General features: G+C 36.7%; 6 protein-coding genes and 1 long non-coding RNA gene across 19 annotated transcripts; 4 read left to right on the top strand and 3 right to left on the bottom strand.

Moving 5' to 3' along the window:
• Window positions 1–8,468: 8,468 nt before the first annotated feature.
• Window positions 8,469–8,924, top strand: LOC133299464 (uncharacterized). Its single transcript, XM_061498928.1, has one exon. It carries the CDS (start codon window positions 8,469–8,471, stop codon window positions 8,922–8,924), a length of 456 nt encoding a protein of 151 aa, XP_061354912.1.
• Window positions 8,925–13,929: 5,005 nt separating this feature from the next.
• Window positions 13,930–19,529, top strand: LOC133299466 (mediator of RNA polymerase II transcription subunit 4). Of its 2 annotated transcripts, none has more exons than XM_061498930.1 (3): window positions 13,930–14,091; window positions 14,402–15,695; window positions 19,074–19,529. In XM_061498930.1, exon 2 carries the CDS (start codon window positions 14,448–14,450, stop codon window positions 15,651–15,653), a length of 1,206 nt encoding a protein of 401 aa, XP_061354914.1. In that variant the 5' UTR covers window positions 13,930–14,091; window positions 14,402–14,447; the 3' UTR covers window positions 15,654–15,695; window positions 19,074–19,529. The 2 variants fall into 2 exon arrangements, with proteins under 2 accessions (XP_061354914.1, XP_061354915.1); XM_061498931.1 differs by having other exon boundaries at window positions 14,407–15,695.
• Window positions 19,530–38,230: 18,701 nt separating this feature from the next.
• LOC133299468 (uncharacterized) lies at window positions 38,231–41,591 on the top strand. Of its 2 annotated transcripts, none has more exons than XR_009749931.1 (4): window positions 38,231–38,415; window positions 38,520–38,603; window positions 39,118–39,205; window positions 41,035–41,591. It is a non-coding gene; the product is annotated as an uncharacterized LOC133299468 (long non-coding RNA). The 2 variants fall into 2 exon arrangements; XR_009749930.1 differs by having other exon boundaries at window positions 39,118–39,196.
• Window positions 41,592–49,754: 8,163 nt separating this feature from the next.
• LOC133299465 (uncharacterized) lies at window positions 49,755–52,246 on the bottom strand. The gene is made up of 11 exons (XM_061498929.1): window positions 52,097–52,246; window positions 51,746–52,007; window positions 51,564–51,660; window positions 51,346–51,470; window positions 51,183–51,267; window positions 50,971–51,103; window positions 50,700–50,857; window positions 50,491–50,614; window positions 50,156–50,338; window positions 50,008–50,073; window positions 49,755–49,919 (listed from the first exon to the last, which is right to left on the bottom strand). Exons 1-11 carry the CDS (start codon window positions 52,244–52,246, stop codon window positions 49,755–49,757), a joined length of 1,548 nt encoding a protein of 515 aa, XP_061354913.1.
• A 1,762-nt stretch (window positions 52,247–54,008) lies between these two features.
• Window positions 54,009–71,245, top strand: LOC133299462 (TSL-kinase interacting protein 1). 2 transcript variants are annotated; one of them, XM_061498924.1, is made up of 14 exons: window positions 54,009–54,215; window positions 54,535–54,723; window positions 54,942–55,027; window positions 55,116–55,163; window positions 55,315–55,424; window positions 62,594–62,678; window positions 62,778–63,057; window positions 63,214–63,342; window positions 63,442–63,593; window positions 63,696–63,934; window positions 69,078–69,411; window positions 69,756–70,154; window positions 70,230–70,367; window positions 70,649–71,245. In XM_061498924.1, the coding sequence occupies exons 2-14, from the start codon at window positions 54,594–54,596 to the stop codon at window positions 70,874–70,876; spliced, it is 2,358 nt and encodes a 785-aa protein (XP_061354908.1). In that variant the 5' UTR covers window positions 54,009–54,215; window positions 54,535–54,593; the 3' UTR covers window positions 70,877–71,245. The 2 variants fall into 2 exon arrangements, with proteins under 2 accessions (XP_061354908.1, XP_061354910.1); XM_061498926.1 differs by lacking the exons at window positions 54,009–54,215; window positions 54,535–54,723; window positions 54,942–55,027; window positions 55,116–55,163 and having other exon boundaries at window positions 55,381–55,424; window positions 62,594–62,653; window positions 62,741–63,057.
• A 20,230-nt stretch (window positions 71,246–91,475) lies between these two features.
• On the bottom strand, window positions 91,476–99,336 carry LOC133299460 (DNA-(apurinic or apyrimidinic site) endonuclease 2). Of its 8 annotated transcripts, none has more exons than XM_061498917.1 (10): window positions 99,130–99,336; window positions 98,947–99,058; window positions 98,454–98,672; window positions 98,120–98,205; window positions 97,450–97,565; window positions 97,117–97,197; window positions 96,026–96,226; window positions 95,497–95,657; window positions 94,709–95,406; window positions 91,476–92,325 (listed from the first exon to the last, which is right to left on the bottom strand). In XM_061498917.1, the coding sequence occupies exons 1-10, from the start codon at window positions 99,235–99,237 to the stop codon at window positions 92,245–92,247; spliced, it is 1,863 nt and encodes a 620-aa protein (XP_061354901.1). In that variant the 5' UTR covers window positions 99,238–99,336; the 3' UTR covers window positions 91,476–92,244. The 8 variants fall into 8 exon arrangements, with proteins under 8 accessions (XP_061354901.1, XP_061354902.1, XP_061354903.1 ...); XM_061498918.1 differs by having other exon boundaries at window positions 91,477–92,325; window positions 94,709–95,412; window positions 95,497–95,648; XM_061498919.1 differs by having other exon boundaries at window positions 91,477–92,325; window positions 94,709–95,412; window positions 96,026–96,140; window positions 97,112–97,197.
• A 22,140-nt stretch (window positions 99,337–121,476) lies between these two features.
• LOC133299459 (calcium-dependent protein kinase 28-like) lies at window positions 121,477–128,031 on the bottom strand. Of its 3 annotated transcripts, XR_009749929.1 has the most exons (14): window positions 127,564–128,031; window positions 127,291–127,421; window positions 127,069–127,110; window positions 126,748–126,859; window positions 126,572–126,650; window positions 126,269–126,438; window positions 125,950–126,076; window positions 125,229–125,344; window positions 125,037–125,144; window positions 124,848–124,910; window positions 122,929–123,102; window positions 122,502–122,668; window positions 122,264–122,420; window positions 121,477–122,063 (listed from the first exon to the last, which is right to left on the bottom strand). XR_009749929.1 is itself a non-coding variant. In XM_061498915.1 (12 exons), exons 1-12 carry the CDS (start codon window positions 127,867–127,869, stop codon window positions 122,510–122,512), a joined length of 1,587 nt encoding a protein of 528 aa, XP_061354899.1. In that variant the 5' UTR covers window positions 127,870–128,031; the 3' UTR covers window positions 122,075–122,509. The 3 variants fall into 3 exon arrangements, 1 of the variants encoding a protein (XP_061354899.1); XR_009749928.1 differs by having other exon boundaries at window positions 122,264–122,668; XM_061498915.1 differs by lacking the exon at window positions 121,477–122,063 and having other exon boundaries at window positions 122,075–122,668.
• Window positions 128,032–144,179: the final 16,148 nt, after the last annotated feature.

Genomic DNA, 144,179 nt, shown 5'->3' on the forward strand with positions numbered 1-144,179 from the left:
TTAAAAATTATATTATATTTTACTGATTGAGAAAATTATATTAGGTTTTACTTTTTTTTATTAATTTCATTTCATTTCTTTGTTATTTTTTTTTGGGAATATTATACTTACAACCTATTTTTGTTTACAACCTTTTACAACCATATCTTAACCGTTGATTTCCGTCAATCAATGGTTATTATTTTCGCAAATCAAACTCATTAATTAATATTTAATTTGGAAGTTAACCGTTGATATATGGTTATTATTTTCGCAAATCAAACTCAAACTCATTGAGAAAATTATATTAGGTTTTATTGATATGTAGAGAGTTGTCGCTTAGTAATTTTTGAGATAATTTTCAACCTGTTGTTAAGTTTACTTTTTTTATTAATATCATTGCATTTCTTTGTTATTTGTTTTTTTTTACTCTTGTAATTTTGAGTATTCGTTAAAAATTCATAAAATCTTATAAATCCATATTCTCCTTTCAAATCTTATGAATTCTTTTAAAATCCTTTAAAATCAAATCCTATGAAATCTTGATTATAAAAAAAGTCTTTTATAAAAGCGATTGTAGTTTGTCCTTTAACATGACACCATCAAATTTCCTACACACACAACATTTTCTGGGACCCGCACTTTTTAAAACAAAAAAAAATTAAAAAAGTTAAGGCACGCAAAACGAATCTCTACAACATTACAGAATCACTTTTCCTACAACATAACTCTTATAAAACTCTTTATAAAATTCTATAAAGTCTCTCCAATTCTAAAATGTCTTTTAAAATCTGTAAGATTTTTTATCTCAAAAAAGTCTTTTAAAATCCTAATCCAATACACTCCCTTAGTTTGTTGCTTCTAGAAGCTACGAGACCTATTAGGAGGGTCCATGATAGAATATAAAATATGTTAATAAATAATTTTATTATTACGAAGTTGATTTTGAATTTTATTTTAAGAATCAAAATGATTTCACTTTGTTTCATTTTATGTATCAAGGTAGGTGGTTCTGCCACTTATCCAAAGTTATTAGAGCACCGACTAAGGCAGTCCACCACAATGGGAAACTTGCAAAACAAAACAAAAACTAGAGCCTTAGTTTTTTTATTTTACTTTATTTCACTTTGTTTCATTTTATTTTATTTTTGTTTCTCTTATTTTTATTTTGCTTATTTTATTCTATTTTAGTTTTTTTATGTTATTTTGTTATTTTTATTTTTATTGTTATTGTTATTTTATTGTTAGTTTAATATTTTAATTGTTATTTATTTAGTTTTGTTATTTTATTTTGTTTTCTTAGTTTAGTTTGTTTACTTTAAATTTTAAATTTTCTGTTAGTTAGTGGTTTCCGTTAGTTGGTTCCACTGAGCCTTAGTTTTCTGGTTTATGCATCTGCGAGGCACTATTAACCCCAGTGACCTACAGTACGAACTAGAGTTAGGACGACTAGAAAGAACTAATAGGAAGCGTTTGACCGCGAGGAAGACACAAGGCGCATCGAGCTCCAATTCTGCGGAAGAACCAGTCATGGCCGAGGATAACCAAAACCCACTAGAAGAACTGATGAACCACTTCCTAAATCCTAATTTCTCGCATTTGACTGCGAGTATTAGAAGACCTCCAATTACAGCGAACAACTTCGAAATAAAAGCCTCCTTCCTAAATTTAATTCAAAGTAATCTAGTTGAAGGAGACCCGATCGAAGACCCAAATCGCCATATTTCTAAATTCTTACAGTTGTGTAACCTCATTAAAGCTAATGGGGTACCTGCTGAATCAATCTGACTGATGCTTTTTCCTTTCTCCTTAAAAGGAAGAGCACTTTATCAGTTGGAATTTCAACCTGCTGATAGCATCTCCACGTGGGAAGAATTAGTTGAAAATTTTCAAAAGAAGTTTTTCCCACTCTCCCGATTCTCCGAGCTGAAAGAACAGATTGACAATTTCAAGCAGCTCGAAGGCGAATCCCTGTGCGTGGGATGGGGGAGATTTAAAGAACTAATCAGGAGATGTCCGCAATACGTTCTATCGAATGGCGAGAAGGTCCGGATCTTTTACAAATGAGTTACGTCAACATGTGGAGTACTCCTTAATGCCGCAGCTGGAGGTAGTATCGGAGAAATTACTCCAACTAGAGCTGTTGAGTTAATTGAAAAGATGGCATCTGAAGATAACGAGGTCACACTAGTTCAACCTAAGCGAGGAGTTATGCAGTTAGAAGGGTACGATGCCATGTTAGCCAAACAAGACAAGATGGATCAAAGGCCGGATTCACTTGTTAAACTCTTTACCCAAAATCAAATCTCTGCGGTTAACTCTCAATTCCATGTGGTATGCGACACTTGTGGCGGACCTCATAGTGCCGATAAATGTAAGGCTATGATTACCATAAACCCAGCTCAGGTGAATTCTCTTTGGTACGACCAACGTAGGGAGAGCAATCCTTACAGCAACACTTATAATCCTGGCATGAGAAACCATTCTGCACTTTCATATAATCAATGAGGACCACAACAAGCTAATATGGGAATTCAACCAGATCAATCTAGTCAAAAGGCAGCTTAGGAAATAGCATTCGAAAAGATGTCTCAAGCTCAAACAAGTTTTGTGGAAGAAACCCGAGCATTTCTCAAAAATCAAGAAGCATCTATTAAAAATTTGGAAATTCAGATTGGTCAGCTTGCCAAACAGATGGCTGAGAGGCTCCAGGAACCTTTCCTAGCAATACAATTATTAATCCCAAGGAACAATGCAATGCCATCACTACAAGGAGTGGAATAGTAATTCAACCTGTGGAAAAACCAATATCTGCACTGAGTAGTAAAAAATATGCAAAAGAAGAAGAAAAGCTTGTTGAAGAAAAAGTCGACAATCTTGTCGATAAAGATGTCACAAATTTTGGAGGACCGTTAAATGATACCCCGCGTAAGAAAGTAATAAATAAGCTTTCTTTAGAGGAAATAATGAAATCACTTGGAGACAATCCTTATGTTAAGGCTCCTTATCCTCAGAGGTTACAGCAGCACGAGCAGCAGGAAAATTTCTCTAAATTCTTAGAGATTTTTAAGAAGCTGCACATCAATATCCCATTTGCGGAAGCTTTAGAGAAAATGCCATCATATGCTAAGTTTCTAAAAGAGATCCTAACCAAGAAGCGGAAGCTCACAGTAGAAGGATCCACTATCTTGACAGAGGAGTGTAGTACAATCACGCAGAAGAATTTACCTTCGAAATTAAAGGATCCGGGGAGTTTTAGTATCCCTTGCACGATTGGCTCGATGATAATAGAGAGAGTTTTATGCGATTTAGGTGCCAGCATCAACGTAATGCCATTATCTATGATGAAGAAGCTGGGAATCACAGAAGTGAAGCCGATCAATATGATTCTGCAACTAGCTGACCGCTCCACTAAGAGAGCATATGGAGTAATAGAGGACATACTTGTTAAGGTGGACAAGTTCATCTTCCCGATGGACTTTGTTATCTTGGATATAGAGGAGGACGCTACTATTCCCATGATCTTTGGGAGACCTTTCTTAGCGACCTCCGGAGCGCTAATTGATGTGCCTAAAGGTGAATTGATCTTAAGGGTGGAAGGAGAAAGGGCTATTCTCAAAATGTTTGAAAAAAAAACTCCACCACCTACAACTCAGCCAGAGATAATTTTCTTTATTGAGGAAAAGAAGGCTAAAGAGGAAGAAAAGAAAGATCATAAGCCAGATGAGAGTTGCAAGCCGGAGGTGAAGATGGCAAAGCCTAAGAGCAAGGGAAAACACATCAAGACTAAGTTTAGAGTTCTTGAGGCCAAACCTTCTCGCCCATATGCACGGGAGTACTATTACGGCAAAGCAATATTTATGATAAAAGGAATGACATCATCTTTAAATTCCGGCTACAAGCCTCCATGACTAACAAAGATGTAATGTCAAGCTAATGACGTTAAACAAGCGCTCTTAGGAGGCAACCAAAAAATTTATCGCTTTTAAGTTAATTATTTTAGTTTATTTTATGATGCCAACAGATTTTTTTTCAGTTTTATTTTTCTTTTGTTTATCTGTTTTTATTAGTGATGACTCTAGTGATGTACAAATTTTATTTTTCTCACTCTATTGTGAGCATGATTGCTACTACTGACTTTATTTGATAATATTTTTGAGTTGATGTGTGCAGTTGTTTCTTTTTGATTTATTAATTGCTGAGGAAAGCAAATTCCTAAATCTGGGAATGGGGACGCACCACACCATATATATAGTAGCAGTAGTAGCAGTTGGTACAACCATGATCCCTGTGATGAGTAGAACCGCAAATTTTTTTTCCAGAAAAACAGGGAAAATTCTTTTCCTCAATCCTCTTTATTTTATTTTATTGTGTTTCTTTTCTCTGTCTGGATTATTAAATCATGCTAAGTTAGAATTAGTCAGTAAAAATTAATTTATGATGTGATGACTTAGAATATGTTTTATTTTAGGAATGAGCATTGGTTGAGTTAGTCCAAGAGTCAGTAAGAATAATGAAATTACAGTATGAATGATTGAGAAAAAGCATAAATTACTAAATTGCACACATATAACCGTGAGGTTTGAGCCTAAACAGAAATTTCTTTTCAGTGTGCATTTTACAGTTGAAAATATTACTAGAACTTGCTTTGTTTCTCCTTAAAATGGTATTTTACATGCATGTTTGAAATGATTGAGGCATTTTATTGTTTTAGCTAGTTAGCCAAAAAGCCGACTATTATGATATCCTTTGTTTAGCCCCTTTGAGCCTAAGACTTTTCTTGTTTTAATACCTGTTGTTTTAATTAGCCACTCTATATACACATCTACCTTAAATAAGATTGCATTATAGAAATTTCATGGTAGGGTGTAAACATGAGTACTTTATCATGTAATTCAAAGTGGTGAAAAAGGAGGTTAGGTGAATGAAGCAAAAGCAAAGGTTGGAAAATGGTGAAAAATAAAAATATTTATTGTTTCTATGCAAATAAAAGTGTTGAAAAATGAAAATGAAAAAAAAAATACAGAAAAAATAAAAGTGCTGAAAAAGAAAAAGGAGGAAAGAAAGGAGAAAAAGGATTATTGTTTGAGTGTTTACACTTTACCATGATCTTTCTGTATTTTAATGTTTTAGCTAATTTTTTCTTATTTATCCTACCTTTAGCCCAGCCCCATTACAACCTGAATAAAGACCTCTTGATCTTTTGTGCATGTAAATTAACTGTGGAAAGTGAGAATATTATCAAGCCTATGAAAATATTGATACAGTAAAATATTTGAGTGAAACACTTACCCTTAGACAAATGAGTGATGAGTGATTTGATATATCCAGTGAGAGATGTGTTAAAATTCAGTTTTTATGCTAGATTGATAGAACTGATGCATTGATTTTATAATCTGTGCACTTCAAAGACTGCTTAGTTAAATGTTGGTTCTTAAAATTTTTATTATTTTCTGTCTAAGTCTGATCATTCTTGAATTGATATACTGTCTAGTTTTATATTAAGCATGCTTACATTATTCCATGTTTTTAATTCAATTCATTGCTGAGGACAGCAATGAGTAAATCTGGGAATGATTTTATAAGTGTCAAATATACTATGCTTTTAATATTAAATATAGTTCAAATAGTAAGTAAAATAATTTAAAATATAGTGTTAATTAATAAAATTTTAAAAGATAGTAAATTGCCAACAAATAGATAAGAACCTATCTTTGTTGTTGTTTCAAGTTGTTTCGTACTAGAATAACAAAAGGCTAACCTGATAACGATGAGAAGCCGGTTGCAATTCGAAGAATATGAAGCGAAAATAAGGAAATTAATAAATATTAATTATTTAGTTAGGCTCGCTATACTGCTCGCACCAGCGAGCAAGTAAGCGAGCAGCATTATGAAGTTCGCTCCATTGCTCGCTTCAGCGAGCAAGTGAGCGAGGAAGAGAAAAGGCTCGTTGAGCATCTCGCTTCAGCGAGCTCCTCAGCGAGTTGGTCCAAAATTCGAAGCCCAAAATTTTCCTCTTTAAATACAACGCGAGCAAAGCCGTGAAATTATTCTGGTACGCGTAGAAAGAAGGGAGTCAGAGACGAAACGAAAGTCGTGGTGGAAGAGGAACACTGGCAGAGGGGAAGGAACCAGAATCATTCTGCATCATTGATCGTCTTCATTAATCAAGTTTCATCATGAACTTTATTTATTTTCCATTTTCTTTTAATTCTGTTTTTATAATTATGCATAACTAAATTCCTGTTAGTAGTTAGGGCGAGACGGAACCAATGGGTTATTAACGCTGTTTGCTTTTATTATGATTTATATTCTTGATTTAAGTTATGCAATGAATCTGCAATTTATTCCTAGTCTTATTTATGATCTGGCCAGTCTTGAATGAGCATTAAAGTCGTGCATGACAATAAGGATGTTGGTGTATCGATTTTTATTGGTTGATTGCTGGAATTTGTATGATCTAGGGATAGACTTATGAATTCTATAACCGTAGGTTCATGCATTAATGCTTATTTTATGAAAAAGTACTCAGTGATTAGGCTTTGGATTAGAATAAAGGATTGGATTACCAAGGGATTTATTTGGATTTAATCAATCATAGAAAGAGCTGTTAATAATTTGATCTTGAATGTAATCGTAAGTATAGGCAAACTCGTTAAGAAACCATTGGGGAAGTTGAGTCCTAGCTACGCCTTTTTATTAAAAACTTAAAACCAATTTCTAGTTTTATTAATTCTGAGTTTATTTTCTAAAATATTAAAAACTAAAAATAAGTTTACAAATTCTGTTTTTAATTTAATTAAAATATTCTCAAGAAACTTCTTTCACGATCGATCCAACTTTAGTTAAATAGATAAATTATTGCTTGGTCATCAGTCCTCGTGGGATCGACAACTTTTCTTATCACTTTATTACTTGTACGACCGGTGCACTTGCCGAGTTCGCAACAATAACTATTAATCATTTCAACTTACATTCATGTAATTTTATTATGCTATTTTATCTTTATACGCATACATGCAATTTTACTATAGGATTAGAGTTCAAAATAGAGAAAGAAGAAGAGTTCAGATGAGATAGAAAGAAGGGAGATAAAATTTATCCAACAATTTTCTCTATTTTTCTCATTATTGTAATTCCTTTTATATTTTTAAATTTTACATGAAATAAAATACAATTATAACACTCATGACAAGGGTACATAGCCCACCATATACCACTAATTACTTCCATGATCATCTCTAACATCAACCCACAATATAATATTGGAGATAATTGGGCCATTTGGTTACTCTTAGCGGCAAAAAAATTAATTTATTACTTTTTTAATAAAAAATTACGAAAAGTAATCGTTTTGCAAAATATTACGAATCTATAGCACCCAAACACACCCACATGGGGCGTGTTTTGATGGAGAGAGACACGCCCATGTGGGGCGTGAGCTATGAAGGGGACACGCCCAATGTAGGGCGTGAGTGGCAGGAAAAAGACATGCCTCTTATGGAGCGTGAGCTGTGATGGTAGACACGCCCAACATAGGGCGTGTTCCACTGGAAGGTCACGCCCAATCTGGGCGTGAGTGACTAAACTGCAGTCTATTTAAACACCCACCCCCCTACACACTCTTCACAACTCTCTCATTGTTATGCTTAAACTCTCTGATAGTTTGCACTTGTTTACTCATATTTTTTTTTATCTTTTTAAATTTTGATTTTAAAAATGAGTGCGAATTCTGATACTATTCGTGTTGTTCTATATTTTAACGGTAGGATAGAAGAAGGTCGTCATGGTGTTATTTTTGTAGGGCAGAAAAGGACATCATGTATTAAACGGAACTCAACTGTTGCTGAGCTGCATCAGAAAATACGTCAAAAATTATGTCTTCAAGACAACCAATTGATCACTCTAGTCACGGCAAGATTATGGCAATGTGAACAATACATTAGCTTGCAAGTGGTCGATGACGAAGACATCGATATGGTAATGGAAGAGTTCTTGAACCAGTCCAGAAAGGATTTCTTAGAGTTGTATGTGGATACTACCACCGCGGAGGAAGTTGTTATACCAATGAGGTCAGTTAGGTCTACTTCTCCTCTTAATGCATCCTCATCTGCTGCTCCTGCTGTTAACATGTCTGAGGAAGATGAACATGACCCTACTTGGGTGATGGATGAGGAGTATGACGAAGATGATGAGGAAAATATTGCAACGGAGGATCGTCTTCTTGCAGAGGATTTGAGTGCATCGGACAATGACGAAGAATGTGGCAGGTCTGGTACTGAACTTCAACCATGGCATGATTTGGGGGAGTCTCGTATCGTTGTACATCATGAAACATGCCCATTACTGGTCTGGTAAAATTTACATACAGTAGATTGGTCTAATATTGCGTGGAAAGAGGTCAATCGGCTTGTAGACAACTTGAATCTGGTCATACTTATTGCAAAAATGTGATTGAATCATTGACACATAATGAATCCGTGGCAACAATGCATATTGTGCGTACATATAATGTTGATGAAACTGTTTTTGAGGTGGATGCAGGGTTTGAAAGGACATATGTTGTCAACCTTACTGCTCGTACATGCCAATTTGGACAATTTAAAGCATTTAAATATCCTTGTAGTCACGTCATTGCTGCAGCGTTATCCATTCGTCGGAATTATCGACAATATATTGATGATGTTTTCAAGACGTCAAACTTGGTAAAGGCGTACTCATTTCCATGGGAACCAATCGGCAATGAGCAAGCAATTCCACCCAATGCAGGCCCTGTGGTAATACCGGATAAAAATATGTTGCGAGCAAAAGGTCGTCCAAAGTCTACAAGAATACGGAACGAGATGGATGAGGTTGAAACTATTACATCACGCAAGTTATGTGGTCTTTGTAAGCAACACGGGCACAATCGTAGGTCGTGTCCTAACCGTGGAAATAATGCATGATATGACTTGTGGGTGTTTGTCACTTATGAACAACTATTTTGCCAATTAAAATGTATCGCTCTGTTTCTTTAAAATTAGCTTTTATGGTGATTGTGTGGTTTGCTTGTATTAACATATAACATCGCATACATAAAAATTATTTGTTTACTCCTTCCAATGCTAATAGAAATATTCAAAAAATAGTCCACAATAGTCAGCGATAGCATAGTACACAATAACAACAGTCCCAAAAAAACAGTCAATACATCCGTCCATCTAACTAAACGAAAACATGAAATAAAACTATGACCAACGAGGCCATGGCCTATCACGTGCCTGACGTGGGGGTAATCGACGCCTAGACTGAGCCTCTATAGCCTGTGCAAATGCGTCAAGAGAGGGCTCCTCATTGTCAACCGCCTCTGGAACATTAGCTAGTGGAGTAGTGCAAGACATGCCAGGTCCTGAGGCAACATATCCACTGCTCGCAGATGGTATAAAATCATGCTGTGCAGTAACAGGCTGCATATGCGGCGAAGTCGATGACAAAGGGTCATCGGGCACATGATGTGAAGGTGGAGGAGCAACGGGTACATGTGTAGGCCAATCGCATACTCCGTCTGTGGTCAAGTCCAAGGTCTGGCACTACTCCGTTACGTCTTCCATATTCCACTCCTGGTACTCTGTACTACAGGAAGGATCCTGAGAGACCGATACCCCACCAGATGCGCATGCCATGGGGCTAGCCTGATAAACCTGCTCACTCTGTGTAAACCCCTGGCCATACGATGTACCTGCCTGGCTATCACAATACTGTGGCGGAGGAGGACCATGGTACATAGGATGTGGCCCGCCTGCTTGGCTTAGCACTGGCGGTCTAAACCAACCCTGCATATCAGTGCGCGGTCTAGGAGCAATAATAGGATCGGGTATCGCTCGAACCGATTCCCGCTGTCGTCCTAGTCCACGTCCCTCCTGCCTGCCACTAGTCACCTCAATGGTCAACATCGGCTCCTCAACAGTCTGCATAGGTGGAGCCTCTAGCCCTGGCTCCTCTACTCATGCCGACTCTCTGAATATAGCAATAATGCGACCAATCTTGTCATGGACCCACTCTAAGCCAAAGGCGGGGAACTGATCCACAGTAGTCGCAAAATATAGCATCTCCAACCCATCAATCTATAAAGAAATGAAACAACATGTGTTAATTAAAAATGTATAAACACATAATCATATTCAAAATTGAAGTGTCAAGACTTACTGCTCGCCCAACCCTGGCAGCTTTCCTGGCGACGAACCGTTTCCCTCGCTGTCTGTACCAGTGTAGGTACTCATGGTTCGGGGACATCAACCCGACCAGTACAGGGGGAACACGTATGGACGTATCCCTGATCGTCCATCGATGTATGAAGGGCCTCATCTTACGCTCCCAATTATCATCCTTCTTCCCACGCAGAGTTAGATCATGAACACCCTTAAGCTTTCTTGGTCTCCGCGGTATGGGCTGATCAAAACTAAATTGTCGCATACATCTATCCGGTTGAGCGTACTCAACTGTGTGGAAGCAAATGATAGGAGTAATGGCCAACCATAAGTACCGTTCATGATTAGATACAAACAATGTTGTATGGTAACTCTCCGTATGGTTGCCACACAACCTACATATAAAAAAATTAGTAACAACTACACATAAACCACCAACTATAATATGTAAATAAATTAAAAACAATTACTAAATAGATATCACAAACCCCGTCTCTATAAAGCGTGTCAAGGTTTGCCCGATACCAAGACTGCTCATGTGGCTTAAAGGGAGGTAGGGAATTAAACCTGTAATAGAATGTGTAACAAATTATCATACTCATACGACAAATGAACATGTAATAAATGAGTTAATAAAATATACCTGTGACCAAAATGCCACTTCGGGTGGGTAGGCTGCGGGATAGGTGGTGCAATGGGGGGAATCTAATCCAAGCCCATATCTGCAGTAATAAGTGACAACCACCCATATTAACAGTCCGCGGGTTTGTTGACACACATAAATGTCTAAAGAGATGGGCGAGAACCGCAGACCCCCAACTGTATCCGCCAATGTCCGTAAAGTCCCCTGCAAGTAGTGGAACGTAACGACAAGCAATTTTGCTGCCACCTGATCTGTCACACACTAACCATGAGCCTAATAGCCGCAAAATGTGTGCCTTGGTGTAACGCCTCACCTCCTCGGGATTGTGTGCTACTGTAAACCAATCAGCATATATCCTGTCTAAGTAAGAAATACGTAGATCGCCTCTGTGAATGTCTGTGCCCGCAACAGGGGCAGTCCCAAAAACCTGCTGACACATAGCAATCCAATCCAACGCTGTAGATCCGGTAACTGCCTGCCTGTCAGTAGGCAAACCAAGTATACCAGCCACGTCCTGTAATGTAACGGTCATCTCTCCCTGCGTCATGTGAAACGTATGTGTCTCCGGTCTCCAACGCTCAACCAAAGCAGAGATCAAGGGGGTATCGATCTGAAGGAAAAACAACAATTATACAAAGTCCACATACGGTAATTTAATTAAGTAATTTAAAAATTACATACCTGAATATGACTCATACGTGCCACGTCTATGAACCCAGCCTGTGTCAAATAGTTAGCGACAACGTCTGGTATATCATCATGATGGGGTCCCCCCTGAAGTTTCCCTCGCCTCATCTTTAACCCCCTAACCTTATCCTCGTTCCACACAACTTGTGAAACGTGACTGCGTTGTGTCCTCTTACGGAGTACCTCCCACCTATATGGGCCAGGAAGTACATGCGTACAAGGATCAGATGGCTCAAGATCACCATCGGATCCAGAGCGCGAGGACTCTGATGAAGACGAATGGGCCATAATAGAATACTACTACAAATGAAAAAGATGTACCCAAATTACTATTGATATTATATTAATTTACACTAAATAAAATTTAATTGCACTGAATTAAATAGCATTTAACTAACTTCAATTTTTATATTAATTTCAATTAAATTAACATCATTGACAATTAATTCATTTAACATTACATTATTCTAAAAATATATTTCAATACATTAAATAATTCAAATTCAATTTAAATTAATATTGCATACGGTATTCTTTTTTTACAAACCCTAATTATAATGTGGTTAATTGAAAGGTCAATATGTTTGCAAGTGTCATTCATAAAAAAATATTTATTGTCACAAACTAATTTCTAAGTGTGTAAATAAGTCATAAAACCAACATATACCAATTTAGAAGTAACTAATTAATTTTTAAGTCCATATCTAATACCTAAGTCACATCACAATTCTTTTACATAGGTCACTAATATTTTTCTAACCCCCCTAACAATTAAATAAAGTCACAAATATTTTTCTAACCCCCTAACAATTATCTAAGTCACTAATAACTATCATATATTAATTGTTGTTAATAAAAAAAATAAACAATAAATAGGGACTTACATGAGAGAGACAGAGCTTCGCTGCGCAAAACCCTCCAAAAGAAATGTAGAGAGAAGGAGGAGGAGGTTTAGAGAGAGGATGTGAGGGTGGAAATGAGGTAAAAAAGTGAAAAACCCATATATATAGACCACGGAGAACACGCCCATCAGGGGCGTGTCTCTCTCCTGCCACACACACCCTATGTTGGGCGTGTCTACCATCATAGCTCACACCCCATAAGAGGCGTGTCTCTTTATTGCCACTCACGCCCTACATTGGGCGTGTCCCCTTCAGTAGCTCACGCCCCACATGAGCGTCTCTCTCTCCATTAGAACACGCCACATGTGGACGTGTTTGGGTGCTATAGATTCGTAATACTTTGCAAAACGACTACTTATTTGTAATTTTTTATTAAAAAAGTAATAAATTAATTTTTTTGCCTACTCTTAGCGCATTCTTCTTACTACCAGCTTGATGGGTCTCATGAATGGGCTTAGGTTGCGTTTGTATTGACTTTTCAATAAAATCCTTTTTATGACTTCCTTATTTTAAAAGTATTTTCTACAAAAGTTATAACAATTTAGATTTTTTAAAAAATATTTGATTTTTGAAAAAAATATTGGCTTTTGACTTCTGCTTTTTTTAAAAGCTAAAATTTTTAGCTTCTGAAAAAAGTAAATTTTTAACTTTTTTATGACTTCTGCTTTTTTAAAAAACAGGCATCCAAACAGATTTTTTTTGAGAAGTGCTTTTTTTCTTAAAAAAAAGTAACTTTTAAAGAAAAAAAAGCTCATCCAAACAGGATCTTAGTATGCTTCTGAACCACTACATTCAACCTTTTCCTAATTAGAGAGTTCATAATATATGACAACCTCAAGAGTGTGGATTTAGTTATTTTTGCGAATAAACCTACTATATATCATATTTGTGTTATCAATTAACCAATTATCAATAATTAAAATTTCAATTATAGATCTTTTAACTTTAATTTGTTTATAATTTCTTAAAGTATTTAACAAATAGTATTAATTTAATATTTCTCAATTATGTATGAACTTATCATGTAAATGCTATTAATTTTGATTTTAATTATTCTTAGATTTTTAATAAAGCGTAAAAATACTATTACAATTTTTTTCTCATCCTAAATTGTTATTTTAAAAGAATAGTGTTAAAATGAAGAATAAAAAATAAACAAATTATTGAAAACCAGTTTCTTAAAAATTGTCTTCTCAATAGTTTTTTTGTAAAATAAATATTAAGAATTTGATTTTTAAAAATTTAACTCAATTGTTAAAAAAAAAAAATTTATTAATCTCATGTTAAAGGAGATAAGTTATTTCATGTCATAGAGATAAATTCATGGACTCCATCATCTGAAAAAAGAAAAAAAAAAAAAATGATGACACAATTATCAAAAAGTGTGCAGAAAAAAAAACTTATCTAATGTAAAAAAAAGGGATAATTTATTACGATCGTAAAGTTTTTTTTTTTTTTTTTGGATAACGACCGTAACGCTAGTTTAAAAGAAGAAGAGTGCAAAGACCGGAAACGAAGCGTTTAGATTTAAGAAGAACAGAAGATGCAGCTTCGGCCATCTTGCTTCCTCGCGTTAGGGTTTCCAGAAATTCAATTTCCCTTCATTTCTTTAGCGTCCGTAGGCGTAGCACCTCGCAATTCCTCCGTTGTTTGGTATTCGTAATTGCTCAAATCGAAAAAATCGGGCCTCAAGGTATGATATTTCCTTACCTGAGATGCAATTTGTTGTTAATTGTGTTACATCCGCGATGCCTTATCATCAATTTCAACGAAAGTTCAAATAAAACAATATTTTTTTTTTTCAGTATCATTCAAATGTTTGTGAATGTTATTTTTGTGTGCAAACTAGTGCGATTATGAATTAATTTTTTGTGTGCCTGTAACCTACATTGTGAGTTGCGACTTGTACCTTTGTTCAACAATTATGATCCCTGTTCCCCCCATTTTGACAGCTCTATCAGTCTTTATGATATACTGAAGAATTTTTCTCTTACATTTTGTAGTACAGTTGATAATACCTTTGGAAAGCATAAGAAGAATCTATACAAAATGCTTCAACACCAAATTGTGCAATCCCCAGCTAGGCTGGGCCTTACCAACCCTAACTCACCGTCGATTACGAACCCTACTCCTCCAAAGCTCCCTCCTTCACAGACCCATCACCACCAAGACCGCAATTCGGCAACCCCTTCAGCAGCTCTACTGTCTCTTCTCCCACCCCTCCCCAGAGCACAAGCACTTCTTCTTCAAATGGCTTGCTTAACTTCTAAGCTCTTTGAATTATCACCCAACAGGTCCCTTTGGGTCACTGCTTTCCGTGGAACCCTCCCTACCTTCCTTCCTTCACAAGGCCAAGCACATTTGTCTACCCCGCTCGAGTCCTCTCCTTCCACCACCAAAGAAATCCTCTCGCTTTTCACCGTTCTTCAAACCCAAATCTTCGAAGCCGTTGCCGAACTCCAAGAGATTCTTGATCTACAAGATGCTAAGCAGAAGATTGATCGCGAAATCCGCTCAAGAGATTCGGCACTTCTCGCGTTTGCCAACAAACTCAAGGACGCTGAGCGAGGTCTTGACATTCTTGTTGATGATTACTCTGATTATCGCCGCACCAAGAGATCGAAATCAGGAGATGGAAATGAAGATGATTCTTTGATTTCCTCGACTGTCTCATCTCAGCTGAAGCTGTCTGATATATTATCATATGCCCATCGGATAAGTTATACAACCTTTGCACCACCGGAATTTGGGGCTGGGCAAGCTCCTCTCCGCGGTGCACTGCCACCTGCACCACAAGAAGAACAAATGAGAGCTTCACAGTTATATAATTTTGCAGATCTTGATATTGGATTGCCTAAAGCAGTTGAAGCCAAGGAGAAAACGATTGAGGCTATTATTGAGCCTCTGCCTCTACAGCAGGTGGATACCAATCCACTTGCAAATTTGTCTGCAATTCAAGGGCTGCTACCTCCAAATTTTACGGTTCCGCCTGGTTGGAAGCCTGGAATGCCTGTGCAATTACCTATTGATATACCAATTAAGCCTCCACCTGGCTGGAAACCTGGGGATCCCGTGCCATTGCCTCCCATGGACTCCCTTCCAGTACCAAGATTTGAGGAGCAACAATTACAGCCTCACATTCCTCAGCCCAAGCAACCAGAAGTTATTCAAGTGCAGCCAGTTAATTTGGATCTTGGAGGCAGTGATAGTAGTGATTATAGTAGTGACGATGCCAGCTCTGACGATGAAGATTGAGAAGTCCATGAAACTGATCATCTCAAGTTGACAACTTTACTGGTGAGGGGTTTTGTTCATGAAATTTGTTCTTCATGTAAAATAGTTGGGAATGCACAATTAATGTGAATTCCCAGATCCGATTTCCCCCCTCTATTAATTTGCACATTTTGCACTTGATAGTTATGTTATTGGCCTGTTATAGGTCCTGTCAAATGTTTCCTTGGCATTGAGTTTTAAGATGACTTCTCCAGCATTGATAAGTTGAGTTGATTGTTGGATAATAACATAACTTTCAATCATCTTGTAGGTCTTTTTGGTATTTCGAGTAATCCACCCTTATATATTAAATTATAATAGACTGTCTTGAGACTGGCTTAATCTCTTAGTTTATTATCCCTTAAAAATAACATAAGTCATTCTTCACTTCTCTTTTTTAAATTTTAAATTTGAATTCTTTTAAATTAATTCTGCATATCTTCTTTATAATCTTAAACAAATTTTTTTTTTTTTTTTGAATTTATATTTTTGGATACTCTACCTGAATTACTTATGCATTCCTTAATTTAATTATTTTTCTCTTATATATATATATATATATTTTACTTTTTAGATATTACCTGAATTTAAAAATACATGTCCAAGGATACTTGTTGTTTCTGTTCTAGGCTCTAAAAAGCAGAAAGCATAACTCTGCTTCATAATTGTGAAAATTTGATTAAGCACTGCATTTGTACATCGGGGGTTGTGTTTTTGAAGCTACACAGGTATTTAATATAGACATTAATGTATGCTACTAGTGTATTACACGATGAAAAAGTTATTCTTTTTAATTCAGTCTAATTTACTTCTAGTTCTGATGATTACCATTTTTTACATAGAAATGAAAATGAAATACTCTATAAGACAGGTTTGTACCCAATTGTGATGAGGCACCTTGTGAAAATCATCTTTGTCTATGTCATAAAATTTAAAATTATAAAAAACTGTATTTTTTTAGTGGTATCAGAGCAGTGTTCTAGGTGATAAATTACTAGCAATTGCTTATAAATGCCTGTTTGTTAATGATTGTTGCTTGTGACTTCTGTTCGTGATTGCTTGCTGGTGTGTGCTTGTTGGTGGACGTTGTACTAGCAGTAATTGTGGTGAGTTCTATGTGTCTCTATGTGAGAGACTGTTGAGTGTCCAACCTGATGTTGCACTATTGATTGCTAAGATGTGAGCCTGATCAACTCATTTCTGTGTAAGACATTAGCAGTATCAGATTGGACGCTAAATTTGACTGACCGATTGGATGAACTTGTAATGTTGTGCACTCTTCTCTTTAGGTCTAATTGTTTATTTGTCGTGTTTTAAGTGATTATTTGTCAGAGTATTTAACTAATACTTTGGTTCCTGTTGTTTCCGATATCGGGATAGTTTGGTGTCTTGCGTGAACAAGAGACTATTTGGGGTTGAGATTATTTTCTTAGTTTTACTCTGTCTTGACTGCTTCGATATATTTTCTGCATTAAGAAATTAAACTCTATGAAATTTTAATTCCGATCCGGTTCAATTTAAGTGTAAATGGAATAATAGTAACTAGATTACCCTTGTAAGGCATTTTGTGTACTGCAGTAAAATTTTGTTGCTGAGGATATTTTATTTCTACTGCATGTACACATGTTCACTAAGCTTGAAGCAATGTTGTTAAAATCGAGATTTTAAGTAAAATTGGAAGGGAACTAAAAAATCGTAAAACGTAAAATCGTAATGTAAAAAAATCGTAAAAACGTAAAAGCGTTTGGAATATTGGTAAAATCGTTTTGATGAAAAAAATTGTAAAAACGTAAAATCGTAGTGATAAATTGAGATTTTAACAACTATGGCTTGAAGGGCTGTAAGTGATATATATATATATATATATATATATATATATATATTGTATTCTCGGATTAGCCAGCCCCCTTAAATCATTCCTTTTGTCGGTTGCTCAACTCTTCATTTGACCGTTACATCCATCCAAATATGAAATATTTTACTTAACTGCATGTTGAATGAAGGCACTTTCTTCGATTAAATTCTTGTATAACTCAGCTGCTGCATCACTGAACTGAAACTAAATTGGCTTTACTATGTAAACTGAGCTCTTCATGACTTTCTTGTGATAAGCTTCCTTGGTAACTAATCTGGTCAGCATTATTATCATGATTGTAAATTCTTGTTTACTGCAACGGACCCGTAGTATGTTTTTTTTTGGCTTTTATTTGCAATCTTGTAATGCTTGACTTGTGTTAAGGATATTGATATATCAAGTTTGTAACATAACTCTTAAAACTCTTAATTGCCGCAACTTTCTATTTATCAATGTTATTGGGTGAATTTTTGTTTGTGTTGTCTTGATTCTGAAATTGGATGGTTAGCTTCAGGTTCTTAAGACTCTGTGTCTCAGCATTTCTGTTTGTAGCTTGTTTTGTTAAACTAGGATTACTTGATTTGACTAAATTGTACTGCCAGGTTAAATGGCTAGTAATTTTCTCGAAATATTTGTACATCTGCTACATAAAGACTTTAACGAGTCTGTCGTAACCTTATGTTTTCTGGGTCCAATATTAGCTCTTTGAATTGAACCTCATATCAAAAGTTGCCTTTGTGTGAGTCATTCATATTCTGTTCTGATTATGAAGTTTGAATGGATCTCTTACATAGTGATTACAAAACACCTGACACTATTTGTGTAATCTGTTTTATGTGAAATTTGGATTGAATGTTACATATTTGGTACATAAACCGAAAAGGAGCATGATATTAAGTATTGATGCATAAATATTGAGTTGACCCTATATAAAGTGCTGAGTTTTGGTTTGCACAATCAGGATACTAGTCCTTTAGGACCGTGACTGCTTTAGCAGTTGTTTAAGGAACTAATAAAGGTCTGAATAAAATAAAATTTCATTCTTAGAATTTGCTTCCTCTTACCAACACATTCTTCACCCAATCACTATTCCCTCATCTCCACAACACAAAATCACATGGAGTAGTAGCCATTTATCCCGCATAGATACTCTCATTCTCATTGATACTCTCATCACTCATTTCACACAGCACCACTTTTGACTCGTACACCCACTTAAATGTAGCTCTCGTCTTTCACTCTTTCAACTTAATTCACCAATGCACAGCCATCACAACAATCTCACATTCCTCACTTGCTGAATTTTCACCTAATCGTCCATTTTTCACATCCTCTAGCCATCCACATTGACTTGTTAACAGGTACTCTCATTCACTTTCTCACCCATTTTGTTTTGACACAGCATACTAATCACTCACTAACACACTTATTTAACATATTGAGAGTCTCTATCTTTCTCTCTTTACGATAATGCTTATACATGGCACACAATCTCGCACCTGGATTTTTTACTCCCATATGCATTGACGCTCAAATAATTCACACAGGAGGGTCACAGAAAGAGAAAAAGACCAAGAAGGATAAACAGCTAGGGAAGAAGTTGAAGCATTCCTGGACATCTAGCTACAGCAGTCCATTTGAGAAAATTATCTATTGCCTGTCGGTATACCTTCCAAATTATCACTTCTCTATTGATTTATTTTCGTGTTGGTTCAAATGGGACAGTAGAAGACAAATGTAATTAGTTGATTCATATATTTTCTTCATGTCCATTGTTCTCATGATTTCTAGATTTCGTAGATGGTGCTAATGAGTTTAATGTTTGTATTTGAAGCCTCTGAATGAAAGGAAAAATAGGTTGATGGTTCCTCTAAAGCTATGGCTGTTAGTTAAAGGCATAATCGTGCTGTAATTACAGTCCTCAAATGTTGGCATGATGCTGTAGTGCCCCTGTCTATATTCTTTGCAGTTAATTTTTAAGCGAGTCTCTTCGTTGGATTTGGTTGGTGAGTTTACATCTAGTGTTTGCTGGCTTAGACTTAAGGATGAGGAGGGTCTTCGAATGATCTCAAATATTGGGTCCTATGATGCATCTAGTTCTCTGTTTGTGTGTCCATTTTGGTCTTGAAATCTTTTAATTATTGCTCATACATTTGTGTATGCTTTTATGTTTTTAAAGCTGGATACACATCATTTCATTAATCAGATGCGTTTAACCAAAATAATAAGCCAGGGCAATCGGGGTAATTGGAATATTTGAAATAAAAAGAAAGTGAATATTGAATTTTTTTGAAAGATCAATAAATCATTCTTAAAGGAAAAAAAAAATTAAGTTAATCAGTATCGTTTTTTTCAGGACTAATATGCTTTGTTGCTTTCTGTTTTTAATGACTCCTCTTTTTATTTTGTGTAGTTTTTCTTTTTCTTTTTTAGTTCTATTGCAGTCTTTGCATGTGGTTTTGGAGATGAATTTTAGTTTCTTGATGTTAATACTGGAAAAATGACAAAAGATTTCGGAATTATTTGAAAGAATTTAGTTGCAGCAGACATTTTATTATATACTCGAAAGAAATCAATTATCCTAATTATGTACAATATCCACTATTATGTACACCATGTCATATTATGATATGCTCCGAAAAAAGAAAACAAGAATATAATATTAAGGGAAATATTAGTCTCCTTTTACATTAGATAATTTATCTCATTTTCTCTCACTTCGATTTCCGCACCTCACTTTTTTTTTTTTCTTTTTTTTTGTAATGGTGGGACCCACCTAGTTTTTCTCTACAACATAAGATACCTATCTTATGGAAAAGGAGATTAATAAAACTCTAATATTAAATAGGAAATTAAAGCTGTTAGCAGTATTCATCCCTCCGTTAAATTGGAGCATATCAAACATATGCCCCAGTTTATTACAAATGATGCCTGATTGTTGCTAGTGTATTTTTCATCAATTAAAGTAGCACTCGTTATACATGCAGAATATATCATTTTGTAACTAAGAGAAACATTGCTGCACATCATACATTAATCTGAGATGCATAACATAATCACCGGATGCACAAACATTCATAACATTATTCTGCTATATTATTAACTCAAACCTTTGGGGCACATGCAGACAGGTTATCATTTTCTTGCCCAAACCTTTGGGGCAAGCTATGTGTGATATGCTGTTTTTAATATACACACACTAGGGGGACGTTATATTTCATTACCATTTTACTATGCTCACACTAAAGGGGCCTTTTGCACAAGGCCTGTTCAGCTCATAACCATGTAGGGTGTCCCTTACTATATATGATGCTTTTTAAACCCAAACCTTTATGGACCAGGATACACACAGGAACCATATACCAAGGTCACCCAACCTATTGGGGGTTCATTCCCTCATTTTAGTCTGTTTTCAGAACAACTTATTGTATTTGATCAAGAATCTGTATGGATCGTAACTTCCTAGCAAGCTCAGCTTGCAATGATAGACTATGATACATTCATCATATATTTAATTCAAGCATAATGTAATATGTCATATAACATAGTCCATAATACATCAAAATCTTCACACACATAGCGAGCTCTTCTTGAGTAAAACATACACTATAACATGTCATGAATCTGTGCATTCTCATGGCAAGCTAAGCTTGCATGTACGAGAGACACTCACTTGGGATTGCCCATTCACATAGCTAATTAATATCCTCCACTAAGGGAAAAGTGTGAATAGATCTCATATGATGGTCATTTAACTTCAATAAAAGCTAAAAAGCATGTCTGGAGAGTGAATTACTCGTAAAGAACAAGGAATAGCTGTTGGAACCTATTCTGTGAGCATGTATCTGGATATACAGTTATATTTATATATCTGGATACATCGCGATGGATTGGAACATGTTGCTGTTTCATTCCAATATTCGAAAAGAGGGCATACAGTCCCTTCTTTTGTACAATTCCCCTTTCTTAGCATTACTTAGGCATTCTCATTAATAAGACATACAGCTTTGGATTCTTGAAGTTTAAGCAAATATTACCTATCTACATTCAACTCATCTTTCCATACACGTAAGTTCTATACATCTAAATTCAGGCAAAACGATCGTATTAGTAACAATTGACAAAAGTTTCTCCAACTTAGAGTTGTTTTAAAATGTATTTTCTGACTACAGCAGTCAAACGCGTTGGTCAACTTGACGAGTCCGGTGCTGTCACAGTGCATGGCATGACTAGCAGCCATGTCATCACCTCATACAGTCCCGTCAAGTTGGATGACACGTTCAGTGTCAAAACCGTACTTGACACGTGGATCCCGTCAAGAGTTGTGCCGGATCCAAGTATTATAGGTCACGCTAAATTTTGTGACGCGTTGTATAGTATGAAAATTTGTTTCTCGTTGAAAGTTTCAATTAGTATAGTATGAAAAGCTGTTGCCAGAAGTCCAAATGCTAAACAGTGGACAAAAATAATGGTTAGTTACTGTTTGAAGCAATCTTATTTTATTATTGTTTAATATTATCTTTTACTATTTTCATTACTGTTTAATAGTTCAGTTATGCTTAATCTTTAATTAAATCAATAAGTATAATTACTGTTTAATAATTTCACTAACAATTAATCTAAATAACTAAGTAGTTTTTTTTAAGGTTTCATAACATATAATTACTAAATTAATTAAAATAAAAATGATAAAACAATTAAAATTAGTGGATACCCTAAACCAAAAAACCCTAACTAAAAAATGAATGGATCTAAGGCTTCAATAATTCTAAAGGCTAATTGAAGTTACAAAATAATTAAAACAGTAATTAAAAAACTTATATTACTAAATATTAGAACAGTAATTAAATATATAAAATAATTAAATATATAAAATAATTAAAATAGTAATTAAAACAGACATTTATAAAATATTAGAATTTCAATAATTAAAACACTAATTACAAATTCATTATTTTACTAAATAAATTTTATTATTTCGGTTTAAATAACATAAACACTAAGATAATTAAAATAATCAAAACAATCAAAATACCAAGCCTTAGATCCATTCATTTTTATTTCGGATTTTTTGGGTTTAGGGTATCCACTAATTTTAATTTTTTTATCATTTTTGTTTTAATTAATTTAGTAATTATAATTTATGAAACCTTAAGAAAAAAACCTACTTAGTTAAATAGATTAATTGTTAGTGAAATTATTAAACAGTAATTATACTTATTGATTTAATTAAAGATTAAGCATAACTGAACTATTAAACAGTAATGAAAATAGTAAAAAATAATAAAATAAGATTGCTTGAAACAGTAACTAACCATTATTTTTGTCCACTGTTTAGCATTTGCACTTCTGGCAACAGCTTTTTCGGCCGTTTGGATAGGTTTTTAAAAAAGAACTTTTTATGAGTTACTTTTTTAAAAAAAAAAAAATTTAAAAGTTGAAGTTATTTTGCATTTGAATGCAATATTTAAAAAGCACTTTTAATTAAAAAGTCATTTGGATGTTAAAATAAAAAAGCATTTTGTAAACATAAAATGACTGTTGTACCCTTAAAATTTTATTTCCTTTTCTCCCCAAAAAAATCAACCCCCTTCAAGATACACAGTCGCCTTCCTCCATATAGAAGTGCTCAATTTTTTGTTGGTGAGGCTGGTTTGCAGATGACACACCGTTGGTGTTATAGATCATCCCAAAGTTGAGCACTTCTCCATCCTTAGATCATGGATTTCACCGTCGCCCTCCTCACCAAAGGTGAGCACTTCCCAAAGTTTGCAGATGACACACAAGCTGCTTTTGCAAGATACACAGTCGCCCTCCTCCATCCAGTCGGTCATGGATTTCACAGCCACCCACGCTCTACCTTCATGGGAAGCTATGTCTCTTGGTTTGTTCTTGGTCAAGTCACTTGAATCTACCATGTTGATGCAAAGAAAATCACCGTTTTTGGATCGTCAGGTGCTCTGACGAGAGATTTGGGTTGCTTTTGGCTTGTGTTTTTTTCAGAAGTCAAATTTTTTAACTTCTTGCAAAAGCAAAATTTTAGCTTTTTTATTAACTTCTCCTTTTCTTCAAAGTTAGTATCCAAACAACATAAAAATTTTAAAAGCACTTTCTTTTAAAAAAAAAAAGCAGCTTTTGAAATGAGAGAAGCCCATCCAAACAAGCACAATTGAACCTTCCAATGAGAAACAAATTTTTATACTATATAACGCGTCACAAAATTTAGCGTGACCCATAATACTTGGACTCGTCACAACTCTTGACGGGATCCACATGTCAAGTACGGTTTTGACACTGAACGCGTCATCCAACCTGACGGGACTGTATGAGGTGATGACATGGCTGCTGGTCGCGCCATGCACTATGACGACACCGGTCTCGTCAAGTTGATCAACGCGTTTGACTGTTGTAGTGAGGAAATACATTTCAAAACAGCTTTGAGTTAGAGAAATTTTTGCCAATTTTTACTAGCGTCGTTTTGCCTCTAAATTCACCTCGAAACTCCAGCAACAATGGATATCTTACATATCCACCTCATACAGTAGCAAATAATCAAATTCACTAGTTAATAGCAACCAAAGTTATTTCTACTTCGCGAAATAGCATATTTCTATTTTTTTGAGGCGCGTAGCTGAACATTCCTAGTGCACTGGATGTTTTTAAATTTTGAGTAATCCTGCATAGGCTTTAACGTGTTCGCTTTCAACTGATAAGCTTAACACAGCTAGGCTGTCAAAACGGGATCCAACCCGTGGGCCAACGTTACAACCCCAATTTTCAGCCACCGTATGATGGGATTATTTTTTACCCTAGCCCCAATGATCTTTATTTTTATTGGGTTAGAGTGAGGTTAACCGCGGGCTAGCCCACTCTTTTTTATCCAAACCCTAAATTTCCAATTTCTCTTTCTTGTCATGGTTTTCTTCTTCATGCTCTTTCGATTTCTTCTTTTTCATGTCTTTTTATTCGCAGTTGATAGCTCTTCTACTTTCTTCTTTCTTCTACTCGTTCTTCTTCTTTTTCTAATTTCGTGCTTTTTCTTTTTTGTTATTTGGTAAGTGGATTAGGAGAGCAAGAATTGATCCATCAAGTCCTGGTGCTTGAGCTAGGTTTTGGAAATTATTGGTGGTATCATTGTGTGAGGTTTCAAATGTTTCGCAGAAAAATGTTTTGCAAATGAAATTGATACGGGGTTGGTGCGGGTTCTCAGTGTCTAGACGTGAGAGTGGGGCGTCTTCTAATGTTCCAAATTTTAGTTTACCAAATTTGTGAGAGAGATATTTGGAGTAAAATATTGAACTGTTATTGAGTTGTTGTCCGTGTTTACTCTTGATTGAATGCAAATGCATGCAAGACTTTCTAGTCTGTTTTTATGGTAAACTGGTAGGATTATTTTTCAATTTTCATTAGTACATGTCCCATGCTAATATCTTTGTATTTGTTGAAAAAAAGGTTCTATCACACAATCTTACTAACACTATGAAGACTGGAATTCCTATCCTACAACATATATAATTGAAAGATAAGTAATAGATAGGATTCTCAAAACAAATAAATTGATGAAGTGTTTTTGTTTTCATTAAAATATATAGAGAGAGAACTCTAATAATTCCTACCTACAAAACCTGGGACAAAATAAATTTTATAAAAGCAGTGAGTAATAGATAATGAAGAAGCCTATCTATTTTAAATATTCACAAAATAAATTTTATAAAAGTATTATCTACAACAGACTCGACGTTAGATATAGACTAATGGAAGGGAAAGGTCGAGTCAAAGAATCGGGAACATAATGAGTTATCACTTCTTCTCCATATCACTTTAGAATTGTTGACATGGTTGGTGGAATTTGTGTATAGGGTCAATGTACTACAAGGGATATTATCACTTCTTCTACTAGTACAATCCGAATGGTACAGTTTGGGGTAAAAGCTATGAATAAACAAGTTTATGTGGCTGCTGAAAGCTATGAGGTATAATTTCAACTTAAAGAAATTAATCTAGTATTTCAGTTGTTATTTTAGAATGCTTGCATTTTTTTGTACAAGTGTTATATATATAAATTGGAATGAATATTCTATAATTACATGTCTTGACTCGTGTCTGTGTTACTTTGCAGTTTGCTCATCTTTATTTTGAGGCCAAAAAGATTTAAGAGTAAATATCATTTTCGGTTCTCAGCAAATTTTATGATGCTCGCTTTAGTCCCTAGCAAATAAAATAGCTATTCATAATCCTTAATTATAAGAAATTCAAAGTGTACTCATTTTAGTCCTTTTGTGGGAGTAATGTGGATCTTTTTTAAATTTGTTAGGGACCACGATTTCAACTAAATGAGTCCATTTTGAATTTCTCAGATATCACAAATAGTCTTTTTATTTGTTAGGGACTAAAGCAGACGTAGTAAAATTTGCTGAGGACCAAAAAAAGGTATTTACTCAAGATTTAAATTTTCTCTCTCTCAAATTCCTTTATCTCTAATCAAGTTATTACATTGAAGAGAGATCAAAATGGCAGTGGTTATGGCTACTTGTAGTCTTGGACTTCACTAGAGTGCTGCTTGAGAGCTTTGGAAAAAAACCATTTGTTGTGCTTGCGTATGTTAAATTTTCAGAGATGCTTGTAATTATAATAGCCCAACTTAATTAATTAGTAAATCTAGTGTAATTAATTAATTAAACATGTTTTGGTGAGTGAAATTAAGTATAATGCTTAATTAAATGAATTTGAGTCACTTTGGAGTTAAAAAGTGTACTCAGTGAAAATTAAGGGGTATAAATGGGTACTGACAAAAGTACCCAAAATATAAAAATAAAAATAGTAATATTCCTAGAATAATATTCCAGACTTTTGGGTAAAGTTTGGTAATTATTGGAGTTGAATAGATAGACGAACCAATACCCACATAAGTCACTTAACCAAGTAAGTGACTTAAAAACACAAAAGAATGCCCATTTTTCCCACCCAGCCCGTCGACGCAGAACAGAAAGGAGAAGAGAAGAGAGGGAAGAAGAAAAGGGAAAGAGAGAGAGAGAAAGCAAATCTCAACCAAATCCATCCGTTCAAAAGCCTAAACCACTCCAAATCTCCTCCTCTTTCATAATCCTTGCTTTGTTTTGAGTGGGGAGCATTGTGGAGAGGGATATTGCCTCTCAAAAATTCGGCCATTGGAGAGATTTTGGGGTTTTGGGAAGTTCAACCTCCATGGGAGCTTGAGGAACACTCCTTGCTTGGTTGTGTGACCATTGGTGGTAAGATTCTAACCCTTGAACCTCATGATTCCTTGAAATTTGGGTTTATGAATAGTAAATTGGGATTTTGATGAAATGTAGTTGAATTAGCTATGTTCTAGGAAGAATGGAGCTTAGAGCATGTTATGGAAAATGCTAGGAATGTCATTTAATCGGTGAAAATGAGCTTAGATAGCTAAATGAGTATACTTGTAAAATGGCAAGAATATGATGCTTGATATTGGATTCCTTGCATTGTTGATAAATGGTATGGCTTGGTTGATTGATGATTGTGTCCTAATGATGTCTAGGATTGAGACATTTGGACCGACCGTGAGTGATCAACCGCTTGAACAAGCTATGGAGCTTGAGTAGCTCATTGGAATTGGTAAGCTCACACTTGTGTGGTGTTTTGAATTGAGTATTTGATGGTTGATTGTGAAATACTCTTGGATGCAATGTGTTGATTGCATTACACCATGTGTAGGTGTTGGTTTTGGAGTAGAGTATTGTTGACATTGGTGAAGAACAAAGGTCGACTGAAGCATTGAGGTAAGCCTTCGGACCTTGGGTGTAATTCCCTTGACTGTTCTACCAAGCCCTGAAAGGGTAGAGGTTGTGATTGTGTATATAAATGCAATAAAATAGTGTAATGCTTTGTTATACGTATGTGTATGCATTTGGTGTGGCATAGGATGGTGTTTCCCTATGTTGGTATGTTGCATGACGATGCGTAAATCATACTTGGTAGTTAGCTGGCCAGTAGGACTATTTGCATCTGAGTTTCCTTAGGACAGCTTGAGAGCTCGAGGGATTTCTCCTGGAGATGTAGTGCACTTTGCATAGATATGTATTTACTGCATTATTATTGTTATTGCTATTACACTGATATGGAACTGTGGGGTGGAGAGATGCTCCAAGGACCCCTGGTTTACTGGATATATTCGTATATCTCACCCCGTGTTGTGGGGACCCCCTTTCAGGTAAGGATGCTGCAGGAGCCTCTGGTGGCAAGTGGCCATATCTGGATTATGCCTGAAATGTGGCATTCCCTTTGAGTTTATGCATGCCTTTTGTAGTTGACATGTATAGGATTTTATTTTGAAAGCCCATGTTCATTTGTATATCTTGATTCATTGGATGAACTTAGCCTATGCTCATGCCTTTGGTTACACCTTTTGTTGATGGGAGCCAAGGGAATGATCATAGTGTTTTGTAAGCTAAGTTCTATGATTTGTAAAGGATATGTAATGTAAATGATGCCTACTTGAAATTCAATATATGCATGCTTGTTATGTATCGAGTTGTTGAATTGGTTGGGCTGAAAATCAATTAGGTACCCTTTTGTTTAAACTGGTAAACGATGAGGAAACAAAGGTCATGCTGCCCAAATTCTAGCTAAATCTCATGAGGAGTGGTTGGATGAGTGCTAGGATTTAGTTTTGGGGCATGGACAATTGGGGTTTGTAATGGGGATGCATTTTCCCCTAGGCTTGGACTTGAGAAATGTGGGAATTGGAATTCCCTGGCAGCGCGCTTAAGCGCCCAGGAGCGCGCCCAAGCGCCCTGCTGCCCCTGCGAGTGCCAATGCATTCTGCCTCCTCGCGCTGGAGCGCCCAAGTGGGGGCTTAAGCGCCCAGGATTGCGCGCTGGAGCGCCCTGGCGTGCGCTTAAGCGCCCTTTGCTGCAGAAAGTTGGGTGGCTTACTGCCCCCTCGTGCTTAAGCGCCCAGGGTTGCGCGCTTGAGCGCCCTGGTCCGCGCTTAAGCGCCCTTCGCCACTGAAGGAGGAGATGCTTCTGTCTCTGCGCGCTAAAACGTCCCAGTGGGAGCTTAAGCGCCCAGGGTAGCGCGCTTGAGCGCCCTGATGCGCGCTTAGGCGCCCATCCACACTGGAATGCCTGATGCTTACTGCCTCCGTGCGCTTAAGCGCCCAGATGGAGGCTTTAGCGCCCGATAGCGTGCGCTTGAGCGCCCGGTAGCGTGCTGAAGCGCGCGGGGCCTGTGACCAACACTCTCTTGTGTTGCTTCAAATTGTCCTAACTTGGGCTACAGTGCTCCGATTTGAGCGCGGTTTGAAGCCACGCATAGCTAATGAAGAAATCTACAATATAGTAGAAGTTGTGAAATAAATAGGAAGTAAATTAATGGTTTAAAAATGGAATAAGAACATGATGTTAAGCTTAATTGATATGATTCCGCAAGGTAATACGGTTATGATCACGGAATTGGGTATTATAAATTCGGTATGTTTTAAAATGAAAAATTTATCCGGATTTTAATTGAACCCATGTGATTGTAACTGCGCTTAATATCATAATGCGATGTTAACAAACCGGTTCTAGAACGGGGTGTTACATTTTATGGTATCAGAGCAGTTTCGTAGGGAATAACTGTTAGCTATTGATGAGTATGCTTAGTGTTTGATGCTTTATAGTTGTTTTAGTACTCTGTATGATTATTGCATTTGTGATCACTAAGTGTGGGCCTGATCAACTCACTTCTTTGTGTAACATGTGTAGTGACATGACGAGGAACCGAAACAACCCCGGACCATCAAACACCAATGCTCAGCCAGAACCTGTTTTGGCTGCTCTTGTGAGGCCTAGAAGTGGCCGTGGGGCAACGGGCGTACAGCCTGATCCCGTGGCTAAAGCTCTTGCAGCCGTTCAGAGGGAGTTGGCTGCTAGCAGGCAAGCCAATGAAAATCTGATGAAAACAAATGAAGACTCGCGGACTGCTATGGCCGCAATGATGACCGAGTTGAGGACGTTGAGGGGTCCTAGGCCCGTGAACCGGCAACCCACTCCTCCTCCTCACACTGCTACGCCTTCTCCACCTCCTTCACAGGAAGAGGGTGGAGTGGGTAACAATGAGGGTGAAGGTAGTCACCACTCTGGGAGTCGGAGTCATCACACTGAGGTTCGTCAACCTCAAGTTGAAAATGTCGGTGATCATGAAGTGGAGGAAAGGAGATTGATGGCTTTCCGAAAACATAAACCTCCTTCTTTTAAGGGAGGTTATGAGCCAATGGCGGCTGCAAAATGGCTCCAAGCTATGGAGAAGATATTTAGGGTGATGAGATGCCCTGACGCAATGAAGTTGGCTTACTCTGTTTATATGCTGGAAGAGGAAGCAGAGGATTGGTGGACAAATACCGTGCAGCCATTAGAAGCTGAAGGTCGGGAGATCACATGGCGGTTATTCGAGACATTGTTCTTGGATAACTACTTCCCTAGAGAGGCTAGGGAACAAAAGCAGAATGAGTATAACGATCTCAAACAAGGGTCGATGTCTATTGACCAATACTTCTCAAAATTCAATGAGTTGGTGAAATACGCCAACTATGGGCGAGCCTTACCCACCTCGGCTGAAATGACCTCCAAGTTCCAATGGGGTCTTAATGAGAAGATGTCTCGGAAGATGTCAAATTGTGATATCCGAGAGTTCAGTCGGTTTGTAAACCAGTGTAGGAAAGTGGAGGAAGTGTATAAGGTGCCCCAAACCAAGAAGTCTTCTGAGGCCCAGGCACCTAGTTCCCATAAAGCAACGGGCTCCGGTTATTGGAAGAACAGGAAGGTGCAAGGCAAGAAGCTGAATGCGAATAAGCCCTTTGACTTGTTCAAAAAACCCGGTACCCAGAAGAATTTTGTTGATAGAGGACCTCCTCCCAAGTGCAAGGGATGTGGCAAAGAGCATAGAGGTCCATGTGCTACCGGTGAATTGATTTGTTTTAAATGTGGAAGATCCGGTCACTACTCCAGGCAGTGTCCTCAGAACGAAGCAAGGACTATGGCAGTTCAAGCTACTGCTGTTCCGGTCTCTGTTGTTTAACCTATGTTAGAGTCTCAGACGGTTGGTAGAGTATATACCATGGACCGTCAACAATCGGAGAAGGCTCCGAATTTAGTGAAAGGTACAATTTACATTGATAATATGGATGTTGAAGTGTTGTTTGATTCAGGAGCTACACACTCTTGTATGTCTGACTTTATGGCTGTTGGGCTAAATTTGCAAATGTATGACATTCGCCCTCCAATGAAAGTGGTTACTGCTACTGGAGAGGAGTGTTATACATCCGTGTTGTGTAAAGATGTTGAATTCAAATATGAAGGCCGAGATTACGTGCTGGATTTTATTTGTTTACCTATGATCAGCCTTCAAGTTATCTTGGGTATGGACTGGTTGTCAAAGAACTGTGCTATGATAGACTGCTGTGGTAAAAGGATCGTGCTTGATGCTGATGATTCTGCTACTAGTTCTTCCCCATATCTATCTGTTTTGCAGGTTAGAAAGGCTTTGAGGGCCGGGGCATTGGGATATGTCTTTGTGGGGGGTTTAGTAGGCGGAAGTCATGAGGAGATTGGCACTATTTCCGTGGTGAGGGAGTTTGTGGATGTGTTTCCAGATGAAATTCCACAACTTCCGCCTCATAGAGAGATTGAGTTCACGATTGATCTGTTGCCTGGTGTGGGGCCTATCTCTCTGGCTCCGTATAGGATGTCACCACCGGAATTAGCTGAGTTAAAGAAGCATATTGAAGAGCTTTCGGCTAAGCAGTTTATCCGGCCTAGTGTGTCCCCGTGGGGAGCACCAGTCATATTTGTTAAGAAGAAGGACGGTAGCATGAGATTGTGCACTGATTACCGTCAGTTGAATAAGGTTACCATTAAGAACAAGTATCCTCTCCCTCGCATAGATGATTTGCTTGATCAGTTGAGGGGTGCTTGTGTTTTCTCAAAGATTGATTTGAGGTCGGGTTATCATCAAATCCGAATTAGGCAGGAAGATATTCCGAAGACTGCCTTCCGATCTAGATATGGACATTATGAGTATCAAGTAATTCCATTTGGACTCACTAATGCTCCTGCGGTGTTTATGGATTACATGAATCGCATATTTAAGCCGTTTCTGGATCAATTCGTGATTGTGTTTATTGATGATATCCTGATATATTCCAAGAGTAAGGAAGAGCATGAAGGTCACTTGAGAACTGTGTTGCAAATTCTCAGAGAGAAACAGTTATATGCAAAGCCTTCTAAATGTGAATTTTGGCTTTCTCAAGTGCAATTTCTGGGTCACGTTATCTCTGCTGATGGAGTAGCGATTGATCCTAGCAAGATAGAGGCAGTTGTTGATTGGAAAGACCCAAGACAGTAACAGAAATAAGAAGTTTTCTGGGTTTGACTGGTTATTACCGGAGATTCATTAAAGAATTTTCAGCCATGGTGTTGCCATTGACCCGTTTGACCCGAAGGATACTCCATTTGTTTGGACACAAGAATGTGAAGAATGCTTTCAGAGCCTTAAGGAGAAACTAACGACCGCTCCGGTGTTAGTACTTCCCGACCCGGAAGGTGAATTTGAGCTATACAGCGATGCGTCCAAGAAGGGATTGGGATGTGTGCTGATGCAAGATAGGCGGGTGGTAGCTTATGCATCGAGGCAATTGAAACCGCATGAAGAAAATTATCCAACCCATGACCTTGAGCTTGCTGCAATTTTTTTTGGGTTAAAGCAGTGGAGGCATTTCTTGTATGGAATGCAATTTGCAATATTCAGCGATCACAAGAGTTTGAAATACTTGTTCGATCAGAAGGAGCTGAATATGAGACAACGACGGTGGACCGAGTTCTTAAAGGACTATGATTTTGAATTGAAATATCATTCTGGCAAGGCTAATGTTGTAGCTGATGCACTGAGCCGAAAATTCGTGAGTATATCAAGCATGATGATCAGAGATTATGATGTGATTGAGAGGTTCAGAGATATTCAATTATCTAAAATCTTTCCATGTAAAATTTGTGGCTTTGAAATCACAAGCATTGAGAATGAACTGATGACCAGAATCAAAGAAGCTCAACTGCAAAATGAAAGCGCTAAACGACTAAAAGGTCAGAGTGGTGTATCCTGCAATGATGAGGGTGTACTACTATATCAGGGTCGTGTTGTAGTACCTAGGCAGTTGGCGGAAGAAGTAATGACAGAGGCTCATAAGGGTCATTTTACAGTTCATCCGGGAGCTACAAAGATGTATCAGGACCTAAAGATGAATTTCTGGTGGCCTGGTATGAAGAAAGATATTGCCGAATTTGTCTCTAAGTGTCTCATTTGTCAGAAGGTAAAGATTGAGCATCAAAAGCCTTCTGGTATGTTGCAACCTCTAGATGTTCCTGAATGGAAATGAGAGAGTATCTCCATGGATTTCGTAGTGGGATTGCCGCAAACACAGGCTAGTTATGATTCTATATGGGTGATTGTGGATAGATTGACAAAATCCGCACACTTTTTGCCAGTTCGGGTAGATTTCTCTGCGGAGAGATTGGCTAGGCTCTATGTGAAGGAGATTGTGAGGCTTCATGGGGTGCCTGAGAGCATTGTTAGTGATCGGGACCTGAAGTTCACTTCTCGCTTCTGGGGAGCATTGCAGGAGGCTCTTGGCACTCAGTTGAGACTGAGCACTGCTTATCACCCACAGACTGATGGTCAGACTGAGAGGACCATTCAGACGTTGGAGGATATGCTGAGGGCTTGCACCCTGGAGCAGGGTACTGCATGGGATCGATATCTTCCGCTGGTTGAGTTTTCATATAATAATAGTTTCCATGCTAGTCTGGGTATGGCTCCCTACGAGGCCTTGTATGGTCGCAGGTGTAGGACACCTACTTGTTGGTCAGAGGTTGGAGACACAGAGCGGTTTGGATTGGATTTTGTTCAGGAGACTACTGAGCAGATTAAAATGATTAAGGATCGTCTGAAAAAGGCTCAGGATCGTCAGAAAAGTTATTATGATCTCAAGCACCGGCCTCTAGAGTTTGAGGAGGGAGATCATGTGTTCCTGAAGCTGTCACCGGTTACGGGTGTGGGACGAGCCCTTGGAGTGAGGAAGCTGAGTCCGAGATTTATTGGACCCTACCAGATTCTTCGTAGGGTGGGACCGGTTGCCTACCAGCTTGCCTTACCTCCGCAATTGGCAAATTTGCATGATGTGTTTCATGTTTCTCAGCTGAGGAAATATGTAGCTGATCCTTCTCATGTGGTTCAACCTGATAATGTTGAAATCCGGGAGAATTTGAAGACTCCTGTTGGACCATGAAGATACTCGAAAGAGATGAGAAGAAGCTGAGAAATAAATCTATTCCTATGGTGAAAGTCCAGTGGGAAGGAAGGACGCCTGAAGAGTCCACTTGGGAGCGGGAAGATGAGCTTCTCCGGCAATATCCTGAGTTTAAGGACAGGTACGTTCTTGATTTTGAGGACAAAATCGCTAAAATGTGGGGTGATTATAATAGCCCAACTTAATTAATTAGTAAATCTAGTGTAATTAATTAATTAAACATGTTTTGGTGAGTGAAATTAAGTATAATGCTTAATTAAATGAATTTGAGTCACTTTGGAGTTAAAAAGTGTACTCAGTGAAAATTAAGGGGTATAAATGGGTACTGACAAAAGTACCCAAAATATAAAAATAAAAATAGTAATATTCCTAGAATAATATTCCAGACTTTTGGGTAAAGTTTGGTAATTATTGGAGTTGAATAGATAGACGAACCAATACCCACATAAGTCACTTAACCAAGTAAGTGACTTAAAAACACAAAAGAATGCCCATTTTTCCCACCCAGCCCGTCGACGCAGAACAGAAAGGAGAAGAGAAGAGAGGGAAGAAGAAAAGGGAAAGAGAGAGAGAGAAAGCAAATCTCAACCAAATCCATCCGTTCAAAAGCCTAAACCACTCCAAATCTCCTCCTCTTTCATAATCCTTGCTTTGTTTTGAGTGGGGAGCATTGTGGAGAGGGATATTGCCTCTCAAAAATTCGGCCATTGGAGAGATTTTGGGGTTTTGGGAAGTTCAACCTCCATGGGAGCTTGAGGAACACTCCTTGCTTGGTTGTGTGACCATTGGTGGTAAGATTCTAACCCTTGAACCTCATGATTCCTTGAAATTTGGGTTTATGAATAGTAAATTGGGATTTTGATGAAATGTAGTTGAATTAGCTATGTTCTAGGAAGAATGGAGCTTAGAGCATGTTATGGAAAATGCTAGGAATGTCATTTAATCGGTGAAAATGAGCTTAGATAGCTAAATGAGTATACTTGTAAAATGGCAAGAATATGATGCTTGATATTGGATTCCTTGCATTGTTGATAAATGGAATGGCTTGGTTGATTGATGATTGTGTCCTAATGATGTCTAGGATTGAGACATTTGGACCGACCGTGAGTGATCAACCGCTTGAACAAGCTATGGAGCTTGAGTAGCTCATTGGAATTGGTAAGCTCACACTTGTGTGGGGTTTTGAATTGAGTATTTGATGGTTGATTGTGAAATACTCTTGGATGCAATGTGTTGATTGCATTACACCATGTGTAGGTGTTGGTTTTGGAGTAGAGTATTGTTGACATTGGTGAAGAACAAAGGTCGACTGAAGCATTGAGGTAAGCCTTCGGACCTTGGGTGTAATTCCCTTGACTGTTCTACCAAGCCCTGAAAGGGTAGAGGTTGTGATTGTGTATATAAATGCAATAAAATAGTGTAATGCTTTGTTATACGTATGGGTATGCATTTGGTGTGGCATAGGATGGTGTTTCCCTATGTTGGTATGTTGCATGACGATGCGTAAATCATACTTGGTAGTTAGCTGGCCGGTAGGACTATTTGCATCTGAGTTTCCTTAGGACAGCTTGAGAGCTCGAGGGATTTCTCTTGGAGATGTAGTGCACTTTGCATAGATATGTATTTACTGCATTATTATTGTTATTGCTATTACACTGATATGGAACTGTGGGGTGGAGAGATGCTCCAAGGACCCCTGGTTTACTGGATATATTCGTATATCTCACCCCGTGTTGTGGGGACCCCCTTTCAGGTAAGGATGCTGCAGGAGCCTCTGGTGGCAAGTGGCCATATCTGGATTATGCCTGAAATGTGGCATTCCCTTTGAGTTTATGCATGCCTTTTGTAGTTGACATGTATAGGATTTTATTTTGAAAGCCCATGTTCATTTGTATATCTTGATTCATTGGATGAACTTAGCCTATGCTCATGCCTTTGGTTACACCTTTTGTTGATGGGAGCCAAGGGAATGATCATAGTGTTTTGTAAGCTAAGTTCTATGATTTGTAAAGGATATGTAATGTAAATGATGCCTACTTGAAATTCAATATATGCATGCTTGTTATGTATCGAGTTGTTGAATTGGTTGGGCTGAAAATCAATTAGGTACCCTTTTGTTTAAACTGGTAAACGATGAGGAAACAAAGGTCATGCTGCCCAAATTCTAGCTAAATCTCATGAGGAGAGGTTGGATGAGTGCTAGGATTTAGTTTTGGGGCATGGACAATTGGGGTTTGTAATGGGGATGCATTTTCCCCTAGGCTTGGACTTGAGAAATGTGGGAATTGGAATTCCCTGGCAGCGCGCTTAAGCGCCCAGGAGCGCGCCCAAGCGCCCTGCTGCCCCTGCGAGTGCCAATGCATTCTGCCTCCTCGCGCTGGAGCGCCCAAGTGGGGCTTAAGCGCCCAGGATTGCGCGCTGGAGCGCCCTGGCGTGCGCTTAAGCGCCCTTTGCTGCAGAAAGTTGGGTGGCTTACTGCCCCCTCGTGCTTAAGCGCCCAGGGTTGCGCGCTTGAGCGCCCTGGTCCGCGCTTAAGCGCCCTTCGCCACTGAAGGAGGAGATGCTTCTGTCTCTACGCGCTAAGGTAATACGGTTATGATCACGGAATTGGGTATTATAAATTCGGTATGTTTTAAAATGAAAAATTTATCCAGATTTTAATTGAACCCATGTGATTGTAACTGCGCTTAATATCATAATGCGATGTTAACAAACCGGTTCTAGAACGGGGTGTTACAGTAATATCCAAGGGTTAGGTTTTATTATTCCATTTGATGTCTGACCTATGTCCAAGTAAGGTTTCAGCAGAACTTGATACCACCAATAATTCCCAAAACCAAACTCAAGCATCAGAACTTGATGGATCAATTATTGCTCTTCTAATCCACTTACCAGATAACAAAAAAGAAAAAGAAATAAACACGAAATTAGAAGAAGAAGAAGAACAAAACCATACTTCTGTGAAGAAGAAGAACGAGTAGAAAAAAAAATTAGAAGAGCTATCGACTACAAAGAAGAACCGGGAGAAGAAGAAATCGGAAGAGTGTGAAGAAGAAAATCATGACAAGAAAGAAAAATTGGGGATTTAGGGTTTGGATAAAAAAGAGTGGGCTGATTCGCGGTTAACCCCACCCTCACTACTAGAAAATGAATTTTTTTCGACCGAAAAATTCCGTCGAAAATGGTTAAAATTCCGTCGAAAATAAGTTTTTGACGGAATTTTCGACGGAAATGAAGCCGTCGAATATGCCTTCGTAGGTAACAATATTTTCGACGGAATTATAGATTCCGTCGAAATTTTTCAACGGAAATAATTTCCGTCGAATTTTTTTGACGGAATAATTTCTGTGCAAAGTTTCGACGGAAAAATAATTCCGTCTAAATTTTTCGACCGAAAATAAATGAAATTCTGTCGAAAATCTTGTCTCAATTTTCGACGGAAAATAAATTCCGTCAAAAAATTTCGACGGAAAATGAATAAATTTCCGTTGAAAAATCTTGTATTGATTTTCGACGGAAAACAAATTCCGTCTCAAACTTTCGACGGAAAATGAATGAATTTTCGTCGAAAAAACTTGTAATGATTTTCGACGGAAAATAAATTCTGTCGAAAATTTTAATATTTTTTTTATCTTGTGAAATCTCATCGGGACTATATTGTTTTGGATAAACTACGGGTATCTTTCACAGGAGACAATTTTTTTGAGACAGATCTGGGATTAAAGTTTTAAATCCTTTCTAAAGATAGTATTGGGCCAAAAGTAATTTAATATAATATAAACACTACATAAAAATTGTCTTTAGGTAAGTAGATTTTGCAACGTTAAGAATCGCAGTAAAACTTTAAAGCATCATGAACTCTATTCCGTAACAAAAAAATAGAGAAATAAGGCCAGATCCATCTATTCATTAAGCCTAATCCATATATTTTTTTAGGGGTTGTTTGGCTGGGGAATTTTCTTTTAGATATCCAGGAAAGTGAGGGGTTTTATTTTCCCACTTTCACTTGCATAGACATCCTCAAAAATACCCCAATCAAACACTACCTAAAGAATTATGTTTAGTATCACATTTCAAAAAATTTATCTGGGAAAGTGAGGAAAAGTGATTTACTTGGGAATCCGTTTTGTGTCTAAACAGTGAATGCAAATTTCATACAAGAACCACCCATTGCTAAGAAAAATAGAAAAAGTATAAGAAAAACTGACAAGAATAGGAAACTTATCCAATATTTTCGGTATTATTTTTTACCTATCAAATAATTTTTTTATAAAATTATCGAAAAACTCACTTTCCCACCAACCATATTACAAGGAAGCATGATTTTTAGATAATAAACACTTTCTCCACCACCAAACGCCTAAGTTCTCAAATGCCCTTGTTTATCTCTCTATCAGATGTCAAGCACAATAGACATACATTATCAGAGAAGAAACTTCTACGGTGAAGACGAAGCCCTAGAGCTCAATTCGCCTCAATTGTCAAGCTCGTGAAGGTCGCTGTCTCCAACGGTGAAGAGGGTGAATATCAAATTCTAGATCCGTGTATATTTTTATCTTTTTCTATCAATTTTTTGTGTTTTTTTATTTAAATTGTTTTGGTGATTTTGTTGGCTAAAATTTAGGGCTTTTACTTGATTTGTTTGTAGCAAAGCCAAGCTGAGCTCTAATGGAAGGAGCTAGATGCAGGCACTATGAAGTTCCTAAAGCACAAGATAACAAGAAGATTATGTGTAAATGAGTGTAGTTTGCAATTCACAATTTTTTGTTGGGTTTATTGTTTCTGTGGTTCATATTACAACATTTTGTATGGTGGTTTATGTTGATGAGCTCTTCTTGTTAACTGTGTAGTGGTTGTTTCATTTGGATTGAGGTATATTATGTGTGTGCATTATGTGGTGACCATTATCTGCTTTACATTGTGTCACTACATTGATTGTTAATTGAGCTTGAACTGGTTTTTCCCTTCTGTGATTAATATTATTGATTTCCTGTTACTAGCCTGTGGTTTGCATTGTCCGGTCTGTCATCTTCATTTTAACTGCGGAATTGGTGACCTGAGTTGTGATTTTCCTTTACTATTCCCTCTAGTTAACCGAACCACAAATGAGCTTGTTGTAGCCATCTCTCTTGATAATTTGGGGTCATCATATTACCTACTGGACATTCCTTTGTTGCCACTTTTGGGTTCTTTTCCTTGTTCATCAATAATCTTCATTTCCCTCATATTTTTCTTACCTGTTTCAGCTGCAATATGGCCCCAATGACTGGTGAACATGTGAAACACACACTTCAGCAACACCTATTTAGGAGCACAATATTATTGGTATCACAGGTTTTTTTTTACATACTCAAATATATATGTTCTTATCACATGTGCTTGGTTGTTTAACTGCTTCTCATGTTTACATTTTCTTAAATGCTATGTTATTTGATGTTGTCAACTATTTACTTGTTGAGTTGCTGAGACGACACGACTCACCTTTAAGTTTGGTGTGGTATGCTCTGTTCACTTGTGCATAATGCTGAATTTAGTGAAAGTGTGAAAAATTTAAAAATTTAAAATGACATTGAGTAGTATTATGTATAGGTAGATGGGAGTGGAAAGTTAAATAGACGCACTTCTCTAATTTATCAGTGCATAACATCCTCTAGCATATATTCAGTTTCTAATTGTCTTTGATTTCTTGTCAGCTTAGTATTCAATTTCATTCTGATTTATGAATTAACCATGTATCAACTAAGTTCCATTTCATGAGAAAAGTTCTAACATAGCTTAGCTTAGCCAATGCCTTAGTCACCGGACTGATACCTTAGAGAGGATTTGAGCCTAAAAACTTAATTTTCTTTGCTGAGTGGTCACTCTACATTGGAGTCCTTACTTAATTTAAGTTCTAGGTGACTGGTCTGAGCATTTCCATATGAAGGGCAATTGTTTCTAATTGTTTAGTCTAGAGTGAAAAAGCTCACCTTTTCATTGTATGTAATCTCTTAAACCCCTTATTTGAGCCTGAACCTTTTTCTTTTCTGTTTATGTAACCTGGAAGTAAAAGCCCATTTCCCCTATCTACTTTTATTGGCAAGCCATAGTATTTGGCTAATTCTCACTAGGCTGAAATACAAGAAAGTAGATAAAGCTAAGAAAAGAAAAAATAGAAGGTGATTAGGAGGAGATTAAAAAAAAGAAGATAAAGTAGCCGAAGTAAAAAAAGGGAGATAAATGTAAAAAAGGGGGAAAAGAAAACATGAAGTAAAATAAAAAAACCCTGTCCATTTTGAAAAGAAAAAAAATAGAAAAGTAAGTGAATGTGAAAAGTTGAGATTGTAAATAAAAAAGAGAAGGAGGGTAAAGAACAAGTTGGAATAACAATAAGGGAAGAAAGTTGAAAAAGTAAAAAAGAGATCAAAGCGAGCTTTCCCTTGTCTTATTTAGGCAATAGTCTACAAGGCTAGATGAGGATTAATCAAACACTTAAGGCCAACCTAAATTTGCCAAGTGTCCTGAAAAATAATTGTCCAAACCAATTACAAGCCTAAAAGACCCTTTGATGGAAATGGCTCACTAGATATCAAGTGTCTAGGGAAAATTAGGAAAGATACAACAATGTAGTGTGATGATGAGTGAATTACCTTAAAAAGAGAAAGAGTGGAATGAGTGAAAAGAACCCAGTGAGGAATTCAGTGAATAGGAGTGGTTTGATATGAGTTATGTGGGTGACTGCTTGATATGAATTGTAACACTAGTTGCTGTTTGCTTAATTGATAACTTAACATGAATCGAGTCATTGGTCTGATGTGGATATTAATGATTGATTGATGTTAGTAGTTGAAATGTAAGGTGATAAATGGAAAATTGAACTGTAAGATTATTGCACCTCTTAATTGATAAATTGACATGTAAAAGAAAGGAAAAGAACATAGGTTAAACACTTGATACTTGAATGTATGCTCGAGGACAAGCAGATTCTTAAGTTTGGGGTATTTTGTTAGCTTTGAATTTTGGTTACCTCAACAACATATTGCCCATGCTATTTGGCTGTTAATGATTTAATTTGCAAGTGAATGGGCCCAAAAATTGTGAGAAAGTGGCCCAAGTATGTATCTAACTTTGTGAATGGAAACTTTGTCATTTTTACTCACATTTTACCATGTTCTAACGAGAAGTGAAGCCACGTGGACATGTTATTGAAGTCGGGATGCAGTGGACCGTTGGATGAGCCTACAAATGGATGGACAACAATGACCTAAGCTCTTGGAATTAGTTTTCTTAGGGGGTGTTTGTTTCAAGTTTTTGAAGAGGATTACCGGGAATCCTTCTTTGGTAAATGTAATTACCACGTTTGGTAGAAGGAATAAATTACGATTCCCGGATATCCAAGGATTACCGGTAATTTGATTTATAAAGAAAAGTCACTATTCAGATTACCAAAAATAATATGGTAATTCGGAATACCAATCAGAATACCAAGCAAAAGGGAAAGCACAACAATAAATTTTGAGACAAAAATACTCCAATACACATAAAAATCTAGACCCAATCTATCAATTACAAAAGTAAAAATAGTTTGGGGTTATTTTTGTAAAATAACCTCATATTCCAAGTCATATTTCGTTCTAAACCAAATATGGAATTAGTAATTTTTACTCAATATTCCCGGTAATATTTTGGCGAACCAAACACCTCTTTCGTGAGATTCCAAGTAAACTCAATTTTTACTGAATTCCCATTAATCATGATTCCGGTCACCAAAAAATTTCTCTTGTACCAAACACACCCTTAGTGTTTTTTAGGTATATTAGGAATCAGTTCTATGACTCTTGAGTTTTTCAATTTTTACAAGTTCCATTTTTCAGTTTGAGTTGTAAGTTCTTTAAAAGCAAGCACTTGAAAGGAAGATTTTCTTGGAGGAGCTCAAGAAGATCAGAGTTTTAAGTGCACTTTCCGATTTCAACACTTTTTCGTTAAGCATTTTCCTTTATGATCAATTACTTCGAAGCTATGGTCTGTAATCTGATACCCGTTTACTTTTGAAGATCGGTTTAATGCATCGTTATAGTAGTTTCAGCTTTTCTTTTGAATTTTCTGTTAATATGAGTTTCTAATTTTCTCTTCTGAAATTTTGAATGGATTGAAGAGTACCCATTAATTCTAATCATCTGTTATGCATGTTTTTTTTTTTAACAGAACGTTGTACACCGGTATTGTTAATATTAATTATGATATTAAGTGCAGTTAGAATCACATCAATTCATTTAGGTGGTGTTTGGTTGGGAGCTTTTCAGCGGATATTTATGTTTCTCAAGTATGGCTTTTAGAATCACCATGTTTGTTTCAACGTATTTTCACCAAAAACTCATCTATCTAATTTGTATGGATTTATGAGAAACATAGATATCCGCACTGTTTAGAAACCCAATTTGAAGGTGAGATTTTTCGGAAAATCGGTTATCTGGCTTTTAATGCACTGTTGATTTCATAAAGTTACCTAATTTTTTCCAGTAAAGTTTTTCCCCACCAAACAACTTTTTTTTACATTTTTTTACCTATCTCATTTTATCTATCTTTCCAATCATTTCTCTATATATTACATTTTTCTACTATTCCAAAAATTTTTCCTCAACCAAATGCCCCCTTATAAAAATACGAGTAAACTTTTTTCGTCTATTACGCGAGCGTTTAAAACAATAAAAAGTGTAATAATTAAAAGCTGTGACCGTAACTGTAAACTCTCTGCGAAATAATTATTTAAACTACTTTTATAACATATATTACTTCTCTCAAGTCACTAAGGGGTTCCCATAAATCCACTTAGCCTACACCTCAATCTATCCATGCTTTATACTAAATGCCTTCCCTTTTTTATTTACACAAAGGATTTTATACCTCACCAATGTTCCTCACTTCCTAATATGTTATATATTTATTCATTAGCTTCGCGTGGGTTCAAACCGCGCTCAATTGGAGCACCGTAGCCCAAGATATGAATTTTCTAAGAAAAGGGATGCTGATTTCACAGGACCCCCGCGCTGACAGAGCCACTATTGCGCTAGAGGTAGAGAGAACGACGCTCATAGCGTCAGATTGGCGCCCATAGCGCCATGGTCCCTGCCTCCTACTAATGGGTGGCGCTAATAGCGCCAACTTGGCGCCCATAGCGCCGCAGTTCTGAAGGGAGGTACAAAAATAGGGAAGATTCGACCTATCTTGGTATTTTATCCATAATTTGAGTTATACTAATCCTATTGACACAACCTTTATCTTGTTGGAAAGGTAAAAGAAAGGTGTATAACTGCCATGAAGCTAAAGGGTCAAATTCTATCATATATGGGTGACAATTTGGGCAACACTCTCTATTTATATTTTAGAAATTTCGCCAGAGTCTCTTTTGTTTTTCTAATAATCCCCAAGTTTGCAAAAGTGTTCTATGCCCTCAATATGTACCTAATAATCATTGGGTGGCACACACAAGGACCAGCAATGCCTTGGGGCTCTTACAACCCATCACATTTTATATCAATTTACTCAATTCATAGCACATTACTTACTTTATTAACACTTAACATATTTCACTCATCAAGATCCATTTGCATGCATTTTCTACACATACTCATAATCATAATCCTAAAATAGGCCTATTGCCCTTTCATCACATTACATATACTTCATATTACACGAATCCAAATGTAATAATTACAATTGTCCAAATTACATCATAAGTAATAAAGTCTCCAAATGCAACATAATAAATAAACCTCAAAATGACATAATCCGTATGTAACTAGACTTAGGCAAAAACGACATGAACAAATATGACAATAAATCTCATCCTAAATACATATACAATGTTCATGCCCTAAGTCTAGCCTAGGCCCAACGGCCACCAAAATGCAAAATACATAATCCTACGTCTCAGTCATCCTACAGGCTTCTTGCCCACAGCTCCAGCACCACTGCTACCTCATGAAATAATGCCCCCAAAGTGGGGTGAGATATACGAATATATCTCAGTAACCCAGAGATTCTGGAGAATACTCCGTCCAATGGCTCACTTCGATGCATATAAATAACATAACATCTGTAAAACGGGATAAAGCAAGAGATTTAGTGAAATAGGGGAGCATAGGGATACAAAATACGACGAAGCTAGAATGGTCAATGCCAAAACCACGCAACGTCCAGCCTATTGGCTCGGCATATAAGCCTACGGGTTTCAACCAAGGCGTGTTCCCAGAACATCAAACCAAGACACCCTCCATCCATATCCACCCGAGACTTCCTAGTGTGCTCCTATCCGAATCACACACCACGACCCCAGGTCAACTGGAACTCCCTCTCGGAGACCTATCCAGTGGAAGTCCGTAACGCCCGAAGGCAAACTGTCTACTGGCCAGAGACACGGTACATCCTATGTACCAACACACATACTATATGCATGAACATGTTATCCTATATTACTTACATACACTTCCTACCATTACCCTCAACGGGCATGGTGGAACACACAAGCGGATCAAGTCCCAGCACCAAGAGGTTACCTGTATAATCCTCTCCACGTAGCTCCAATGCAATATATTTTCCGAGCTCGTTACACAACATAAATGCCTACACAGAGGACATTCTCAATTAATTACCATTCATACAAACACATGCAAGTTACTAATTCTACAAGCATGGTTCCAAGATACTCACCATAATCCCACTTGGTCCGGGACCAAGGGCAACCCACCGAGCTCACGGTTTGGGGTTCAGATCCATGTACGGTAACCTACAATGGCCATTTACAGATCATCAACACACGACAAATCTATCAAAATCCAAAAACGTCAAATTCTCCTCCCCCCATAAGTGAGGTTCGGCCATTAGTGTGTTATTTTACAAAATATTTTTCTTTATTTTCTTTCTAATTTTCTTAAGCACTCTTAGGTTACCAAAATACCATTTTAGGTGCCAATTTGCATCCTACATCATTCAAACATCATTTTGCCAATTGATTTGCTCTAGGTTCAATTCCACAATTTCACACTATCCAATATTTTTCCATTGATTTTCCAACCTTCCAACCATCATACAACCCTTCTAGTTACCATTTATCACACAACAGATCATCCAAATAATTTTTACAATCTCACATTGCTCTCTTTTCCTCTCTAGGCCGAAATCATCATAGGTGCATCCCAAGGGATTTCCAATCCAATTCAATTATTTCATACCTCATACAATTCCATTATAACATCATACAACCATCCAACCATCCAATTACACAATCCTAACAACAATCTCCAACACAAAGTCATGGCATCATCCAAATTTCCACTAAGTTAAACTCATTTTTCACCAATAAATTTTATTGCATTTATAGCTCCAACACATCGTTCTAAGACATATTCATCTAATAAACAATTTCCATTTGAGCTCTCTAACTACACAAATCATACAAAACCACTCTAGGGTTCATAAATTCAAATCAACAAGTCAACCAATAGAAAGTGATGAAACTTACTCAATAGTTTGGCCTAAGGCTCCTCCAAGACATACTAAACCATTGGAGCTCCAAACAACTCCATGAACACAAATCTACAACACATGGCCGCGGGTTTTGGGGGGTTTTCTCAAAATGTAGTGGGTTTCATGGCTTAATACTACTACCAATGAGCTTGGAAGGTTGTTTCCAACAAATTTCAAGACAAAAATCACTTGATTCAGTTGAGATTTGATTAAGTTAGGGGAGATTAAAGTTTCAAGCAATTTTTGGCCATGGAGGGGGTGAGGCTCGGTTTTGAGAGAGAGAAAGGGAGGGGAAGATGATCATGAATAGTGGCTTGCCATGTGTCTTTGATTTAAGTGGGGTGGGTTCCACTGCCACCTCACGCTATTTCAAACTAATTCGAATTTTCCTCTGATTTCCACTAAACATCCATAAATTCATAACCTATTTAGAATCTCTAATTTTTAACATTAACCATTGTCCTTTAATTACTTTTGATCAGATGAATCCTGAGTTTTTCGATCGTTCGGAGAAAATGCAGTTTTAAGCTGTTACGCGCGCTGTAGGCACGCTTCCCCAAACTTACTAATTTCTGTCAAATTTTATCAGAAATCATATTTCCTAGTTCTATAAACCATTTATAACTTGTATTCAAAACCTAGAGCTCAAAACTCAATCGGCACTTTTTATGGTGAAATCGTACCGCGGTATTTTTACCCGTAAAAATACTATTTACTGAATTTTCTGAAACTTGCCTAACCACTCAATTTCTCGTTCTGAATCCATTTCCAGGGTTATTTTCATCATTTGAGACCTTCTACTCAATTTTATCTTCCTAGGGTTGTGTGTTTGGCTATTTATCGTTTTACCCTTTCTTTGTATTTTAGCCTAATTTCTAGGATTTTCATTATTCCTTCACTTTAATCCTCATTTAATATATTAATATAAGATTTAGAAATGCGAGGTGTTATATTTTTTGTTTTTCAATTAGCAAATTTTCTTGTTTGAGAGCTATGAGAATGGTTCTTGAAATCTTTTCTACATGATTCTTTGATTGGGAAATCAAGTTTTATGATTTTTGTTAGTTGAAAGCTTCAAGATTAGGGATAATCTGAAGTGAAATTTGAGAATTTGACCACAACTAGACAGTAGCACATTTAAATTTCCCATGTTCCTAGGCGTAAATAATATTGTTCTAAGCTAAACTTGTATATATGAATTGTATACATGTATAAAAAACCTATAACCTACTTTCTAAATAGACTTTTTAAAAAACATGAGTATGTTTCATTTGACTATCTGTAATAGGTTGAGTCTAACCTGATATAGGTTGAGTCGTATGTCCCTGCTAAGCCGCCTAATCCATTTATACCCAATAAATTCTCTCATGTTTGATTCTAATCAAATTTCATTAATTTGATTATGTAAGTTATGCATCTAAACCAATCGGTTCCTTAATAAAAAAACATGAATGATACTTGTATTGATAATAAAATAGAATTTTGGATCTCTAATAGTAATTTGATTGATGATAAACAAAAGGAATTTTTGGTTCAATACCCTAAACTACCAAAAAGAAGAAGAAGAAAGGACCGGTCAAGTTTTATTAAGTCTCATTCATAGTAATCATTTATAAAAGAGTAAATCTTTATCAAATGATTGTAAGATCTCATCAATCCACAATAATTTTGATGAAAAATTAATATTCAACAATTAAAATGATCATCTCATCTTCTTAACAATTATTATATACTTAACCTTCTTTCAATTTTATTATTATTTTTTTAAAAAGTATGACAGTAAAATATAGAAATTTAAATGACCATTTTAATTATTGACTTATTTATCATTAAAACTCAGGAATAACTGCTAGTATGATGTGATGATCTTTAAAAGAAGGGTTATATATATATATATATATATATATATATATATATATATATATATATATATATATATATATATATATATTACTAGTGTATTACCCGTGCCGATGTACGGGGGAAAAATCAATTTGTTTGTCTCGTAAAAGTTTACTTAAATTTAAAATAAATATTATGAATAATATTTTTTGTTAAAATATAAGAGCATGATGTAGGAATAAACAAAAAAGATATATCTTTCTTCAGTCTCAAAATATCCAAGTGATTTGCAACTTAATATAATGTATTTGTAATAAAAAGAATTTAAACGTTGTGCTTGAATAATGTTGGATGAAGTATATTTGGAAGATAATATGAGAATTAAAATACAGCAACTACACAATTTATAATGACAGAACACAAACAAAACGCTAAACGATGAAACTCGACTCTTCATATTCATGTATTTCGCAAGACGTGCTGAGTTAAAAGACGCTTATGTCATCGCATGCGCAGACTCATGGGAATATGGAACGTCGTAGAAGAAAACATCTTAGGAAAACCTCTTCAGAGATAATTTTTAAAAAGCTTTAATGACAACACCCATCGTTTTAATGACTTTGGATGATTTTCACAACCACAAATCCTCAAATTACGTTAATTCCATAATGTCTTTGTAACAACTTCCCATAGCTGAGGTGCATCGTTTGAATGACCCAGATATCCCACGTTTCAATGACCCTGCAGCCATCACACTATCTTTTGAAATTCCAATTTCAATCCATAAAATTAAAACGTAGAAAGAAAAGAAATAAAAATATGGTATCTGTTGTTATGAACATGATTTATTATTTACTCATGACAATTTTACAGTGGGCCAAATGTAAAATTTAAATTAGTTAGTTTTAAGTGAGCCAAATTTAAAGTTAATGTTTGAGACACATTTAAACTTTAAATATTAAGAAATTCGAATTAAAATTAATGTCGTTTTGACACTGCAAGATATATTTTATTTTCAACTGTCCATGGCACATATTAACATATTTGAATTCCATTACAAAAAAAAGCGTTAATTCAATATATCAAATTTCTAAAGTGTATAAAAAAAGAAAAGAAAAGAAAATATGGTCTCAGTTGTTAAGAAATATTTAAAATATTTACTGAAAGGGATTTATTTTGTACTCATCACAGTTTTACAGTGAGCCAAATGTAAATTTTAAATTAGTTAGTTTACAGTGAGCCAAATTCAAAATACAGTGAGCCAAATCTAAAATTTAAATTAGTTAGTTTTAAGTGAGCCAAATTCAAAATACAGTGAGCCAAATCTAAAATTTAAATTAGTTAGTTTACAGTGAACCAAATTCAAAATACAATGAGCCAAATTTAAAATTTAAATTAGTTAGTTTACAGTGAGCCAAATTTGAAATACAGTGAGCCAAATCTAAAATTTAAATTAGTTAGTATACAGTGAGCCAAATTTAAAATTTAAATTAGTTAGTTTGCAGTGAGCCAAATTCGAAATACAGTGAGCCAAATCTAAATTTTAAATTAGTTAGTTTTAAGTGAGCCAAATTCAAAATACAATGAGCCAAATTTAAAATTTAAATTAGTTAGTTTACAGTGAGTCAAATTCAAAATACAGTGAGCCAAATCTAAAATTTAAATTAGTTAGTTTACAGTGAGCCAAATTCAAAATACAATGAGCCAAATTTAAAATTTAAATTAGTTAGTTTACAGTGAGCCAAATTCGAAATACAGTGAGCCAAATCTAAATTTTAAATTAGTTAGTTTTAAGTGAGCCAAATTCAAAATACAATGAGCCAAATTTAAAATTTAAATTAGTCAATTTTAAGAATAAATTGATCTTAAATCTTACACAAAACAGTAAACTTTTTGATTAAACTTTAAATTTAAAAAATACTAACAAAACGTTCAAAAAAATTATATATTTTTTTAAACGGTTATTGACATTATTTATTTACCAAACATTAAAAAAACAGTAAATTTTATATTTTTAAATTAGACGCTCAAATTTATATGAAATGTTTTAGTTGAGAAATAAGTTTGGTGAGACTGTAGATAAGGATATGGGTGTGCAATAAGGAAAAACGAAGCTGAAGTGTTGAATTATAGGTTACTGATCATTGTTAAAACAGTGATACAGTTCACAGAGGAATTGGAAAATGAAGTGATACGCCACTGTCACCAGTAAAAATCCATTTAAATCAGCGGTCATATTAAACACAAACTTTTAAATAAACGCTCGTTTTGAAAACTTCAATTTAAATCTTTGTTTAGATTAAAATCGTAGATAGGGATCTGTTTTGAAGTTAGAAATTTGATTAATTAAAAAAAAGTAAATTATTGAATTCCATTGAATAAAGGATAATAAATCAATTAGTCACATTAGCCCAATCTATGGGGTATTCTCTTTTGCTTCTGCATCAAATCTATTCAAAAGATCCCAAAAAAAAATTGAATTATGAGCATATGCACTCAACGTCAGCAAAAAAAGAAAAAAAAACACAAATATAATTTAGAAATAACGTAACTCTTTCTCAAGCTTTATTTTTTTTGCAGTCCGAACAGCTGAAAAATTAAATTCTTCAGTAATGGAATCATGAGAATTGATCATCGGTGTCAACATAGTCAGAGAAACATCACCAACGTCAGCACTATCACAGGTCTGACTCTCAACATCCTATTGTTTTTAAAAAAAATGGTACGTAAAGTAATCATGCTTAATTTTAAATTTCATAACGTCAATTTATATTCAAATAATGGCTTACCGCAGCCTTTTCTGGTTCCGACGATACAATTTCATTTTCGTGAGCATTATCGAAATTTGCTTCATCCTGTGATATAAAACAACCTATAACAGTCAACAAAATGAATAAGAAAAAATGGACATCAAATACAAATAGATAAGCAGAATACATTTGGATCGATCAGAGACTTAATGAACGCTGAGATGATGTCGTCGCTGTTACAAATTTTAGAAACTTGATATTTGGGCTCACTGTATGTGTTCAAATCCTTTTGTTTCACATTTATCCTGAAAAGCATTGACTTCTCATTCAGAACATTTAACTCTTCTGGAAATTGATCCAAATCCGAACCCTAAAAAAAATGCAGCTCGCGCAAAACGTTACAAAAAAAAAGGAATTTTTTTTAAACTAGACATAAAATATTACAACAACTACAGCGCATACAACATGCACATAACGACAAAATATACATGTTCACTATTTTACAGGAATGATAATACAAACCCTCTTGAAATGCAGCTCGCGCAATTCACCAGGACTCATTCCCAACAAAGAAACACAGTCTCGATCAAACAAAAGAAACGAAGCAGAATCTGTGTTGTCCACAACTCTGACTTGAACACTAAATCTATTGTTTTGCAAAATTATATATTAGCAAGAAATACCAGGGATTCAGATTAAAGACGATCTATAAACCAAGATAAACATATTACCTTGGATAATAATTTGCCCAATGTTTTAGACAATTCTTACAGTACCACTTCTCAAAATCCTCACAAACGGAAAATGGACATTTCTTGCAAGACTTGTACCACCAGTTGTATTTGCTCTCAATGCATTTTATAGTCCCATACATGATGCACGTTGTTACCTTAAATACAGCCATCGTAGCAAAAAAGGAGAACATCATCAAAACAGACTTTAAATCATCAATAAGGACTTGATAAAAATCAAGAAAAGCATCAAACAGACATCATTATATACCACAGAACAAAGCTTAACATCACTGATAAACTTTCTTTCAGTCTCCTTAAGAAAATCATTTTCGAAAGAATATGAGGATTGAGTAGACAACTGAGTCAACCTCCAACTGCTCTCCACACCATCGGTTGAAAGACTACAAAGCAAAAAATTATAACACGTTCAAGAAGAACCCAAATAAACGTGACACATAGGTTTAAGAATAATATACACACCATTGTTTGAACTCAACGATCTCTGGCACTTTTGAATCCATGATAATCCTTGTTGTATATTTTGTATTTGTTAACCCGACCTTACCTATTGAAAAAAAACAAATAATAAACAGAATAAGATTATTTGCCAAAAAACAAAAATGTTTATTTAGAAGAAACATACCCCTAAAACATTTTATCCTTTCCAGTTGAACTATTATGATGTTATGAGGAGTGTCGCTGTTTGCCAAAAAAGATTGCACCTCATCCACATAATGCTCCCACAAAGTGCACTCCAGCTTGTGACCCCTGCACACGAGTTGCAGCAAGAAAAACTTTAATCACGAAACATATAAGATAACAGACGACAACAATTTTTTTTTACTCTAACATTTTAAATACCTCATGTTGTCAAGCTCCAACACCACCATTTTGGTTTTCTTACCAGAAACCACACGATCACAAACTTCCCCAATTCCTGATAGTAAACCAATGACGTCTACAAAACAAACAGGGCAGCAAAAGTCCGTGATAAAAAATGCAACAATGCTCATAACGATAAGCAGTAAGGAGAAATATATTACCCACTAAATAAGGAGAGTCAGATGATTCTTTCTCAATGATTTCATAATCAAATAAATCAAATCCACTCGCAGAAAGATTAGAATCAACAATCGATTTAACATCAGTCCTCAAGTTGAAAGACAAATGATACTGATGCCTGGTTGGCCTGAAAATATCGCTATTGAATCCAACTCCAAATTTTTTTATAAAATAACACTCTCCTTCATGGATTTTCTTCCACACCTGCAAAGAACCCTTGACAGTGGCATGGATCCGACCACCCTACAAAAAAGCGCAAACAAATGATGTCAACAACGTTAAATAAAATGATCAGAAGAGAGATGGAAGACTTAAAAACTGCAGACAACTACCTGTTCATCCATCAAAACCATTTCAACATTGTCGTAAAAATTATTACGTTGAAAGTTAGGAACTTTCCAAGCCCGAACCACCTTCACCTTAATCCTCCAATCCTCCTTGGCAGGACTGACATCCTTCAGAAAATCATATTTTGAAAACATTATTTGGTAAGATGAAAAAAGAGAGAAGCACGACGCGATTTAGTTGAGGAAGCAATGGGCAAACAGCTGATATTTGGCAGCAGCAAAAAAAGAAAAATCAACAGAAGCAACAGAGGAAAAATCGTCCCCCAAGCGTTCCTATTTTATACACAATAGAAATAATTGTGTTTTTTCAATTTCTTCAACAAATCCAATGCAGAAGGTAGCTCAACATTAAATGAGTTCCCTGCCACCATTCACAATTCACAATTCAAAAATCAAATTTAAAATTTCAAGTTAAAATTCAAATTCAAATTTAGAAATTTGTAGAAAGCAGAGAATCATTAAATGAGCTGTCTGCCACCAACATTTATAACAAATCTTGACCATTCATTTAAATTCTGAAATCTTGTCCATCGATTACAATTTGAAAAATCGATTTTTGTTTTATATTTATTTTATTCACTGATTTACCAAAGAAGGAAAGATTTTTTATAATTTTGCAGTGTGAACACAAACTGAAAGTGAAGGAGAAAGAGACACGTCAGCGAACTTGCCAAAGAATGACATTCCTTTAAAATATAAGATGTTGTAGGACTTTTTTAGTGTCACGTTACTCTAATACTTTTGATGTGGGTCTCACTCAAAAAGAAAAAAGAAAAAAGAAAACAAGGCGGGTCCCATTTGTCATGTGAGAGTAACATGACACTTAAATGATATGTATAAAACCCTTAAATGAAACATGAGAATATTGGATTAAATTATACTTTCGCTTTTTCTACCGTTAATGTAGATAATTTATCTACATTGAGCCCAAAATGATATATTTTTGAGGCAGAATCAAGATATTTTTGTAATTGTAATTTATTTCAAAGTTATAATGGTCTTTTTTATTTTAATTTTTGAACCCAAAACGACGTCGTTTTGGGAATCAATATAGATAACTTATCTACATTCACTGTAGAAATATTAGGGCTCGTTTGGTGGACATGATAGGATAAGAATAGGATATGATATGGAGCTGATAAGGATAAGATATGATATGAGGCTAATAAGCCTATATGATATCATGTGTTTGATGGGCACCTGATTAGCAATATGATAAGATTATGTAGAAGGAGAAAGGAAAAAAAAGAAGGAAATATAATGCAATAAATACAAATATATTGGGTAGGTGAGAATTTATTGAGTATTTAATATTGATATCCTATCCTATTGAATCCTAACCCAGCTCCCTCATAGGATAAGAAATCATACATTTGATAGGATAAAATGAGACAATAGGATAAGCTAATCATATCTTATTGACCCACCAAACAAGAGATAAGAGTAGGATATGATAAATTATCTTATCCTATCTTCCTTATCAGGTGCTCCAAACAGGCCCTTAAAGTTTAAATTATAAGGGTTAAATGTCTCTTATAGGAGATAAAATTATTTTATATATATATATATATGTATATATAATATCATATTTTTTTTTTTTTTTTGACATAACCTCACTTAGGTCTCGCACTCTTAGATAAAAAACATCACGTCCAAAATATAAAAAGAGTTTTATGTTTATCATTTAACATAATATAACTTTACTTTCCTACACACATTAAAGAGATGAGGTCCACATATTTTTCTTTCTCTTTCATCATTCCACTTTCTCTCTCCCTTTTGATGTGAGAGTTAGAAACAACACTTACGTTATGTTACATAACACTAATAAAACCCATATAAAAATGATAATTTATTACGATCGTAACGCTAGCTTAAAAGAAGAAGGATGCAAAGACTGTAAACGAAGCGTTTAGATTTAAGAAGAACAGAAGATGCAGCTTCGTCCATCTTGCTTCCTCTATCGTATTCCTTTCCTATCGCGTTAGGGTTTCCAGAAATTCAATTTCCCTTCATTCCTTCAGCGTCCGTAGGCGTAGCATCTCGCAATTCCTCCGTTGTTTGGTATTCGTAATTGTTCAAATCGAAAAAATCGGGCCTCAAGGTATGATATTTCATTACCTGAAATGCAATTTGTTGTTAATTGTGTTACATCCGCGATGTCGTATCATCAATTTCTACGAAAATTCAAATAAAACAATTTTTTTTTTCAGTATCATTCAAATGTTTGTGAATATTATTTTTGTGCAAATTAGTACGATTATGAATTAATTTTTTGTGTGCCTGTAACCTACATTGTGAGTTGCGACACGTACCTTTGTTCAACAATTATGATCCCTGTTCCCCCTAAGTTATTCACTTGAGTTGCTGCTGAGGCATGAATATTTGTTCTCTAATAATTTTCATTTTCTTAATGTTCCCAGGGAACTGAATCTTTGGTGCATTTGAATTTGAATAGCATGCGCATATAATAAAGAAAAAAATGCAGGCTGAGACGCAAATCTCGCTTGATTCGAATACTCAACTTTGTCCAGAGACTGTTGTTTCAATTCAAAATGGGGATCCTGGTGTTTCCTCGTCTCTTGCAAATGCTGTCATGCCTCAGCAGCCAGGTTAGTCTTTTCCCTTAATTGTTATTTTTTTTATTTTGAGTACAATTAGACTTTGTGCTTTGGAAGGGGAACCTTGGCGCAACAGTATGTGTTGTTGCCATGTGCAGCCTCTTGCAAATGCAAGGTAAGGCTGCTAATGACCCATTGCTTTGATGCTTGAGGCATGTGATTGTTGAGAAGTAAAGGTTTCACAGTTTAACTCTTGCCTTCATTTATAGCTCCGAAAAAACCAACCCGGCAGTGGGCTGCTTGGACTCGTCAAGAGGAGGAAAGCTTCTTCACTGCACTACGGCAAGTTGGAAAGGTGTGTTTATCTTGGTTATTATTACCTTTGTGTGTTTGTTTCTTTTGGTAACAGAATAATTGCTAATCACGATATCCTTTGAACCTAGAATTTTGAGAAAATCACTTGCCGTGTACAAAGTAAAAACAAGGATCAGGTATCCATCATTATGATGCTTTTTTACCATTTCAGTTTTCCCTTTTTTATTTTTTTTTCTGAAAATGATGATGTTTGAGATTTATGGCTGATAATGTCATGGCTTGTTTTTCTTTTCTCCCTCTCTTTTTCTCGTGGTGGCTGACTTGCAGGTCAGGCATTATTACTATCGGCTTGTGAGACGGATGAACAAGCTTCTTGGTCCAGGATTATGTTTGGATGCTAAAAACTCAAAAGATACTAATGCTGCAATGCTTCGTTGGTAATATAATTTACTCAGAGTAGTTGTTTGTCAAATGGGTTATATCTATAGTGGAAGACGTAGACTAGCATTTTTTGCATTTTATTTATGTCAAACAAGATTATCAAACCGCAATAAAATTGTGAATCATCTAATTTTTTAATCGTGAATCTTAAGAGGGAGTGAGTGACTATGTGAATCCCCTGTTTTAGAAGAATGAAAACATGCAATGGAATAATCAAATGAGGTGCATTCAGTAGTACTCCTGTAGTTCCTTTTCATTTAGTAATTTAATCTTCTTTGACTTTTAAATTTCTTTTATGAGAATTGATGAATGGAAAGCAAAAAAGAAAAAATAAATTAATGAATCATTGAATCATGTGCTTCGTATCAGTGATACAGAATAGCACCGATTCTTGCATATATCGTATGATTGAAGGCCATCTCCTGTTCATCACATGATACGAATTGCTGACTTGCAAAATCATATCAAATTGTGAGATTTGAATTGCAAATCGTAAGATTCTAAAACTATGATGTCAAATAGATCAAGGGTGTATGTTGGAGCATTGATGCAGAACTGGAATTTAGTTGATTTTGTAGGATACTTGTAAGGAAAATAATGAAAAGAACTAGTTGATATTGGGAGGAGAACATGACTCTTAAGTGAATCATGAAATATCTGAAACTCTTATTTGAAGAGAGATTATTACATTTCTACAACATTTCACATTGCTTGGGTTGAACTCTTCTCTGATGACTGAAAAGTGTATTAGGACTTTTACCAGGCTATCAGCATCAAAGATCCTATGCTACGAAAATGTGGGGAATGTTTTAAAGGGCATATTTCTTCAAAGAGAACTAATTGAGTTTCTGATTTGAGTTTAATTTTGATGCAATATTATGTAAAAGAGTTTTACACCATCATCCAATGATGTGTTGCCCATCATTTAATGAGTTCAACTATGTAACAATTACATGAGATGTCAAACTCATTAAATGATATGGTGATAGAGCCCTGCTACGTAAGGCCCAACTTCAACAAGTCTACAGCAGAGACAAATATAGAAGAAGAGGACTCAATGCAAAAGAGCCCAATACGAAAGAGCCCAATACTAAGCAGATGGAGGTTGAGCCAGTGGCAATAGAGGCCAAGGCAACGTTGTTAGAAAATGCTGAGTCAGCTGGAGGTTAGAAGAGAACGTGGGGGCAACAATTCAGTTAGCAAGGGATGGGTATTAGTAGAGTGAGGAGCAGGAAAGAGAGGCACCAAGGGGTCATATTGTTATGAGTGTTTTGAGAGTCAGCAAGGGTTGCTCTTGTTATTTTCTTTCTTCTGTAATTTCTTTTCCTTCAAGCATTGATCCATAGCACACTATGGAGAACCAGATGCATTGTTCTTTGAATTGTTGTTATTTTGAGTTGTGATTAATACAAGAGTAATATTCAGTACAATTTTTTGTTAATTTACACCAGTTTATCAAAAATATACAGTACCTTATCTGCTAAGTTTACGTAAATTCGTATCAAGTGGTATCAAAGCTCCGACTGGGAGCTGGGTTATGGTAAGAACGCGTAACATGGAAGGAATGGAGGAAAGACTGAGACGAGGAGAACGGAACCAAGAAGAGTTAATGAGACGCATGGATGCTAATGATACCAATCAAGCGGAAATTATTCGCCAACTACGAGAACTAGGCGCAGGTATGGAGCAACTCCGTTCGGATGAGTTCCGCAGCAGGGGAAGAAACGGTTCTGAAGCCTCTCATGGTAGTCACCGAGGGGGAGGAAACATGGATCATCGGGTGAGGAAACTGGATGTACCAATTTTTTCAGGTGAAAATGCGTATGCGTGGCTTAGCAAAGTGGAGCGGTATTTCCAGGTGAATGGAGTGGAGGAAGAAGACAAGGTGCCCACTGTGATGTTAGTATTAGAAGGTGAAGCCCTGAATTGGTATCGTTGGTGGGAGCTGGATAAATCAACGGCGGCGTGGGGGCAATTCCGGCGTGAGGTGTTGTGCCGATTTCAACCGGAGCTCCTGGATAATCCGTATGGACCTCTGTACGCGTTGAAACAGACGAACTCGGTGCAAGTATTCAGAAACGAATTTGAGACGGTGGTAGGGACGATGCGCTACATGGATGAGGAGATGTTGAAGGGGGCTTGGCTGAGTGGGCTCAAGCCTAGTATCCGTCAAGAAATTCTGATGACGCCTGGGCTCAGTTTGGCTTCTATGTTAAAAATGGCCCAACGAATTGACCAAAGGGATGCGGCCTGGATGGATGAAGGGGTGGGGTATTTTGGGCCTAAGGGTTTGAATGGCCCAGTTCGCAATAATGGGCAAGTCAGTTACTCTAAGGGAAGTTTTATTAGAAATTCAGGCCCTCAAACATCAGCCCTAAACCAAGTGCCCTAACCGGTGGAGAGGCAGCCGCCGCGTCTCAGGGCAGCTCTACGTCGGTCCAGGGTGGTTTCCGGCGGATTTCTAACGCGGAGGCCGCGGACCGGCGAAAACGCGGCCTGTGTTTTCATTGTGAGGACCGGTGGACACCAGAGCATCGTTGTTCCTCTCGTCAACTTCACCTATTGATCATGGACGATGGTGACGAAGATGAGGCGCACAACGTTGGCAGGGACTCCGAAATGGTCTTGGAGCCCGTCAAAGAACCAGATGAGTCACCGTTACAGCTCACGTTGCATAGTATTATGGGCCTCACCTCCAATCAATCGATGAAAGTGTGGGGGGAAGTCGAAGGAGAAAGGCTGGAGGTGCTTATTGACTGTGGGGCCACCAGCAACTTCGTGAAGGCTGAGGTTGTCCAGCGTCTTGGGCTAACGGTGGATGAGACTCCTTCGTTCAATGTTGTAGTTGGAGACGGACACAAGGTGGAATGCCGTGGTGTGTGTAGAAGGGTGAAGGTCAGAGTTCAGGAGCATGATATCGTGCAGGATCTCTTTCTCTTCGCGCTAGGGGGTGCTGACATTGTCCTGGGGTTGGATTGGCTGAGGGAATTAGGGGAAATCAGAGCTAATTTTCGGGAAATGACACTTAGATTTGGGGAACCAGGGAAGGAGAATGGGAGATCCCACCCTGTCCAGAACCCTTTCTTCTCTTAAGCCCATGACTAAGGCCCTCAAGCAAACTGGACAAGGTTATTTTGTGGCTAAGGAGGACCAGAATATGGAAGAGACTCTCGAGGACAGCATTTTTCCTCAGGGGTGGAAGGAGTTGGGGAAGTTGTTGGAAGATTTTGGGGATTTGTTTGCTCGGCCAAATGGAATCCCCCCTCAGAGGACCAGAGACCATGCAATTATCTTGAAATCAGGGAGTCAGGTGACCAATAGTCGTCCTTACAGGTACCCGTATTATCCAAAGTCTGAAATTGAAAAAATGATTGCTGAACTTTTAAGTGATGGGTTCATCAGGCCTAGTGTGAGCCCTTATTCAAGCCCTGTCATCCTGGTAAAGAAAAAAGACGGTAGTTGGAGAGTGTGTGTGGACTATATAGGGCGTTGAACAAAATGACGGTGCCAGACAGGTTCCCAATTCCAGTGGTTGAGGAATTGCTCGATGAACTAGGGGGTTCTAAGCTGTTCAGCAAGCTGGACTTGAAATCTGGATATCATCAGATCAAGATGAGGGAGGAAGACATTCCCAAGACCGCATTCCGAACCCATGAGGGGTACTACGAGTACTTAGTGATGCCATTTGGCCTCACTAATGCTCCCTCAACCTTCAATGCGCTTATGAATGAGGTATTAAAGCCCTTTTTACGGAAGTTTGTGTTGGTTTTTTTGGATGATATCTTAATTTACAGTGAGAACGCCTTGGAACATCTTGAACATCTCAACTTGGTCTTTTCGGCTTTAAGGAAACATCAGCTGTTTGTGAACAAAAAAAAAATGCAAACTGGGGCAGAGTCAAATTGAATACCTGGGACACTTCATTACTGCAAAGGGTGTGAGTGCTGATCCCAGCAAAATCATGGCCATGACCAAGTGGCCAAGCCCGAAGAATGTGAAGGAGTTGAGAGGCTTTCTGGGGCTCACGGGATACTATAGGAAATTTGTTCGGGATTATGGGAAAATTGCTCAATCCCTGACTCAACTACTCAAGAAAGATGGGTTTAAGTGGGATGAAACGTCAGAGGAAGCTTTTCAGATTTTAAAGAAAGCTATGACTATGACGCCTGTATTGTCTTTGCCCGATTTTTCTAAACAGTTCACAGTTGTCACCGATGCCTCAGGGAAGGGTATAGGGGCAGTCCTAATGCAAGAGGGCCGACCATTAGCCTATCTGAGTCAAGGATTCTCCAATGCTGCTCTGTCTAAATCAGTGTATGAAAAGGAATTGATGGCCATTGTCTTTGCGGTGAAGAAATGGCGTCATTATTTGCTTGGGCACCATTTTGTAGTCAAAACTAACCAAAAAAGTCTCAGGTTTCTGTTGGATCAATCTGTGTTAGGAGAGGAACAACAGAGGTGGACTTCCAAGTTATTGGGGTACGATTTTGAAATCCAGTATCAACCTGGTAAAGAAAATGTGGTGGTAGATGCTCTTTCGCGGACAATGTGGTACTCCTCTATCTCTCAAGTTCAGCTGCCTGAATTAGAGGAGGTGGACAGTGAAGTTCAGCGTGATCCCAAGCTGCGTGCAATGGTACAGGCGCTGGTGCTGCAATCAGATGCTTATGAAGGGTTTAAACTGGAAGGAGGTAGACTTTTTTACAAGGACATGTTAGTGCTCTCTTCTTCCTCTAGATTTATTCCCTTGATCATGCATGAGTTCCATGACTCGAATGTGGGTGGGCATTCGGGTTTCTCTCGCACTTACAAGGTATTGGGCCTTGTATATTGGGAAGGAATGCGCAAGTTTATTCAGCAGTATGTTAAGGAGTGCTCGGTATGCCAACAAAACAAGGTTCTAAATTTGTCTCCGGCGGGTCTTCTTCAACCGTTACCTATCCCCACACAAGTGTGGTCTGAAATCTCCATGGATTTTATCGGAGGGCTCCCTCGAGCGTTTGGAGTTGATACTATTTTTGTGGTGGTTGACCGGTTAACGAAGTACGCTCATTTTATGACTTTATCTCATCCTTATTCAGCAAAGCAGGTGGCTGAACTGTTTATTAAGGAAGTGGTGCGTTTACATGGTTTTCCATTGACCATAGTCTCGGATAGAGACAAGATTTTTTTGAGCAGGTTTTGGTCCGAGTTATTCAAGGCTGCAGGGACCAAATTGCATTATAGTACGGCCTATCATCCTCAGTCGAATGGCCAAACGGAGGTGGTCAATCGGGGTTTGGAAACTTATCTCCGTTGTTTTTGTGGGCCTAAACCGAGAAGCTGGCCTAGGTGGTTACATTGGGCTGAGTTCTGGTACAATACTACATACAAGGAATCAACGGGGATGACACCGTTCAAGGTACTCTATGGAGCTGAACCCCCTCATTTGTTAAGAGTGGGGAACAGTTTTTTACGAATGGATGCGGTCTCATCATTGCTGGCTGAGAGAGAAGTCATACTTGAGGAGCTAAAGACATCTTTAGAAAAGGCCCAAAATCGTATGAAGGTTCAGGCGGATAAACACCGCAGGGATGTGCAGTTTGAAGTTGGAGATAGAGTGTATCTCAAGCTGCAACCATACCGGCTTAAGACTTTAGCAACCAGAATTAATGAAAAATTGAGCCCAAGGTTCTATGGGCCTTTCTTGGTAGAGGAAAAAATTGGGTCAGCTGCATACAAGTTATCTTTACCTGCCGGGTGTAAAATTCACCCGGTTTTTCATGTTTCATTACTTAAGAAGGCTGATCCATTAGTGCAAAATCATCAGCCTTTACCTTCAGTTTTGTCCGCTGATTGGGAATTACAGGTTAGGCCTGCTGAGATTTTAGATTGGCGTCGGGATGCTCAGGGCCATGTTCAGGTTCTTGTCAAGTGGTTGGGGTTGCCTGACTTTGAAAACTCTTGGGAAAATTTTGTCACTTTGGATGCCCAGTTTCCAGAACTGCACCTTGAGGACAAGGTGCTCTTGTTGGGGGGGAGTATTGATAGAGCCCTGCTACGTAAGGCCCAACTTCAACAAGTCTACAGCAGAGACAAATATAGAAGAAGAGGACTCAATGCAAAAGAGCCCAATACGAAAGAGCCCAATACTAAGCAGATGGTGGTTGAGCCAGTGGCAATAGAGGCCAAGGCAACGTTGTTAGAAAATGCTGAGTCAGCTGGAGGTTAGAAGAGAACGTGGGGGCAACAATTCAGTTAGCAAGGGATGGGTATTAGTAGAGTGAGGAGCAGGAAAGAGAGGCACCAAGGGGTCATATTGTTATGAGTGTTTTGAGAGTCAGCAAGGGTTGCTCTTGTTATTTTCTTTCTTCTGTAATTTCTTTTCCTTCAAGCATTGATCCATAGCACACTATGGAGAACCAGATGCATTGTTCTTTGAATTGTTGTTATTTTGAGTTGTGATTAATACAAGAGTAATATTCAGTACAATTTTCTGTTAATTTACACCAGTTTATCAAAAATATACAGTACCTTATCTGCTAAGTTTACGTAAATTCGTATCATATGGCAATTAATAGAAATTTGGAATTAACAGTAGAAATAAGGGAGACTAAGCTCCTTATAAGCAAAGGTAGCCCTCTGTTTAAGACTAAAATTGAAAGAGAAATGAAGAAAAAAGGAGAAAATAACAAGGGAAATTCTGCAGATGCTCAGAATCTCTCCAATCTCTTGCAAGTCCTTTCCACCTCACTCAATTCATGCCTGCTTCCCTTTCCCCTCCTCCCATTTTATTCCTCCGTTTTGCTCCTAACCTCCTAAACAATTCCCTATCTTTTTTCCCAATGTCCCACCTGCTATGTGGACTGGTGTTTACAGTTCAAATCCCCTTGCTGACTCCCAATTCCCTCACTAATTATCTTAGTCAGTTACTTGTGCTAAGCAGTCTTCTCCTTCTACTATGAATCCTAGTAATGGGTGAGTATCTATCAGCAGCACATCATTGGATTATAATGTAAAACTTTTATACATTGAGAGTGCATTTTCTAATTGTATCATCTTATAGTAATTTCCTGCATAAGAATTGGGGTATACTACTATTGTTGTAGGATTTGTTTTTTCATTGAAAGTTTTTCATTCAATGATAGAGATGCTCTCTTCTCAAATTATCTAACCTGTGACACAGGTGGTCTTTATTAGAAAAGTACAGCTGCAAAGCCTCAAAGCTTCACCTAAAGCCCCGAAGGTTTAAAATATTTTTAGAAGCCTTGGTTAGTCAAGACTATTTATATTTTTCTGGGAATTTTTATGTTTTTATTTTTGATATATTCAGTATGTGCTGGAGCTGAGCTATATTTTTTGCCATGAAGGAGCGCCAACTTTTGAAGGACCGGAAGAAGAATGTAAGGAAGCGACCTTCGCAGGGAGCAAATTGTCTTCTTCCTGCTCCTAACACAGTCTCAAATCAAAGTAAAGCATCAGGAAATGATGCCCGTGCAGTTAAACTGGTACTTGTTGACAGTCAAAATATGTTAAAACTAGGACCTTCAAGACCATCATTGAAGCGCAATGTAAACATGGGTGTTAGCCGTAGTAACAGTAAGGGAGATTCAAATACCATGAAACCTACAAGGCAACGAAAGAAATCTGGTGATTCTTTTTCAATCCCCTTGAGATCTTTTACCAGTTTTCTATTTTAAACTATTTTTTCCTTTCATGATAATATGTATTTAAAGTAAATTTACTTATGTTAATGGTTTGTTTTTCCTTTTATAATAAGGAATTTCTTATGTCTCTCTCTACCAGGAACGACAGCTGCATATAAAAAATGGGAGAAGGCTGCAATTGCTGGTGTTTCTTTAGTTGCAGATGCTGCTGAGCATTTGGAGCGAGCTTCCACCACCAAGGAGGTTGAACCTGACCAGGAGAATCCAGGTAGCTATCACAGTGATAGTTTTATCAGATCCTTGCTCCCATAAGGACTTTCTTGGGGTCTTCTGTGACTTCAGACTGATTTTTATATGTTCATTCCAGGAGAACAATGTTCTGATCCTGCTGATTATGTACTTCCCACTTTACCCACATTTCCACAAAATCACTTTGTTGATAACAATGTGCAGAATATTATGAAAGTTAAGCTCCAGTTATTCCCAATTGATGAACCTACTCGAAGAGCCTTGGAAATGGTGAGTATGAAAGAAAACTGACACACACCTTACTGTAGCAATGTAAAAGTGCTTTTAACAACTGTAAATTCATGTTTTTTTTCCTTTCCTTTTATTCCCTAGGATAAGCATAATCCGTACCTGGAGCTTACATTTAGTACACGAAAGAAGATATCATCAATTTTAGAGCATCTAAACCGTAAATGGGGTAATTCAAGCATAGCAATTGGAGAATTAATGCTTTTTCCTTATAATATTCAAAGGGAAAACTTGGTTAATTATCAGAGATGGACCCAGGAATCTACTCTTAGTGCAGCAGATATATATGCAATGCTTGGAAGCCCGCCCATATTCCGTTTAAGGTACCTTTTTTCCATGTTGCTCTTTTGGCTTCCTTGTTATATCTTGTTAGAATATTAGATATGATATGATTAGATTTGATTAGATATGATTGGATTCTGTCTTATCCGTAAATAGTCTGACTGTATTCTGACTGTATTAGGATTAAGTTTGGATTAGGTTTGGGCCTTACACTTAAGCCCATTAGGATCTCTATATATTGTAACTCCCTGACACAGATCAATACACAACGTATTCTTTTACATTTCACTTGGTATCAGAGCTTTTTCGCTCTGGGGATCCGCTTCCGCTAAAACCCTAAGCCCACTGCTTAGGTGTTCTCTTCTACTTTACCGTGCATTCTTCCGGCGAGTTTCTCTCTAAGCCGTGTGTCTCTCCGGCTTGTTTCTTCAACTGTCAGAACCACTTCCCGCCGCCAACAACCGCCGCTCGTCACTGTTCAGGCCACCGGAACCACTTCCGGCCGCCAACAACCGCCGCTCGTCACTGTTCCAGCCACCAGAGCACTGTTCCGGCGAGTTTTCAGCCCAGACTACCTGCAATCAGGACCGTCTCATCCCGGCGACCAGTTCTGTGGTGGTCCGACCACCGTCGCGTCATCAACGCGCCTCCACGCGCCGTTCTTCTCCTCTGCGCGTGGTGCTCACGCGCCACCTTCAACCGGCGCGTGTGCACTGTTCCGGTGGATTTTTCCGGCCGTTCTTGGACAGAACTTCTCGCCTTCTTCTCCTCTTTCTGGATCTGTGCTTGGTTCTTTGTGGGTCTCACTTTAGACGCGTGGTTCTCCTTGATTGGATATCGTTTGCCTTCGTTTACGGCTTTTATATTCTGTTTTTAAATGGCAGCAGCGTCCACTGATCTCTCGGAGGATTCTACCTCTCTTGCTGCGAATATAGCTCAGTCAGACAATGCATCATTTGGTTCAGTTTCTCTCTCACTTGCGGACTATGCTGCACTCCAAACTCTTCTCAAGAAAGCTTCTCCTCAGTCTCAACCATATACTGGTAATCCCGTTGCTTGTGTTTCTCATTCTACATCACTTGGCACTTGGATATTTGACTCAGGTGCTACCGATCATCTCTGTGGTAATAAGGAACTTTTTACATCTCTTACTTATTCTGATCATTTACCTTCTTTTACCCTTGCGGATGGAACCAAAGCCCCAGTTCGTGGGATTGGACAAGCTCGTCCGACCTCTACCTTGGCCTTGACATCTGTTTATTACATTCCTGGCATCCCTTATAACTTAATTTCTATTAGTAAGTTGATCCATTCCCTCACTTGCACCATTACTTTCTCTAACCATTCTGTTTCTGTGCAGGATCCGGGTACGGGGGAAATGATTGGAGTGGGTCGTGAGTCACGGGGGCTTTACTATCTGGATGTGCCTCGTCCTTCAGTGGCACTCTCTCTCACAGAATCTCCACAACTTATCCACAGTCGCCTCGGTCATCCAAGTCTTTCGAAGTTGCAGAAAATGGTTCCTCTTTTATCCGGTCTTCAGTCTTTAGATTGTGTGTCATGTCAACAAGGGAAGCATACACGTTCCTCTTTTGCCAATCGAGTCAATAAACGAGCTGATGCCCCTTTTTCTCTTGTTCATTCAGATATCTGGGGTCCAAGTCGTACCTTGTCTGTTTTAGGTTTTCGGTATTTCGTTACCTTTATTGATGATTTTTCCCGTTGCACTTGGGTCTATTTAATGAAAAATCGTTCTGAGTTATTTTCCATTTATAAAAAGTTTTATACTGAGATTCATACTCAATTTGGTGTTTCTATTCGTATTCTACGTAGTGATAATGCTAAGGAATATGTTTCTATTGATTTTTCTAATTTCTTGGCCACACAAGGTACTTTACATCAAACTACTTGTCCTCACACTCCACAACAAAATGGGGTGGCTGAACGTAAAAACAGACATCTCATTGAAACTGCACGTACCCTTCTTCTTCATATGCAGGTTCCCCTTCACTTCTGGGCAGATGCTGTACTCATCTCTTGTTTTCTCATCAATCGCATGCCCTCATCTGTGCTCAACAATGACATTCCTCATAACCTATTGCTTCCAGATGTTCCTCTTTATCCTCTAACTCCACATGTCTTTGGTTGTACTTGTTTTGTTCATAATCTCACTCCTGGTAAGGATAAGTTAACATCCAAAGCCTTTCAGTGTATCTTTCTTGGTTATTCTCGTCTTCAAAAGGGTTATCGTTGTTATTCTCCCGATCTTAAGCGTTACTTAGTTTCCGCTGATGTCACTTTTCTTGATCAACAACCCTTTAATTCTATTCCATCTCAGTTGTCACAGGTTGATCATGTTCTTCCTGTCCCTTTTCTTGACTTGTCTTTGCCAGCTGCAGGTGCTTCTATTCCAAATGAGCAACCTATTGCTTCTATACCTGAGGACCGTCCACTTCTCACCTATCAACGTCGCAAAACTATGCCTCCTGTCGACTCGACTCTTGCTGACTCATCGCCCACTGCTGTTGCTTCTTCCTCTCCGGATCCTTCACCAGAGGCTCTTCCCATTGCTCAAAGAAAAGGTACTCGTACTACTCGTAATCCTTATCCTCTTTATACTTTTTTGAGCTATGACCGTCTTTCTTCACCTCATTTCACCTTTGTTTCTAGTCTTTCTTCTATTTCTATTCCTAAGACCACAGGTGAAGCACTTTCCCATCCAGGGTGGCGCCAAGCGATGCTTGATGAGATGACTGCACTTCATTCCAATGGCACTTGGGACCTTGTTTCTGCTCCTCCACAGAAGTCTACAGTTGGTTGTCGCTGGGTGTTTACTGTGAAAGTTGGACCTGATGGCCATGTTGATCGACTCAAGGCCCGCCTAGTTGCAAAGGGTTTTACTCAAATATTCGGCCTTGATTATAGCGATACATTCTCTCCGGTCGCTAAGATGGCGTCCGTCCGCCTATTTCTTGCCCTTGCTGCTGTTCGTCACTGGCCACTCCTTCAACTTGACATAAAAAATGCCTTTCTTCATGGTGATTTACAAGAAGAAGTTTACATGGAGCAACCACCTGGTTTTGTTGCTCAGGGGGAGCCTGGGAAGGTGTGTCGTCTTCGAAAATCCTTATATGGTCTCAAGCAGTCTCCTCGAGCATGGTTCAGTCGCTTCAGTTCTGCTGTTCAGGAGTTTGGCCTAATTCGCAGTAAAGTTGACCACTCTGTGTTCTATAGGATCACATCTCCTGATAAGTGCATCTATTTGTTAGTCTATGTTGATGACATCATTCTCACCGGGAGTGATCAAGACGGAATCCATCAGTTAAAACAACATTTATTCAGTGCATTTCAAACAAAGGACCTTGGGAAGCTGCGTTACTTCTTGGGAATTGAGGTAGCACAATCTAGACAGGGCATTTCTATCTGTCAAAGGAAGTATGCCTTGGATATCCTAGAAGAGTCTGGTATGTTGGCGTGTAAGCCAGTTGATACACCAATGGATCCTAATGTTAAGTTATTGCCCAGACAGGGGGAGCCGTTATCTGATCCTGGACGTTATCGAAGGCTGATTGGGAAGCTCAATTATCTTACTGTGACTAGGCCAGATATTTCTTTCGCTGTCAGTACGGCCAGTCAGTTCCTTGATTCCCCTTGTGATTCACATTGGGATGCTGCTGTGAGGATCCTCCGATACATCAAAGGAGCACCAGGAAAAGGTTTGTTGTATTCGGATCAGGGAAATACAGAAATTTGTGGTTACTCAGATGCCGATTGGGCAGGATCACCCTCGGACAGACGCTCTACTTCTGGTTATTGTGTCTTCTTCGGAGGAAACTTAATCTCATGGAAAAGCAAGAAACAACCTGTTGTTTCCCGATCTAGTGCAGAAGCTGAGTATCGTGCAATGGCAAATACTACCTGTGAGTTGATCTGGTTAAAGCAGTTGATTCAGGAGCTTCATCTTTGTGAACAGAAACAACCCATGACACTCATCTGTGATAATCAAGCTGCGCTACATATATCCTCTAATCCTGTTTTTCATGAGAGGACCAAACATATAGAGATTGATTGTCACTTCATTCGGGAAAAGATTCAGTCAGGAGAAATCAAGACAGCTTTTGTCAACTCATCTAATCAACTAGCAGATGTTTTCACTAAAGCTCTTAGAGGTCCTCGGGTTGAATACATTTGTAACAAGCTTGGTGCTCATAATATATACGCACCAGCTTGAGGGGGAGTGTTAGAATATTAGATATGATATGATTAGATTTGATTAGATATGATTGGATTCTGTCTTATCCGTAAATAGTCTGACTGTATTCTGACTGTATTAGGATTAGGTTTGGATTAGGTTTGGGCCTTACACTTAAGCCCATTAGGATCTCTATATATTGTAACTCCCTGACACAGATCAATACACAACGTATTCTTTTACATTTCACTTATCTGAAGTAACTAAACAGTAACATGTAAGGCGATGGACTTACTTTTTATGTTTTTAATATAATCATTCAGATAAAATAACATGAATTTATTTTAATTTAATTTATTGATTAATTGGTTAATTTTTAATCATGTTTTCTGTTGAAATCTTGAATTAATGAGGGAAACATAAACAAGATAATTTTAAATGTGCAGAGTTTTAGAAAGCCATGAAATATTCTGGTATTCTATACAGAGAAGAGTGTGCTATAAATGGAAAACCATGTGGGTTACTTTACCTTCTTTATTAGAGATTTAAGATGTAGTTACATATTTATCAAGTGTTTTGAGTCCTTTATTGGTAGCAATTTAATTCAAAAATGAAATTTGGAAAGCATGCTAGAGAAAAGAAAACAGCATGAAGGGCTTGTGCGCATAGAATGAGGTTGTCTGTTTGTATCAAGCTACAAGGGATAGATTAAAAAAATATCAAATATGGAATGGAATTTGAATAAACTTGGATTTCTAGCTTTTAACTCGGTGTCGGTGGATACAAAATTTAGATCTAATTTTAACGTGGGAAAGTTGAGCTATGTAGAAATGTAAAGATTTAATAAATTCGAATATTAGAAGAAGAAATTACCCTTCTTTTTCCTTCTCTGAGAAGCCTATAACCTATACTTTGGTCAACTTTATCGGGGGAAGCTTTTGTTCTACTATATTTAGCTTGGAATGTGATCATACTTACATTTCTTTGGAAAGGTATGGTTGGTTCTCCAATAGCGAGCTTGGGTTATTAAATATGCAAGTGCAATCCAAAATCAGTGTGGACAATACTAAGGATCAGATTGTTAATTCGGCATCGCTTCTTACACCATCAACTAATAATCCTTCCATGGAGCACTCTGAAGATTGTGGAACGTCCATGAACAGAAATTCTCCTCTTACCACTACTTCAACTGATTTGCCTAATACTAGAGATGACAACGTTTACCTGAATACAAGCACTCTGGAATCTTGTGATCCTACAGCCAATATATTGTGGCATGGAAAAGATGTTAGGGATGGAGCTGTGACTAGACAGTTGGAAGAAATGGTAATTGTCATCCTCTCATTCCTTGTTCTTACTTTTATTAGACCTGAAGTGTTACTGTAGATTTTCATCTTTTGTGTCACAGGATCTTGAAGTGCCGCTGTATTTTGCTCTGTTGGCTCTTATGATATAAATTTTCTCATTTCACCTTGTGATCTTTGACATAACCCCCTCTCCCCAGCCCTTTTTAGATTTTTATGCTCCAATTAAGCATTGCATTTAAGATTCTTACTAGCGTATATTAACTTACTGTATTTGTTTGGTTAATTAAGTTGCATAATGTGTCATTACTAGCATCCATGTCTATATGCCATTGTTTAAACTTTAATTTCCTTGTATGTGTTCAGGATGAGTTGAAATTAAGCAGCGGAACAGGACTGTCAGCTAGTGAGTGGGCTGACAGCCTTACCAACATTAGTGTAGGGGACCTACTCTCAGGAGTGTCCCAGGATCATGAAGATAACCGCATTGATCCTCCTATTGCTGAGAATTGTCACAGTGTTCAGCAAATTCCTTTTAGTAGTGATTCTTTTGATGCTGCTATTGCTGCTCACATAGCTAGACACCAGATCAAGACGGGACAACCAACTCCGGTATTGCATATGTCTTCCATCTGGGATGCCGAAGAAACATGTGATGCTTTCTTATTTAAAAAGGATCCTATTCTTCGTGAAGATGGTCCTTCTTTATCTCCCATCGAGTCTGAGAAAAAGGTTTCTGGAAGAAGCTTTGAGAATTTGGATAAGGTAGTATTTCTTTACACTTGTCTACTCTTGCTTGCAAAGTGAAATAAGGTTTAATTTTCATAGTTTTTATGGCAGCTGTCACCTGAAAAAGAAAGGCTTGGGGATGATTTTGCTCAAACAGACCCTCCTCTGCCTATGGACAGTTGCGAGTCTGATGCAGATATCCAAGATCATTTAACAAAGGATTTCAGTGGGCTAGCTGATATATATTGGGTATTTTTCTTTCTATAGTCCAGTTTTTATCCCTGTCAATGTCCATACAAACATGTTTTATCTCATGGAAGTAAACATGTTTTGAACTATCTATCAAAATAATAAATCTATGAACTTAAAAAATTTTAATTGTTATATTCATTAGAAAGATTGAACTGTTTTTTTTGCTTTTCATACTTATATTTTGGTAGTGTCTTAATGACATAAGTTTTGGGAGTACATAATATACAATACATCTAACTTTATTTCCCACCTCATTTTTCATTTCTATTCTATTGCAGCCTGATTCTTTGGGACCGTTGGATTTGGATACACCATCAACTAAGTACCATAGCAATGATCTAATTTTAAGTGATAGTCTTAGCGGACTGAATCGCTTGATAGCCAGCAGCCTAGATGCATTCCAGAATTGCTCCTTTTTTGGGTTTGACAAGAAGGAAGCACCATCAACAGTTGAGGCCCGAGAAACTGCCACTCTTTCAGATTTTAAAATTGGAAGTGGTATCTGAGACCCGACATGATGGGATCTTGGTAAAGTTTTCTGTTTCCGGATGAACTTTTCTGGTTGAAGTTTGTTAAGAATAACGTTTTCTCTTAAACTGACTAGAGGTGTGCTTGCTGAAGAATTGGTTTGAGCCACTTCAATTCTTCCTGTATATGTTTCTCTAATCTGGGTCTCTTCCTTTTGTACAAAAAAAAGGTCATGGAAGGATTTCACTGTATCAGTCTCTCGTTCGGTTCTCTCAGCTTCTGTAGAAATAACCTTTTTAAAGTAAACATATCCCTTCTTTTATTTTAGCTTCTGTACTTTGTATATTAAGAAAGAAGTCTTGCAACCCTATGGCATAGACTTTTTTTTTTTGGGTGATAGCTAATGGACAAGCACTATCAGTTATTTGATTATCTGATTTATTTCATTCGTTCCTTTAGTTATTTGTGGAATATAACTTGGGCCAGATACATAGCCTAAATGCATTTATCTGATTTAAAGTGATATACAAGCAATATATATTAATCCAACGCTCTTTTGGAATAAATTTTGGGTCGTTCATTTTTTTGCTAAAGTTTTAAATGATAAGGGATGAAAAAGCTCACATGCATTTATACTTTACATTTTAAGAAACTTATATGAATCGATCTTTTCTTTATTAGTTTGTAATATTTCAAATAAATATAAATGGTACGTTTTTTATAATACTTTTATTCATTGACTCAAGAAAATATATCTATTTTCATTTATATATATAAAGGTGTTAAAGAGACAAATTGAGATATTTGGTAGTTCAAATACATGTTGATCGGAATGAATATATTTCATATTTGGGATTGTTATTAAATTTATTCTCTTGGTTAAGAAAGGCCAATTTTCTGCTTATTGTATTAATAGTGCGATTAAAGCACGTTATAAACTGAAATTTTATTATGTTGTTATAAAGCACGTTATAATTTTCTATCTTATGTCAGTATTCATTATTCATATGAATATCTATTGAAGAATTAGAATTTTTTTCAATATAAAAAGCTATTATATGTTATGTTTTCTCGATACAGTTTGATTATAAACCCATCCTTTAACTTCCTACATTTTCAAAATGCATTGAAAGTGACATTTATGCACCACACCATCAATCTTGTGAATCATTATGGTAATCATATATATTTTTTTAAACGACCTTACGGGATGCGGCTTGTTCGGTTCGTCATATAAAATTCAAGACATATGGTAGGAGCACAGTAATTTTTTTGCCCCACGTCATGTTCCTATATTCGATTAAAGGCAGACAAAATAATCTATAGGAGAGGGAAACCCCAATGGTCATGACACTTATTTAATATTTAGACTATGAACTAGCATTAATGTTATTAGATGTTCATATATTATTCTCTATAATCCCAGTTAAAACAGGAAAATTAAGTTAACATTCATGTGCATATTTAAACAACATCCGTGATGAGTGCACATTTTTTAATATGATTATGTCATGTGAAACATTTTCAATTACACATTAATAGATTAACGATTACAATTTTAATGACAGAGATCATAAAATTAAATATTAAAATTAATAATTTTAATTACAAATATTTAATCTACCAATAAATGACCAATTTTTTTTTATGACATAATCACGTGAGACACCAAAAGATTTATTCTGAATTAGACCATCTTGAGGTAGTCAAAAATAGGTAAACGGACAGTTTTCTATAAACCAACAATTTATAATTTTTAAAAATAATTTTGCTTTCTCTCTCTTGGTATTGTGTACCTTGCTGTGAAATTCTCCAATCTTCGTTGGATGATATATAACGGGAAAAGACATTGAAGGTTGTTTGTCGCAAGTGAATCTTCAATAATTTTGTAATACATACTTTACCTATATTTTTTTTTTTTTGGTGAAACATACTTTACCTATTTAAATTAGAAATATACGCACTCATGAATCGTGATATTAAAAATGAAAAAAAATGAGTGAAATAATTAAGTATTTTTAATTTAAATGAATAGAGTATTCAGTATTGTATCCAAAATAAAATAAAATGAAAAGAGTATTATTAACTACCGGAATCCCTAAAAATTTATAGGTCTACCAAACTTGGCTACTCGTTGTTACTTATCACTCATGCTTGTTTGTGGAGCTGTTCGTGACTTCATTCTAGTATGCGCATTTACGCAACTCAAAGGCGAACGCAAAATTTGTTCCTACTCACATTCATTTAGAAGATATGGGGTTAGATGTGTAGCCTCACGCGCACGGAAAGTTACTGTCTGCTAAGGTTTTTTTCCACAGCTTCAACTGAAGAAATCATAAATTTGGGGATGAATCCTGTAGAATCTTCTGACAATCAGAGAAAGAGTGTCAAGAGATTGAAAAATGGAGAGGACTTTTTGAATGGGTCTATTAACGGAGGAGTACGATGGAACCCAGAAAAAGACACTACTAAATTCCTTGACAATGGAGGCATAGCCTCTTCTTACCTACACTAATACAATATAAATTACAGAAAATAAACACAAGACCTCACTCATTCTAAAGCCAAATACCTAGGCCAAAGAGATCCCAAGAGATCCTTTCCCAAAACTCCACTCCAAATATTCTGAATACATGCATCCCTCACACTCGCACACTCCCTCCTTATATCCTATTATTTAGGAATATTCTAGAATAGTTTCCATAACAAACTAACTAACTCATTATCTTAAGCTCATAACTAATTATCTCAACCCATCAATACTTCCCTTTCAAAATTCACTTTGTCCTCAAGGTGAAAGAAGGATAGGTAACGTTAAAAAAGCTTCCACCCGGATCCCATTGTTTGAAGCATATAGAACAAGTTACACTTGATCCCACTGCTCTCTTGCAAATTGTTGCAGCTCCCTTTTCCTTTAGTGCTCTTCTTCTGATAAAGTATTGACCCACAAAATATGCTATGTTTTCCAAGGCAATTTTGGCCACAAAACAGATTATAACTCCGTTGTCCCCCACGGTGTTTACCATGTCTTCCATGGAGTCGTCCCCTTCACCCAAGAATATTAAATGCAGATGTGAGTTTTGGCAGATGTGATCTGGTGCGTATGGAGCATCACCTCTAAAACAGAGATTTCTTCTCCTTCGGTTGTTCAGCTCTTTGTGCATCAAACAACAAAAAAGAGCACCTCGCCGTCCGTCTTGGCCTGTCGTCATTGACGTCGTCCGCCCTAGGTTTCCCTTTCCTCCTTCCTCACGATTCTTATTTCGATTAAGATTCACGCTACCCGCTGAAGGTGGATTGTTTCCTTCTATTTGGATTATGTATGTGTGGGCCATGGATTGCGGCCTATTTCTCCCACTTACTTTCAAATTGGACCCATTTCCTTTATTTTCATGGGTAGACAGTGCAGCTCTTCCTCCAAACCCAATACCCATTCCAGACCCAACTACGTTTCGGCCCAATACTCCACCAGTTCGGCCCAACCTTGCGTCCTTCTCCTCAACCCTCTGCTCCAGACGCATCATCTGCTCTAAATTAGTCGAACAATGGACTTTGATTTTTCCATGAATTTCTTCTTGCAGCCCCATCGGAATTGCAACTTGTACCATGTCTTCATCAGCTTCTTCTTCACCAATTTCTTTTTCTTCTTCTGCACCGTCGTCATCTTCTTCTATTTTCTGATCCGTGTCTTCTTCGTTGTTCGCTTCTTCAGCTTTCATTTCCTTTGTTTCTTTTTGTTCAACTTCTTCTACATTCTCTGCACTTTTTTTTTTCCTTCTTTTCTGTTCTCTGATCCTGCTACATCTTCCTTCTCTCTTTCTTCTTCGATTTTTTGTTCGTGTTTTGCTTCTCCTTTCATTAGAGCTTCTCGCTTTTCTTCCCAAGCATCCATGATCCTTATCATCTTCCGCATCAATTCCATGACATCCTTCGTGCTGGCCTTCTCCAATGCTTCAAGATATCTGTTGCTTTTGTTCTCCATTTTTTGTTTTTTGTTTTTTTTTTCATATCTGGACCAGAAGCACCCCTAGACTGGAAGTTCTCTGATACCAAATTGATGGAAACCAGAAAAAGACACTACTAAATTCCTTAACAATGGAGGCATAGCCTCTTTTTTCATACACTAATACAATATAAATTGCATAAAATAAACACCAAAAGACCTCACTCACTCTAAAGCCAAATACCTAGGACAAAGAGATCCCAAGAGATCCTTTCTTAAAACCCCACTCCAAATATTCTGAATACATGCGTCCCTCATACTCCCACACCCCCTCCTTATATCCTATTATTTAGGAATATTCTATAATAGTTTCCATAACAAACTAACTAACTCATTATCTTAAGCTCATAACTAATTATCTTAGCCCATCAGAGTACGATTGGGCTTTGCTCACGACAAGCAACCAGAGGTGGCAACGGAGTCTTGGGTCTATTCTTTGAATACCCTTTTCTGAATTACTTAGGTAATTTAATAAGAAATGTTTTGAAAGTAGATAGAACAACCTCTACTGGGCATAGAGGTCATTTTGCTTGAGTTTGTGTGGATTTAGACCTTTTAAAACCTCTGAGTGGAGAGTATATATGCTGGAAGGTTGCAAAATAAAATTGAACATGAAAGGTTGTACATGATTTGTCTAAATTGTTGACATTATGGGCACAACAATGAATCTTTACCTAAATTAAATATGAAGATTCTGCCCAGACCTCCCTGGTCCAAGGAGTCATAGATGATTGTTAAAAAGAAGGAAAAACTCCTGCTAACCTATGAACAAGGCCTCTTCGAATAGCAGAAAGTTTGGGGCTGATGTGAGTAATGACTATTAGCCCAACAGTCCTATCAATGATAAATGAAAAGGAAAAAGCAAGACCACCAGCTCTCATTCATTATAGAGACATACTAAAAACCTGCCCCCTTCGGGCCCTAAGTAGAACATTAGCACATCTGAAAATCAAAGGACTCTATTACTTCCTATGAAATTTAATGCTGAAGCAATGAGAAAGAAGCCCTTGGATCATATCTCTCTAAAAGCAACTCCTAATCTGGGCTAGTCCCCTAATGTTGGTCTTTTCTTTAAGGAGAGAGATCTGGAGGCTGTAGCTCATCTTTTAGCAAAGGCAAAGAGCTTTACAATTCTCCCTCTAGTATTAGGCAGGCTGATACCTCTAGTGATAAGCCTAAAACAATAGTGGTGTGCTTACATTCAAGTATTGCAAAGCTGGTCAAAGATCCTCTTAACAACCTCAGCCCAAAGCCAATCCTGGTTAATTCATAAGGGATAATTTCTGAGATTTATACCTGCAGTGACAAAAGTATAGAGGTTTGTTTAGAATGTACATAACCTCTAGATCCTTTAGACCTGCGAATTGCTAAAGAGGGGTTGAAACACTATAGTATAGATCTTGATCCCCTGCCTTTCATGGGTCAAGAAGGAAGAAGGGATATAAGTCCCCAGGAACTCGAAAATCTTGTATCCTAAATAGTTTAGTATTGAATTGTTTAGTGTGGAATTGCAGGGGAGCGGCTAAAAAGCTCTTTAAAACTACCCTTAGGAATTTCGCTAGGAAGTATAAGGTTGGTTTGGCTGCAATTCTGGAACCAAGAATCAATGACCTTTCAGCCATTAGGAAAATTAAACAATTGGGGTTTAAAAGTTGGTTGGTTGAAGATGTTGTTGGCTTCACGGGAGGCATTTGGCTTTTTTGGAATGATGACAACTTTATCATTGATTTGGTTAATAAAACTAGTCAACTGATACATTATTGCTGTTGATGGGACGTAAATTCGTTCCCATCTAGGCCCATTTTAATGGCAAAATACTGCACGTTCCCTCATCTGATGAGCAACTTCAGCATGAAAATCACTTGTTTTACACATTTGTGACAAAAACACAGTGGGGGGAACATATGGTAACGTATCCTTTAAAATATATTAAAATGGAAACGGACTGAGACGCATTTAATGCACCTGCTCCACTCATTTAATGCCTCTGTACACTTTGCAGGAAACGTAGAGTTAAAGTCTTCTAAAAGCAGAGGCGGTGCACCAACTGAGCAGCAGAAAACGTGAAGAGCAAAGAATCAAGAGTTCTCATTGGCTGAAAAAGAAAGCAAAGCATGGGAAGGACTGCAAACAACGACTAATCATCACCACATCCTGTTCCATCCAGCAATCTGTGCAGTTTCCACACTCTGCTGCTACCGTCTCGTCCCTTCATTCAAGCAACCAGCTCACAAGGATTTACAAGATTGCCACTTCTCTTCCATCTATAAATAGGGCGACCCACACACAAAAACATCATCGAATCCTGGAGGGTTTGAAGTCCAAAAGGAAGAGATCACTTAGTAGTAGTAGTTAGTAGCTTAGTTTTATTTTAAGTTGTAACTGTAATCAATTGACAACCCTTCTTCTCTTCTCTGTATCAACCCCTAAGACTCCTCACGAGCATCAAACCATCCTTCTCCATTTTCTGTTTCTTTGTAACTGTCTTTCAATTTAATATAAGTATTTTTCTCTTTGTTCCATTCGTTATCTCTTAACTGAATCTCGGGTCTATGGGATTTCAGTTTGGAATAATTTTGTTTAAACTATCAGCCATGAGCTGAACTATCTGTGGAACGGGTAAACTGTAAAACTCTTAAAGAACTATTTTCGAAACTCTTGACTGAAGCTTTTTGGATTTCTTTGACTAAGTAAGCTATATTCATTGTGTATCAATGGAAATTGAACACATACTGAGAAAGGAACTTCCTTAAGGAAGGGATTTCGACAGCTTAGCCATTTGGGGAAGGTAGTGTCATGGCAAAAACACTACGGTCACCTTAGGAATAAGGGGTCAACTCGTCCATTTTTAAGGTTCTGTACTAAGTACCTGTGGGAGTCAAGGGAGGCATAGGAATATGGAAACTTGTGAGTCATCTAGTCCATGAGCTGAGGAATCAGAGTTGGCAGATAAGAAACTGGGACAAAGTCAAAAAGTGCTAGGTCTTGAGCAGAGAAAACAACTATTTAAGAGTGGAGCAGTGAATCCGATCCTTCTGTTAAACTGTTTTAAAACCACCATCATGTTGTCTCTTGATTATAGTTATTTTTGTTTTAGTAGTTTTTTTTACTTTATTTAATATTGTATTTATCAAACTCCAATGATTACTATCTCACCTTCTTTTAAACAGGAATGATCACATACATAACACAACGAGTAATTGTTTGTCATCAGATTAAACCTACTGTTCCTGAGGAATGTTGTCAAGACAGTAGGGAACATTTGACCAGACAGTTCATTTACTAACTTTTCTTCTCATTTTCATTCTTTATAAAATAGTGTAAGACAATAATTATGATTCTATCCTCGTGGGAACGATAATCTGGGCCTTAATACACCCTTTATTACTTGATGCGTGCACTTGCGCACTTGGGTTGGAAGTAAGGGAACAAATCTGTGTTCTGTTTAGAACAGAAGAACGTCCCCCATTGGAACTTGTCTTTTTCCACCATCAGCAAACCACCCAACAGCTGTACTTACAAGTTTGGTATTAAATTCCTTCTAATTGTACTTTATGCCAACCTTAGAGAGGATATCCAAAATTTCTTGTGGGGAGACCTTAGAAGAATCAGTGGTGCTGTGAATATACCGTGGGTCATGATGGGAGATTTTAATGAGATAATATCTCCCAAAGAGAAAAAAAGGTGGCACTTTTGTTAATATTGCCAAGTGTCTAAATTTTGTAGAAGTTTTAGATGACTATCATATGATCAATCTGGGCTCAGTGGTGCTAAATACACTTGGAGAGGTGCTTAGTGCTTGTACATTGATAGATTGTACCAAAGATTAGATAGGATTTGTGTCAATGCCTCCTGGAGGACTCTTATTATGGAAGCCAGTGTCAGAGTGCTTCCTTGGCTAAATTCTGACCATAATTATATTCTCCTTTGTCTTGGTTTAAGCGATCTTTTTGGGTTTCTGGATACATGGAAGGATCATGAGAAGTTCCCATCCTTTTTGAAAGTTGCGTGGAACTCCAATGATAAATAAAATTGAAGCCTCTCTAACCTTGTCAACCCTCTCAAGGATTGGAATAAGTTTGTTTTTGGGAACATTCATGAGAAGAAATACAGACTGCTAAATAAGATAAATGAGATCCAACAAAATAATAGGGGGGCTGCCTGACAATACTATTCTTTCCTTAGATCAAGAAGTTTAAGAGGAAATCAATATTGTGATGGAAGAGGAAGAAAACTTGTGGTTTCAAAAGGCTAAATGCAAATGGATTTCAGATGGGGATAGGAACACTAAGATATATCATATTAGTACAACCATAAGAGCCAAAAACAAGATCATAGAGCCAAAAAATAAGGTCGAACTTTTTGTTAGAGAGGAGGACAACCTTATTAACTTGATTCTTTCATTCTATCAATATTTTCTTCTTCAGAAGAGCATCCCATCAGACCATGGTACTTCACCAAATCCAGCTCCCCGAAGCTGGATAAAAAAAGATATGGACTATATGGCTGGCCCTATTTCCAAAAATGCTTTCTTCAAAATGGGAGTTCTTAAGGCTTCTTCTAGGCTTGATGGTTTTCCAGCCTTTTTTTTTTTCAAAAGAGTTGGGAGGTTATTTGGAAACAAGCCATTGAAGCTGCAAAGTTCTATTGGAGGTCTTCCTCATATATGAGTACAATTAACATAACTATGTTGGTGCTCTTCCCCAAGGTAAACAAGCCAGAGAAGATCGCTCAATTTAGACCTAATGCTCCATGTTTTGTTTTTTATAAGGGAATTAGCAAGATCATTGTCAACTCAAGCGTATTCTGAAAAAACTTATTTTTCCCCACCAGGTAAGCTTTGTCCTAAGGAGGCATATACAAGATAACATTGTTATTTCCCAAGAAATGGTGCACTCTATGAGAAGGATGAGGGAAAAAGAGGCTTCCTACCTATTAAGATATACATAGAAAAAGCCTATGACCGAATCTCTTGGAACTTTATTAGAAATATCTTGGAAGAGATTAATCTCCCTCTTGATCTAATAAATTTAATTATGAACTATATCTTCTCCATTCAGTTGGAAATCTTATGGAATGTAGCCAGAGCTGGACCTGTCAAGCCTAATGGAGGATTAAGATAGGGAGATCCCATATCTCCTTACATTTTCGTCCAGTGTATAGAGAACCTCTCTTATATTATTGCTAATGCTGTGAAGAACAAAGACTGACTTCCAGTGAGAGCAAGTAAAGGGGCCCCTAGAATCTCTCACCTTCTCTTTGCAGATGATTTAATGCTTTTTGTAGAAGCATTTGAAAATCAGATCACCACTTTTAGGGATTGCTTGAATTTATTTGGTATATATTTGGTCAAAAGGTGCACAATCTGAAAATTAACATTTTCTTTTCAAAGAACATTAAAGATGACCTTGTTGTTGATATTGTTAAGATTTATGGCTTTGCTCCAACCAAGAATCTAGGAAGACACCTAGGGACTATGATGAAGCACAGAAGAGTCAACAAAAGTCTATACAGTGATATTCTGGATGGAGTTCATAACAAGTTAAATGGCTTGGATAAGCAAAATCTCTTGATGGTTGGCAGAGTGATTTTGGCCAAATCATTTTCTCCTTTATCCTTGTGTTGCACATGCAGAACAACCTCCTCCCTCTTGGTATATGTGATGATATTGTGAAAATCCAGAGCAGATACGTTTCATTTGAGGTGATACAGATCAGAATAGGAAAGCTTATCTTGTTTCCTGGGAGCAAATATGTAAGCCTAGATGTTTTGGTGGGCTCAGTATTCGTAATCTCAAAATACATAATGAGGCATTTATGCATAAGATGGCTTGGTCAATTGTTAACTCTCTTTCCCAATTTAGTTTGTAAGTCCTCATAGCCAAGTATCAGAGGACGATGAGGAGGAAACTCTCTTGCCAGCCTGTGTGCAAGGTCTATGCCTTTCCTCTTTGGAAGAATCTCTACAAAATTTGACCAAACATGATTAAGGGTCTAACCTGGGAGATTAGCTATGGGAATAATGTCAATTTTCAGCTGGACAAATGGAATGGTTTTCCTCTAAATCCACTTGCAGCTTCTATTATCCCTCTTCACTCGTTCTTTTTGGAAGACTTTGTGGCTGATTGTATCGATCCCTTGTTTGGTAACTGGAACTTAAAGCTCTTACATGGGTTTTTTGATCTAAAGGTGATAAATCTAATTACTCTAATACCTTCTCTTTCAGCTGAGGCTAATAATAGTAAATTAGTTTGGATGGAACTGAATCCTTCACACTCTTTGGTGAAACATGCCTATGCAAATATTATGAAGGTCAATCTCCTCACCTCTGATTTTACTTGGGGGGAAATTTGGAAGTGAAAAGGAATGAAAAAATCAAATTCCAGATTTGGATAATGGCTAATAGGAGATTATTGACCATAAATAGAACGGCTTTGTGGGGTCAAGGGTTGGATAGGTGCCACTTTTGCAATGATAAAGTGGAGACAGTGCTTCTTGCCTGCAGGGACCGTCCAAAAGTTGCAAAGATTTGGAATGATCCCACTTTCCAGCATGCTCCATCCTTTTTCTTTGCTGAACAAGCTCCAATTAGTTGGCTAACAAAGAATATTAGCTTTGTGAATGGTAATTTTTGACAGATTAGAGAGATACTGATGGAATCCAAAAAAATATATCACTGATTTCATTAACAATGGAGGCATTGTCTCTTTTTACATACACTAATACAAAGATAAAATGCTAAAAATAAATCCTAAGAGACCTCAACTCCTAGAGATCCCCAATTTTCCCCACTAACTAATTCTGAATTCATGCATATCGTGTCCATTGATGAACCAGTCTTCTTGATCCTTGTGATTATGGTGTGATTATGGTGGTTGAAAGCATGCTACCATTGATGAACCAGTATTCTTCATCCAATATTGTGTCCTTCCATAATACTCATGCGCAGTTGGATAAGAAGTGGCCTCAGGAGCTCTAAATTTAGTCTTCACATGCTTTCCTTTTCTCTTGGATTTTTCCATCTTAACTTTTAGCTTGCGTTCCTCATACTCCTGATGGATTTTCTTCTTGTTTCCTTCCTCAACCTTCTTTTCAACAATGCAGTAAACTTGAACTTCAGGTTTCCTGGTCAATTCAACTAGCTCTTTTTTTCGTGCATTTGAAACTTCAGTTGAATCGATGGCTTTAACTACCTTAATTAGTTGATCATCATTCAGTAGCTTTGAAGAGTGAAAAATGTCTGCAAACTGATTTCAATAGTGGGAGGATTTTCTTCTTCAAGGATCTTCTCTAAGACTGCATCTTCTATTACATCGATCTGAAAGTAGTTTTTTTTGTCTTCAGGATGCTTCATGGCCTCAAAAAAATTCATCTTGAATTCACCACCATTAACTCTAAAGATTATCTGTCCTTTTTCCATATCAATCAATGTCATAGCAGTTGCTAAAATTGGTCTCCCCAAGATGAGAGACATGTTGTCATCTTCCTCCATATTAAGCACAATAAAATCAGCTAGAAATATATAATCATTTACCTTTACAAGGACATCTTCTAGCACTCCTTCTGGCATCTTGATGGATCGATCATCAAACTGGAGAGACATCAAGGTAGATTTCATCTTCATAATCCCCAAAGATTGAGCAAAAGAAAGAGGCATCAAGTTGACATTAGCTCCCAGATCATATAGAGTTCTTCCTACTTTAACATTCTCGATCGTACAGGGGATACTGAATCTCCCAGGGTCTTTGACTTTAGATGGCAATCCTTTTTTGATCACAACACTACTCTCCCCAATTAAAGCTACCGTTTCCATCTCTCTAAGCTTATGTTTATTTGACAAGAGACCCTTCATGAATTTAGCATAAAGAGGCATGTTCTCAAAAGCTTCAGAGAATGGAATGTTAATTTGCAACTTTTTAAACATTTCCATGAACTTCGAGTATTGCTGCTTCTCTTTGTCCTACTTTTGCCGAAGAGGGTATGGAGCTTTTTCATAAGGATTTGGTTGACTAAATCCTTTTGGAAGATTCTCTGCAGCCCTCTTATCACGATTAATTGCTCCTCCAAAGTAGGTTATTTCATCATAATTAGGAGTCTTTTCTTTCTTAGCATCTTCCTCGTTTGTCTCCTCCTCCTTTGGCACTTCTTTGTCTACCTTGGCTGGCTTATCTTGAGGTTCAATCACTTTCCCACTCCGAGTGATGATTGCATTACAGTACTCTCTTGGATTAACCACAGTATCACTAGGCATTGTCCCCGGAGTTCTTTCATTCAATTGCTTGACCAATTGCCCAATTTGAGTTTCAAGATTTCGGATTGAAGCCTCTGATTCTTGATCGATGCCTCTTGAGTCTTAAAGTTCGATCTTGTCTCTTGAATGAAAGCATTGGAAGTTGAAGCCATGGTTTCCACCAATTTCTCTAGAGCTAAATATGAGCTAGATGGAACAAGATGTTGTGGCTGTTATGGTTGTGGATTGTAAGAGAGGCCCGAGTTATTCCTCCAACCCCTGTTGTTATTACCTTGGTAGTTGTTCCTTTGTGGGTTTCCCATATAGTTGACTTTTGAAGTTTGAGCTAACGGGCATATCACAATCAAATGTCCTTCAGCACATATGTCACATACTACTGGTTCCTCAGCATTGATGGTAAAGATTTGATTCTTAGCAACTATCTTTGTGAGAGATTCCATCTGCTTCTTCAAACTTTGTTGACCAGTCATCAAGATGTCAAGTCTATCCACTTGTAGAATGCCTATTTTGGAGCTGGGTATATCCTCATTCTCTTCAGCAGCTAATTCTTCAATGAGTTGTAGAGATGCAGCTGGAGCTTTGTTAACTAATGATCCATTAGCAGCCGCATTCAGGAATTTTCTATCAGCAGGGCATATATCATGGTAGAAGAGCCTTACTTTATCTCCTGCTTGAAGAACATATTGTAGGCAAGCGATCAATAAGCCTTTGAATCTCCTCCAAGCTGCGCCAAACGATTCACCATCATGTTGAGAGAAATGATCAATCTCTCGCGTCTTCTGCATGAATTTAGAAAGAGTAAAGAACTTCTTTCTAAATTTAACCACCAAGTCATCCCATGAAGTGATGCTCCCTTCCGGTTCATTCCTTAGCCATTCTTTTGCTCTTCCTTTCAATGTAAAAGGAAACAGAATCAAACGAATAGCAACAGTGCTAACTCCATTATGCTTGTGAAGCCGGTATAGACCCAAAAATCCCGACACATGAAGATTGGGATCATAGTCGTCCTCCCCTGAAAATTGATTATTCTGGAACAACTGCAAGAAGGACGAATGAACTTCAAAGTTGTTGGCCTGGATTGGTGGAATGATGATTGCAGAAGAGACAGGTGCAAATGATGGGTTGAGGAATTGCTCCATGGTATCCTCATGTGGTATTTCTTCAGCCATAGTTGATGTTCCTTCTTAGAAGAGTGACTGATTCACTCTTTCTTTTTCTTTTCGCTCCTTAGTTAGCCTTATATTCTCCCTTGCTATCTTTTCAATTTCCGGTTCGTAGAGCAAATCGTTTAGATCAACTGTACCTCGCATAAACCAGAATTATTAGTTTTTTTTAAAAAATAAAATCAGTAAGGGTAGAAATAAAAAAAAATGTCTAATCTTAAACTCCACAGATACTACTATTGTTGATTTTTAGTCCCCGACAACGGCGCCAAAAACTTGTTACGAACAGAGCAAGTATGCCGGTCGTACAAGTAATAAAGTGATTAAGTAATGGATAACCAATTAATTTTATGGTTTGGTAAATAACCAGTTTATAAAATAAAATGCAGTTCCATATGAAACCAATTTTTAAAAATAATCGGTTTTTAAGATGTGGAGCAGTTTGGTTATGGATCAGATTGGTTCTTTTGGACATTTTGCACTTCCCCATGTAAGACCATATCGCAAAAGTGTGATAGCACCCAATGGCTTCCTCTAGAATCGGTCTGGGAAAAATTGAGTTTTGATGGTGTTTGAAATTGTTTGCATAAAGTTGATGGGTAGGGGTGTGCAAAAAAATTGGTTCACTTGCCCTGCCCTTGAACGACCCATAAATACCTATATTTTGAACTGGTTTAAATACTGACTTACTTTTATTTGGGTCAGTCTTAGACCTGACTTGTTTTAATATTGACCCATTGACCCAAAACTTGACCCATACGCATTATGTGAAAAAAAATAAAATCACAATTACATTAAAAGAAAAGTTTTTACGTAAAACAGTTACGTCAAAATTTTTTACGAAAAATATATCCATAAAAAATTTTACACGAAATATTTTTTTTGTCAAAATTTTTTACGGAATCTAAATTTCATCAAAATATTTCACAAAAAAATATATTCATCAAAAATTTCGACGAAACAAATTTCAATCGAAATTTTTTGATGGAAAAAAATTTCATCAAAATTCCTTACAGATTTCGAATTTCGGCGAATTTTTCGACGGAAACATTTTCATTAAACTTTTTGACAAAAAAAAATTTCGTCGAAATTTTTAGCGAAACACATTTCTATCGAAAATTTTCGACTAAATATTTTGTCAAGTTTTTTGATAAAAAAATATTTCCATCAAAACTTTCAAAGGAACACATTTCTGTAAAATAATTTCGTAAAATTTTTTGACAAAAAAAAATTTCGATAAAAATTTTGACGAAAAAAATATTCTGTCAAAATTCTTTAGAGAATCTAAATTTCATCGAAAGTTTCGAATGAAACATTTCCCTCAAAACAATTTCCATCGAAAATTTGGACAAAACACATTTCCATAAAAAAAAATTGACGGAAAAAAATTTCATCAAAATTCTTTACAAATTTCAAATTTCGGCGAAAGTTTTCGACGGAAAAATTTTCGTTAAACTTATTGGCAAAAAAAAAATTTCGTCAAATTTTTAGCATAACACATTTCCATCGAAAATTTTCAACTAAATATTTTCGTCAAGTTTTTTGATAAAAAATATTTCCATCAAAAATTTCTACGAAACACATTTCTGTAAAAAAACAATTCGATAAAAAATTTTGACAGAAAAAATATTCTGTCAAAATTCTTTAGAGAATCTAAATTTCGTCGAAAGTTTCAAATGAAACATTTTTCTCGAAACAATTTCCGTTGAAATTTTCGTCAGAACACATTCCCATCGAAATTTTGAACGAAAAAAACTCCGTCAAAACTTTTGATAGAATTTTTTTTTCGTTTAAAACATTTGATGGAAGAAATCATTTTCGTCAAAACTTTTGACGGAAACTACATTTCGATAGAAAATTTCTTTTTGAAAAAATTTTCATTAGAGAAAATATTTCGTTGCTTTTCGACAAAAAGTATTCCGACGAAAAAATAATTTGTGACGAAATTCTCGTCATTTGCAATGTAGAAATTTCGACAAAATTTTGTGAGGAAACCAAGTCAAAAACAGGTCAGGTCAGATTTGACCCACTTCAGAAACCAAGTCAGACCCACTTCAGAAACCAAGTCAGGTCAGATCCTATCCAGTTCTGAACTAGTTCAACAAAATCCAAACCAAGTCAGATCTGACTTGGATCAAATTAAAGCGGGTCGGGTCAAAATACCTTACCTATAAAAACCAAGTTGGGTCGAGTCGGACAAAAACCTGACCCGACCTGACCCACACACAACCCTATTGTTGGAGATGGGGGTCTTCTTCGAAAAGCAAGGGAAGATTGAATGGCTTGGTGGTTTCTCCGCCAATATTGGATATTGTATCCCCTTGGATGCTGAAATTTGGGGTAAATACAATGGTATGAAGCTTGCTTGGCAACTAGAAATAAAAACTTGGTGGTTGAAGGTGATGCCATACTTGCTCTTTCTATACTTAGCAATTAGTATCGTTAACCATCTGCAATAGGAATTGCGTATAATAACAAAGAGTTAAGACACCTTTTGCAGAACACCTGGACCATTCGTACTAACCATGTGATCAGTGATAAAAACAAAAGTGCCTATTAGCTAGCTCAACATGCAGTATCAACCAAACAGAGACATCAAATTTCAGGAATCACTCCTTCCTCTTACTAATTTGCTTCAGCAGGATTGTAGGTGACTTCAAGTTTGTCATACTTTAGTTTCTTAAAGGGGGTGTATTGGATTCAGATTTCAAAAGATTTTAATGGATTATTTTTGGACAAAAAAATGCATTGGTATTCAATTAAGATTTTAAAGGATTGAAAATAAGGCACGTTGTATTTATTCGATTAGAATTTTATAAGATTATTTTAGAGTCCATCCAAATCTATTGATATTCAATTAGAATTTTAAACAAAGAAAAACAATATTATGATATTCGAAAATCTGACAATTTTAATGGATTTTCTATTGGTGTGGATTTCATGAGACTTTTCAGTAAGAAATATAAATAGGATATCTCTCTCATAATCTCACCCTAACCCCCTAGGATTTCTTGATATTTCTCTATTGCATTGTCTTCTTCTTTTGGCGGGTGGACCCGCTCGAAACCTGGTTTCGCCGTAAAAGCTTCGTCAAAGCTAAAAAACAGCAGATTTTTGAGCAATTTTCATCACAAAACAACCTAGAAACAACAAACCAACAAGATTCTAATATAATCCATTTTAAAAACAACGGAGTTTTTAGAATTTTTTGAAGTTTTAAAATAATTTTTCAAGCTATGGGTCATGATTTTCTTGACACAAAAAGGTATAATTTTTGTATTAAAAAGACCATTAAACAATGGGAAAACAATAGGGGAACTAAAATCCTCAAATCAATTTTTGTTTTACATGAATGAAACAAGATCAATTTAAAGAAAGATTGAAACTTTCACAATATACACTCTATATTTCGTAAAAATACATTCATGAACGAAATTCCTTCGTTATAGGAAACGATTTCAAACAATTTTTCTGTCAACAGATAACTAAAAACTTGCTTTTCAAAAACCCTAATGCAATTTAAGGTTTCAATGTATCGATTGAAATAATTTGTAAAATTTTCTAAACTTTCATATAATAAAACCCAAAAATTTAGATTTAAAATTTTCTTAGAATACTCAATGAAAACATGCATATGATATATGGTTAGAAAACTCTTTTCACGTAGAATAAAAATCCCAAGATTTCTAAGATCAATTACAAAAAATTTCAAACAAAATTTTATCATGAACTTTAGGTTCTATATGCAAATTTAAAATTATTTTAATAAATAAAAAAATTGGGTCTTATAATCATATATGCATAGCTCTGATACTAAATGAAAAAGATAATTTTCAATCCATTGTTCAAACCCAAGAGCATAAACGAGAAAATGCTAATGCATGGAGGACTAGTATAGCTTTAGATATGTGAAGAGCTGTTGCTTAGTAAAGTTGAAATGTTTGTTAAAAATTGTATTATGTTTTACTGAGTGAGAAAATTATATTAGGTTTTAATTTTTTTTATTAATATCATTGCATTTCTTTGTTATTTTTCTATTGACTCTTGTAATTTTGAATATTTGTTAAAAATTCGTATGATTTCTTAAAATTTTATAAATCCATATTGTCCTTTTAAATCTTATAAATTCTATTAAAATCCTTTAAAATCCAATCATATGAAATCTTGATTGTAAAAAAAGTCTTTAAAATTTCTCCAATTCTAAATAGTCTTTTAAATTTATAAGATTTTTTATCTCAAAAATTATCTTTTAAAATCCTAATCCATTATACCCCTTAGGCATTGAGCTTTATCCCTCCTTGTGTAAAAGAAAAAAAAAAGTTAATGGTTAAATCAGTTTTAAGAAAATAAACCAATCAAAATTAATTTGGTTTAGTTTGATTTTGTAACTTTTTTTAAGGGGCAGTTATATCTATTACCATTTTAGCTTTACCACTCTTACTACTTATTTTGTTATCAGATTGAAAAAGAAAAAAATTTAACAGCCGTTAATTTTAAATTGATTCAATGATAATTAAACAGATAGTAAGAATGATAAGGCTAAAATAATAATAAATATGACATTCTCCATTTTTAAACCCAAATCAAACCAACTGTTAAAAAATATGAGTTGATTTAGTGCAGATTACCGAGTTTAACTTGAAAAGAATATTCCTAACAAAAAATTACCAGTATATAGCTAGATGCAAAATAATTAATCAGAGTTTTCCCAAAAACAAAAATAATAATTAATCAGAGATTCAGATGGAGTAAGTGCAGATCTAGTTCTATTCGACCTCTGCACGTCATTAGGGATGTTCAAAATGTCCAAAAAAACCAAACCAATCCATAACCAAACTGCTCCATATTTTAAAAACCGGTTATTTTTAAAAATTGATTTCATATGAAACTGCATTTTATTTTATAAATTGGTTATTTACCAAACTATAAAAATATTTGGTTATCCATGATTATCCATAACCAAACTGTTGTACAATTAAAGAACAAATAAGTATTATCTTTTATCATACCTATTATATTAGTCAATTGACTCGAACTTCAAAACAATAAATTAGCAGAAAAATTAAGCAGCTTAAGTAGAAAATATTTATTTAAAAAAGTATTATACATAAATCGAAAGCTCTCATCCTCATAAAGCATTTCTTATGCAACGTAACAACTTTTTTCTCAAAAAAATTACATACAGACCTCCAGATAAACTCACAACTTGACAAGGCGAAGGCTTTGAATAGACAAAGATGAGCTAAAAAATCATAACGAAAATAGCAACGAAATTAATCAATTGGCTTAACGTCTCTGAGATGTTTAAGATGATCAATCAGCGCCATTAAAAGGAAAACTCACAACGAATTTATTTATTTGTTCTTTAATTGTAGAGCAGCTTGGTTATGAATAACCATGGATAACCAATTATTTTTATGGTTTAGTAAAACCAATTTATAAAATAAAATATAGTTTCATATGAAACCATTTTAAAAATAACGATTTTTAAATTATGGAGCAATTTGGTTTAGGATTGGTTTGATTCTTTTGGATATTTGAACACCCCTACCTATATCTTTCTCCATCAGTTCAAATGAAACTCTTATTAACATAAATCTTGAGAGAACAAAGAGCAATTTTTTTTTTATAATTTAAAATAATTCAACTATTCTTCTACCAATCACTCTCAAAACATCGTGAAACAATTTCTATAAAAATCATTTTGTCCAGAGAGTTCCAAAACAATGAAGACTCTTGCAAGAAATAGTTGGTCAACTACCTATAACGGGGAGAAACAAACAATTACTTATAAAAATAGCACAATTCATCAAAAACCGATTTTGAACTTCTTAATAACCGGTTTATGATTCATAACCGGTTTTGATTTAAAACCGATTTTGAATTAAAACCGGTTGAAAACCGGTTTTGAATTAAAACCGGTTTAAAATCGATTTTAAATCAAAACCGGTTATGAACCATAAACCGATTTTGAAGCCGGTTTCAAACCGATTTTGGAACCAGTTTCAAATCGATTTTGAAGCCGGTTTCAAACCGATTTTGGAACCAGTTTCAAATCGATTTTGGAACCGGTTTCAAACTGATTTGGAAAATTAAAAACTGATTTAAAAAAAAGAAAATTGATTCAATTTTAGAACCAAACCATTTAAAACTGGTTCGGTTTAGTTTTTGGCAAAACCGATTATAAACCGCTCCATACACACCTCTACACGTCATAATGGCATGTGAGAGTCTGCTATTGAATTGCCTGTCGCAATGACACAAACAAAAGAGAGAACAACAATTGTGGGTTTTTTCCTTCGACCACACCATGACCTCCACGAAGAAGAAAGCTCACAACTCTCTTAAAAAATATATGATGCCTTTTTTTCAAATTTGTTGTCTTATCATCCAGGTATGGCCATCTAAGAAGTATTTGGCTATTGATGAAGGGAAAAATATTTATCCTTTTAAATGACATAACTTATATCATTTCACTCTCACAAAGAGATAGACTCACACCTTTATTTTTTTGTCAACCTTCTCTCCTCCTGTATCTATCTCTTTCTCTCTCTTAAAATGATACAACTTTACATCCTTTAAAATGACACACATTTTTCTCATCGATAAGAGGGTGGTAGAAATAGAAATAACCTCGTATGGCAAAGGCAAGAAAACCAATTTATTTCATTTAATTAATATTTTCGAGTCATCTGATCCAACAGAATCGATGAACAATGTCCATGTTTATTACATTGATGAGATAACCATAAACTCCACCTATTATTCAAATAAAATATCCATTTTATATAAATACCCTTTTGTATCTACAGAAATCTAATATGCCTAGTAACAAACCTGACCATTTCTTTTTATTAGTCGCTAAGTATAATGCTTTTTTTTTTTAAAAAAAAATTATCAATTCATTCATCCTTTCTAATTTCAAAATAATTTATAACTAACTAACTAACTATATATATATATAATTACTCATTAACACATTATTGTTTATGTTGTCAAATAAACACACAATATTAATTGTTATTGTTATTAAAAATTCGTAAATTACATAGTATACAAAATTATATGTAAATATGTTTTTTTTTTTTTTTGATAACATATGTAAATATGTTTATTTTCTAGCTATATATACAAAATCAGATAAAACTTTAAAAAAATTTAAAATTGAATGCCCAAGACTACTAAACACTTAAAATGCTATTTTTCTCAATAATGAGTTTTCCTTATCAGCAAATAAAACCCGTCCAAACCCAAAATCATACGCTAATGAGGAACTGAGTTCAAAGATACCCAAACATTATTAATACTAAAACCGAAATAAAAGAAAGTGTACCACGATAATATGACTGCGTTATTCATCTGTGCATGCAGACCCTGATAATTGACAAAATTCTGCCACTTCCAGTGGCCATTTTCCCCTTATGGTATTAAAGCTTTTAGCAGAAAGAAAATAAGGTAAGGGTGGAACTTGAGCTTGCATTCAAGTAGAACTCACACTTATCTTGATGGAACACTTTTCAGAGCAAACATGTTGCTGGTAATGATGTTAAACAGAAACTTCAGTAAATAAATGCCGGAATGGTTGCCAAGTCGACTCAATTTGGTGTTGGAGAGTGGTAGACTGATAGGATCCAACCAGGTCAGATGCTGAGATGGATCATTTACACCAGGACTAATTGTTTAACCAATTCCTCGAGCCTACCCCTTAATTATTCTCCTCTGTGGAGAAACATGATACTAATTTACTTACACGGAGGCAACAGGTGATTATGCCTGTAACTCAGAATATCGACGATTGTAGCAAGAAGCTACAAGGATGTAGTCAAAAGGGGGGACAAAAAGATTACGAGAGGCAGTTCCTTCAAAAAGGAAGTTAGTAACTTTTAGAATCATGCAAAACTGGGATGTCAGCTCCAGGTTGTCACTATACAAGGAACATGGATGAAGTGGACAATGAGTCATGCTTTGATTAAAATGTCATTCGCCACCATTATTTATTTCTAGATTTCGACGATTTCGAAGCAGCCCATTTAAAGTAACCACAGTTTGCTTCAGGATTAGATGCAGGTCCCTGTAAGGAGAAAAACATGTTAATATTCACCGCCTACTGCACGGGGTGATAAACAAATTATGAAATGACAGACCAAAAAGAGACAAGGTTTCAAACAGAATATGATTTAACCCACCAGCAGCTATGACTATATTATAACTCAAGGCGGACACATGACATGCTCAAAGATAGCTCATTAGAACCCAATCCCTCCCTTAAGTGATAAGCGGCTTATTACTTTTCTAGTAAGTTATGAGGTGGTGCAAGTGTGCTACTCCTTATAAGAGTTGTAAAAAACCAATTAAACCCAAAAGCTTAAGCTACTGGGTGAAGCTACATTAATGGTTTTATATATAATTATATATCTAACACGCTCCCTCACAAGAGAGCCACCCATTGGGCTTGAAAAGTGGATGATGCATCAGGTCCAGCCTACCTATGCTAAGAAATTCCACAAAGAAAATGAGGGAAGGTAAGGATCGAAACCGGGATACCGAAGCTTTGATACCATATAAAGAACCAATTCAACCCAAAAACTTAAACTATTGGATGAGGCTACATTAATGGTTTTATATATTTCTAACAAGAGTAAAACCTTATTTTGGTCCCCAAAAGTTATGCTCTTTCAAAAATTTAGTCTCTAAAACTTAAATTTCTCAATCTTTTCATCCCTCCATCCGTTTAAAGATTAAAGGTGTAAGCTTCTAATCAACCAGCCTACTTTCACAATTATCCCTAGTCTTCTCCTTACCCCACCTTTCACTTCCAGCCTTTTCCCCCACCCACACATATCAGCAGAACCCATGAGCCTCCCTCAACCCCTGAGCAGTGAGCCATGGTTTCCCATCAGCACCCCACATCTTTTCAATGACAAAACAAACCAAAGCACACTTATTCAATTGGAATTGGATCAAAGGGAATTTTTACATTAAAATCACTACAATATTTTGCATCACATAAACCAGGTAAACCTCCTTCTCCATCACTCCTTGAATCTTCCCTTTGGGCATCAATAGCCTGACATTTTCTTTCTCTTTGTCAAAGGTTACTTTTTAACTGATCTATTTACATTCTCCTCCCCATCAAATTCCCATTCTAAAGCATCATCAGAGTCCATACTAAAGTGACAATTGGGGGCATCTAGCATTCATTTTTGCAATCCTCAACCTTATGGACACTCTAAACTCATCACAGATACAATGGTGCGTTCAAACTTTAATGAATAGGTGAGTGAGACCATCTAATCTAGAAGGTGTTTTCAAACTCAGGTGACGTGATCGACCATGATCTGGGTGGAATGGCTGCTGTAACTGACTTTCTAAAATCAAAGGTGAATAATTTCTTAAAGTGTTTGGGGAATCAGGTGGAGACAAGAGGTTGCAGAATTAGATTCCATTGACAATGGCATTGAGGTAATCAATGCCATGTCATTGCAGGTGACATGGATGAACCAACAATTCATCTCCCACTGCAGTAATCCTTAATCCCAAAATGGGTGATTGGTAAAGGTGAACGCAAGTTAGAATCTAACACCGTTAATCCTTAAATGGATCGAGGGATGAAATTTTGGGGGATTTTCAGTTTAAAGGGACTAAATTGATAAAATTTATCTTTTAGGGATTAAAATAAGGTTTTACTCTTCTCATAACAGTGTCAACAGATGCTCACAGCTCACCCTATATAAATAGAATATATAGCTCCATTGCACTTATAGTCTTTTCTAGTCCCAGTAGTTTCTATTAGAACAGTGGTTCCATCTAATTATTTGAGAAAATAATTAATCTATAATTAATCTATATACTATGTTTCACTAACTTGAGCAAAGCTAACTGCTGTAGTTAATAATGTACCAAACAATTAGAAAAACTAGAGTCGTTAACTGCTTTACTCAACACCTCTGTTAACCCTTGCAAACAGAATTAACTATATAAGTATTGCCCTTAATTGCTTTGATCAAATAACTAAATGAGCAACATCGCTCTAATTGGAACTAGAGAGAACAAAGTTGCCCTAATGAGAAAATTAGTGGTGTGACATTGCTCTAATTTTATCAAGTGACTAAATTCCTGTGAAGAGCAACTAGAGCAAAATTGATGTAAAGACTATTATGTATTTAGCCCACTTTCTAAGGGTTAAAAGATAATGCACCCTAATGGACTTCATAACCTTTTTATGAAAGTAAGAAATGCTTGATGGACATAGTATATGCGCACCAAATAAAAAAGATAGCCAAGTATATTAAGTTCAAACTATGAATTTCGCCACCCTCATAGTTGCAAGGTTCAATATTTTTGGATATGAGAAGATGGGCCATGTCCTCAGAAGAATCATAGTGTAGTGCATGAGAATAATTTTCAAAGAATTGGAAACACAATGCACAAAACCACTCAATAGAAAAGATTACCTCAGCACGAGCACAAACATAGAATCTGCGACCAAAATTAGGTCCTTGTTTCTTCACCACCCGAGCAATACAAGGTTCCTTATGGCCCTTACAAAGAGGTATACTGTTCTGCATCAATTGTTGTATTCTTTGCCATTCCAGGGAGGCCACATTACTCTTTTCCTCCTTTGTAGAACTATCATTTAGTTCAGCAAAATCCTGATCGCAGGCATCAGTATCCAACTCATATTGCTTGGTGCCACTATGATCAAACACTGCAGGAGTCTTGTGTAAGTGAGGGTCGGGTTGTGAGCATTCTGCCTGATTATTTGAGTAATTAGCACAAGAGTCATTGACACCATTGTCAAGATTTGTACTTTTCTGGAAAAATGACCTAAGTGAGAGCTGAGACCATTGACTGTTTCTAGCTTTTTTCTTGGATTCATTACATTGCCTGGTTATTGGTTTTTCATATAAATATTCATTTCCTGATTTAGCAACAGTCTCCTGAGAAGAACCTTTGGAAAGTTCATTTGATTCCAGAAAGCTACCTTCAGAACCCTGGCTTGGAGAAAAATGACATTCACTGGGACCTGTGGCAGAAGAACCAGCTTTGTCAACCGGTTCTAATACTCTCTCACAAGTACTACCCATTGAAATATCTTCATGGGCCATTTTGCATGATTTCATTTGTTCAGAAACTCGTCTTTTCATCAACACTGACACTGGAAGAAAAGGTTCAGAAACAAATAAACATTAATATAGTATGTGCAAAAATTGTCATCCAAAGAAGAAACAATGTTATGTACCTAAAGTTTGCTGTATGCCATGAACCATGGGAACATATCTAGCAGATAAGGAGGGAGTACTATGCAGAGAGACCTCAGGAATTTCTAGCAAAGTCGTAAAAACTGGAGCATGATCAGATCCTTCCAATTTGATGCTCCGCCCTCCTTTCCACCTGTGGGCCCTAAGCATATTATAAAGTCCAAGTTAAAACTTATGTTATATCCTAGCCTCAGAAAGACATGCAGCATAGATGTACGCAAATCTTGAACCATTTGACACAGTACTGGTGAAGAACCTCACTAGGAGTGGAAAAGAAAATTACAAATATGTGTTTATTTAACAATACAGAGGAAAAACTGTAAAAACAACAAATTCTGAAAGTAGAGAGACGATCTTTGCAAATTCCATAAATGTGTAATGTAAAATGAGATAATCCAAAACGGGCAAGTTATGGTATAACCAATTATCTAACAAAAAAAATATCATCCATCCAGGATTCATAGACAAAATAGCTTACAGTATAATCCACATGCAATGCTTGCATCTTACCTCAGTGTGCTTTCAGGTTTACACCGTTTGTACTGTGTCAAAATGTCACATTCCTTAACATGGCATCTTATAAAACTATGGCATTGCAGGTCATCTGATTCATGTAAGCATGAACCTGCGCACAGAATATGGTCAATTCTGCTCCCAAAGTTAAATACTTCAGCACCTGTATTTTGCGGCCAACAGGTGTATGCTTCCCTTCTGCATAAAATCTCAATATGTACAAATATGACTAAACAATATTGATACTGATAACATTGAAGACTTAACCACTATATGTTGAAAACATAAATATTAACATTTGAAAAGAAAAGATAGGAAGAAAGAAAAATATGGAGGATGATGCATAAAATACTAGCCATATGCACACAAAAATGTGTCAGCATCAACATCAATATCAACAACACCTTTATCCCAAACTAATTGGGGTCGGTGGTAGATGAACCCAAATGAAAGGTACAAAGGGATAAAAATAAAAATAAAAAAAATAAAAATAATAATAATAATATATATAAAAATAAAAGTAAAAAAGGGGTGTAAAAAATAAATAAAATAAATAAAAATAAAAAAAGATGGGGAAGGGGAAAAGAGATAAAGGAAAAGAAGGGGAAAAGAAGAGGGGGGGGAGGGGGGAAATGAAGAGGAAAAGGACTAAAAAGGGACAATCTGGAGTATAGGAATAACAACGGGTCTAACCATCCACTATGCTAATAGTTTTTCTCCATTTCGTCCTAAGACACACCGTCTGTCAATCTATATCCCACTCTATTAAGCCTTGTTTTACTAGCTTCCCTCAAGAAATGTGTCAGCATACAGACTAAAAGTAATATTGAAGCTAAAGCATAATTCATTTTTATAATCTGAATCTAAAAATTTGGAAAGGAGATTTCAATTTGAAAGTAACATAGTCCCATAATAATATGACATTATACCAAAAAAAAGATGATGAGATAAAAAAAATTCACAAACGAGAGAGTTAAAACATTCTCCACTTTTTGTGAAGGCAATACAGAATCAGGAATTAAATTTCCAAGGGGATACTGCACATCAATATTTGATATTAAACAAAACAGGTAACTCGAGTACCATACTTATCAGGATGCTTTGCTCTGAAGACATCGAAAAATTGGCCTCCATTTACAAGTAATATTGATTTGAACCATCTTCTAAACCTACACAAGAAATCAAGCAGACTTAAGCTAATTATCAGCATTTAAAAAAAAAAAACCACTCCCCGTTAAACCCGACTAGAGAGTGTGAGGTGGAGGTAATCCTTGTACGCAGCCTTACCCTTGCATAATTACAAAGAGGCTATTTCCTAGATTCGAACCCATGACCTTTCAGTCATAAAAGAACAACTCACTCATTATTATCAGCATATTAGACAATAAAAATATTTCACAGAAATTGGGTAGACAGCTCACTCATTATTGTCAAAATCAGGTCCTGCATCACATCGATCAATTGCAAATGGTGCGATATTGAGATCACCAACAACAAATATTCTCCTTCCCTGATGCAGGAGAGACTCCCATCTTTTCTATTAAAGAGACTATCAACATCAATCAAACAGAACAAGATAAACAAAATAAAAGTGAATATTTTCTGCTCTTCAAAACAAAAGAACAGAGGCGCCAAAGATGAGCACTTAGCATAAACTATGCATATCCCAACTTTTGAAAAATAAATAGAATTTCCTGAATTTGACAATTTTATGTTCATTGACTCACACTGATTTACAGGAAAACACAAAAGAAATAACAATAATACTAGCTTTAGAGTTTCCTAAACGCTGAACCTATCCTGATGAACAAACAGTTTTCAGTAATGATACAATTGGACATCACACACCAATGCAAACTACATCAAGATTGAGAATTTTGGTGAATCTCTTTGCTCTGGCTCCAAAGTATCAACTTGTCTCATAATTACTATAGTTACCCTATAACACACTAGCAACTAACGTATAAGATATCTGCCAAGATCCACATAAGAACAAAAGCCCCAGTTTGAAGCATGGAAAAAATTCTGCAAAGCAATGATTTTTGGTCATATCATTCATTGGTTCCCTTACCATCTAAATATTTTAAATACCTGTAATATCCTGTAAAAATTTTGCTTAAACTGAATCCTCTCTGTGTCATCATTACCAGCTCGAGGCCCATATATATTGAAAAGAACTGGACAAATGCAAACACAACTATGTCAAAACAACCTTAGTTTTTTTAAAAGAAGAAAAAAAGACACTAAGGATGATGACTAATTCCTAAATAAATATACATCATTCTTTCTAGTCACACTCACAAACTTTTATGTTGCCTCACTCCATCATGCAAAAATGGGAACTCAGTAAACATGGGAGAAGCTTTCAAATTGTTTCCTTTTACATGATATATATTGATAATAGGCATATACACAGGACACTCACCAAAGTGACTGTGATCCGTGACAATGCATCGACCCTCACTATCAACACTGAGAAGCTCATCTTTTGAAAATTCCTCAAGATCTTCCATGAAGGAAGGAAAATTGTCTTTGCTAGTTTGAGAGCATCCCATAAGACCAGTGAAACCTTCCTCTGCTGCCAGGGGCAAGGCCACTTCCTTACTCGAAAATGCTGACTTCACACGACAAAATGTAATAACACCTGCACACTCAACATAATTTATTGCTTAAGAATAAGGTATAAAGCTTTCATTTCCATTAGAAGCAACCAGTTAGGTCAAAAGCATAATAACTCTTCTCCAGCAAAAGTAGTTGTTTATCTTGACACAATTTTTCGCCAAATGATAATTTATATTCTCAACTGACACAAAGCAAGGAACACACGATTATTATAAAGATGTCTTTTAAAATTGATGACCTTTGCTGCCCAAAACGAACTTGATGTTGTGGTTGAGGCAATAAAACAAACACCTTACCGGAATAACCGGTTCGGCCCTTCTCGGAGGTGCGTGTGCACGAAAAGAATGATTCGTATCCATCTGCCATCACCAAATCCGCTGTTACTTCTTGCCTCCTCAGTTTTGTCTCCTGAAGATGTCAATGTAATGATTCAGAAACACACACACACACACACACACAGAGAGTGAATTTGGCAACACCTGAAAGCAAATGATGTCAGCATCGAATGAATTTAGCAGATTCCGAAGAGAACCGAACTGCGCTATGCGCTGTCTCAGGCCATTCACGTTGTAACTCACTATCTTCATTCTCTCTCGTATTTGGTTTTGTTCTGTTCAACGGTAGACGATGAACATAAACCCGCTACTTCGAAGTTGGAAACAAGTTTTCTTTTGCCCCCTTTCTCTTGCGCGTGTCGTAGCTCGCACCATTTGTTCGATTAAAATAAGAAAAAAAATGTTTATTTGTGTTATACTTAAAGCTAATATTTTTTTATTTAAATTAAAAAAATCACATTTTTTCTTTTTTCATTATTTTTATTTTGAATTTTTTTCTCTAATTTATAAGGACAAAATTTTATGTTGGATAGGATATTGTTATTACTAAATAATGTTACTACCAAAATTACTATTATATCTTAACAGTTGATTTTCGCTAATCAACGGTTATTATTTTCACAAACTAAACTCATTAATTATTAATTCGCAATAAATAATGATCGTTAATTGACAAAAATCAACGGTTAAGATATAATAATAATATTGATGTTAATATTATTTGATCGTAACAATATCCTATCCCATTTTATATCTTTTAAAAAATAAAGATCAAACCCTTAAAATAATTTCATAAGCAGTTTCCAACTACACAAAGTAATACGAAAGTTTATTTGATAAAGAAAGGGTATTTGATAAATCTCTTTTTTAAGATATTTAACTGTTTGTTTTTATGTTAAATTTTGGTGAAATATTAAGTAACTTACTTGATTTTAGGTGACTTTAGATATAAATGTCTTAAGATATGTTTCATGTTTTATATGAAAATATTTTCAGTTCTCGCACCGATCATTTGATATATTCTTTATTAAATATGAAAGAAAGAAATATATTTACATTACGTTATCTTTATAGTTATTTTTTTTATATCCTTCTTTTTATTGTACGAAAAAAATCTACTCGTTTTATGCACTCTAAATGGGATTCTGATATGATGAGGGTTGATGCACTCTCTTTTGGGAAATGTTTTTTATTGTTATGGACATACGAAACCCTTAATACATTATTTATTAAATATAACAAAAAGTAACTTATTTACATGGGATGATTGCGTGGCTGATTTTTATGCAGAAAAGGAAAGGGGCCTAAAAGAGGAACTAACAGTCCAAGAATCTAAGTCAGGAAATTCAAGGCGGAAGCAATGGTAGAAAAAGGAAGAATGAAGTGAAAAAGAGAATATTTCTTCCAACAACCTTCAATGTCATCATCATTTCAGTATTGAAAAACAGAAAAAGAACCCATTTCCACATTACATCGTAAAGAAATTTACACGCTTGGTCCCCCACTCACATCACATGTTTAAGGGCTGTTGCTGAGTTAGAAAAATGCACGTCGTTGGATCAAAACACAACAAAAATGATGATCTTTGAATGAGAAATAGACTCCGTCGAGATATTGGTTCACTGCTTTAACTGGGTTCAACCAGATTTACTATTCATATGTTAAAAAAATATAAACATATTATTTATATTAAAAATTCACATAAGAAAACTTCCAATGAGCTTCAAAACATAAATTGATTCTCAGTGATAGCAAATATTATATATTTCTAGGCTTCTAGTTGTAGACCATATCCTAACATTGGATTAAAATTGTAATGTAAACTAAATGTACCTTTTGTGCCTTGACATAACACAGATAAACTAAATCATTATAACAAATAGTAGGCATGAAATATATACTAAGGAGAAAGTTTCTACCGTTGATATGAGACCATCAGTGTTTATCCCCACTTAACTTCTTTAGATCATTATAAGATACAACTAAATTACATAAACGAACTGCACTAATCCAAAATACCTTCTTATTTTCACCTTATTTTTTAATCATATTTACCACAAAATATGAATTGATTTAATTCAAGAGTTCATAGCAACAACAAAAAATATTTACAAAAAAGAAAGAAAAAGAGGGTCAATCGATCTAACCCGGGTCAACCGGTCCAAACCGAGTTGACTGCAGAACCAGTCTAAATGATCGCTCGGACCGGAAAACCCCCCGAGTCACTGAGACCCGGGTCGACTCGGCCGATCCGATTTTTAAAACAACGCTCTCGAATCACTTTTCTTGTTCCCCGTGATGCATGGTAGACATGTCTACTAATCATGATCATTTATCAGCTAACAATCTGACAATAATCGAATTTCGTTGGCAGATGTATGGACTTTGTTGACAGGTAATATAAATCTTCTTAAGGGGCGTTTGGTAACTGAGATATTTTTTTATCGAAAAAAATTACCGGAAACATAGTGGGAATTTTTTTTTTCGGGGCAAATTACGAAAATATATTTGGTAGGCCAAATTTTTTACTTATTTTTATAATGCTATATTTGGTTGATTGTAAAATATTCGTGAGAATCAGGACTAAAATTACAAAATTATCGATGTGTTTGAATATTTGTTTTAAACATTCGTTTTACAAAATTACCTATGTCTCAGAGTTTTATAGAGATGCAAATAGGGAAGAGCTTGATTCTGCCATTTTTAACCTCAGGGAGATTGAAAGTAAGCACAGTTAATTTTGTTAGCCTGGTTTACTTAAACACACATCAGAATCTTCAATGAGGAATGTTCTTATGGTTTTTTTTTTCTTGCAAATTATGATGAGTATGAGAGGTCAATGCTAATTTCACAAATGAGCTTTGAGAAAACATTTGGTTTGTCCACCATTTTCATTGAATCTACAATAATGGAGAATGGATGGCTTCCTTGACGAAGTCGAAGAAGAAGGTTGTACAAGGGTTTAAAGAACAAGGTTTTACACATCTCCTGAGATAGATATACTGTTGAATTAGGGCAATTTTGTCTCCAAACTTTGTTGTACGATTCCGAGTACATAGGAAAAAAACCATGGTTGATTTAGTATTATTTTTTAGGAATATGTAGTTAAAAATAAAATTATGGGGATAAAATTTTCCTGGATTATTTTTTATTTTTCCCATACCAAATATGGGAAAAAATTTCCGCCACCTACTTTCCCAGCATTCAAGCAAAAAAACTCGTACCAAACATCCCCTAAGAAGTTAGGGGGTCTGACCTATCCTTAGTGGGACACTGGTGTTTAACCTCATCTAAACTTTAGTATACAAAAAAAGAGAGCTCATCTCTTCGTTTGTTCAAGGTCATATATAGATGTAGTGTAACTGCTAGGGAGGTTGTGCACATAGGGGTTTGTTTTGCAGGTAACTAGTGTTGTAATAATGTACTTAGTGGGTAGTTATGTGCAGTGGATGAAAGTTAAAGAGATAGTGATGGAGTGAAAATGCATAATGCATGTCAAGTGACGGGGGAGAGAGAGAGAGTTGGGAAATGGTCCAAACAATACCCATTTTCATGTATTTGGTGTAATGATATAACAGGCCCAATTAATATGATAACCCCACATGAGACACGAGCCCGTAAGCAGCCCAAGTACTTGCAAGATTATGAAACCACTTAAAGGCTGTAGTATAATAAATGTCTTTTATTATTCTTTTATTATTCAGTAAGCATGTAATCAGGGTCAGGCCCAAACCGTTAAGGCCATATATAGTAATATTGCTAATGAAATAGGGTATGAAAAGATTTCACAACTTCTCTCTCTAATTTCTACTTCTCTTTCTACCTCTAATCTTCTCTTCTGATTCCCTTCTCAATCTATTCTGGAAATTACTGCTACAATTTGGTGCTCTCGTTGCTTATTCATCCTCCTTAATCATGGCCGATAACACTCTTATGCGTGATGTCACTCAGCGTCTCGAAATTCTGGAAGGGCAAACCCACCGCATGGATCTGTTGGAACAACAACTTCGTTCTGCTGAACTGGTTCGGGAACAACAATTTCTGGGTTTCCAAGAGTCGCACGATCAACTCCATGAATCTCAGGCACAAATACAGCTCTCCATTCAACGGTTACTTGATAACAATCCCTGTTCTGGAATATTGGGTTCTGGCCCAGGGTCTTCGTCCAAAACTACGTCTTCTAACCCAAATCTGGTAAAACCTCTTTCTATTAAGCTACTCTTTCCACGTTTTGTTGCTGGTGACCCCAGGTCTTGGCTATTTGCTGTGGACAAATTAATATTGGTGATGAGGATCGTCTGTTAATTGTTTCATTTCATTTGGATGACCCAGCCGCTTGTTGGTTCCGGGGTCTTAGTGATGAAGGTTTGTTACCTACTTGGTCTGAGTTTGTCACGGCTATTCATAGACGTTTTGGTCCTTCGGAGTTTGAGGAACCAATTGGTGCTCTGGCTAAATTACAACAGTTTGGGTCTGTAGGGGATTATCAATCCAATTTTGAGGCGGCTGCAAGTAAAGTTCCTGGGTTGTGTAAGAACCCGCACCGTTAATTAAGAAAGTTAATTAATTAACTATGTGAAATTAGGAAATAATTCCATAATTGACCCTAATAATTATTATGAGGCTTAAATAAATATAGAAAGTGATTAATAATGCTGAAAGTCGCTTTTCTGACGAAAAGTGCAGATACCGGTTCTGCTACTCAGTATAATGCGTATCGGTGAAGTATCCCGAAAAATTATAATAAGTGCATGAATATTCCTAGAACAATATATAGGACTTGTAAAACAAGTTTGAAGTCAAAATAATGAGAATTTATGTCGGAACTAATACTGTCAGTGTTAAAACGCGTACCGAAAAAGTGTTGCGAAAAATTAATATAAAAATATGACAAATCCTAGAAAAATGGCTAGGTTCAGAATATGAAGTTTGAAATTAAAATGATAAGCGTAGCTATTATTGCTAATACTGTGCGATTAATCTTAAGTGGACAATATATACTTGAGCACAAAGCTCTAGGTCAGAATTTGCATTCCTTCTATGTGAGATTCTGAACCCCTTGGCTGCCACCTTCACCTCCATTGCAAGGGTGGAGCTTTTCTCCATTTTCTAGCCCAAGTTCCCACATTTTCCCTTACTTCCTTCACCAAAGTTCCTTGTATGAGTGTGCTCTAGCCATGGGTGGTTGGAAGTTTACTCATTTCTGAGTTTTTGGTCACTGGTTTGGTGGGGTTAAGGGCTGCATTTCTGAGTTTGGTGTGAGGGGTCATCTTCTTGGCATTTTTTAGCTTCACGGTGCCATTTTGATAAAGAAAGGTCCAACCTTGTGGTGTATTTTCGTGCTCTTGCAAAGTCAGAATTTTTGAGCATTGTTGGAGAGCTCCTAGAGCCTTCTTTGTTGCTGAGTTTGGACCCCATTAGTATACCTTGGACTTTCCTTTAATTTTTCTTGAAAATAAGCTTGTTTATGTTATGAAATGAGATAACTTTAATCATTCAAGCTTAAGGTTGTTAATCTAAGGCTAATAAGTGTTAATAAATATATGTTTTGGGTCAAAACTGAACCTTGGGTCATTGGGTGACATTTGTGCTTCGGATTATGCAGAAAAATTCCGCAGAAAACTGTTCTGCCTGCGTGGTAATCGATTACCATGTGCAGTAATCGATTACCATGCCCTTGGTAATTGATTACCACCTGTGAAAATGACCAGAAACCAGTTTTATGTGTGGGTTAGTCCCCTTTGGGCATGATGGCCTAGGAAGTTAGTATTACTGTTGGAAAAGAATGATACCTTTAATTGAGGGACTTAATGCTTGATAATTATGTACTAGAAAAGATGTAATCGAATAAGGAAATATTGTCATAATGAAATGAACCTTTAAAGTATGGTTATTAATGATATTTATGATATAAGCAGATTGTGATTGTGCTGATTGTGGGCCTTGAGCTTGTGCGGACTCTTGGCTTGGATAGTTAGCTTGCAAGGTAAGCTTTCGTGTCCTCGGTTTAGCCATGTTGTGGTTCCACCATACCCCATGAGGGAATGGTTTATATGCATGCTGTGTTACATGCTTTGGATATTTTGAAATGCTTTTGAGCTGGTATGTGCAATGGCTTATAATATGTATGTGTTGTTTCCACTTAGTCGGTAAGCTTGAGTATATTACGTCATACAAGATGGTGAGCCCGTGGGTGGGTGCAAGTAGCGTCTTGCATATTGTGTGGGTAATAGACGTATTCCTGCATTTCTCTGATCAGTAGAATAGAATTGACACACATGACATGATTATCTGTTGCATTGCACTATTTTGGAAATTATATTGTTAAACTGCTTTTGAACTTATACTACACATGTAAGTGAGCTTGGGGTGGAAGATCCTTGAGGACCCCTTGTCTTACTGAGATTTCTGGTTTAGAGATCTCACCCCACGTTTGGGGGCGCTTATTTCAGGTTCTGGTAATTTGGGGGCTGATGCCTCTGGCGGCAGGAGGCCGGAGCTTAGTTGAAGATTATTGCTGTTTATATGCTGACATGTTTGGATGCTGGATATATCTGCTGATGTTATGCTTTTAGCTTTATTTTATTATGATATTGTTGTTGAGACTATGTTGGGCTTGTTGCCTTATTTGTGGAGCATGGGGTTTGTCCATGCCACTTGATGTTAGTACTTTTAATTGGAGTTATATAAACTGTTAGTTTGTCCGGTCTACGTGTTGTAGTTCTGTGACTAGAGATATATTTATGCTTTTTAATTAATGAGGTATTTCAGTTAGCTGTCTTTTGCAATTTACATACAGGCAATGTTTTGAAAATGAATTAAGTATTCTACTTGGTTAAGTATAATGACGTCATAATTGAAAAGAAAAAGTTATTCTGCAATTTTAATTAAGCGCAGCTTAATACGATGATATGATAACATTACCGAATATATACGGAGTGTTACATTTTATGGTATCAGAGCAATGGTTCGAGGGAAAAACATGTATGTATTGCAATAACCTAAGATGTTTAGTTGTGTCTGCCTTGTGTGTTTGCTCCGTTGGGTTTTATTATGATGATGCATATGTGATCACATTGCGTGGGCCTGATCAACTCATAATTTGTGTAACTTGTGCAGAGTCATGGTAGGATCCAGGAGAACACGAGAGACTGTTGAGGGTTAACCCGATCCAATCCTAACTGCATGGGCTGAGATGCAGGAGGCCACTAGATTGGCCAACGTGGCAATGATGGACGCTGCAAGAGAAGCGAACCAGAAGGCCACGGTGGATGCTCTTGAGGCAAATCGGCTGGCAAACATGACCATGATGCGGGTTACGATGGAGGAGATGAGGGTCGGTCCTGCTGTTGGCCAGTATCCTTCGCCACCACCTCCACCGCCACCGCTGCCTCCACCTAGTGTTCAGGATGAGAGCCTGAGTCACATTGGTAGTGCTACTCATGTCACTGGGGTGATGGAACCCTTTATGGAGCCTGCTGAGGACCGTGACGTGATTGACCGTCAGCTGAACGCTTTCAGGAAGCATAAGCCGCCTTCTTTTGATGGGTCTTTGGATCCTATTGCTGCGGAAAGATGGCTGCAATCGTTGGACAAGATCTTCCGGTTCATGCAGTGTACTAATCCGCAGAAGCTGATGTTCGCGACCTACATGTTGGAGGATGATGCTCATGATGGTGGACGAACACCTCTCGTGCTTATAAGATGCAGGGTCATGTCATGACGTGGCCATTCTTCGAGGACTGCTTCTTGGGCAAGTATTTTCCATATGATGATCAAGAGAGGAAGTAAGGGGAATTTGATAGATTGGTTCAGGGCTCGATGTCTGTTGACGAGTACCTGGCCAAGTTCAATGAACTGGTAAAGTTCGCACACTTTCAGATGGTTCCACCTACTATGATGTTTTTGGCTGCTAAGTTCCGTAGAGGACTTAGTGAGGTGATTGCAGAGCATATTGCTGGAGCTTCTTCGAGGGATTTTGGTACACTGGTTCAGCAGTGTAAGGACATTGAGGATGTCTGCATTACGAGCAAAGCCAAGAAGGCCAAGGTTGATAAGACCAAGGGAACCGGTGGTTCCACTTCCTGGAAGGACAAGAAGTTTGCTGGGAAGGGCAAGGGTAAACAGTTGGCGACTAGGCAGGCGCCTGGTCAGTTCAAGAGGACTGCTTCACAGTAGGGTAGCTTCACTAGGCCTCATTCCACTCCTAGATGTTCGGGGTGTGGATAGGAGCATGCTGGTCGTTGTGCTACGGGTCAGCTGATCTGTTTCTAGTGTGGCAAGGAAGGCCACTTTTCTAGAGACTGTCTGTCGTCGACAGCGAGGACTGCTGCAGTTCAGGCAGTTCCACTTCAGATGGTTCCAATGGCATCTACTTCGGCACCTGTAGTGCCACCTGCTACTGGACGTGTGTACACGTTGGATCGCCAGCAGTCGGATAGAGCTCCGAACCTTGTTAGAGGTACTGTGTCTTTTGGTGATTCATTAGTTGATGTATTTTTTGATTCCGGGGCTACGCATTCTTTTGTTGCAACCCCGATTGCTTTGGGGCTTGAGTTTCCCATCTCTGTGCTTTCTCCACCGTTGCGGGTGACTACCGCCACCGAAGAAAAGTGTGATGCTACCACTGTTCATCGCGATGTAGCATTTCAGTGGGACGACCGTGAGTTCTCGGTAGATCTGATAGGATTGCCGATGGCCAACTTGGAGATTATTCTGGGCATGGATTGGTTGTCCAGAAACTGTGCATTGATTGATTTCTGTGCAAAGCGCGTGGTGATGTCTCCGTGTGATTCCACAGCTAGTTCCTCGCCGTACATTTCAGTGCTGCAGGCTAGGAGAGCTTTGCGAGCAGGAGCATGCGGTTATGTCATGTTAGGAGGTTTAGTGAGTGGGACACAAGAGGATATCACTGGCATTCCTGTGGTGGGGGAATTCCTTGAGGTGTTTCCTGAGGAGATTCTTGAGTTTCCGCCATAGAGGGAGATAGAGTTCTCCATTGATCTGTTGCTTGGTATGGGGCCTATTTCATTAGCTCCATATCGGATGTCGCCACCGGAGTTGGCGGAGCTGAAGAAGCATATTGAGGATCTTTCAGCGAAAGATTTCATCCGACCGAGTGTGTCTCCTTGGGGAGCACTGGTCATCTTTGTGAAGAAGAAAGACGGGACAATGCGATTGTGCACCGACTACAGGCAATTGAACAAGGTGACGATCAAGAACAAGTATCCCCTTCCTCGGATTGATGATCTGTTGGATCAACTCAGGGGTGCTTGTGTGTATTCAAAGATTGATCTCCGGTCCGGATACCATCAGATTCGATTGAAGCCGGAGGATGTCCCTAAGACCGCGTTTCGTTCGAGATACGGTCATTTTGAGTATTTGGTGATCCCGTTTGGACTCACCAATGCGCCGACAGTGTTCATGGATTACACGAACATGATTTTCCAACCGTATCTGGATCAGTTTGTGATTATCTTCATTGACGACATTCTGATTTACTCCAAGACTGAGGAGGAGCATTCAGAGCATCTGAGGATTGTTCTGCAAGTGCTGAAGGAGAAAAAGTTATATGCTAAACCTTCTAAGTGTGAGTTTTGGCTCAAATCAGTCAAGTTTCTTGGGCATGTGATTTCAGCTGAAGAAGTCGTAGTGGATCCAACAAGATCGAAGTCGTGCTAGATTGGGAGAGGCCCAAGACGGTTACGGAAGTTCGGAGCTTCTTAGGTTTGGCAGGTTACTATCGGAGGTTCATCAAGGGATTCTCTACGATGGTTCTCCCTTTGACTCGCTTTACCCGAAAGAAGACTCCATTTGTGTGGACTCACGAGTGTGAGGAGTGCTTTCAGAAGTTTAAGGAGAGATTGACGACTATACCTATGTTGATCCTTCCTGATCCTGAGGTGCAGTTTGAGCTTTACTGTGATGCTTCTGGAAAGGGGTTGGGCTGTGTTTTGATGCAGTCTGGTAGAGCTGTTGCTTTTGCTTCGAGGTAGTTGAAACCTTATGAGGAGAACTACTCGACTCATGATTTGGAGCTGGCTGCGATTGTTTTTGCTCTCAAGATTTGGAGGCACTATCTGTTCGGTATGCAGTTTGCTGTGTTCAGTGACCACAAGAGCTTGAAGTATCTGTTCGATCAGAAGGAGCTGAACATGAGACAAAGAAGGTGGATGGAATATCTGAAGGACTACGACTTTGAGTTGAAGTACCATCCTGGCAAGGCCAATGTGGTAGCCGATGCTCTGAGTCGGAAATTCGTGAGTCTATCCAGTTTGACTATGAGGGACTTCGACATTATAGAGAAGTTTCGAGACCTGAAGGTGACTTCCTTGTTTGAGGGTGCACTTCTCGAGATGGAGACTGTGAGAGTCAGGAACGAGCTTATGGAGAAGATCCAAGAGGCGCAAGTGCAGAGAAAGTGCCTGGACTACGTGAAGAACAAAGACGGTGTGTCTTGGAATGAGGATGGACTTCTGTTGTTTCAGAAGCGGATTTTGATTCCTCGAGGTCCTTTGACCGAAGAGGTTATGGCAGAGGCCCATAAGGGCCAGTTTACTGTCCATCCTGGTGCTACAAAGATGTATCAAGACCTGAAGAGGAACTTCTGGTGGCCAGGAATGAAGATGGACATAGCTGTGTATGTGTCCAAGTGTTTGATTTGCCAGAAGGTGAAGATTGAACACCACAAGCCGTCTGGTAAGCTTCAACCTCTTGAGATTCCAAAATGGAAATAGGAGAGCATTTCCATGGACTTCGTTGTGGGTTTGCCGAAGACTCAGGTTGGCTGCGACTCTGTTTGGGTCATTGTGGACAGACTGACGAAGTCTGCCCATTTTCTTCCAGTGAAGGTGAGCTTCACTATAGAGCAGTTGGTCAAACTTTATGTTCGCGAGATTGTGAGGCTTCACGGGGTGCCCGAGAGTATCATTAGTGATAGGGACCCGAAATTCACATCTCATTTCTTGAAGGCGTTGCAGGGATCTTTTGGTACGCAGTTGAGACTGAGTACAGCCTATCACCCTCAAACTGATGGACAGACTGAGCGGACCATCTAGACCTTGGAGGACATGTTGCGGGCTTTCATGTTGGAGCAGAGCTCGGCATGGGATAGGTACCTTCCGTTGGTTGAGTTTCGTATAACAACAGTTTCCATGCTAGCCTGGGCATGGCACCCTACGAGGCGTTGTACGGTAGGAGGTATTGTACTCCTACCTGCTGGTCTGAGGATGGGGATCATGAGTTGTTTGGCTTGGACTTTGTCCAAGATACCACCCTACAGATCCAGATGATCAGGGAAAAGTTGAAGCAGGCGCAGAATCGCCAGAAGAGTTACTACGATGTCAAGCATCGTCCACTGGAGTTCAGTGAGGGTGAGCATGTGTTCGTGAAACTTTCACCGGTCACCGGTGTTGGACGGGCACTCGGAATAAGGAAGCTGAGCCCGCGTTATATTGGCCCATACCAGATCCTCGGTAGAGTAGGACCAGTTGCCTACCGGCTTGCCTTGCCTCCGAACTTGGCCAACATTCACGACGTGTTTCACGTGTCTCAGCTTCGCAAGTATGTAGTAGATCCTTCGCACGTGGTGCAACCGGATGATGTGGAGGTTCGGGAGAACCTAAAGACTCCTGTCGGACCACTCAAGATTCTCGATCGTGGCGAGAAGCAGCTGAGGAGCAAGATCATTCCGATGGTCAAAGTGCAATGGTCAGGAAGCACTCCTGAGGAGTGTACCTGGGAGCGAGAGGACGAGCTTCTCCGACAGTATCCCGACTTTTGAGACAGATATATTCTGATTTTGAGGACAAAATCCTAAAAAGGTGGGGTGAATGTAAGAACCCGCACCGTTAATTAAGAAACTTAATTAATTAACTATGTGAAATTGGGAAATAATTCTATAAGTGACCCTAATAATTATTATGAGGCTTAAATAAATATAGAAAGTGATTAATAATGCTAAAAGTCACTTTTTCTGACGAAAAGTGCAGATATCGGTTCTGCTACTCGATATAATGCGTACCGGTGAAGTATCCCGGAAAATTAGAATAAGTGCATGAATATTCCTAGAATAATATATAGGACTTGTAAAACAAGTTTGAAGTCAAAATAATGAGAATTAATGTCGGAACTAATACTGTCAGAGTTAAAACGCGTATCAAAAAAGTGTTGCGAAAAATTAATATAAAAATATGACAAATCCTAGAAAAATGGCTAGGTTCAGAATATGAAGTTTGAGATTAAAATAATAAGCGTAGCTATTATTGCTAATACTGTGCGATTAATCTTAAGTGGACTATATATACTTGGGCTCAAAGCCCTAGGTCAGAATTTGCATTCCTTCTACGTGAGATTCTGAACCCCTTGGCTACCACCTTCTCCTCCATTGCAAGGGTGAAGCTTTTCTCCACTTTCTAGCCCAAATTCTCACCTTTTCCCTTACTTCCTTCACCAAAGTACCTTATATGAGTGTGCTCTAGCCATGGGTGGTTGGAAGTTTACTCATTTCTGAGTTTTTGGTCACTGGTTTGGTGGGGTTAAGAGCTGCATTTCTGAGTTTGGTGTGAGGGGTCATCTTCTTGGCACTTTTGAGCTTCATGGTGCCATTTTGATAGAGAAAGGTCCAACCTTGTGGTGTATTTTCGTGCTCTTGCAAAGTCAGAATTTTTTAGCATTGTTGGAGAGCTCCAAGAGCCTTCTTTGTTGCTGAGTTTGGACCTCATTGGTATACCTTGGACTTTCCTTTAATTTTTCTTGAAAATAAGCTTGTTTATGTTATGAAATGAGATAACTTTAATCATTCAAGCTTAAGGTTGTTAATCTAAGGCTAATAAGTGTTAATGAATATCTGTTTTGGGTCAAAACCGAACCTTGGGTCATTGGGTGACATTTGTGCTTCAGATTATGCAGAAAAATTCTGCAGAAAACTGTTCTGCCCGCGTGGTAATCGATTACTTTTGGTTGGTAATCGATTACCATGTGCAGTAATCGATTACCATGCCCTTGGTAATCGATTACCACCTGTGAAAATGACCAGAAACCAGTTTTATATGTGGGTTAGTCCCCTTTTGGGCATGATGGCCTAGGAAGTTAGTATTACTGTTGGAAAACAATGATACCTTTAATTGAGGGACTTAATGCTTGATAATTATGAACTAGAAAAGATGTAATCGAATAAGGAAATATTATCATAATGAAATGAACCTTTAAAGTATGGTTATTAATGGTATTTCTGATATAAACATATTGTGATTGTGCTGTTTATGGGCCTTGAGCTTGTGCGGACTCTTGGCTTGGATAGTTAGCTTGCAAGGTAAGCTTTCGTGTTCTCGGTTTAGCCATGTTGTGGTTCAACCATACCCCATGGGGGAATGGTTTATATGCATGCTGTGTTACATGCTTTGGATATTTTGAAATGCTTTTGAGCTGGTATGTGCAATGGCTTATAATATGTATGTGTTGTTTCCACTTAGTCGATAAGCCTGAGTATGTAGTGTCATACAAGATGGTGAGCCCGTGGATGGGTGCAAGTAGCGTCTTGCATATTGTGTGGGTAATAGACGTATTCTTGCATTTCTTTGATCAATAGAATAGAATTGACACACGTGACATCATTATCTGTTGCATTGCACTATTTTGGAAATTATATTGTTAAACTGCTTTTGAACTTATACTGCACATGTAAGTGAGCTTGGGGTGGAAGATCCTTAAGGACCCCTTGTCTTACTGAGATTTCTGGTTTAGAGATCTCACCCCACGTTTGGGGGTGCTTATTTCAGGTTCAGGTAATTTGGAGGCTGATGCCTCTGGCGGCAGGAGGCCGGAGCTTAGTTGATGATTATTGTTGTTTATATGCTGACATGTTTGGATGCTGGATATATCTGCTGATGTTATGCTTTTAGCTTTATTTTATTATGATGTTGTTGTTGAGACTATGTTGGGCTTGTTGCCTTATTTGTGGAGCATGGGGTTTGTCCATGCCACTTGATGTTAGTACTTTTAGTTGGAGTTGTATAAACTGTTAGTTTGTCCGGTCTACGTGTTGTAGTTCCGTGATTAGAGACATATTTATGCTGTTTAATTAATGAGGTATTTCAGTTAGCTGTCTTTTGCAATTTACATACATGCAATGTTTTGAAAATGAATTTAAGTATTCTACTTGGTTAAGTATAATGACGTCATAATTGAAAAGAAAAAGTTATTCCGCAATTTTAATTAAGTGCAGCTTAATACGATGATATGATAACATTACCGGATATATACGGGGTGGTACAGGTTGTCCGCCACCATGAAGCACGTCTTATTCATCTCTGGTCTCAAATCCCGCATTCGACGTTCCGTTCTCACGCAACGTCCAGGTGACTGGCATGAAGCTCTTGCACTGGCCAAAATTTTTTAGGACCAACAATCCGATGACAAACCTACCCGACACTTGTTTACGAAATCCAACTCTACACCCAACACAGCCCCACATTACCCCACACCACCTTCCCCCAAACCCTTTCCACCTCTAACGATCACCAACACCCAGCATAACAAACCATTTCCAGCCATACCAATCCGTCGCCTATCACCAGCTGAAATGCAAGTTAAGCGTGACAAAGGCCTTTGTTTCAATTGTGATGAAAAATTCACCTATTGCCATAAATGTAAGGCAAAGGCTTCGTTGTTGTACTTGGAAGGCGAAGAGGAGGAGGATTCCCCTGATATCCTTGCTCCTCCTATCGAACCTGAATCCCCTGTTGACACTACTACGGATGTCCCTGAGATAAGCTTTAATGCATTATTTGGCACATACTCTTCTAAGTCATTTCATGTGACCAGAACCATCTTAAGACAGTCAGTCCAAATCCTCATTGATGGGGGGAGCACTCACAATTTCATCACTCCTCGCATTGCTAACTATCTGCATTTAACACTCTTGGCTATCTCTCCCTTTAAGGTACAAGTAGGCAATGGTGACTCTCTCACGTGTGCAGCACTATACCAATCTGTTCCGGTACTCATTCAAGGTCACCAATTTCATGTGGATTTATTTGTTTTGGAGTTACAAGGCGCTGATACAGTGTTGGGAGTCCAATGGCTAGCTACCTTGGGCCCCGTCTTAACGGATTATAATCTGATGACAATGGAATTCAACCATCAGGACACCAAAGTGGTGTTACATGGTGATCACCACATTGCTGCCAACTTGATTACAACATCTCAATTGCACAAATTAATTACACAGAATTCCTTAGAGTCTTCTTTCATGTGCCTATCAGCAGATCGGGGTTCATCTTCATATCCTTTACTTATATCGGACAGTGCCCAGCCTGTTTCGATACCTACTGATGTCCAACTACTATTGGATCAGTTTCCCACAGTTTTTGCCATTCCCAATTCATTACCTCCTGACCGCCCCACAAATCACCGTATTCCTTTACAGCCTGCTACAAAGCATGTCCAAGTACGTCCATATAGATACCCTCATTTTCAGAAAAACAAAATTGAGAAACTCGTTTCTGAAATGCTACAGACAAGAGTGATACAACCTAGTCAATCGGCTTTCAGTTCCCCAGTCTTATTAGTTAAAAAAAAAGATGGCACTTGGCGTTTCTGCGTTGATTATCGGGCTTTAAATGCAGTCACTGTGCAAGACAAATTCCCAATTCCAACAATTGATGAATTGATGGATGAGCTCTATGGTGCCACCATTTTCTCCAAATTGGACCTCCGATCCGGTTATTGCCAGATTAAGATGCACCCAGCGGATGTCCACAAAACAGCTTTCCGCACACACCAGGGTCACTATGAATTTTTGGTGATGCCTTTCGGGCTCTCTAATGCTCCGTCAACGTTTCAGGCTACCATGAATCAGGTCTTTTCTACCTTTTTACGACGTTTTGTGGTAATTTTTTTGATGATATTCTGGTGTATAGCTCATGTCTCCAGGAACACCTCAGCCATTTACAACAGGTTTTGCAGACTTTGCACGATCACTGTTTGTTTGCTAAGTTGTCCAAATGCTTATTTGTACAACCTTCAATTCAGTTCCTGGGCCATACAATTTTCGGTGCAGGGGTCAAACCGGATCCTAGCAAAACAAAAGTTGTCCTTCACTGGCCCATACCAAAATTCGCCACTCATGTTAGAGCCTTTTTAGGCCTCTCAGGCTACTATCGTTGTTTCATACGACATTATGCCTCTATTGCCGCTCCATTAACAGAACTTTTGACAAAGGATGGATTCGTCTGGTCTCCAATCGCGGAAGAAGCATTCTGTAAACTCAAAGTTTCTCTAACAGCGGCTCCTATTCTGGCACTACCGAATTTTAAGGAGCCATTTGTGGTAGAAACTGACGCGTCCGGAATTGGCGTGGGGGCAGTTTTAATTCAAAACAATCATCTTATTGCTTTCTACAGTAGGAAATTGGCACCTACTATGCGCACCAAGTCCACATATCTTCGCGAGATGTTCGCGATTACAGCTGCAGTAGCTAAATGGAGACAATACCTATTGGGGGTACCTTTCTCCATTCGCACTGATCATAAGAGTCTACACAACCTCATGAATCAAGTTGTCCAGACTCTAGAACAATAGAGTTTCCTTTCCAAGTTATTGGGCTTTGATTATACCATCACCTATAGATCCGGTAAAGCTAACGTTGTGGCTGATGCCTTATCCAGGCATCCAGAAAGGGTTTCCGACACTATGAAACCCCAATTGTCAGTTCTCAGTGGTCCAATTAGTGATTACAAATCCCTACTGTTACATGAACTACAACACAACAGTTTTTGTTCCACAATTTTACAAGATTTAGAAACAACACCGGCCAAATGGCCTAACTGAAAATGTAAAGAAGGCTTGCTGCTGTTTCGCAATCGTATATTCCTGCCAGCCATTTCTACCATTATTCCAAACTTGCTCCATGATCTCCAAAATTCGCTGCAGGGGGGTCACTCCGGCTTTCTGGGTACTCTTCACCGAATCGCTTATCACTTCACCTGGAAAGAAATGAGAAAGACAGTGCGTGAGTATGTAGCCACATGTGAGATTTGCCAAAAGATAAAACCCCCAAATCACTCCCCATTTGGGTTACTAACACCCATTAAGCCACCTACCGAAACATGGACAGACCTTAGTATGTATTTCATTACTCACCTGCCTATTTCCCATGGCTTTACATCGATTCTGGTGGTGGTGGATCGTTTTTCTAAAGGGGCTCACTTTGTGGCGTTACCTTCTCGCTACACAGCTGCCAAAATCGCCCAGGTCTTTTGGGACTCCATCGGCAAAATACATGGTCTCCCTCGTTCCATTATTTTTTATCGCGATCCTCTGTTTCTCAGCAATTTCTGGACCACGCTTTTCCACCTGCAAGGCACATCTCTCTGTTTTAGTTCTGCTTATCACCCTCAGTCGGACGGCAAAACTGAGAGGGTCAATAGGTGCATCGAGCAGTTTTTGAGGGCTTTTACCTTTGATCAACCGTCGACTTGGTCTAGGTATTTACCTTGGGCAGAATACCACCATAATACTTCCTTCCACAGCTCCACCAGTTTCACTCCTGACCAAATCACCTTCACCAGGCCACCTCCGAATCTGCTGTCTTACACACTAGGATCTTCACCCAACGATGTGGTGGATGACATCCTTTCTACCAAGGCCTACGTCCTTGCAAAAGTCAAAGAAAATCTGCTCAGAGCGCAAATCCATATGAAAAACCAAGTCGATAAAAAGAGAACAAACAAGAGTTTTACCGTCGGCGAACATGTCCTCCTTCGCTTACAACCTTATCGGCAGATCTCGTTGCACCGCCGGTCGTCGCAGAAGTTGGCTCTGAGGTTCTATGGTCCTTATGAGATCGTGGAACGTATTGGACCAATGGCATACCGTTTAAAATTGCCACCTTTGGCTCGAATCCACCCGGTATTTCATGTATCCCTACTGCGTCCGTTCAGATATGACCGGAACTATCAAATACATGATCTTCTGGCTACGTCACAGGAGAACTATTTGGCTCATTCTCCGGCTGCCATAGTGGGAGAACGCGGGATCTGGCGCAAGGGGACAAAGGTACCTCAGGTTCTGGTTCAATGGAGTGGCTTACCCCCCGAGGATAGCACATAAGAGGATAAAGAGTTGATTTTTCCCTTAGGAGAGGAGGTGACCACACAAACGACTAGGGGATCTGGGGAAGACCATACCGCTTCCCCACCACCGTTTTCAATTCCGGTTGCCATGGCTACTACTCTTGGAGGTCATCAGAGGGATTCTGAGGAGAAGGACAGGGTTGGCAACGTTTCAATTTTGAAACCAGACCCCAATGTGCCAACTAAGAGGCTTCAACAGGCTGTTGTCATTAAGACACACCTACTTCCACGTGCGACACCACACGCGTCCTTCCTGAGCGTGAGTTACAGCTGCCATTACTTCCCTCTTCTCTGATTGGACCGCCTCTCACAGCTGCCTCTCTGATTGGACCGCTTACCCACTCAGCTCCTCTCACAGGTTCAATTCAAAACCTTATCCTTGTGGACAAGGATATTTTTGAAGGGTAAGGGGATGTAACAGGCCCAATTAATATGATAACCGCACATGAGACACGAGCCCGTAAGCAGCCCAAGTACTTGCAAGATTATGAAACCACTTAAAGGCTGTAGTATAATAAATGTCTTTTGTTATTCTTTTATTATTCAGTAAGCATGTAATCAGGGTCAGGCCCAAACCGTTAAGGCCATATAAAGTAATATTGCTAATGAAATAGGGTATGAAAAGATTTCACAACTTCTCTCTCTAATTTCTTCTTCTCTCTCTACCTCTAATCTTCTCTTCTGATTCCCTTCTCAATCTATTCTGGAAATTACTGCTACAATTGATATATGGTTCCTTATTGTAATGAAGCTGTTTGTTATTCTCAGCTACTTTTTGCTTTGGGAACTTGTTCGCTGAAAAGTAACCAGTTTGAGATTAACAGTGTGTTGTGATAGTTCTTTTACTTCTGTTTCACAAGCATCCTCTAAATTCATTACATGTATTTTTGTGCTAAAGCATTGAGCACGGGAAAGGTCATGAGTTTTTCTTCTATTGTCTTCATCTTTTTTATTGTTTTATCTCCTCACTGTATCTTGTGTTATCTTCTTCCTTAAAACCAAAAACCAGAAAGCTCAAAAATAAGTGTTACTATATCATCTTATAGCATTGTTCACTAGCGGTGAAACTGGTCGGGCCGGCTTACAGGGACCTACGGCTCGGCCTACGTCAGGCTAGACCGGACTTAATATATTTTGTAAAATAAGTCAGGCTTGAGCCTTGAAAAAGCTTGTTTAATAAATAAGTCGTAGGCCCACTTTTACAAGGTCCGACCTATAAGTATACAGGCGGGCATATATTGTACTTATTTTAAATAAAATAAATAGAATAAATATGTCTTGAAGAAAAAATAAAAGATATAAATTTAATCAATTGCAATTATTTATAACTCAATTATATTCGATTATATTTTAATAGAAATCTGACTTTATTTCTTATGTAGGAGGAACCAACATCTCAACATGTTAAATTATGTATATGAATATATTAAAAGGTTTTTGGGAGAGGTTTTACTTACTACAAGTATCATGATGTGTTTGCTAGATTCATGTAATTATTTTAATTTACATAGTATGAATTTATTTGTTGTATCTGATGAAATGTATGTTATTTAGTTTGAGTATTTTGCTTTTGAAAGTAACTTAAATGCAGATTGTGATGAGTTTCGTTGTGATTCATGATTCTGTTTAGACGTTGAAATTGTAATTTTTGGTTTAGCAACAAAATTTGAGTATTTTGTGAAGTTGATTCATGGTTCTGTTTGGAACTTAAAAATTAACAGGTTAGACCAGACCATTTGTTTTTTGTAAACGGGTCAAGCTAGACTAACAGTTAGACTCGTATTAAGTTTGAGCCAGGCTAAAATGAAATTTTTTGACATAAACTTGCGCTTTTCAGGGCAAAGCTTGGTCCAGTCCAGTCCAGTTTCATCCCTATTGTTCATATTACAACAATTATTGTTCTCAAATTCTCTTGAATTGTTCCTACGCATTTTATTATTACTATTCATTTTTTTGTTGGAATTATTACTATTCATTTATTAACTGTTAATTGTCAGTTTCAATTTTTTTATAACTATTTTTATAACTTTCTCTTGGAATGATATTTTGGATTCAACTGACACATGCACTTACGTAATAATTGTTTGTTTGTTGTAGTTTTATCTCCCTTTTTACTTTAGCATGGGAGCTAACAATATTGTTTAATATTGACTACATTATAATCAAAGTAAATTTTGAGAAATATCTATCAATATAACATAAAAGTGACATTCGTGCAAATTTATTGAACTCTAGAAATGATTTATGAAAGAGCATGTGTTCAAATCTCTCAAGTTTCACCTTTGGGAGGGGTTTAAAGCCTTAATCCTGAACTCGCTTCAAATCGGATTAGTTGCGAAGCAATGAACCGATTGAAATATTTCCAAAAAAGAAATGATTTATGAAAAATAAAAACTCTTAAAACTATTTTAAGGTGTTGTTATTAAATCCATGGGGTGGTGAGTGAGTTATATTGTCAAACATCTTGGGCAAACTAAAATTTTTAAATCAAACTTGTGAAAAATCTGAAATTATTAAACCATCGTTTAAATTTATGTAGGGTTCCACTTCTGAAAAAACAAACGAAGGGTTAAAAGGACAGAAAAGTAGCAGAGGGGACTGCGTCAAACCAATATTCTTTATCTTAAGAAACATTAAAGACAGCTCCAACAGCGTGACTGACCCAAAGGTTGATAATTGATAACGTATACACAATGATGCGCACGGACACGGACACGGGACACGAGACACGACACGACATGACACGTCGACACGTTAATTCTAAAAAATGTTAAGTTTCGACACGCTGGGACACGTTTTGATATTAAATAATATTTTTAATATATATAATATTAAAAATAACGACGACAACGACACTTCTAGGCATTAAAACGCGGGCAACAATAATCTTCAGAGAGTAATAGCCCAATGCTTACCAATAGTCACTATCAAACTTCAATACTTTAATAAATAAATAAAAAACGATGCAACATTTAAAAAATAATATTTTTTAGGTTTAAGAAACAACATTTAAAAAATACAGATCTAAGATTGGAACACACAGATCAAGCGGTTGAAGAACATGAAGGAGAAATTAACCGAACAATTTCAAGGAATGGAAAATCTGAGGAAATGGAAACGGAGCTTACCTTCTGGAAATCTTGTGGAGCGACGCCAGGGAGGTAGAAGCAGAGGCCGCCGTGGATGAAAAGCAGATGCGCTATTCCTCCACTCTCTCCTCTCCGATTCTGTGAACGACGACGCCACAGGCGGTGAGGACACCATCGACGCGCTTGACGTGGTGGGGGAACAACCTCCGGTTACGACGGACGTGGAAGAAGACGATGGTTTCTGGGTATTTATTAAATATTTTTTATTTTTTTAATTGTAATTTTATTTATTTTTTTAAAAAAAATGTCAAACGTGTCCCAAACGTGTCCACATACGTTGACCACGTGTCGGATTCGGTCAAATTCGCGTGTCCCACTAGTCAACGTGTCCTAAAAAGTTGACCGCGTGTCGGACGCGTGTCCGAACGTGTCCGTGTCGGACACGCATTTTTTCCAAAAAAAGACGTGTCCGTGTTTCACAGCGTATATATGAATTCACCATTGCTGTCATCATTCAGTTCATAATACTATAATAATGTACTAAATTTTAGTATTGAATTTTTTGAAGTTTTAATTTTAGAGTTGTTAACGTATATGGATTAACCATTGTAGTTATCATTCAGTTCACGGTACCATAGTTGTTTACATATGACTTGAGTCCTTCTAATATACTAAATATTAATTTCAGATTATATAAATATATATATTTAAAGCAAGCACTTTTCTTTTCTGCAATTTTCAAAGATTCGCTTAGTATTAAAACTCACCGTGACATGTAGACATGTAGCATATTTATAATGACTCAACATATTTAAACCCAAAATAATTATATCATATCCCTCCCATAACAAGTTTCCTTGCCTCCAAGTGATTTTTTTTCCCCACTAATGCTCCCCAAAATTTTCAAAATCCTGTATATTTGTACCTAAAACTCACTTGGAGTAAGTAGATACATATCTGCAAGTCCGCAACATATTGATAGTGGTTCTTACATCTGATTATCATTTGACAATGGGCTCTATCAGTTCTAGAGCAAAGTTATCCATGCAACGGTCTTCCCCTTCCAACACAAAATTATAGGCTTAGACAACAAAGGTATCATAATCCCTTTTGTAGGGAACAACACAATATAAGGAATATCTTCTAGTATAGAAATAAATACAAGTTTTATAACGCAAGACAAGAATCCATCATGATAGCTTATGATTCTTTCCCTTTTACAACACAATATTGTAGACTCGGACAACAAAGGTATGATAATTCCTTTTGTAGGTAACAAACACATTATAAGGAAAACCTTCTTGGATAGGAATAAACAAACTTTATAATGCAAGAATCCATCACGGTAGCTTATAAGATCTACTAGTTATGCTTAAAATTAATCGTGTCTTTAATTATCTCTCTAACAAGTCAACTCCTACTATTCAATAAAATGAGAAAATTCAGATTCTTTCTCAAGAGAGTTTACCTTAAAGCATACTTTTCAGAAATGAACTGCTCATAAAAAGGAAACTATGTTATTTTGCATACGAGGCTAGAACATAATATGATGTAACAAACGTTGTTTGTAAAATGGGCAAGTCCTAGCTACTTCTCACTCCGATTACTATTACAAAGGAAAACCTGCCATATCACGATAATAAAATAAGCAACCGCACATACCCACGAGTGACCTCCGATGCAAGTCATCAAAGACATCAACTACTCTCATGTCATCACTCCACAATCACAATATCGCCCACACTAATTCTTCAGCAGAAGAGAACAATTTATAATTACATTTCAGACTCCAATTAGTACCTCAAATGTATTCAATCATTAGTATCTAGTAAGAACAGCAGGGTGCAATTGCTTTCTGCAGCAAAATAAAATAACAAAGAGGTGGAAAAATAGTAAGAATAGAATTTCGATCAATATATTTCAATTCATGTTTATTTGTGGTTTTCTTTTTTCATTTTTGGCTAGAAGATATTTATTTGTAGTTACACATTACATGTATGGCACAACAACAAAACCCCAACACTTAAATGATGTACGCTGATGAAACTGTAATACCTGAATCCAATCCACGCAGGGTCCACAACAAACTCCCAAACACCTCTTGACAAAGTTCTCAAGACATCATGAACATAATCCCCGTGCTGGGGATGCCACAGTCAATAACTGAAGTTTTGAGTTTCATATATTGCCAGAGCAGATGAGTGAGTAAAATCTGCATAAAAGATGATAATCTTAAGGGCTTTAGCGCAATCGCACAGGAGATGATCTTAGAGGAACTCCACCACTGAAACACCTCTAATCTTAGATCCTCCGCCGATAGCCAGTTGGGCTTGTCAGATTTTGAGAGCTCATGCTTGCAGTTCTTAGAAGTCTACGAAATTCTGGTAGGCTGATTTTCCCATCTTTGTCAATATCAGCTTCCTCGAGCAGAGGATCAATGGAACCTCTCAAGCCAGTATGCTGAAAAGCCAAAAAGTAATATTAGTTGCAGTAAATATGTATGTTATTTTTTTATTTTTTATTTTTACAAATATCTACAGAGCTCAAATTGCGAAGCAGATGTTCCAGCTAGGCACTTACACCCCTCCCCTCTAAAAATTGGAAAACTTTTATAAAGGATGAAAGTATCAGTAAGAATACCACAAGAGGACTGCTACAAAATTTTGAAAGAATTTTTCATAAAGAATGTTTTGGAGCTTAACAAAAGACAAGAGATCTACCATTCTAAGTTCTTCCGGAGTAATATATCCATCCTTATCTAGGTCAAATTTCTCAAAAGCAGCCTGTGACCGTTGCTGCCACTTATCAGAGTCATGTTCCTCCAATTGGTGCACATGCAATGTAGCTGCCACGAACTCAGTGAAATCCACGAGTCCATCTGTATTGCTGTCTATCTGCAAGCACACAAAAAATATATATATTATTTTCACAAGCAAAAGGCAATGTGCAGATGTCAGAGTGTCCACTGCAGAGTAAGACAAAGCAGCCACAATGGAAAAGAGTGATTTGGGGAAGCAACATATATTGTTATAAGTGAAAGAAAAAACATTAAGGTTAAAATATATTTTTGGTCCTTGCACGTAATACTCAATTTCAATTTGGTCCTTATACAAAAAAAGTTTTCAATTTAGTTCCAGGTTATCAAATCATGAATTGCCAAGTTAATTTTTTAAATGTGAATGGTGAATTGTATCGAATCATAAGATTCAGAGACACAATGGAAAATAGCTTGAAATATATCATATAAATTATGTATATTACATTTCTAGGAATTAACAGAACAACTTAACCATAAGTATAACAAAACAAAATCATAAAATATAAGTCACGACTGAGTCACATAAAGTGACTGCGTGAAGCCTATGCTTTAGAAGTATGAAAACAAATAAATGATATAACCAAATCAGAGATGCATATAGAGTGAGAAAGTGACTATGGGAAGTCTCTGTTTCAGCAGAATGACAACAAAGCACTTGAATAGCCAAATAAGATGCATAGAGTGAGTGAGTGAATAACTATATGCTATGTAGCACCGATACTGACACGGGACACGTGACACGATATGACACGATACTCCGACACGTTAATTCTAAAAAATATTAGATTTCGACACGTTAGGACACATTTTGATATTAAATAATATTTTTAATTTATGTAGTGTATATTATATTTAATATTCAATAATTTAACAAAAAAATAAAACTAAACTTATAATATTCATCAATGTTGCAAATAAACATAAGATATCCCAAACATTTATATTAAACTCAATAAAATGGTAATCGTAATCCAACAAATCTAATAGTTGGAACTAAAAACTAACGCAACGCAACCTTTGAACCTTTTTTTTTTTGAATTTCTATAATGCGTGTTGGAGTGTCGGAGAGTGTCGAGAAGTGTCGGACACGACACGTCAGGGTTTTTGAAGTATCAGTGCTTCATAGACTATATGAAGGCCTTGTTCAGAAATAATAAAATCAAGGCAATGGAATAATCAATTAGGGTGCATTCAATAGCGCTCCTTTTGTTCCTTTTTATTTAACAAGTTAAGTATATCCAACCTTTTAATTTCTCTTCTGAGAATTGATGAAAGAAAAGCCAAAAGAAATTAATAATAATAATAATAAATCATTAAATCATGTGATTCGTTCGGTGATACAAAATTGCACCTATTCATGCATATATCGCACGATTCAAAGCCATCTCCGATTTATCACATGTAACAAATTGCTCGCTAGCCAAATTGTGAGATTCTAACAACTATGATTTAGTTCCTATACGTACAATTGTTTTCAATTTAGTCCCCATCATTTGTTGCTATTATATTACCGTCTATTGTACTTATAATTAAGTAAAGTATAGGGACCAAATTGAAAATGAGTGTCGTATATAAGGACCAGAAGTATTATATTTTAGATTCCCATATATGATAATTATTTCCAATTTGGATATACTTTGCATGCCATTGAAAATGATTGCACATATAGGGATTAAATTGAACATTTGTTTTTATAAGGATCAAATTGTAAATGAGTGTCATGCATGGAGACAAAAAATATGTTTTAACCTAACATTAATCACCAAAGAAACTCCATGTCTTTCAAATTTTAGAAGTAGAATAAAGATCAAGCGTACTCACCGCTTGCAATATCTCTAGTACACGTGATTCTTTCAACTTCCAAGGAAGATCTTTAGCAAGAGCCTGCACAAAATCTTCCCTTCAGACAAAAGTGGGGAAACTACATTTAAGGGAATAATTTACTCACTAATAGACAAGTGATGTATCTAGATTTATGTTAGTCTCAGAGCTAGTAAATTAACATGCTACCTGTCTCATCTCTTCCAGGCTGATAGAACCATTTTTGTCCACATCAATTGCATCAAATTGATCTTTCAAAATACCCAACTCTTCTTCATTAAGTGTTCCAGCCAATGCCTGCAGGATAAGTACCAAAAAAGCTGGGCATCAAATAAGTGCCATGCCTTCTGACATGCAAAGGCTAGAACTAATTTGTCTTACCCTCAGAGCGAATTGTTTCAATCGACTATACTTCACAAACTGCCGCATGTTGCTCAGGACAGATATATCAATAGGAATCTCCAGTGCTTCTCCTCCTTCTCTAACCCATGGATGTGCTGGAAATATCAGAATTAATCAATACATTTCAATATTAGGGAAAAAATTTCTTACAAAAATGTTTTGTGAAGTAAAGGAAAAAAAGTACAGTTTGACTAAGGGTGTGTTTAAACTAAGCAAAGTCTATGAAATGATTATGCTACTTGAACAACACTAAACATATGCTACAGAATTATTGCATTGCATGTAGATTATTCAAGAAGGTTACGTACATCTAGTGGCACAAAGCCACAAAAATAGTTGAGATTTTGTATATCTAAAGTGTTGTTTACATAACATTTTCACTGTACAGAAACACCATTCATCATGTTCACAGAATCTGAACAGCAACCGAAAATCTATGAACAACTGCTAAATTGATTCATCAAAGCAAGCATGGGTGAACACTTAAGACAGAAAGCGGTGAGAGGTTCTAACAATAAATACAATCTTTAAAATGAGACAAATTATGAATTCTATAAATTCAATGCTTAAATTTTTAAGTGTTATACATCACACCAAAATTTCATGCAGTAACAAAAACCCAAAAGTGTTGTTATATATCAGACAGATATCACTTAAAAGGGTCAAATAACATAATGTAAGAAAAAAACTAGAGACATACATAGAGCTTGAGCAGCAGTTAATCTTGCCCGAGGATCCTTTACCAACAACTTCTTCACAAAATCTTTTGCAGCATTACTTATAGTTGGCCACGGTTTCCGGCGGAAATCAGGCTTGTTACGTAAGACCTGCATATATCAGAGCACAAATTGACATAACAACAAACAACATTAAAAAAAATTCTTCTGTAAAAACTCAAAATCAAGAGGACAACGAAAGTAAGGGTCAGAGACTTATTATGTCATTAAGAAACAAGAACAGATAACGAATCCCACATAAATTGGGAGATCAGAAGAGAACATAATAATAGTGTACCATACCTCCCTGAAGATACCATCCTCAGTCTTATCCCAAAATGGGCGTCTCCCACATAGCAATATGTATGTAATAACACCAATACTCCACACATCTGACTGAGGGCCTGACTTGCGTTTTAGCACTTCGGGTGCAACATAGTAAGCACTGCCAACAATATCATGAAACTTCTTTCCTGCAGTTTTTTTTTTTTTTTTTTACCAAAGATAGAGAGCTAGAATTGTCAAATAAAGATTGCAAGAACATGTCTGATACAAAAGAGGGAAAAAAGAAAAAAATCAATCATGAAAATAAAGATTTTTCCTCACCAGGTTTTATGAAATCTGACAAGCCAAAATCTGTAGCCTTCAAATGTGAATCTACTTTGGTTGATTTGAAAAGAAAATTCTGCATCGAAAGAATTTTTTTTTTACTATATAGCATTTAATAGCATAGATCCCATTTCACTCAAATTTGCCAGATAAACAATGGGGCTTGACTATACCTCTGGTTTCATGTCCCGGTGTACCAAGCCATTTAAATGACACTCAGCTGCAACCTTCAACATCTGCCTTACAACCACCGCCGCATCTTTTTCACTATAACGGCTGTCCTTCCTGATTAAGGCAAAGGAAGATGAAGTAAGTTCATGTACAAGAAAAAAGCACCATGCCAAACCCATAAACACAAACCCTAAAAAAAAATAAAAAAAATAAAAAAATGGAGTCATTCTTGACCCTGGTTCTGCAATTTCAACATAGAAATTCTGAAGAGATACCTAACCAAGCAAAATAGCAATCACATCCCAAAAAAAAAAGATACTTACTTAGACAATATCCGATCTAGCAGTTCTCCACCCTCGCATAATCTAAAAAGGTAAAATACAATTATATAAAAAATAAGCACATTGAAAGTAAACAAAACACAATGATTTGATAATTGAGCTACCAAAAGATATATCCAGAGCACATTTCAGTACTGTAGTGCTCAAAATCAGATGAGAATAGAAAAACAGCACAAACAAGAAACCAACATGAAAGCAACTTACTCCATAACTATGTACACATAAGAATCATCATCAAAAGCATTATAGAACTGAACCACATTCTCGTGGCCCGCAAGTGCTTTCAATATCTTAACCTCTCTCTTAACATCCTCAACAGCTACAGGGAGAACCATCTGCCACACCAAATCATAACCCATTATTGACCAAGTCAAAAACCCTCACACACACACAAAAAAAAAACTAAGAAACAAGAAAAAAAAATGAAATTTTTTTCCTTTTCGTTTATAAATCCGAAATTCAAACGAATCAGATTACCTTATTCTTCTCGAGCCTCTTAACGGCCACACGATCCCCATCGGCTTTGTCTATTCCGACATAAGTGTAACCGAATTGGCCGTGTCCTAACAACTTCCCGAGCGAGTAACGCTTATCGAAGTCCTTCTCGTAACCGAAATCGACGCGCTTCCCGTACGGCGCGTGCCTGGTACTCGCGCTGTGCGACGGCGCTCTCTGTCGTTGTTGGTGGTTGGACGGCTCCGGTTGCGGCTTCGTAGTCACTTTAGTGGCGGCCTTGGTGTTGTTGGAGCCACTGATTTTGGTGGCAGAAAAGCAAGTGCCCATGATTGAGAATGGTTAAAGGAAATGTTGAGAGATGAAGAGCATGTGCATGAGGATGAGGATAATATATAATAGTAGTAGTAGTTGTCATTCATTTGTGAAGAGAGACAGGAAGGAAGAGAAGAAGGAAGATAGAAGGAAAGAGAGAGTGAAGTGGTGGTCAAAAGAGACTTTTGAATGAGAAACAAATAAGAGTTGGCTCAAACTCAAACTCAAACTCAAACTACTCCACTTGATGTCAATTAAATAAAGAGCGAGAGGAGATCAACTCAAAGTTTAAACATTTTTTCCATATATTAATAACAAGTTTTACTAAGTTTGCATTTAACAGTTCAAAAATAACTAATAAATTAAAATTATTAGATACAAATAACTTCCATTATTAATGTTGAATATAGATACGATAGCTTTCCAACTTTAAAATTTGACATCAAATTCTAACCGTCAATCAAATTCCAACCGTCAATCAACGATTATTATTTATTGAGAATCAAACTTATTAATTAACTATTAATTTTTAATAAATAATAATCGTTAATTAATGGAAATTAATAATTAAGATTTAGTGTCAAATTTTAAAGTTAGACATCAGTATCAAAATATCTTACCTCTATTAAATATAAGCCATCGGAGTTGCGTTTAAAAATTCAAATGACTAATAAATTAAGATTATTAGATGTAAGATTTATACGGCTATAAGTTGATCATTTCCAAATAATAATCACTATAATAAATTTTACATTAAAATGGCATTTTGGTTCATATAGCTTTTACTTATTTAGGATTTAATTTTTCTATTTGTTTTTTTTTGTATGCTAATTTTTCTATTTTTTAATATTAATTTTTTTTTAATATAGGTTTCATATTTTTTTTACTTATTTATGTAAATTTTAATTTTTTTTGTATTAAAGTATTAAATTTTTTTATGGAATTTATTCGTATAGTTTTTTAGGCAATGAATATTAAAAGAATTAAAAAATAAAGTGGTTCAAAGTTAAGCCAATTCAATTAAAAAAACTAAATAAATAAAAATCGAATAATCAAACCTTTGTTTAACTACCATATACAATTTAATTAAAAAAATTAAACCTTTTAAAAATTGTAATTCGACAGTGATTGGACAGTCTTGAGTAAATTTTAGTCCATCTACGTTAAAATTAAAATATTTACAATCCTTTTTTTGATATGTTATGCGAAGTACAATTATATATTAAGAAAAATGTTTGTATTTTTAAATGACATAATTTATGTCATTTCACTCTCATAAAGAGGTGAGACCATATCTTTATATTTTTTTGTCCACTTTCTCTCCTTTTTTATCTATCTTATTTTCTCACTTAAAATGACACAACTTTACATCTTTTAGAATGATACACATTTTTTCCATATATGTTTTAGCTAAAAGAATACTAAGGTTCTCTTCTTTTATTTTTACAGAACCCACAAAAAAATAAAAAAATAAAAAGGCAAGGCATCCTTCGCAAACAAGTGAGCATTGAAACTATCGATGATTCGTAACAACATTATGAGTTAAGTTTGGCGGTAATCTATGAAGTATATAAAATAAAAAAATAGAATCCCAAATAAAAAGAAAGATTTGTAACGAAATAGTGTGAATGATTTCTTTTAATAGCGCTATCAGTTTGAGTCAATTGTAATTTAAGCTTCATATTTTGAGCGAAAAACCAATTAAAATATATTACATGCATTTTAAATACAAGTAAATCATTGTTTCACATGGGTGATCATCATTCGAGCAACCTCCTATTCACAAACTGGACAAAAGAAGAATCATTTTCTATATAAAGTCTGGAAATTTTCCTGCCGAAGTACTAGTCAACCTTATTAACATCGCCCAAATCTTCAAAGAAGAACATTTCCCACACTCAAATTACAAGCAAAGCCACAAAAATCCAATTTCCTGAGTGATCACGCTTCAAGCCACCGCAAGACGCCTTCACTTCCCTCTCCCCTATGTTTAATTCAAAACAATTATAAGAACATAATGTCCAAACCAACTATACAATGTTGATGCTGGTGGCTATCATGCATGAGCCCGAATCCAAAAGCTAGAATGTCTACTGTATATATTGGTGGATCATTGGGAGAAGTTGGAGTGTGCAAAAAAACTGATTCAGTTATCCTGTTTTTGATTTGACCTTGACTTGATTCATAAATACTTAATTTTTTTAACTGAATCTAATTACTTGATCTACTTTTATTTGGGTCAGTTTTAAACCTGACTTATTTTAATAATTGACTTATTGACTCAAAACTTAACCCATACCCATTATGTGCCAAAAAAAAAATGAAAAATCAGCCACTTTTATTCTGCATTGACATTATATGATATAAATTATTTGCTTCTACATAGGCTGTATCACCTTCTTAACTAGTATATATATTACTTAGTATGAACTTTTTAATTTTTTGTAATCACTTATTGTCAGATTAGTTAGACACTCTGTTTTTTTAGAGATTAACCTTTCTCTCGTGTTCTATCTATTTTTCTGTCAATAAAGAAATAGGTACTTATGCTAGGCATAAGCTAAATTGCATCTCATTTTGATACTTGTGCGTGCTAGATATAAGCTGAAAGTTTAGTACGTGAACCAAAATCTTTGGGTACGACATGAAATATTCTCTTTATTTTAATTTATCATCAATTTGGAGCTTTTTAGTGATCCAATAAAATCATGATAATTGCTAATTGCAAATATCAATTATGAGTTAGAATGAGCTACCCTAGTACCATGGAATAGTAATATTAGCACTTTTTTTGAAGAATTGGTATTTATTTAACAAATATCAAATTTATTATATAATTTATATATTTTAAAATAAATAAATAATTAAATTACATGAGTTTAAAAATTAAATCAACAACTATAAAAAAATTAAATAAAAAACAAGTTTTGAAACCAAGTCAAAAGCGGGTCAGGTCGAATTTGACCTGATTTTGAAACCAAGTCAGACCCACTTCAGAAACCAAGTCAGGTCAGATCTAACTCAGTTCTAAACCAGTTCAAAAAAAAATAAATTAAATCAGGTCAAACCTAACTTGGATCAAATTAAACTGGGTCGGATCAAAATACCTGACCTATAAAATCAAGTTGGGTCGGGTCAGCACAAAAACTCGACCCGACCTAACCCATGCATAGCCCTGGGCAGAAGACCATGAGTGTCATTAGTAACTTGTTGGCTATCATATGGTAGGAATTGTTACAGGATGCGTGAGTGGCGAAGTCAGCCTATTCATTGAGCCCTAACTTAATTTTGAAAATTAGCCACGATCGTGACTAAATTGGCAAACATATAAAAAGTGGTATTTTATTTAATTGTTCGAATAATATAAAATAAAAGCAATTTTTAGTTATTCACCGAATCTCTAAAATTTTGTTATTCAATAGAAAACAATTTTGTTATTCTTCTTTATCATAGCTTTATTGCGTGCAAAACAATACACAACACAAAAGCATTATCACAAATTTTGCTTTATTCTATTCATAGCTATCATAAATTTTTAGCCATGTGCATTCGTCATGATAAAAAAAACATTTGACACATTTTTTGGTGACTCAACCACTTGTATACTCATGTTAAGATCTTATACATCCTAGGTCTTCCTGTTTCTTCATTTCACTTATGTTCTTCATATAGCGTTCAAATCGAAAGAATCTACGCAATGAAATAAGTTGCTACTTTCATATAGTATGGCTAATGTGTGAGACATCTCTACTTTTTCTAGAGGGAATTCTTAAAACTATTATTGCTTAACTTTCAATTTGTCTCTTACGATCAAATGAAATAGGAATAACTCATCCTTCCTTTTTTTTTAAAATAAGGGGCACTTCTAGTTCTGTTAGTGCTTGAAATAATTTTATCTTCTCCATATTATTATCCTATATCTCTAGAGTAAATAATTTTATATGAGAAACTACTAAACTCAATCACTTGATGTTGTTACTCTTATGTATTCCATTGAGGTCTATTCTGTAGAGGTACTCAAATTGAATCAATGATCAATTTCTAAATCTTGTTGTAAACCTAATTGGTTACTTCCAATTAAATAAATCGATAGTTTGTGTTTATATTATAGCCCTAGCATGCATCAAACACAATCCTAGTCACATTATTTATAACACGTCCTTCATACTAGATGGCTTGAAATATGTTACTCTCAAATGACATTATATTTAACATTTATAAGGAGTTTTGTTTGTGAATTAAGCTCATTCCATTTTCTTCATGAAGGCCTAATTTGTGTGGTGTAACATCCTCAAACCCATTCCTTCTTGTTGCTTTGACAAACACATAACATATCAAGCAATGGTGTGACATATCTTGGCCAATGATATTTCCCAAAGAAAATCTGTAAGAACCCGCACTGTTAATTAAGGAAGTTAATTAATTAATTATGTGAAATTAGAAAATAATTCCATAATTGACCCTAATAATTATTATGAGGCTTAAATAAATATAGAAAGTGGTTAATAATGCTGAAAGTCGCTTTTCAGATGAAAAATGCAGATACCAGTTCTGCTACTCGGTATAAATGCGTATCGAAAAAGTATCCCGGAAAATTATAATAAGTGCATGATAATTCCTAGAATATTATATAGGACTAGTAAAAACAAGTTTCAAGTTAAAATAATGAGAACTGGTGCCAGAAACTGATACTGGCTATGAAAAACGCGTACCGAAAAAGTGCTGCGAAAAATAATATAAAAATATAATAAATCTTAGAAAAATGAGCAAGATCAGATTCCAAAGTTTGGGATTAAAATGCTAAGCGCAGCTATTAATGCTAATATTGCGCAATTAAAACTTAAGTGTCCTATATAAGGCCATGGCACATGATCCTAGGTCATTTTATTGACTTGCTACGTGAGATTTTTCTGAGTTGTAACCAGCCACCTTGCCAACACCTCTCCTCCACCTCTTGTGAGCCAAGTTGTCACCTTTCTTCATGAAATCTTCTCCTAAACACTTGGTGTAAGTGAGAATCATCTTTGGGAGTGGGTTGTGACCTTGTAGCTGAGTGGAGTTTCTGTTTTACGGGGGTTCATAGGGTTGTGTTCTGAGTTTTCCTTTGTTGGAGCTTTGCCTTGGTTGTGGGAGCTTCAAGTGATGATCTTTGTGAAGAAATGACCTACCTTGAAGTGCATTTTCGTGCACCCTTGAAGTCAGTACCTTGGAGCTGGCTTGTGAACTCCAAGAGCACCTCTCTTTTCTGTTTGAAGCTTGGGTAAGTTGTTGAACCCAATGAGTTTTTATGCTTAAAAATAGAACCTTGATGCATGTAATGAACTTAAGGTCATAATTGGAGGTTGGGTAATGTTAAACACACCTTAAATCGTATGTCTAAGGTTCTGTATGCTTGAAATGAACCACCTTTGGGAAAGATATCTCGCGAAATGCAAAACTGCATTCTGTCACGAAATATCCAGATATGTGTTCTGTGATATCAGGATATGGGGATCAGTGATATCCGGATATGGGGTTCTGTGATATCCGGATACTGATATCCGGATATGTCCCCGACAGATATCCGGATATTCTGAGAATTTTGGAACAGTGACGGTACTATTCATAAAGAATGTCATTTTGGGTTGGTGGATCCATGATCGACTTATGTGGACTTCTGTAATAATTAAACTAAGTCAGAATCAAGTGATTAAGGGCTTATGACTTTGAGAGAAGTCTAAAGACGTAAAACGTAAAGGAAGGGCGTTGTTTTTAAATCTTATGCTTGTTGTGCATAAATATTGATAATATTGTTGGTCCAAACAGATTGTGATCTTGTTGTTTGTGGACTCTTGGCTTGGATAGCTAGCTTGCAAGGTAAGCTTTTGTGTCCTCGATTTAGCCATTGTTTGTTCCACCATGTCCCATGGGGGGATGATTTATATGCATGATGTGTTTTCATGTATTATTTTGCTGAAATGCTATTGAACTGTTAAGTGCAAATTCTATATGATATGTATGTGGTGTTCCGTCTAAACAGGAAGCCATGGGGTATTCTTGTGAGCGGGTACAGCATGGGCTGGTACAACATGGGCTGGTATTATGTGGGTAATAGACGTATTCCTGCATTTCTCTGATCAGTAGAATAGTTATAACACACATGACATGAATATCTGTTACATTGCGCTGATTTTGGAACTGATATTGAAGTACTGCTTTTAGAACTTATATTGCACATGTAAGTGAGCTTGGGGTGGAAGATCCTTGGGGACCCCTTGTCTTACTGATATTTCTTGTTTAGAGATCTCACCCCACGTTTAGGGGCGCTTATTTCAGGTTCAAGTATTATGGGGGCTGATGCCTCTAGCGGCAGGAGGCCAGAGCTTAGTTGATGATTATTGCTGTTTATTATGCTGACATGTTGGATGCTGGATATTCTGCTTATGTTATGTTTTTAGTTGCTTTTATTATGCTGATGATGTTGAAACTTCTGTTGGGCTTGTGCCTTATTTGGGTGAGCATGGGGTTTGTCCATGCCACTTTATGTTAGTACTTTGAGTTGAGTTGTATAACTTAGTAGGCTGTCCGGTCTACGTGTTGTAGTTCCGTGACTAGAGACTTATATCTGTTATTTTAATTAATGAGGTATTCAGTTAGCTGTCTTTTACAATTTACATACAGGCATGGTTTTAGTTAAATGATTAATTAAGCAAGTTGGTAATGATAATGACATCATAAATGAAAAGAAAAAGATATTCCGCATTTTTAATTAAGCGCAGCTTAATACGATGATATGATAACATTACCGGATATATATGAGGTGTTACAAAATCCATATTGATCCTGTGTAAGATTGTTACAAACACCTTTATACCTGTTGAATACAGTCTTGTAATATACATAATCCATTATTCTAAATTAGTTATTCATTATTCTCAATTTGGTACAAGAGCTTGTGTTTTAGAAAACCTTGCTTTCGCATAAAAACCTTGTTGTGCATCCTCCCGGCAAGCCACTCATGTCATGTATCATACCCGTAACCTATGTTCAATACCAAACCCTTATAGAGTCCCCAACTGCCCTTCCTCAGCCTTGGATCGTAAGAAAACCACCATCTATCGTCGAAAACCACCATTCGACCAACAATTCTACCCGATCCACCACAGATTTGATCGTCTCTTCATTCTCTCTTTAGATCTAGTATCCATTCATTGTGGGTCCCATCCTTTTGGAAGATTCCTATGAAAGCCATTTGTTCGAACACTTTTTTGTGTGGTCCCTTACCTTCTTTTTGTTTTCTAGTCGTCTCTTTTGTTCTTGCAAACTTTTGAATATGATTTCTGATGGAAGACTCAAGTATTGCGGTCAGAAGCATTGTCGGCATTATCTATGTTACTGTCCCATCAATTACAATAGTAAAACTAATTGTTTCTACTACTTACAAAACTTGGTCTACCTTCGTTAAGATCTGGTTTACTGTCCAGGGCAACGAAAAACATCTCACGACCAAGCTTTCTGATGTTCTCAAGGATAAAAAATCTGATTGGGAGAAGATTGATGGCCAGAGTATTCTTTGGCAATCCATTGAGTTATTGATATTTTCATTCCCTTTGAGACCTGCTATGAGGTGTGGGAGGAAGCCAAAAGCCTTTACACAAACGGCATACGACAATTTTATTCTATTGTTTCTTGGATAATGGAATTGCACAAATTACTAGATACTCAAATAAAGGCTTATATTGGTAATATTCGCTCTTTGGTGCAGAAGTTCTTAGCTATGTTACCTTATGTTGCAAATGCCTTTGAGTACAAGAAACAAGTGGAGAGTTTCTTTATGGTTGTAACCATTTTCGGTCTTCCATAGGAGTTAAATGGTGTTTGTGAGAATATTTTAACCAACACTGGGACTCCTAGCTTGTCACAGACTTTCCAACACCTCTTGAACCTTAGAGATAAAATGGAACTCGCGTCTGTTCTTGCTTCTCCTCATGTGTTAGCTTCCGACTCCACTGCTCTCATCTCCCATGCCAATGATTATCTAACTTAGTGGACACGGTCACAAATGTGATCATGGATAGGGTGGTCGTGGACCAAAATCTTGTTGTAACTATTGCCAAAACCTTGGTCATGTTGAAGAGTGATGTTATTGCAAGTACCCTCACTTAAAGCCATTAGATGCCAACCTTGCTCAGACTGACACTGTGTCATACTCTATTGGATTAGTAACTATATCGAGTGTAGATAATGAGGCTCTCCTTAAGAAGGTTTCTTCTCAGACTTCTTTTGATGATACTGGTAATCATGTTCCTTGTCTTTCTCAATCATATCTTGGACCTTGGATAATTGACTTAGGAGATACTGATCACCTTTGTGGTAATAAGGACATCTTTATCTCACATACTTATTCTAATCATCTACCTTATGTTACTCTTGCTGATGGAACCAAGGCCCTGCTCGTGGTTTGTTCTCTTTCACCATTACCTTCTCTAACCAAACTATCTCCGTGCAGGATCCAGGTACGGGGAGGACGATTGGAGTGGGTCACGAGTCACAAAGGCTCTACTATCTGGATGTGCCTCGTTCTCCAGTGGCGTGTTCTCTCATAGAGTCTCTTGAACTAATCCACAGTCACCTAGGTCATCTAAGTTTCTCCAAACTTCAGTAGATAGTTCCTATTTTGTCTAGTCTTCATTCTTAAAGTTGTCAGTCCTATCAGCAAGGAAAGCACATTCGCTCATCCTTCATTAGTAGACTCAATAAAAGAGTTGATGATCATTTTTCTATTATTTATTTTGATAATTGAGGTCCGAGTCAAACGATGTTTGTCTTAGGTTTTCAATATTTTGTTATCTTTATTGATGATTTTTCTCATTGCACTTGGATTTATTTAATGAAAAACCATTTTGAATTAACTTAACTTTCTTTAGGGACTACAGATCCTTATACGACGGTTCTTATATGCCTTTTCCTACTCTGAGTGTTTGCCAACCTTTCTTGTATCAACTTAACTTTTTTTAGGGACTCAAGTACTAAGGCCGATCCTAAAAGCTTAACTTTGCCCAACTCAAGCCAACCTAGTGGTGACTTGCATTGTCTTTTATAAAGTGCTTCAAAAGGTGTCATCTAAATAATTGCATTGTAAATATTATTTTAAGTAAACTTTATCAAGTAAAGTCTAGTACACAAGTTGTCAACATATCTTTCAATATCTGGATTGTTTGCCCTAATCGCCATTAGTTGGTGGATTAAATGTAGTGTTAAGATTCAATTGTGTCTCAAAAGCTTCTTGAAATACTCTCCAAAGTGGAGAACTAAATTTGGGGGAGTGATAAAAAAATAAAAAAAATAGAATCTCTATGTAACCTAACAATCTAATTTATATACACATGAAACATTATCAGTAAAAGTCAACCAATGATGGTGTATATACATGGGCTTAATATTTTTCTAATTACTAGAGACAAATTTATCTACAATTAATTACCCAAAATGACGTCATTTTAGGGTTAAGAGAAAATTTTTAATAATAAAGACTAATATAATCCCAATACAGATTATAATTACACAAATGTCTTTCTCCCAACCTCAAAATGACATTATTTTGGGGTCACATGTAGGGTTGCGAATGGGTTGGACGGCCTATCAGGGGCCTACAACCTAGCCTACATCAGGTCAAACTTGGCATATTATATATAGTAAAATAGAACAGACTCAAGATTTTAAAAAAGTCTATTTAGAAAGTAGGCCATAGACTTTCTTTTACAAGACTCGACTTATAAACCTACAACTGACCTATATCATATTATTTATTTTAAATAAAATAAATAAAATTAAATTTAAATAATTTTGAATAACAAAGTAATATTATTTTAATTATTTTTTAATTCTTAAATGCCTCATAGGCTTAAACAGGCCTCAGCCAGATCTTTTGTTTAAAAAATATAGGTTAGGGAAAACTTATAATTTGGCCTAGAATAGGCTAACCGATTAGACCAAACTTAAAATATTTTACAAAGACCTGGCTTATTTAAGCTAAAATCTGACCTGATCCAACCTATTTACACCCCTAGTAACAAGAGATAAGTTATCTTCAGTAAATAGAAAAAAAAAATATATATATATATATTGGATTGAAGATTAAAAAATGATTTATTTTGTGATAAAATAATTTTAATATAATTGCATAACCATAGGAGAGTTTATGCTGACTTTATTTATTGTGTTGCTATTTCAAAATTATTTTTCCTAGTTACATTACAAGGGGAAATATAACTAGTTGTTTTTTATCAAAAAGAGAAAATCATTAGTTGCTTTTTAACACCTATATTTTGCTAGGTGTTAGAATTTTCCAATAACCATAAGTTGTGTTAAAGAAGTCTAATATAAAACCATTAAATAAGCTTTTACTTAACAACTTGAACTTTAAGATGAGATAGTTATTTAATATTATATAATTAGAGCAACAATCCAAAAAAGATAACATTATCCATCCTACTAATTGCTTTTGTCATTTTCTTCTTCGGTTGTTCTTTGCAATGGCAATTGAAAACAGTTACAACAAATATTAGATTCTTTGTAATGGCCATCAACAAACTTTACTGCATGTTGTGAAAAACATTGATGTTCAAGCCATATCCATTGGTGCAACTACGAATGCACCAGCCCTGACACCGGAAGTGATTCAACATTTGCTTGCTCTTATTGATAATCTTGCTACAAGCTCAGATAAGTCGTTTGATAAGATCCTATTTTCGACTACTTGGTTAATTGATTGTGGGGCCTCCGGTCACATGACAATAAACCCAGATCTGTTGACAAATGTTGAAACCATTGAGCCATTGTCTATGGGGTCTGCCGATTAATGAAATGATAACTCGTGAAATTCGACGTGGTACAATCCAACTAAATCGTGATCTAGCCATTAAGAATGTGTTATATGTGCCTTCTCTGACATGCAACATAATTTCGGTTGCATAATATGTGTGTAATGGATGACCCAGCCATGGTGACGTAGACTGGATTGGGTGAGCAACAGGGTGGAATGTATGTGTTTAAGTCGGTAGGGGTGTGCATGGAGCGGTTCATAACTAGTTTTAACAAAAATTAAACCGAACCGGTTTTAAACGATTTGGTTTTCAAATCGAACCGGTTTTCTTCTTTTAAAATCGATTTTTGATTTTCTAAACCGGTTTGAAACCGGTTCTAAACCGGTTTATGGTTTAAAATCGGTTTTGATTTAAAACTGATTTTAAATTGATTTTAATTCAAAACTTATTTTAAATCAAAACCGATTATGAATCATAAAGTGGTTATTAAGTTCAAAATCGGTTTTTTAACAAATTTAAAATCAATTTTTGATGAATTGTGTTATTTTTACAAGTAGTCGTTTGTTTCTTCCGGTTATAAGTAGTTGACCAACTATTTCTTGCAAGAATCTTCACTGTTTTGCAACATTTGGATATATATATATATATATATATATATATATATATATATATATATATATAAATATAAACATACGTTTACAATTACAATTTCAAGATAGAGCAAGTATTCTGTGTAGCTGGGGCAACTGTGATTACCCAGCTCTAAACAACAGCACACCACAAGTGTTTGGGTCAATCTCATCATCACTGGGAGATGCAAATGATAAGAACTGGACCCTTGGGTGCCTCTAACTTATTGGGCATTGCTTGTCCTCGTCTGTTTGGCTCGTGTTGCGAGCACCAGTCCTCAAGAAGTACCCAGGTCGCGTCTCTGTCACTTTACATGTTTTTTTGGTCTCATCCAGTTTGCTTATGAATAACCGTGGATAATCACTTATTTATTTTTATGATTTGGTAAATAATCAGTTTATAAAATAAAATAAAATGCAATTTCGTATGAAACTGAATTTAAAAAAAAACCGATTTTTTAAATGTTAAGCAGTTTGGATATTGAATGATTTGGTTCTTTTGGATATTTTGAACATTCCTATAATTCAGTACAACATTCTACATCTAATCTTAATCCCAAAAAGTCATTGAAGATATGGCATCACATGGCACCCCTTCTTTCAAGGTTCTTTCTTTCCTCCCCATTGTTGCTAATGTCAAGAGCATGACACATTATCACTCTGTATGTGATGCTTGATATCGTACTGAGCAGACAAAAAATATTTTCCCCCACAATATTCAACATAATAAGAGGTGTTTTGATCTTGTACGACCTTTTACCTGAGATGGTTGCTTATTATGGTATCTGACTAAGTGATCACGAGTTTGATACTTACCGCCTCCGCCCTTTTAATAAATATTTAACTATATAATTTCTTAGCACAAATAGGTAGGATTTTGCATTATTCACCGTTTAAATTTAATGAGCTCTTGTGTGAGGAGGTATGTTAAAAAAATCTAATATAAAATCATTAAAGTGACCAAATGATGGTAGCTCAGTTGACATATGAGAGCTAAGCATGTGGGGGTGAGAGCATGTGGTCGATCCTTCCCAATAGTACCTTTGGGAGGGGTTTAAAACCTTAATTCTGGATCCGTCCCGAATCAAACTAGTCGCAAAGTGATGAAGCGAATGAAATATTTCCAAAAAAAAATCATTAAAGTGACACTTATGTAACAATTTTAGTTTTTAGGTAAGCAAATTATTTAATAAAATTGTAATTAAATATAATAATAAGAAAGTAAAAAAATAATTTATATCATATTTGTGATAATCACATTTTTTATAGTTATTGAGAATAGTTTATTAAAATGAAATATCTACATATCCATGCTTATCAAATTATATCATTTAAATAAATAAGTGTGATTTGAATCACGTGTAAACAATTTTCATTATTCATTATTCATATCAATTGTATTGGTTCCCATGAGGAAATTCCATACATTATAGGTAGGGTACCACAAAAAAAAAAGTTGATTTAGCAGGGTTTCAACTTTCAGCATCAAGTTAACTTCATTGAATATTATATACACAATCTAGTATTGATCATGGAAGACACTGAGAAACATCCCGCCCGAAGAAGAATAAAGTGCATCTAAGTTGAGGATATACCCCTCTGTCGGCATATACCCAAGCGACTGAAATTTTTCGCAGCAGAAAATGACTTTATAATTGAGTGAGACTTTGACTTGACCAGCATTTTCCAAAATTTTGTTGGGTTGCTTTGGATTCAACGAAAATTTTCGCTGCAGAAAATAATTTTATAATTGAGTGATCAGACTTTGACTTGACTAGCATTTCAATATTTTGTGGGTTTGCTTAGATTCCTCTGAACCTCTGGGGAGCTAAATAGTGTACTATTACTGCGGAGATGCCATCCATGAACCAAAAAAATATATAATAATAATAATAAGGAAGGGCAAGGATAAAAAAAACCAGAATGTTGGTCAATACTTTTTAATGTACGTTTAAGAGACGTATTTAAGTTACATAATTTTTTTTTGTGTTTTTTATTTATTTATTTTTATAATTCTTTTGTGTTGTTTTTATTGAGGTATACAATCAAGTGTTGAAATTTATGTTGATAATGTACAGACAATCTATTGGTTATGAATAAGAAGTGAGTTAAGGAAGAAAAGAGAAAAGAAAAGTTGAAGGGGTGTGTGGGTTTAAGGAGTCTCACATTGGACAACTAGTAGGAGGTGAGTGAGTTTATAAGCTCCCACCTCACACTCCTAAATTGGCCCTTGAGTCAATACATATTCTGTGGAAGGGACGAGCTAAGTGAGCTTAGGTCCTCCATGTGCGCCACCAGCCCGACTTGGATCAGTTCGTCCGTGTGTGTTTTTATTTTTTATTTTTTTGTCCAAAATGCCCCTATGACTATCCGCTGCTTCCCTCTAATTTTTTCAAAACCAAACGTTTCTACCCGCCGATTCTACCCACCGATTTTTTGCGCGCTTTGAACTGAACCGATCATCGGTTGTGTCTGTTCACCGAACCGGTCACCGGTTGTGCCCGTTCGCGGCCGTCACTCACAGCGGTTCGCCGCTGCCGGCGGTTCATTGTGATCGGTCAGTATCTATAAATAGACACTAACCCCCCCAGAAATTCTATCCGATTTTTTGCACTAAAACTCTGCCAGAATTTTTCTCCCTTCCAGTTTGCATATTTCCGTTCATCCTCCGGTGTATGATGCTCATCAGCAAGTGTACCGATTGCACAAATAATATAGTAAGTAAGTAAGTAAAGTATGGTCTCCACAGAGATTGTAAACCAAGTACTACAATAACCTGTCCCCTTAAGTTGGAAAATCCGGTTGTTTTTGGAAAATTGTGAATTGATGGTAAAATAAAGACAGGAAGTTTAAAAATATAATTCTTAAATTAATAAACAATGGTAAAGTTTGGATTTTTGAGAGAATAATAAGTAAACATTACAGCTAAGGTACACGCACAATATGATCCCCGCTTTAAACTTTAGATTGATTAACAATGCTCATTCATTTTAATAATTCAGACAATTTATCATCTAAATTCCTTGGTAGTCTAATCCTTTAATCCAATTGGAACCCTAATTCCTTAGCAATCCCGCATGAAATTAAGCATTAACCACAATAAATTAAACGACTGCAATTCACACAAGTCTATCCCTAGAGCATGCATAAATTGTTACTTTACCCCCTTTCAGAATCAAAACCCCAATATTCCTATTGCGAGCCCTAATTTCCAAATTATTATCTCCTATTTGGTTGATCAAGTCTAACAAAAATAATAAATAATACGCACAGGGTAAAAATAAAATATATTAAAATAAACGAGAGAAAATAAATCAATCCATCGTGAAAAGGGTTCACATAGGGTTTGTGACCCTAACTACAATAAGAGAAAATTAGCCAGCCATAGACATAGCTGACACACAATTATAAAAGAGAAACGAAAATAAAATTACGATGAAAACTACGAACGATGCTCTGATCCCTTGAAATTCTCCTCCTCTTGGAACTCCTGTGCCTTATGTTGTAATCTCCCTTTTTCCTTCCCTCGCAACGTCCTTTAAACGTTCAGAAATTGACTCCCTGTTGTAGTTCGCGCGGGTCACGCGGAGTTGGCGCTGCAACCGCGCCAACTCTCTGGAATCTATATGGCAATGCATATTCGCGCGAGTAGCGCCAACTTCCGCGCGGGTAGTGCGGTTCTCTTTTTCTTCTTTTCCTCAATTTCCTATTTCTTCAAATTTTAACCTGTAAAACTATAAAAATGTGAGAAATAAACTGAATGGAAAAACTAAATAATAAAAGCAATTAATATACAAAAAATGCTCTCCTATGACTAAATTTTTATTATTTTTGGCTTGGAAAATATCACATGCCAGAGGCATATCAAATCATTCCCAGATTTAAACGTTGCTGTCCCCAGCAACGAACAAGACTCAACCCAGGCAACAAACAATTAATCCAACATAACAATACACAGGCACTCTCAGACACAATATACTAAGCATGACTGATCCAACATCACAAATTTCCAACAATGTCATCAACTTTTTAAAGATACAAGTCTACATTGATTACCCCTCACAAAGATAAATAATATTCACTCAACACTCAGTATTTTAGGGTAGTATGAGCACTCAATCCAACACAGCTATAACACTGCTATAAGCTTGATCATATTCTCAAAATTCTCAAAAATGAAGAATCAGACACATGCACCAATTGATCAAAAGGACTTCACAGGTTATATCTTGGTCGGGTTAAAGGGTAGGAATATATGGATAGTAGCTCAAAACGACAATGAGATTGAAAAACTGATACTCTTACAATTTAGCACATTCAACTCAATGGTCTTGCTCCACTAACATTCCCACAGAATTTCGGGAATTAATTCCTTTCAGCCACCTTTTATGCATATATAAATATTTTTTTTAAGGGTACAAATAGAATACACATCCCCTAATCACTTAACCTTTGTGGAGCTTACCTCAATTTCTTTATTTATTTTCACATATCAGTAATTCAATCTCAATCAGGGTAAGTCACATGGATATAAGCTAAGCCATTAATCAGGCCAACAGGTAATTTATCAACAACATATGCTCAGGCTCAAGGGGCTAGCAATGGAAATTTTTTATACAGGTGGGTTATTTTGGCCGTAGACTAACAAGAACAAAATGCCTTAATCATCTCAACCAATGCATGCATCACAGAGAAACAAATCAAGTTCTAGAGTGTTACAACAGTGAGGTCTCTCAACAAGAAAATTCAGTGTTTAAGCTCAAACCTCACAACCTGTGGTATCAATATATACTCATGAAAATTAACCTCAGACATTATCAGAAATTCACAACATCAATTTAGACAAACGAGCAATCATGTAATCCAATTATACCTATGCAATGTCATGGCA

The sequence above is a fragment of the Gastrolobium bilobum genome, unplaced genomic scaffold (genome assembly GCF_033153095.1).
Source record: "Gastrolobium bilobum isolate Gb01-03AN ecotype WA unplaced genomic scaffold, APGP_CSIRO_Gbil_v1 utg8594, whole genome shotgun sequence".
Taxonomy (NCBI): domain Eukaryota; kingdom Viridiplantae; phylum Streptophyta; class Magnoliopsida; order Fabales; family Fabaceae; genus Gastrolobium; species Gastrolobium bilobum.

Excerpts from the sequence above, each read along its gene's own strand:
- LOC133299464 (XM_061498928.1), top strand. The coding sequence starts at position 8,469 with ATGCATATTGTGCGTACATATAATGTTGATGAAACTGTTTTTGAGGTG.
- LOC133299466 (XM_061498930.1), top strand. The coding sequence starts at position 14,448 with ATGCTTCAACACCAAATTGTGCAATCCCCAGCTAGGCTGGGCCTTACC.
- LOC133299465 (XM_061498929.1), bottom strand. The coding sequence starts at position 52,246 with ATGTTTTCAAAATATGATTTTCTGAAGGATGTCAGTCCTGCCAAGGAG. Across the intron at positions 50,615-50,699 it reads TGGGCAAATTATTATCCAAG|ATTTAGTGTTCAAGTCAGAG; the intron begins GTAATATGTTTA and ends GCAAAACAATAG. Across the intron at positions 50,339-50,490 it reads GCGAGCTGCATTTCAAGAGG|GGTTCGGATTTGGATCAATT; the intron begins GTTTGTATTATC and ends CATTTTTTTTAG.
- LOC133299462 (XM_061498924.1), top strand. The coding sequence starts at position 54,594 with ATGCAGGCTGAGACGCAAATCTCGCTTGATTCGAATACTCAACTTTGT. Across the intron at positions 54,724-54,941 it reads TGTCATGCCTCAGCAGCCAG|CTCCGAAAAAACCAACCCGG; the intron begins GTTAGTCTTTTC and ends CTTCATTTATAG. Across the intron at positions 63,343-63,441 it reads ACCTGACCAGGAGAATCCAG|GAGAACAATGTTCTGATCCT; the intron begins GTAGCTATCACA and ends TGTTCATTCCAG.
- LOC133299460 (XM_061498916.1), bottom strand. The coding sequence starts at position 99,237 with ATGAAGATAGTGAGTTACAACGTGAATGGCCTGAGACAGCGCATAGCG. Across the intron at positions 99,059-99,129 it reads CTGACATCATTTGCTTTCAG|GAGACAAAACTGAGGAGGCA; the intron begins GTGTTGCCAAAT and ends TGACATCTTCAG. Across the intron at positions 98,206-98,453 it reads CACGGATCACAGTCACTTTG|TTCTTTTCAATATATATGGG; the intron begins GTGAGTGTCCTG and ends GCATTTGTCCAG.
- LOC133299459 (XM_061498915.1), bottom strand. The coding sequence starts at position 127,869 with ATGGGCACTTGCTTTTCTGCCACCAAAATCAGTGGCTCCAACAACACC. Across the intron at positions 127,422-127,563 it reads AGAGGCTCGAGAAGAATAAG|ATGGTTCTCCCTGTAGCTGT; the intron begins GTAATCTGATTC and ends TTGGTGTGGCAG. Across the intron at positions 126,860-127,068 it reads CTAGATCGGATATTGTCTAA|GAAGGACAGCCGTTATAGTG; the intron begins GTAAGTATCTTT and ends TGCCTTAATCAG.